The 111,375-nt window shown below is 46.2% G+C and overlaps 1 protein-coding gene across 3 annotated transcripts; it reads right to left on the bottom strand.

Annotated features, from left to right (window-relative positions):
• Nucleotides 1–5,748: 5,748 nt before the first annotated feature.
• MARCHF4 (membrane associated ring-CH-type finger 4) lies at nucleotides 5,749–105,207 on the bottom strand. 3 transcript variants are annotated; one of them, XM_051786959.1, is made up of 5 exons: nucleotides 104,810–105,207; nucleotides 102,931–104,691; nucleotides 34,154–34,315; nucleotides 24,976–25,168; nucleotides 5,749–6,423 (listed from the first exon to the last, which is right to left on the bottom strand). In XM_051786959.1, the coding sequence occupies exons 2-5, from the start codon at nucleotides 103,390–103,392 to the stop codon at nucleotides 6,062–6,064; spliced, it is 1,179 nt and encodes a 392-aa protein (XP_051642919.1). In that variant the 5' UTR covers nucleotides 103,393–104,691; nucleotides 104,810–105,207; the 3' UTR covers nucleotides 5,749–6,061. The 3 variants fall into 3 exon arrangements, with proteins under 3 accessions (XP_051642919.1, XP_051642918.1, XP_051642921.1); XM_051786958.1 differs by having other exon boundaries at nucleotides 102,931–104,136; nucleotides 104,253–105,207; XM_051786961.1 differs by having other exon boundaries at nucleotides 34,160–34,315; nucleotides 102,931–105,207.
• Between the last annotated feature and the right edge of the window lie 6,168 nt (nucleotides 105,208–111,375).

Consider the following 111,375-nt stretch of genomic DNA (forward strand, 5'->3'; position numbering starts at 1 on the left):
TGGCTCAGATAAGTTTGAGGGGTCTTCAGTTTGTTTCCCACTGCTGGAGCTGAGCATCTGTTTTCCACATACTTCTGCCTTAATTAAATGCTATACAATAATGAGCATGAACCAAAGATAGGCCAGAAGTCACATGAAAGCATTTCCCTCTTCTGTCTTCTCTTTGCCTGGAGTCAAATCATACGTCGCATTTTCCACATGGCAACTCCCTAGCTCCTGTCGGACTTATTCAGTGCAGTTAAGTATTCTTTCAGGTTTCTTTAGGAGTTTTTTTCTCTTCTTTATCTTTCCAGGATAACATTTATAAATATATACATGTATGTTTACGTATATTTTATCTTGAAATTCCGATTCTGGAAGAGAAAACATCATTCTTTCATCAAAGGAGAAATTCACCCACTGACCTGGAGGTAATCTGAATAATGAACTAGGATAGTTTTTGATGTTTGTGTAAACAGCACAGGATTGTCAGTTTCTGCTCTCCTTGTATCCAACATGAGAGATAGGAGATCAAAGACTGCCTTCAGTAACTGCAGTATGTCAGACTTGCATTATTGAGGGAAATATTCCTAGAGCCATCGATTCACTGCTGCTGAATGGGGGAAATCAATCAGTGTTTTCACCATCTCCTTCAACATGTAAGAAGAGATGGAGGTCAATGCAATAAGCTCCTACACTTGTTTCCCCTCTCACTTATTCAAATAAATCACTATTCATCAATGAAATGATTTTGCCTGTCTGGAAACATGAAGGATGTCGAAGACTTTAAAACTAGTGTGTGAGGAATTCTGTGTCTGCTCAGGAAATCTTCGGGGCTGGAGTCTAGGGACAGCAGAGGGGATGAGGCATCTGTTGGCTCAGGAATGGGAAGGAGCAGTCACAGGTGAGGTGACAGTGGAGATTAGGATACTCAACCAGTAGTCACTAAGTCACTTAGTCACTAAGTCACTAATTGCACTGCTGACTGTTCCCCTACAAGTGCTTGCCCATCATACAATAGTAAGAGGAAGGAATAGGTCTTTCTGACTGTGCATTCTCACAAGGAGATGTGCAGGAATCTTGGCAGATGAGCCACAGGTTGGAAGTGCTAATGGTGCAGCCTCCTACACTCAAGCGTAGTAGTGCTTTAATTAGTTTGCTTTAGTTTCCTCTTGAGGAAAACAGAGGATGCTTGAATGACTGACCACAGCATGTGGGCAGAGGATGGTCTTCAGGACTGGAAAGTCTTCAAAGTTGTCCTCCAGCTACGGGCATTGGCTATGATGTTTTACTGCTGCCGGATCAAGGCCTTTGAGAAGAGTCAGGGACCTGGCAGCATAAGCAGTAGTTTCCTGTCTCCCTGAGTAAAAACAGGACAGCCAACACTTCTCCCAACTAAAATCTATGCTGCTGACTTGCTCTTTCCTTGGGTCATCCATCATAGTAAGCTAAGACATGCTTCAGCACCTTGCTTGGGAAACCACAAAAGGGAACATACCTGATTTACTTCAAAAGGAGCCCATCATTTCTTACATTTTAAATTAGAAACCAAGTGTTACCTGGGTATATGGGTTTTGCTAGCATTATTGTGGTTTTTTGTGGCAACCAATTAACAGCAGGCACTGAGACTGGCAATGAAAATACATACCAAAGAGGACTGACTGATGCTTATAGAGTTTGACTTATTGATACAAACTCTTAATGGTCCCTGTGTTCTCTGATGACCCTTGGGTTAGTGCACGTGCTTGATCCATTGCAGGCACAGAGGAAGAAAGTTTGAACTTGGCAGTGAGTATTTACCAAGAGACAGGATGGCAAGAATAGAAGAGCTGTGGGAGCTGGAGGCCAGCACTGATGTTTCAGTAGTCAAGAACAGCATTGGCAACTGACACAGAGCAAAACACCTCTGAAGAGCATAACCAGAAAAGAATTACCAGAAAGAACTGTCAAAGCTGACAGAAAATCAGGGGACTGGCAGAAATCACAAGATTGAGCAGGACCATACACACACATTTTCTGATGAAGGCTGAACCCACTGACCACCCCCAAACAATGTCAGAGGACCACAAAGCCCAGGAACTGAAGGGTCTCCACAGTGATAGGATCTGGAATTTTCTCCACTGGGAGAAACAGCTGCCAAATTCTGCAAGCTTTGTTTGTCAGTGGAAGGCGATCTGACAGCTTTGTAACAAAATACAGGGAATGTCTCTTCAGGGACCCATCAGACAAGACTAGAGGAAAGACATGGGGAAGAAGAGATGCCTTCTGTAGCATAGCTCTGCCCCATCTCTTCTGTCAGCTAGAATCCCACAACACAAAACTTATTTTTCATGTCTCAGGAGTGTACTGTCTCTGTTTGCACCTTTGAAAGTCCTGCATAGTAGCACAAAGGGGATGGCACAGGGAGATTGTGGGAGATGAGAGAACTGTGCTATGGAAGGAAGAGATCCTCATCAGTGTTTCTTCCATCAATACTTTGGGGAGGAAAGAAAAAGAGAATTCAAAACCCCAACCCCCACACTAAATTTGCACTTGTTCTCTCAGATTGGCAGCCTAGAAGTTCATAAACTCAGAAGTACCTTGTTCTGGAGTAAACTGTTCTGAAAACAGTTTCCAATGCCTTCCTCAAGTTTGCTTTGCTGGTGGCAGCCCTTCGGCTCCGTGCTGGCACGTGTATGAAGCTCTCTGAACAAGTTTTGACCATCCATTAGCCCCTCTGCCCATCAAGCCAGCTAATGACATGCTTTGTATTGCACAGAACACATACAATTGACAAGTTCATAGTGTTGTTTAAATATTAAACAGTCTAGACAGGCTTTTGAGTCTTATGCCACTGTGACAAGGCTCAGACCACACCCATCTCTGAAATTGGGCTGCGGGATCATTTGCACAGTAAGACAGACAAAAAGACTTGTATACATTGCCATGCAACAGAATAGACCCCAAACCGCCAGCCCTAAGTGGAAAGTTTATTTCTAAGCACAATATATGGAAAAAACCAAACCAACAAACCCCACAGATATAGAAAACGTTGTAGCAAATCCCTGGTCAAGTAGGACTTCATGTCTGTCACTACCCTGCACCTCACAGCCGCTTAAAATGTCATGCAATGGAGGAGAGGGCACTTGGACGACACCCTCTGCTTCGGATCAAGGAGGATCTCCAAGCAGGAGAAGGCCGATGGAACTCCTGCTGAGTGATTCAGACTGTAACCAGCAAAAGGGCAGCGCTGCTCACCCCCACCACACACCTCGTGACTACCGGTGGTAGACTTAGCACTTCAACAGGCTTTACCAACGTGGGTTCTCACAACATCCCTGTGAGGTAGGTACGTATTGTTATTCCCCCTTTGCGTGGAGGGGGGACTGAGCCAAACAGCCCAAGGCTACAGAGTCAGTGGCAGAGCTGGAGTGAGAGTATGCAGAGTCCTGTGTGCTCAGAGTACCAGATCACACCACTCTTTCACAGCAAGTTGTGCTTCTGACCTCATAAACTTTTAGCCATTAGCCAAATTAAAGGAATTTGACTTCTCCACATTAAATGAGTGGAGGGCAGGGAGGGAAACAACATCATGGGTTACAGTTGTCCTTTCATCTGCATATGCTTTCCCCTTCCCAAAACCACCATAATTACTCATCTCTTGGAATGGGGACAGCTTCCAGAACAGGTATAGGGGCGAAAGGCTGCTGTGTTTGCTTGCTTTGGCCAGGTTTCTCTCTACTGTGGATCAGAAGCAGTTCTTCCAGAGGCTGTTAGTTGCAACACTTTCCTTCTGGGGATAGCTACTTTCAGAGATGACTGGAACTGCCCCTTCCCTTTCCCTCTGCCCACCAACACCCCCTTCTCCTCTCCACCAAAAGCACTCTTTGGTAGATAGTAAATCTGGTCAGATAAAGGTACAGTGGCCTCAGAAACCATGTTTCACATGGGTCCTCAGTAAATCAGCTTTTTTGAATGGTGTTTCACCTCCCACACTCTCTGCCACAGAAGTACCTGTTCTGTTGCATCCTGATATTTAAAGGGACACTGTCAAGTAATTGAGGTGAAAAATATGGCCTTGCCTTAAGACGCTAACCTCCATCTTCAACGTTGCAGAATGGCTGGTGCGCTCAAACCCAGGGGCTGAAGTCTGACACCTTCTCTGGTCCAGAAACACCTGACCTATGACAGCCTGGGTGCCAAAGGAGCTGGTAGCCCACGTTTGCCCTGTCTCCAATAGAAGCTGTGAGAGGTGCTGGTATGATATGGAGGGCAGTTGAATGCAGCCATTGTGCAACGTTGCTCGGCACTGCTGCTAAATGGATGCAGTTTGGCTGAAGTGCTTATCTTGATTTTCGGGGGAGCTGGGTTCAGGCTTGATCACCACAGGTTCATTGTTTTAGGACTGCTGAGCTGTTGCTCCTCAATTAGCTAATCTCTGTGTTTTTAAGGTTCTTGCTCTTATGCTTTCTTCATGGTAGATGCAAAATAGCTAAACACCACAGAGCTGGGACATACCCTCCACAGAGCCAGGACATTCAGCAGGAAATCAGCAATATGGATTTCCTCCTGTTGCAGAAGAAAGGTGGGGAGGAGAGGGAGAGGGATGATGAAAGGAATGGAGTGAGTGGAGAGAACCATACGTGCCCAAATGGAAAAGGACAAAATCGGTAGGGAAAGAAATTTTATTTTCAAGCTTGTAAGAGAATATTACAAACAATGGAGAGTAAAAAAAGCCCAAACCCTAAAAACTATTAAAAAGTACTTGACAGTGTCCCTTTAATATCCACAAATGATTCAGCCATTGTGCATTAAAAGAGAATGTTCCTGAAGAGCAACCGGTACCTTCGAGGATATATCCCAGAGAAGGAGACTTATTAGAAGTGTTACACAGTCAATCAGCAACTGTGCTCCCTCTTCAGACTAACTCTCTTTTGGATGATTGAATGGAATAGACTCCGTAATAAACTAACAGACTGGATGTGAAAGGATCAGCCTACAAGACTGAGTGAGACTGTTGCAAATTGAGCAGCAGGGATACAGACACAAAAAAAAAAAAAAGTACATCTCTAATGCATGAGTGTCTGAATTGGCAAGGGAGCAGACACCCACAGAGGATGGGTCATCTTGTGATTGGAGTAAAATGGAAGGAAATTAACCTGGAATGTCTGTATGGAAAATGATGTGTGTGAGTGGCAAGATTTGGATGCTGGATTTGGGGTTATGAAGGCATGAATCACACCAGTACTTGTGCTTGAAACACCTGCGGAACGTTTGTACAAAATTTGCCAAAAATGCCTATACGTCGAATAAAGGTCACAGAGCACCCTCCCCCCTCCCAGTTCTACCCTTACAAACCCCTCGTCAGGAACATTATGAAAAAAAAAAGGATTTTTGGTGAAATTTGCGTATGTCTGTATTTTTTTAAGATTTTGGTGAGATGTTTCAATCTCTCCTTCTGTAAATCAATACTGAAAAATCCCCAGCCATTTAACTTCAGGTACCCCATGGTAAATCAAACAAAGCTCCAGTGACTAATGAAACAAAACAACTCATAGCCCTGGTTAATCACAGTCTGGAAAATAAAAACACTCCAAATATTTCGTTCCCTTCCATGTTTTTATAAATCTCACACTATGTGTGTGTGTTTGTGTGCTCGTGCGTGTGTGTACGGGGGGTGTGTACAGAGCGTTACCTATTCCAGGTAATAGGATTTGTAAGACATGCTAAACCATCTGTTCCTCTGCTTCCCCAGAACTCTGCCTACTCAGTTTGTAGTCTGTATTGCACTTGTTTTGTTGTTTTTTTTGTGATTTGTGTTGTAGGTTTTTTTTCTTTTTTTCTTTTTTTTTTTTTTAAACAGGCTGGAAAACATTAACCTCTTTAGCATGAGTGTGCAGCTCTCCCTCCACCTGCTTTTTTCCTCAGCTGGCCAGGTGCCGCCTCTTATATCTTGTGCAGTTACTGAAAAATGAAAAGGAGAGGAGGAAAAAAAAAGAGAAAAAAGAAAAGGAAAGAGAAAGAAAAAGGCACACCATGCTCCTCTGCTTTATGAGTTCTTTGTCTCCTCCGCTTCATGTTAAGGCCTCCTGAATTCCTCGGCTCAGACCGTCGTGACCCTCATGACGAGCTCTCTGTTACTACTAGACTGACTCCTCTGTTCGTGAGGCCTCAGGTGGCTGAGTATATGCAGGATGGTATAAGCACAGTGGTGGTCAGAGAGGGTGCCTGTGGCATGGCCGGCAGCCCGTGCCCCGCTGTCGGCTGGAGCGGAGTTAGTGGCTGTACCACCAGTGGAGGACGAGTGGGTGGTTTGGGAGGAGGGGCGCTGATTTGTCCTGGTCCCTGTTTTTTGCTCCTCCATGTCCTTTGTTTTGTCATAGTTCAGCACTTTCCACTGCTGATTGACCGCCTGCCACCGTTTAAAAATCCGGTAAACCGAGGGCCCTTCGTGTATTATTAGACCTGGAGGGAAGTGGGAAAGAAATAAACATAAAACAGAAACAAAACTTTAGAAAGAACCACAAACCTACCCCAGCACCTTTCCCCAGCTAGCTGGTTAATCTCAGCTCTCCCTCAGCCAGTGTTTACTCCATATAAATCCTGTATTTTAATTACCGACAGTCAGAGCACTGGTGCTCCTCCTCTCCTGGATCCCTTTTCCCCCTGAATTAAAAGGATTACAGTTTTATCTCAGCCATCTATAAAAGGATCGTAAATGCAGCACAGTGAGTTATGCTCTTACAGCAACAGAGTATCTGTTTACCAATAAATGCCTGAGGTTCCTCAGTTGCTGGACTAATTTTTCATGATGCATAGGCATGATTCACTGAGCTAACGGCGTGTGTTTGGAGGGGGTGTAACTGGATCCGATGTTCCAGTGACGGCTGCTGCTCCAGCACCATGTGTGTGCACAGCCCGTGTCTCTCCCCACACACACAGCAGCAGAGCAGACACACATGTGCAGGCCAGAGGCAGCAATCAAGCCAAAAAAAAGGGTCCGTCTATTCCCGTAAGTGGTTTGTTATCCAAGGCAAAGTTTTGCTCATTTGCAGAGCAGGTACCTCGCTGTACGTCATTGCTTTGTCTCAAGGGGGAACTCAGCACACTTGACAGAAAGGGCAGATGAGCTCACACAGTGTGTGCTCACAGTGTGTGCACTGAGTGTGTCCTGCTGCCCACCTGCATTCACCAGAGCTGATGTCTGGGGGTGGCACTGGGCTGCACGACACCTGACTTCTAATGGTCTCCACATTCAAAAAAGAATGAGCAGCTCAGGCCCTTCCACCCAGCAGTTATCTCATCTCCCAGCTGTCTCCATCATCCTCCCCAACCTTGCCAGATGAATAAGGAATTAAATAATTTTAGTTGTTTAGATGACGACAGTACTCGAGTACTAAGCTCTGTTATTATTAAGTTGCCAGGCTCTGGCTAGACCCTTAGGAAGCACTAGGTCCAGCAGTGGCTGCAACACAGAGGTGTTCTTCTCCACTCGGGCTGGAGGAAGCTGCAACATCTCATGTAGATTAGCTGGCACGCTGTAATTTATCCCACAGGCTTTGCTAGACAATGGGATTTATGTGGAATGAGGGGGGTCTGAGTCTCCTTGTTTTGCAGCCATCTGTCTCTTAGGAAAGTGCCTTTTTATTCCATGCAACTAAAGCCAGACCAGCAGGCAGGACTGGGTGAGTTAGCACATGGACACCTTCATTGTTCTTAATGACTATGGCTTCACCATTCTCAATCAAGATCAAGATTATCGAAAACATTTCTAGGAAGAGTAGCTCTCTTACCTGCCTGTTGCAAGTGTAAAAGTACAAGAACAAAAGACCCACAAGAAATAAGAATCAAAATCATGCCTAAACAAAGGGGCTGACTTGACCAACAATGTGTGGAGAGATGATAGTCACCACAGAATAAAGTGGTTTATGGCTATTCCCAATGAATCAAATGCTACAGCTTTAGCCACCACCTGTCTTTCCTGGATTGTTCTAGTTTTTGATGGCAGATAATACTGGAGTAAACCCGTGCTACAGCAAAACCCCAAATACCTGAAGGTCATCTTACCCTTAGGGCTGATCTCCTCATTACTCACTGATGGGATGCAGCCACCCCATTTCTCAGGGTCTGCATCTGATGTTAGAGAGTTTAAATCACTGCTTCAGTACAGACTGAGTTTCTAGCCTGCCTGGTTTTAAGCATAACTAGGAGCCCTGCTGACTGGATCACAGATTAGCTTCAGGGGGACTCTCACATTCATTGAAATGGGGTGCCAAGCCTGCTCCCTGGCTGTAGAAGTAATTACATTGGATAGTTTAAGTATGCAGATCTGACTGTTTTGGGACAGGGCATGGCATAGGGCAGTACAGTATGAGAGAGCTCTACTCTCTGGTTCCCATAGGCCGTTGAGATTACACAGCTGTAATCCTGCAGTGGTGCTGGCTTTTCATAACCAAACACCATGACATCATAATAGAAAAATGTGGTTTTCCCCCCCTGCTTTGAAACATGGTTGAGAATTCTGACGTGGTCTGATCAAAGCATCAACAATTAAACGCAGGACTTAGGGAAAGCCTGCAGATCCAGCCAAGGAGATGGAGCTTTGAAGCAGGCCTGAAGTGGATCAGCCCATGACAAGGGACATTAGACATATATTTAAATGAGCTGTCTGATCTGTAATGAATGAAATTTCACTCTGATCAATGAGAGAGCCAGTGTTTCTCAGAGGCCACCTTAAGCCTGGGATAAAAGACTTGAAATCAAATGCTTTCTCTTTGGCTGTAGAACATTCTTCATAGAATCAAATCCATTCTACGAAGTATTAAACACTGAGCCAGGATTGTAAATCTATTCTTAATTACCTTATCACAAATATTTAATGCGCAGCCTGATTCAAGAGGGCTGTTTATAAAATTCTTGTTTGTTTGCCTTCTAATTATAAATGTTTATGATCTTATGCAATTAACTGTGTGATGCTGATGGATGGGTTGCTGAGTCAACTGAGCACCTGCTTTCTTAGATAATTCTGGTTTCCAAATATTTATAAAAGTACAAAATAACTTGTTTTCGTCTGTATTTACTGGGCTCTAAATTACTTATCGATTTCCCAGTGTCAAGCTCAGGAAGCTGTGAAATTAAGAAGAAACCAAGTGGAGGGGTGGGCAGGGAGGCGGAAGTAACAGTGATTCATTTGCAAGAGTAAATGCCAAGAGTAAGCAAGAGTCTGTCCCTTTATATCAAGCTGCAGGATGCTTAATGCTCCCATTGAAACAAATTTTGTCTGCCTTAGATAAATTAGGATTGGAATTTCTACATTCAGCTCTGTGAATCCCCTAACAAAAAAACCCCTCCCTCAAAGATCATTCTTGTTGACAGAAGTGAAACTTTCAAGTTTAAGGCCAGAATTCAGTGGGAAATCCTTCAGGAAGAACTGTATTCAACTTGACGTGTCCAGCTAAAGCCAATTATTCCATAAGTCAAATCCTCTGTGAGGGTGTGTAAGATTGCAGGTTGGTGTGAACTTCTCTCTCTGTGCAGTTCTCTCTTTTCAACACATAGAGAGTTTAAGATGGATTCTGGTAGTGTCCTGGTCCTTTTACACTCCTTCCCAGTTTACCTCACCCTCTTCTGTTTCACAAAATCTGTTCTCAATTGATCCTCTGTGAAAATCATCCTCTTCAGAAGGAAAATCTCTGTAAATTTTACATGGAACTTGTTGGTCCAGACTGTTGCCTGTTTTATGAAATCCTTAGTTCGTGGTGCTGGTGAAATAAAACTCTCATGGAATGTGGACACTGATGATGTGCTGTTCTCATTCCCATTTTCTTGTGTAGAGACCCAGCTGGACCAGCATTGGACAAAATTCCTTGAGCTGAAAGTTGTAGAAAGCTGGAATTCCTTGGTTTAGAAGGGATTGGATCAGCATTGGATCAGCAATGTGACAAAACTGATCAAGAGAAATGGCAGATGTAACAGGGACAACTGTGTTTATGTCTCTGGGTAAGGAAGGGGGAATCAGCTGGTGTACCATCAACTGTGAGGTTAACCAGGGAGTTGTGAACCTCCAATCTAAGGCAATTTTGGAGCAGCAGTTTCCCAGAAATGACAAGCAGTGACCTCCTAAACATGGTCAGACTCCGACACCAAGTTATCTTTTCACCAGGACTTTCAGTCTCTAATTAAAACTTTCCTCTTATTCCAACACTTACCATGCACTTTCTTGAAAGAAATAGGTAAATTCTTGGGAAAGGAACTGTTTCACCTCTTTGCCCACAAAAAACCCACCAAAACAGGGCTTCTGCTGACAGTGGGTGGTACATTATCCCTGCACTGACACTCTTATTATCTGCTGGAGGAAAAATCAGAGTCCATTCCAGCCAGTTACCTTCTCAAAAAGGCCCTCTCTTGCCACCTGAGTTGTCACCTCTTGTTTCCACCTTCAGCAGCACTTTGCTCTTTTGTTTTCCTTTCCAAATGCAGTTTCATCTCAGCCAGACAGCTGCCATGCTTTAGCCTGTTTCTGTTGCTTTCATTACTGGGTGTCAGGGGAAGATTATGGCAGCTGTGATCAAAGCTTAATGTTTGCATCCACAGCAGTGGTGACTCAGGCCAAGGTAAACCAAGCTTTCTGGGAGACAACACTTCTCATTGCCAGCTTTTCTCTCTACTGACATACACAAACACTTCCCTCCCTTTCTGCAAATTCTTTAATCTTTTGTGACAATCTCAAGTTTCTCCACTTTTGTTTCCAAAACTCCAGCAGCTCAGCCCTCACTTATCTCTTTGCCTTAATCTCATCCTATTTGCTCCATCCTTAGTCACCTTTTATCTTGACCTAAGAGCAGGAAAGTGGCTCATGATAAACCAGGAAAAGAGAGCCAGAGGGATCTGTTCCAGGAAATACGGGCAGGGAAAGGGATACCTAGTATCTGGCATTCCCCAACATCGTGAGCAGGTGAGTTCCAGCATGACATGTTCTTTAAACAACCTAGCATACAATCCTCCTGTGGATGATAATCAAGGCTATAGAGCTGTGCTCTTCAGGCAACAGGGAAGAGGGTAAACCAAGGAGTGGGGAGAGATAGTTTCATAATTGAAAATAATGTCATGGCACCAATGGGACTCTCACTTGGGCTGATTTGGGAGGAGAGGTGTGAACCTCAGAGCTGGCCAGGTTGGGAATGAGGTAATGTCCTTCTTCTCCTCATTCCTGTTCATGATCTCCAGAACTTCTTCATTTCATGCCCCTTTTTTCTTCATGTGAACTCCCCAGGAGGGTGCAGTCCCTAGATCATGGAGGTGCAGAATCTACACTGTACACACCACCTGCCTTTTGATTCCCTGATGAAATAAATTGATATGTCACAGAATTCCTGTCTTCAGCAATGTGACTGCCTGGTCCAGCTTGTGTTTGCACTTCTCTTTATTCGATTACATCTTGTTGATTCCTCCAATTTGCCAGAATCATTTAAAATTTCAAATGCTGATCTGATCCTCCAAAGTGCTTGCAGCCTTTCCAATCTTGGTGTCATATGTGAATTTTATAACAGCACTTCCTCTTTAATTATCTAAGTCATTAATAAAAATATTGAAGAGAGCAGAGTCCAAAACAGTCTCTACTTGAAATGGGTTCCCAGTTTACAGTACACCACTGACAGCTACTGAGAAAGCAGTTTTTCCACTGGCTGTACACTTGCACTATAATTATGTAATCTAGAGCACATTTCTCTTGTTTATTTAGGAGAATCTAAAGGCAAGGAATCAAGAGCATTGCCCAAATCACAGCATAACAACCTAACTGCTTTCTCTTTAGCCACTAGTACAATGATCCTTCCAAATCACAAATGGTTATACCCTCATGCTCATCAGTTGGTTAGCTAAAAAAATATTCCACTATCTTTCTATGAATCAGTTAAGCTGATTTGCCCTTCATTTCCTTCATCCTCAATTCCTATTTTCTTTAATGATAGAGGTTATATTTAAAGATAGGTACTCTGCTTGCATTTCCCCAGCTGCCTGGCACCTCCTGCATCCTCCCCAAGTTCCTGATGATGAAATGCTCATGGGTCAGAGACTGTTCCTGCAGCTTCCTCTGAAGTTCATTAGGACACGCTGACAATGACAGAGCTAACTCATTTGAGGCTGTTCTCTTCTGATTCTGCCCTGGGCTTCCTTCTCCGCATTAAAATTATTTTAGCTAAGTTTTCAGGACTGAAACAAAGGCAACATTTAACTCTTTGGCCCTCTGTGTATCAAATATTACTTGAGCTCTTAGACTTGCCTTGTTCTTCTTCTTTACATATGCTTATGGACTCATTTCTTTTTGCCTTTTGTATTCCTGGATGGTCATCTTGGGGTTCAACCCTGATAGCTGCCCATGCCTGTGTGATTTCTAGAGACTTTTCATTAGTTGAAGGTTATTCTTTCTGCCTTTTGTGTGATTGCAGCTTCTGATTTTGGGTCCTCAAAGAGTTCCTGATATAGCTTCAGTGCTCTCTTCCCACGCTTCTGAGCTTTCCCCTGCACAGGCACAGTTTGCTGTTGTGCCTTCAGTATCATCCTTTTGGCAGCTGTGAGCTGTTCACAGCTCTTTTATCCTTCAAGTTCTCTTCCCAAGAGATGCTCCCTGCTCTGGTCCCCTGAGGCTGCTGCCACTGCTTTTCTGGAGTCCATTATCCTCACATCTTACTTTTCTTCAGCTCAGGAATGCTTTCATCAAACAGTCACTTTCCATACAAACTACTGCTACATTCAGATTTTCAGGGATTTTTTGCTTTCTGGTGAAATCGAAGAGGAAGTATAGACTCCTTCATAACTGCCATCTCCACTTTCCAAAACATAAATTTTGTCCCCAGAATGCTTCAAGAGCTTAGTGGACAGTCTACCCTGCATATAGGAGTAGTTCATAGCGAATGACTTAGAACCTCTGGTGCTGTCTTTTAGACATTTCTGGCAGTTGCAAGATGCTTGACCAGTGGTCACAAGACATCTAGCAAAGATTTGCTCTGAATAACACTTGAACTGTACTAGGAGGGTGAGCAAACTTAGCAACTGCCAGCACTGAATGAGAGACAGTATAAACTGAAAATGTATTCATAATGATTAGAGCTCAAATGAATGCTTAACATATGGAAAAATAATTAGCTGATTATAATCAGGCATTTTCTTATCAATCATTTTCAATGCACATTTTTTTAGTATCTTAAGAACTGATTATGTATGAATCTGGACTGTATTTTGTCTTGGCAGAACTGGGATGTCTGCATGGCTGGATTCTAACTGTTAGAGTGCTGTTGATCACTGGATGGCATGTGCCATTATGGAATCCATGGGTCTGGGGAAGATAAAACACACCTTCTGCTCTCTGAGTGCATTCACCGTAACAAGATTTCACTGTCACAGGGCTTTTGCAGCATGTGTGTGCCACGCTTGGATCTCCTCAGGCCACAGGGGCCACAACTCCATTGGGTCATTACAGCACAAACAGGCCAGTCCACAACCTTCAATTGATGACTAACCAGAAAACCTTGTGTTTATTACAGCTTATCTCCTCTTGTTCAAGGGCAGCTGTTCCTCAAAGCTTCCTCAACCCCTAGTGGGCCAGGGTCCCCCAGAAATGCAGAAAGAGCCCTTCTCCCTCCCTGCTTCCTCCGCTCCATCTGGCAGAGCCATGGGAGCAGCAGGTCCCATCTGGGCGGGTGATTAGCTGTGTCCCTGCAGCTCTCTGCAGCCATTAACACCCACCCCCAGACTCAGCAGGAGTCCTGCTTGGTGGGAGATGGATCCAGCGCTGGCATCTCAGAGAATCCCCACATTGCTGCTCCACCAGGCGAGTGATCATGGAGCAGAGCGTGGGGGGCTGGGGAGAGGAGGCAGCTCCTTTAGTACTGCTGGCAGTGCTTGGTGTGGCAGCTGGCAGCATCTCTCCCCCAGGCAGCACGGTGATTTTGCAGGATGCTGCTGAGCTATGTGGCAAAGAACAATTGCCAGGTTGTGATGCTGCAGCACGTCATGAGTTCATGTAACACAAGTATGCAGCAGTGATTCCTGTGTGCACAGAATGCTATGGGCTCCTCTTGGAAGCAGGACCAGTTCATCCCACAGACATGGCATTTGTAGCTGTGGGAGGACGAATGCTTTATCCAGCAGGATGAATTGAGTTGACAGGTAGGACTGCCTGTCATGGGGCTTGTGGAGCTTGTGGGAGCTGGGGACAGCATGTTGTAGAAGCATTTCGGGAGCTTTTATGGCTGCAAGGTAGATGCATCTTCTCTGCGAGCTGCTGCCTCCATCCCAGGGCAAACATCCTCAGCCATGTCCCCTGCCGACCCACGTACTCCTCTGCAACACACTGACTGGGCCCTGTAGGGATGAGCTGGTAAGACCCAAAATGAGGAAAGTCTGGCAAAATTAAGGATCTGACAGGAGATGTCCAGTGGACAGGAAATTACTTTTCATTCAGCACTCCCACATGGTTTGTTTGCAATGGGACATTAGCACAGCCTGTCTGCAGGATGCTGTCTGTGACAGAGGAGCTGAGGTGACCCCAGCAGCTGCACACAGCAACACCCTTGCTCTAGAGATGCCACAATACTTGCAGCTGTAAGCATATGAAATATCAACCACTACTAATTTCTCCTGCGCTGCCCAGACTAGTACTTTTACTCCTTGCCTCAAAACTGCGACAAAAACCACTAAAAAACTAAAAGAAGAAATAACAGTGAAAATACATAAAATGAAACCCTAAGAAATCCTTGCTCGGGCAACAGATAAAACGTAAACTGAAGTACTCCCGTAAACCCAGCTGGCTGTGGACAGCTACAGCAAAATGGATGTTGTGCCCTTAAGGGCTCTTGTACTCCCGTGCTATTTAATTCACAGTGCACGATAAAGCAGAGGATTAAAGGGCAGTCTCTAGTTATGCAGGGAGCAATAAATGAGATTCTTCTTGGAAAAAGCAAGCCTTGCTTCTGAATCATGCCTTTCCAGCAGCATTCCCCACTTGTGAGTCTACCTGTAACTGTGCCAGGAAAGGAGGGATAGGGCTTGGAGGCAGTACTAACACATCCTTTTGCTCTCTTAAATTTCCCCCTCCTTATTTTGTAGCTAGGATTGTATAGATCCTCTTGGAGCCTTTTTTCATCAAATTTGAAACGGAGATCACAGCAACACCCCACATCTTGAAAAGGCTTTGTGCACAACAGGTGAAAGACGCTCATTGTGTGCATGACAGATACTCCAAGGTCTTTAAAAGAAGGGAGTAAATAATCATTTCAAGCTAGATTGAACAGAGCACTGGCTAAATGCACACCCTCATCTCTGGGTGATTTTATGAGTCTTTTCTACCTTTAGGTTTCCAGATATTCCCTGACAGAAGTCTATGGAGTTGAATACTCATGGTGAAAAGGAAAAAAGCATGTGGCTTCCATTTCAGAGTGCTTATACGAAGACAGTCATTGCTTCATGTCTGCATTCTGAACCTTGCTATACCATAGCTAATGTTACTTTGACCAAAACACTGCCTGTGCAGTCATGCTGGATCCTCAGCCATTCCCATGACACTCCTTTAAAGGCAAAGCTGGACAACAGCCCTGTTCTGTGTAGGGTTTGGGAATCTGTCTTCACGCTTGCTTGGAGTGAGATCTGAAAAAGTCACAATGTACCCCAGAAGGGAATAATACATATGTATTTTCAGACAGGTGAAAATGTTTCATTTGGACTTGAATATTTTTAAAATGTTGTATTCTAAAATCTGACACTGAATTTAAAATACTCAGCATGAGCAGTCGTCTCTAAATGCTAAATCAAAACGCTTTATTCAATAATGATCAAAACATGACATTTGCTTATTGAAGGTAGAATTAGTGCCTCCATCTCTGCTTTTATTAGCAAATGCAATTCTGTAGGGAAAAATGAGAATAGTTTCACATTTTTTCATTTTCTAAGGGATGCAGGTCCTGTCTGAGCCCAGTTCCTCCTTCATCCTGCTCCAGCCACCTCAGTACTCTTCCCCTAAGAGGATTAGGAACCAGTTAGGAGAGACACAAAGGTGAGCACGGATCACCCTTAACATCCCTCAGGGAAATACAGGGCACACAGGCTAAGTTAATGGACCTGAGAGTGCCTCTGATGTCACAGGTCAGCATGTGCATTGTGATTTTTTCTACTCCCTCATTGGAGCGAGGTGTGGGCATCTTTCCCTCCTGATGTGTAGGAAGGCATCCCATGGATGTCAGGCAGAAGATGCTCATGGTGCTCTTTGGCTAGCCTTTTGTTGGGATAAATGTATTCCTGGGATACACTGTGGTGCAGCCTGTGTTTGGCCGCTTTGTCCTGCACAGCCATGATAAAATCATTCATTGCAAATCCAGGATTTCTGTGAGATTCCCAGAAGCCTTCCATCTTGGGTGCTGCAGCCTCTCCTCTCTGCTCCTTACGCTGTCCTCACAGGTCTCACCAGCCTGCAAGGCCTTCACCTCTCCCACAGAAGGAGGAGAGATTTCAAAATTAATTAGGGTGGTAGAAGCCAAAAGGACAAGGGTCTATCATTTCTGATCTGTTACTAGCTAGGATCTCTAAGAGAGCAAAACTTTTTCCTTCCTACTCTGGGTATACAAGCTTCTTCCACCAGTGCTGAAGGCCTTTATGAGCTGTGATATCCAGCTGAGTGAATGCTGACGGTGGTTAATGGAGCAGGTAAGAGTTTACCTGCACCTGTGGGATCCACTAATGCTGAGCTGACAAGTATGACAGCAGTGAAAGGAACCAAGAGTGGCTAAGCCTGCAGCAAAGGTCTTCAGAAGAGCCTTGTATGATGCAGAGAGGTCCATGATGTGGCTGTGGCTGAGCAGAGTGAATTGTCCCACTTGAGCAGAGTGAAGTGTCTGGACCTTCAGCTCTTCAGGCTTCTCTGCATTCAGCAGGTAGTGATGACTGCTCACTCCACACGGCCTGAATGTCATTGCTGTGAGCTTGTTTGCTGAGAAGGTAAAGTGTTGGCTGGACTATTAGGCATAGGATCCCTGGAGTTATTTAATATTACTGAACAATTTCTACTTAACACTGCACAGTCACAAGGGTATTATGGATCCAGCTCTGCCATGAGACAGAGGGACTCAGGCTATGGCTGCCATTGGTGGATCTTGGTGCAGGAAAAAAAGCTCTGTTTCAGGGAAAAACTTCCAGGAATAATTAAGTTTAGCAACTTTGCCCATGGGCCTGTTTGCAATTCTTCCTTATAGACTATTGTATTCTGGATCTGAAAGATGGCTCTGCCGGTAGGTAGCCGTCATCAGTCAGTCTCTAAGAAGTGATCCCAGAGCTGGATTAATGTGGTTTCATATTAATCTCCCCTTATGTCTGCTGCTGGCTCCCCACAGAGCGGGGGACACACCAAAAGCAGCTCCATCACTGCATGGGGGTGACCTCCTGTGATCTCATCTTTGACCACAGAGTTGAATTCTCTTGGTACAGCCACAACAGAATGCCATGGACCACAGCTTCCTACCTCCAGGAGTAAAGTGTCTGTGGGGATGCAGGCAGTAGTAGGAGGAGCAATGGGACAGAAGGCAGTTGGAAAAACACAGCCTGGCAAAGAGCTGACTTTTTTTCATCCTTTAGTAGATAGCACAATTTGTGCAGCTGGCATGGGAGATCCTACCAGCTGCCTACAAGGGAATTTCCTGCCATAGTGTAGAAGCTATGACAGGCAGGTAAGTGCTTCTGCCTCTGCCTACGTATGGAAACTTAACCCAGGGACACCAGACACTTCATTTCAGCATGGAGTTTAGTGACAGGGAACCATCATTCTGATTATAACGTATCACACTTGAAAGCACAAGGTGCAATTCACAAGGCAAAAGATTTTTTTTCCCTCAGAAAATGTTAATTACATTGCCCTCATTAAATGCTAAACACATTGATCCACTGGAGCAGAGAGCACCATATGGTTACTCAGGACAAAATACATCTCTGGAGCCCTGTTGCAACAGTGGGACCCCGCATGGAGATAGACGTGGTGAAGGAGTGTGGAGCTGAACAGACACGTGTGAAAGGCCAGGTGCTGCTCTGATTCTGCTGGAAGCTGAGTTTGTTCCCTGCTAAAAGGGAGAGGGTTCAGAGGCAGGTCCAAACCCTGTGGCTCTGCTCAGCACCAACATGCTCACTCTGCAGAGAGCTGCCAGAGCTGCACTGGAGTTCAGTGGGCACATTGAGCCTCTGCAGACACGCCCGCTGGCTAGAGCAGCACCCATGCACGCACGCCAGCTGCCCCACTCTCTTATGGAATAATCAATGCAGCATTAGATAAAAACAGGTCCCATCTTTCAGGAACAGAGGGGTGGCCTGTCTGGATTCTGCCGAGCATCCGCTGTTCCTGGATAGCGGCCAAGGATTGGTTGTCAGATCAGCTGTGCAGCGTTGCTCCTCCTGGTGCCGGCCCAGCTACAAGGCCTGCAATAATTGCTCTCAGGAACAGACTTTGCCCAGCTGGATTGAGAGCCCCATAACATGACCTGTGGGGACTGTTCCTGTCTCCAAACCCCTCTTTACACCTGACAGATCAATGATTTGCTCAGTGGTTTTGCAAGCATGCACATTTGGCTGAATGTGTGCAAACCAGGGTTCACAGCGAAAAAACAGTGAACTGGCTGCCTGATTTTATCCTGACTGCTGGCTGTGAAGGTAGGACCTGGATCTGGTCACTTCAATTAGCTCCTGGTAGCTCCAGTTTACAGGCAAACTGGGTAATAAGTGCATGAAGAGCGTGGCAAGCAGTGCATCAAGTTGAAAGGCATGGAAGACTTCTGTATATTCTCATGGGTGTCAAAGCCACACACATTTGCTGCGTGTGCTGGTGTCAAGTCTCTCCTCCAGACATTTGCTGAACTTCTTTGCCTTGTGCTCTGTCTTTAGGGTGTCATCAAGCCAACACATGAGCTTGGTGTTTCCTCAAAACTGATTCCCTACTGCTGCTGTAAAAATTCTTCCTGCTTTGTACCTTGAGGAACTATGCAGACCTGAATGAAAACATCTGCTTTTCTTTTGAGAATTGGATCGATACAGATGAAGACTAAGACCCTGAAGACACCTCATTTCTCAGTTTCTCTTTATTTTGTTGTGACTTTGTCTCCTAAATCCTTTGAATGCTGAAGGCCCAAGTGACCTGGCTAGAAAATACCCTCAGGCTACCTCAGCCTGGCATTTTCTCTAGGAAGCAAAGCTCATTTAAAATGAAACCACATTAGTCTTGGCAGGAAGCTTGAATTGTCACTGTCTCAAGGAAGCTCCATTAATTATTGTTCCCATTGCACTATGAAAGATCAAATGCTGTGGATCAGTTTTAATTGGCTATTGATTTCTTATGTTATTACCTACGGTTGTGCTGAGATGCCGTCAGACATACTGGATGCTTTTGATTATTCTTTCTGGCAGCTGGGATTTGAAAACAGCAGGCAGACACTTCCTGATCTGTAATGGATTGCCATGGTGTGCCAAAAAAATCGTTGGCTGGATGAATGGTCCTGCTTTGCCTCTCTTGTACTCCTGAGCTGCAGTGCAGTTGCTGTTGTGGAGGCAAATACCGTCAGGGACTGGCTGCCAGGGAAAGAGTGGGAAAAGCTTCAAAGAACACAAGGATTTAGTCCCCATGGAAGTGCACTGCTGTCAGCACTGAGGCAGGGTGAGCCAGAGAGCAAGGACTGGTGGGCATGGACAAAGCAACAGTCCCCATCAGACAGTGATCCAAGGAGAGGCAGATTGGATTAGTTTTGCATTGCTGGGGATAAACCCCCCAGCATGCCAAGCTCAGGGACAGCCCTGTGTGAGCCCAAGTAGGATGGCACACACAGACCCTAATGGCAACAGCCCTGCACACACAGCCCACCCCAGGCCCTCCTGGGACGCACTTCTCCCTCGGAACTGATCTGGTGGTGCCTGAGCCTAGGCTGTGACATGTTTTCATTAGCTGGCAGAGTTCCTCCATGTTTAACAAGAGAAGGTTTCCTGTCCTACTGACACCAAATGACACCCTAATCTACCAATGCTGACTTTCCCTAATTGCACCTTGACAGAGAGAGAGGCAAACCCCTCCTTTCTCCTCCAAGGACTGTCATTTAATTAACAGGCAGGCATCTCTCAGGATTTACAGCCCAGCTCTTAGCTGCTACTCTCCCTACTCAGTAACTGAGGCCTACGAAGGCTCATTCCATTTATCTGTGCATTTCAATAACCTCATTTCTGCTAATCTCTATGCCAGCTTTCTGGATTTACCTCTCATGGACCGTGGAGAGAACAGTTAATCAAATGAACAATCCCCATTTCAATTCTCATTCCCTTCCTGGTTCTTGATCTTAAATCTTTGTGTTGTAGGTGGCTTCACAGCAGAGCAATACCTATGCTGGCACCATCACCAGGTTCTAGTTTAATCCAACTCTCATTATTTGTCCTACAGATGTGACCAGATATAGCACAGATGAAAGAGATCAGAATCAAAGATGTTGAGGCTGGCTGGATATCAAGAAGCATTTAATCGGTTCCTCCTTTGTGAACTGGGATCATCTCTCTGCAACCTGTTCTTGACATATTTCCAACAGGTTCTTAAAAAAAAATCCAGTACTGGAGGTTCCCAGAAATCCCAAGCAATCCTTTCCAGTTCCTCCTGCCCTCCTGTTAGATGTCTGAGAGCAAGGGGGAGAACAATGTTGAAAGACCATCTTTGCACATCTTGCCCAGATGGACATAGCTTCTGGTCCTTGGAGCCACACCGTCTGTCCTGCTGGTCATGAGGAGCCGACTGGTTGCATTTTGGTTGTAGTTTTATTTCCATGGTGGGTGAAGAGGTAGGAAATGGTGTCTGTCCCTTCCAATTGTTTTTGTGGAGCATGCTAGGATCTAGCAAAATCCAAAGAAAAGGAGATTCCTACTGAATGTTAGTGGCTGAGGGTCAAAATCAGGACCCCTGGATTTTGTTGCAGAGATCAATAGTGTCTGAGTTAACAGACGTATTTTGAGAGCTCAGCTTTGAGACACTCTGACTATTACAGATCAAGTACAGCTCAAGTGAAGGTAACAACAACAAAATGATCTGTACTTAGGGAGCTATACATACAAAGGAGCACTTGTGACCTCTGACTCCATATTGGAAAGACCAGTTCTTCCATGAGATTACCCATTCAAATTGCCACAGATACCTCTATCTAGGCAAATTGCTACCTAAATCCCTTAATGACTTGGTAGAGAGGAGATCACACAAAACAGCTGTGCAGTTGCTGACGCAGGTGTGTATTCCCTGTTTGATGTTAGTCAGATCTCTGCAGATTTGGTGACTTCTCCAGCTCTGAGGCTCCACAGTGCCAGAGGAAGTGTTCTGCTGAGCACCTCCAGTGACAGGGTGTATAAACTGGCCTCCTGGACAAATGACCCTGGCTACCCAGTGGACATGAGACATTCAAAGACAACTGAAGGAGCTCTGTTTCAGAACATCTGCTCTTTAGTAAGTACCTTGTCTTTCAAACCTCTGCTCCTCTGCCAGTGAAAGCAAAACGTGGGGGTCAAACTGGAGAAAGAAACAATTGGAATTAGTGTAGGACCTACAGTATAACCTTCTGCTAGCTAAGGCTGCCTGGCCTGTCACCAAACAATGTACAGACAACGTGTGCGTTATATTAGCTGGAAAAAACAACTCTGTGATCTGAGTGCACCTAATGTCCTGCCCTTTCCCCATGACTGAACATTTCATAGTTCCTAAATCTTTCCTACACACCCACAGGCTGGATAGCAAAAGGAGAAAAGGGCTGTACTGCAGAGGAGGAGACATTGGATTGCACAGACAGCACTCCAGTGTTTCAAGATCTGTTGTCACTGCAATTATCCATGAGAGGTTTTATCCTGAACTTGCAGAAGTGGAACTAAAACCCAGGGAGGAGTAACAAGAGGCTTCGGGCCATGCTGGCAGTCAGCAGCAGAACTTTCAATCTCCAAAGCTGGCTTTGCTCAGTTGTAATCAAAAGACCCTGCATGAAGCAGCCAGGTTTGGGAGAAGGATAAAGAGAGGGAGAATAGCTGATCCACAGTGAAGAACTCACTGCAAATCTTCTAGGGAGCTGGAATTGCTGCATCCATCACAGTTGCACAAAACTATAATGAATGAGGAATTAAATTCAGTTGTGGTGTTCATAGAATTACAGAATGGGTTGGGTTGGAAGGGACCCTAAAGATCATCTAGTTTCAACCCCTCTGCTGTGGGCAACGATATTTTCCACTACATTGGGTTGCTCAAAACTCCATCCATCCTGGCCTTGAACATTTCCAGGGATGGGGCATCCACAAATTCTCTGGCAACCTGTTCCAGTGCCTCACCACCCCCACAGTAAAGAATTTCTTCCTAATATCTAATCTAAACCTACTCTCTTTCAAATTAAAGCCATTACCTCTGTCCTATCACTACATGCCCTTGTAAAAAGTCCCTCTTCATCTCTCTTGTAGGCCCTTTTATGTAATAGAAAGCTGGTATTCCCGGAGACTTCTCTTCTCCAGGCTGAACAACCCCAACAGTCTCAGACCTTCTTCATAGGAGAGTATTACTTTTGATGAATCACTTCCACTGGCCTGGCCTCTCAATGGGACAGACTAGCCTTTTGGCTCAAGCTAGTGCAGCCCCCCAAAATCTGCAGGGCTAAAGAGAAGTCTCTCAGAGGAGAGACCTGACCACATGAACAGTCAGGGAGTCACAGATCCCCATGAAAATCTCATGTCACTAAGTTCAAACTGGGCAGAGGAAGAGGAGGAGGCAGGGAGGACAGTGAACACCCGACCTCAGCTAGCACTGCTCAGAGCTCCTTTCGTCTCCACTGCTGAGCGAGGAGCAGCAGCAGCTGGGACTGCAAAGAGCATAGATGTACTACACAAGCAAGTTTTACCGTGGAGTGGCAGGGGCAGAGTGCTGGCACAGATGATCTTTTGTACAGAAATGGATACACAGGTTCACGTGGTCCAGAACATCGCTTCTCCCGGTTGAGTATGGGTGGGCTGCCTGGCAGCACAGGCAGACGTGCTGCACATAGCCCAAGTGGAGCCAGCTCTGGGTAGTTTCTGAGTGCTGAGCAAGAGAACCCACATACAGACATGTTAACTCACTGCATCTGTAATGCTTCCCACTGGCTTTTGAGTTTGTGGGAAAGCCAGCATGCCTGGCACCCCAGCTGTGCTGGGAAGAGCATGAGACAAGGGGCTGCCTCAAGTCACGACTCTGAAATTTTCCTGCAAATGGGATGGCTGCTTGTTCTTTGGCTGGAAAAAAGTCAAAGCTCCCAGCTTAGGTCATTAAGTTTAATAGTGACATTGGTGAAGATGCAAATGGGCTTATTTTCCCTCTGAGAAGGTGGAAAAGAGAAATAGAGGCCATATCCTTAGAAAAATGAACAGAAAAATAAAAAAATGAACCTCAAATCTGAATCTGTCTTCCTGATTCCCCTTCAATTCAAGACTGGTATGGTTTATTCTCTGCTGTGTGGGAGGATTTAGCTCCTATTGACAGATGAGCTAATCAGTTCCCCTCAGCTCTTGAAGCTTTATCAAAGCCAGTTAATCATGTTACTAATGTCTGCCCAGGCCAGAGCTCTCCACTTCTGTCCTCCGCCAACAAATGCACACCATACGTGTGTAGGGATAGCTTTTTTCCACTTTCAGTTCCACCAGCAAGAGGACATCACCAGTGGCTATTCAGCCAACATGTGGGTGTTGCCCATCTCTCTTTCAGCCCCTTTGCCACCACTTCTTCCTGGGGAGATGTGGTAGCTCCACCAGCATCTCATGAAGGAGCAGGATGATCTCTACAGGCCAAGCTCACCTCTCATTGCTAGCACAGTGGTGGCAACAGTGGGAGGAATTGTCCTCGGTTTTGGAAGGCCCAAGTCCCATGCGGGAAGGCTGCTGAAGCCAAGAGCCATTTGAAACCAGATACCAGGGTGTGCACTCCAGAATTCTGTCCCTGCCACTGGGTTTGTTTTACTTCTGTACCCAAATTTCACCAACTGCTGCTCTGTCCTGCTTCTCCTGAGGGCTGAACTGGTGGCTGTGATCCTTCCCTCTGGAATGGCTCCATCCACACACACACACACACACACATTTCCACCAAGTCAAGAGGATTGCCTTTTCCCACTGACTTTTGGACGGCTCCTTCCACCTTTATACCAATGATGGAAGTTCCCAGACATGAAGAAGTCTCTGGTCCCATTTTTGCTTCCTGTCAGGGTCACCTGAACTGATGTTACCTAGTGGCCTGTGCAGGTGGACACTGCTCAGGAGCACATTTGGAGGTTGCCGGTGTTCACCAGACTGTTTCAGTAACTGTTTCAGGTACTGGCAGCTGCGTTCCCCCATCCTGTAGAACTGCACTAGGGTTAAAGCCTGAGCTCCCAGGGAGACTTCTGGGACCAGGCTGCCAGCATCTGCTCTCCCTCCGGGCATTTGCACTGTGAGTGACATGGCTTCATCCTCAGAGCTGCTCTGTTCCAATAACCTGACAAGTACCCCAGGCTGGTCCATGACCTGGTTGGAACCTGCAGCTCCAAGGTGGACCAAAGAAGGGGCTGCCACCTCTGCCTAGCAGAGAGAATGGGTTGGAGAGCCAAGGAGCTGCATGTGGAGAGACCCTGCCATGCCCAACCATGGGGCAGTCCCTAAACTAGCTATTCCAGATAGAAAGGAGTTTCTCTAAAGCCTTATACTTTCCAGCTTCCCCCAGACCTCCCCAGCCACTTTTCGATCTGAGGTGAGATTTGTTTCTCTGTGGGTTCGCTGCAGGTCCCTCTGCCATCCCAGCCAAGGAGACACTCTGGGGCCACCCAGAGGAGGAGAGAGGACAGTAAAGAAGGTGCCATAAAAGCAAAGAGGAGGAAAAGCCATGGATGCTCAATCCAAGCCAAGCTGTATGGGCTGGCTCTCCATGCCATCTCCTGCTCCTCTCCACAGGTGAGCAAGTGGGCGCCCTTGGCTGCGCCGTGAGACACGATCACCCACCTATACAGACAATGTCCATGAAGCCGTACATTCCATAGCAGATCTGGAAGAGCAGGTCCTGGCGCTGCCATTTGGCTGAAGGACTGAAGGTCGACCAGATGAGCCACGAGATACTGGCAATGAGGAAGAGGGAACCCAGGATGGCCGCTGCTATCTGAACCTTCTCAATGACTGTCAGAGAGATGGCCTGCCACTGCAACAGGAGGCAACAGGGAGAGGGGACAAGAGGGAGGGAGGAAGGAAAAAAGATAAGACATTAGTTACTTGGGGCACATCACTGTTTTACATCATTGTGGTGGTTTTGGAGATCTCAAAGAGCACCTGTAAGCATAGGTGCTTTTACCTGGTCCACATCTGGGATGGAGCATGGCAGTTGTTCACCAGCACATGACCCCATGTTTCCTGACAGCACCGATTAAGAGGCAATGGAGAGGAATCCTGCATCTCACCAGTAAAGCATAGAGATTTGAGAGAGGTATGACAGACAAGGGTGAGACACCAAAAATAACATCCCCATGACAGTAGTTCTGGGATGGTGATCACAAACCAGGAAGTTCAGTTGCTCCCTCAAATAGAGGCCAGACAGCATCCTCAGCCAGGGCATCCTAGCACATAAGCACCTCAGAGAGCCAAGCTTTCTTTCAGAGGCCTCACATGAGCTGGCTCTGTGCCACTTAGTGAGATCTGGCAGGATCACAGCCCTAGGTAGGATCTTGCAGCGTCAATGCACATCCCACAGAACTAGCTGCAAACAACACAAGTTGCTCTGGTCAGGACACCCTGCCTTTAGGTGATGACAAATTCAGGCTGTATTCCAAGGTAAACGTCATTGCTTCTTCCTCAGAAGAAGAAAAAAATAGAAATAACTTCCCCAAATCCATTCACTATGTCAAATAGCTTTGTACAAGCTAAATTATAAATATCCTAAGCCTGGACTCCTCTCTGTCATCCAGCATAAAACCTCCCCACTCAGATTTACACTGCTGAGAAAACTGCCCTATAAAACCAAGAGTAGAAATTGGTGTCTTTAACAAGACTTGGGGACGTGGTCCATAGCCTCTCCTTCAAATCAAAAATCAAGCACGTAAACAGGCTGGGGAGAGACAGTCTCTCCTGGCATCCAAGTATATAGGCCACCTCTAGCTGTGAGATACATGCCCTTGAAATTGCAGTGGGACTGGCAGAAGGATAAACAAAGATGGACTTCAACCTCCTGCAGGTACAGAATATTCAGAGGAATTGAAAATGTTTAGCCTAGATTCCGCCCAAATCCAGTGTCCCCATGAAATGTCAGCTCTTCTGAGACCTCAGCACCCTGCATGATTGTCAAACATATCCTAGGACAGCAGGGTCATCCGTCAAGCTTGTCCCATCCTTCTGCAGGGTAAAAAGGAGTTCAGTTGCTGAGTTACTCTTTAATGCCCAGGTCAGTCAGGAATTAGGAATGTTTTCTGCAAGGTAGGGAGGACTTTGAACCCTGATCGAAGTGCAAGAAGGATAAGAGGTGGCTTGTCTGGTACAGGCATGCATGGCATTGCTACCAGTCCAAAGACCAGACCCCTGAACTGAATGCTCTCCTCTGAAAAGGGCTGGATTTGGAGAAGAACAGATGAGAGTTTCAGCCTGAGGCTGAGGTCTGCGGGCTGCAACTGGAAGGAGATTGCTCCGCCTCTGCCAGCCTTGCTCCTTGGCTTACATCCTGCAAGGGCAGACAGCCCTCAAATCGTCTATCGTGGATGTGCAGCATCAGTGAGGTGGGTGGTACCAGCCATTTCATAGTTGGCCACAGAGTAAATGGCCATAGAGCTGCTGAGCAGAGAGAGAGCTTGTTCTGTGCTGAAGCAGGACTGGGTTCAGCTAAACCCAATCCCCTCTCTGGGCTCACTAGTCCCAGTCCCCTTCCTATCATCTGCCCCAGCAGCTGGCCCAGCCAAAGGTAAACACCAAATACTGGGGACACTCAGTGATCCCTTCAACAGCCCATTTCCACTCTGCCACAGCCCAAACTGCTCCATGCCTCCACCAAATCCAGCCACACAAGTGGCCTCTTTGTGCCACTAAGATGTTGACGTAGTGAACAGACTCCCCTTAGGGCTGGAAGCTTGGTGGTAGCCATCCCAATGGGTCAAGGCAGGGTGCATGGGTGCTGGAGGTCAAAGAAAGGCCGCAGCTGTGCAACTCCTCTCTTGACATAAAAGAGAGCAAAGGCCACCTAGCACCCATTGCCCCCAAATTTGTTTTTTGAGGGTGGGATCAGCAGCTATGCCTTCCTCCCATCGGCTCTTCAGCTTTGTTCTCAACAGCACTATAAGCCAATGCAGGACAAATCTGCAGTGCCATCAGCTCAGAGCTCCAGGGCGAAACGCATGTGTGCCAGGAAGGGAGCTTAGATATGTGTGTGGGGTTGCACTTTCACCACTGCAGCTTTCCCCAGACCTCATCTCCCTATCCAATAACTGGCTGATGCCGAGGGGAGGGGAGTGGAGGGAGCACAGGCTGGTGCTGCGTGCGAAGGCTTTCCTGCAGGTCCCTCACACTGACCCGCGTGCACCTGTGCCAGCCAAATCATTCTGCATCATTTCTCTCTCTCGAGGAGGTAATGGACTGACTCCTCACCATCTGTCTGGCACACTGCAAGGCCTGTGGTGGCAACAGGTCCTTCTAAGGTAGCAATTAAAGACAGAAAAAGAAGAAGGAACTGCTAGAACAACTAGCAGCTATGTACAACCAACACCACTGTTTTGCAGAGAAAGGGAGGCTTAGGTGCAGTACTAAATACGCAGTCAAAGGGGATGGGACTCAGAGCACAGAGAAGTTACACCTGGGTGCAAACTTCAAACCCTGCTCCTCTGGGTTGGGAACAGAGAAGCTGGAGCAGCAGCAGGGACACTGCCTGACACTGCTCAGCTGGCAGTGGCTGCCAGGAAGTTTGCTGTGGTGATAATGAAGAGGCTGGAGTCTGTCAGCCATGGCAGGGGGCAGGAGGTTCTCCCCCTGCATCTGGCACTAAGTGACAGTGACACACACAGCGGCAGTCCTGACTCTGTTCAGGAGATGGCACTGGGGTGTGATTACCCTCTGGCAAGGAGGTAAATGGGTCAGAGCTGAACACTGGGGAAAATAACCAGCTTGCAGAAGAATTTAATATTTTCCAGGGAAAAAAAAATAAAGTAATAAGTACTGTATTTCTTCTCTGGCAACCCCAAGAACTGTGATTTAGCACCCTACATCTAGCTTGAGCCACCAATAACCAGAGTAATTATTTCTCATCTTTTAATTCCATTTTGCTACACAACTTAGGGTATGAGGTTTTTGAACAGAGAGGAGAAAAGGGGTGAGACAGAAGATAAAGCCTTTTACCCAGTGAGTGCACACACAGAAGGGTCCAAGAGCTGTTCAGAGGTAGAACGTGCAGATGAATTCCAGCTGCAGGAGCTGGGCTTGATGTGTCCCTGCATTTCTGGCCTTGGGAGCCCACCTCAATCACAGCACTGTGCCTTTCAGATTTCATAACAGCCCTTAGAAAATCACCTCTTTTCTTAACCTCTCTCCACTGCCATTATGACCAGCAGATCAGGGATTTGGCAGGTGACCCTGTTAATCCTTGGGTCACCACTAGAGCTGCAAAGGAAGGTCTCAGCAACACTGCAGAGTCCCTTTACTGGTACATCTAAAACCTGCAAAGCTCTTTGTCTGAATGCCTGGCTGCATACACGACCCCCTCCCTCCAAATCTCCAGCTCAAATGTTCAGGCTCTAGCAAGATCACAGTGTCAAGCAATCCAACCTTGTGGGGATAGATCTAAAGATGAGCCCTTCTTCCTTCGGCTGATAATGACTGTTGAGTTTTCAGTAGCTACTGGGCTGCACTGAAGTGCACCATTAACAACCAGCAGCTCACCCAGGCTGTCAGTCAGGGATGTGACCTTTAGGCAGGTAGAAAGCTCTATAGATGCTCTGTCAGGGCAGAATGGGGCAGAACTAAGGACTTGGTGGTACCAGAAAGCTTTAAAGGCTTCTGCAGGATAACAGGAGCAGCTTTGTGAGCTCCAGGCTCTCAATGGCTTTAGAGCATGCCCATGCAGCTCTCTGTGATGGTTTGCCATCCACACTGGAAAAAGGGCTCCAACCCTCTGACCCATTCTGAAGAAGCTGTCTGGAGCTATCTGTCTGTCCTCTGCTATCACCTCCCTTGGCCAAGTGCTTTGGCACACCACCCACATCTGCAGGTGCGATACACCACTCTCTCTCAGATCAATTTCCCCAAGTTTCTCCATTTTGCCCAAATTGCAAAGCTCTGCAGCCCAGATGCCTCAGAAACGGTTTCTTAGGAGTCCAGGTCTGACATTTGTGATGACCATAGCCAGGGGCCCAGCTGGGACCAGTGCCTGCCACTCATGTAACTCATTCTCTTGCACTGTTTCATAACCTACGTGTAGTACTCAGGACAAACCTGGTTCTCTGTTTGCTTCGGTGCTTCTGCTTGAAGGCTCGGAGTGAAAACCTGCAACTGCTAATGTAACACAGATGAATAATTTCATTACTATAATATTTAGGGCTTGATCTGTATTTCTCTTTCTTTGGCACCAGTAGTCTTCAAAGGTTCCCAAGCACCAGCACTGATAGATTCAAGGCAGTTATTGCCTGCATAAGATGTCTATGTTTTGCTGCAGCAGCTTGCAATGAAGCCTTGTTTGCTGGAAAAGCGTTCCCACACTCCCCTGAGAGCTCCCCCATGCCTGCCTCAGGCAGTTCAGTTTATTTTTATTGCTGTATCTGACACGTCCCCTTAATACGTATCATTAACATCCTGAGCTGTGCTAGCCAGCAATTTAATTCTCAGACCCAGGGTCACAAGCAAGAACAGCTTTTTCCTAGAAGGTTGGAAAGGATCATTTCCAGCACTGCTTAGGTCTGGCTCTCCCCTTGCTGCTGTCCCAAGTCCCTGGCTATCCTCCTCAATTATCTTTTGGAGGATGGCTTTTCTTTTTATAAATTCACCAAGCAAAGTTATGCCACCTCTGTGGCATAGCCTCGCTGCTGTACACTTACAGATGCTGTGGCTTATTCAGATACTAGAAAGGCAACAGAGAGGAGGGAGGGTCCAGTAGAGCCATGTAATGGAAATGTGCAGTGATGAAAACCCCTCTCTTCCATGTGCCAGAGCATTTGGTAAGACTAAGCATCGATATCCTAGAAAGTTCCCATTATAATGCACAGGCCAGGAAGTCTCTCTTGCAATGATGGCACCCACTGCTTGCAAGCTACAGCTGAAGCTCAGCAGGGACCAGGCAGAGCTCACACTCAGCACAACCAATTCAGCAGGATGGGACAGCCAGGAGACATCAGTAAACTTGCCTCAGGCTTTTTAGCTCAGGATCTCAGGCTGAGGTTCAAACACCCTGTGACCTCAGCGTGAGTGAAGTTCAAACACCCTGTGAACGCAGATGTGAGTGTCCTGATGAGGAGGCCATATAAGAGCACTCATCAGCTCTTAACAGTGCACCACCACAGACAAAATAGAGCCAGAAGAGACCGGATCCCAACCCCAGCACTGGAAAACTGAGAATCTTTGGAGCTGAAACAGCCCACAACACAGGACGAGTCAGTGATACCAACTGTAAATCAGTTGAACTCTCCAAGACTGCAGACAGTTGAAGGTCTGGGAAGGTTGGTTCAAACAGATTTTCTATTTGCTAAATAGAAGAAAATAGAGCATCAGAGTGGATGTGGCTCAGGAGCAACTACAAAGGATCTGTATAGATTAAATACACTGCAGAGCCACTCCATGGCAGATACCTGTTTCACTATGTATCAGCACCAGGGTGCAGGCAGTACTATCATGTGCTTCTAAAAACCTGTGTCTTCAGGGTCTTTTTAAAATCATGGGCTTTGCACAACTATCATGCAATATCGGAGGAGCATTTAAAGCCTCCACGCCCATGACTCCTGTCTTGGTGACTGGAAGACTGGAGAGCAAGAAAATGGATGGATGGATGGACAAAAGCTCTGAATCTTCTGGTTGCTCACAGCTGGTGGGATATTTTTGCTCATTTTCTGTTTGACTGCTGCTTGGCAGGACACCTGCCATGTTGTCTAACAACTTTAATCCCCCAGTCTCAGCAGGTCAGCAGTGTTGCTGCTTTAAGACCTTTGCTCTTAAATGCCTGCAGTCCAGGGAGAGGGGATGGAGTGGGTTAATTTATAGAGAGTAATTCTGCCAAAATACCAGACTAGAGGTCTCTCTCTGGTATGAAACATCATAATAGCCTGGAGGCTGGAAGGAGTCTGTGTTAATTATGCATGAACCCGGCTGTAACTTCTCTGCCCACACCATGGGTCTCCACACACATTTGGCCCATGCTGTGCTCCTAAGCACTCCAAAAACTGTGCAGATATCAAAATGGGCAGAGAAACATGCAGATCCTGGGGAATATGTGGGTGTTGGATGTGCTGCTCTGCTCAGACCAACTGGACAGGCTTCAGGGAGCCCTGGACCTGCCAGCTGCTTGGGTTTGGCTTTCCAGCAGTCTATCAGATGAGAGGACACAGGAGATAGGTAGGTCATGTTGTTGATTAGAATTCGGGCAGGCTCATATCATCACCCAAACAGTATTCACTTGACAAGGAGGTGAGGTTTGTGGGTCCTTGCCTGTATTATGGTTGGTCTGGAATAAACAGATGACCATGGCTTCTTACAGCATTTCTGCTCCAAAAACTGTGTTTGAGAAATTCAGACATTTCTAGTAAGAATAAAGCTGGGCAGAAGTTCCAGCAGACCCTGAGAAGAAAGGTTAGGGACTTTGAGGCTTTACTTAGAGATATGCTTGTATGTCCAGCTGGCCCATGTTATGCACATGTAGGGTGAAGACTAAGCAGAAAGGATGCTCTTCTCACCTGCACATGCTGTGACATGTTGTTATAGGACACAGTGTCAGGGCATTGCAGCTCCTGTGTCCTCTCTGCCTCCCTTTCCCGGCATCTCACCAAATGGTGGGAGCCACTGAGGAACAAGGCATGTGTAGTGATGGGTTATGGGGGGCCCAAGCCTTTGGTCCTCATGGGAAGCCCAGGCCTGGTGGATCAGCCACTTTTCACAGCATTCTGGAAACTAGTGCTAGTGTAGCATCTGCTTCCCAGCAGTGCCTTTGTGTTGGCACCAGACAGGCATCCAGGCACGCAGCTGTAACTCTACACATGCTGCATTTATTCCGAACCAAGAGACTTTTCACTCCAGTTGCTTCTTCCCACCCTTCAAATCTCCCAGTGCTTCTGCGAGAAGTGCTGTGAAGTCTAAGTCAGCAACATGAAGGTCCAAGCTGGGATCTGTACAGTCCTCTGGAACCTTTGCTCTCCAGAGCTGAGCTCTCTAACTCAGTTGTTCCTGCCACTCAGTTTTTGTGTTCATGGCAAAGGCCAGCAGATCAGGCCACTTTCTGACAGGGGAGCCCAGAAAGAGCAATGCTTTGCACAGGCTCTGAAACATGTATGTGGGATGTGAGTTTGTCTGTGAACAGCTCCAACAAATTTTAGCTGAGTGAGGAATGGGAAGAAAATCACTGACCTACTGCTCTAAACAACCTGAAAGTGCAGAGCATTTGGAGGTCATTAATTAAAGGCAGTGCTGGCAACACACACGCTCCCAAATCTGCACCCACAAACCTTCAGTGCTGCTCAACATCACATCCTCGACTTGAGACATAGGAAGCATTAGGGCAGTCAAGGAGCAGCTTTTCAGAAATAAACAAATGCTGCTTTGTCCACATCCCTCCTCCTGTGTTTCAATCTGTTCTGAGTTACTAGGGCCAAAAAATTGAAACACTCTGGGTCTGAGGCTTGGGATTAAACTACTGATATCTCCAGATCAGGGTTCACAGAAAATTCAATCAGAAGCTGTAGGGACTCTCAGAGACCACGCAGGCTTTTTCCTTTCCAACAGCAAATCTTACCCATGATGCTCTCCTAATTTCCCTATTTCATTTAAGTCTGAAATCCTAAAGGGTTGTCCCTGTTTCTTCACTGTGGTTAGTGACCTCAGGCCTGGAGAAAGACACACAGAGGCCACAGTTTGAAGGAGAGAGCAGGAGTTTGCATTCCCCCTCAACCCTGTACAACCAGGGACCATCACTAGCACAGTCCTTGCCTCCTGGTAGAACATGACCTGCAGAGAGCCAGGAACTGTACAGACCGACATCCCTACTGACATCACCCTGGTCTCTAAACCAATGTAATGTCTCTCCAGTCCAGATGATGCTAATTAAGCAGTAGTGCCTGGATGTGATGTGCTCTGAGGCATTAATGGTGCTCAGCAAAGGCATGCAGCAATTAATCCATCTTCAGGTGTTGCTCCCGCAATAAACCAATAGCTATTAAGGATAACTTATCCCACTTTTAATAGTCACACAGTTTTACCCTTCTGAATCTTGATTTTAAATTACCAGTCCTCAGTGGGGCCTATTAAACCACAATGCCTTTGAACTCAGAAGAGAAAGAAGGTGGGTCCTTGGATGACTTTCACAGCCACTTCCGTCAAGATGTGCTTTATCTGTTGTGTGCACATCTCCAAAAGCCCACCAAGAATAAGGCTTGAAGAGACCAGAGTATCAGAGTCAATACCCCTTGTGCCATGCCACAATCATGGGAGAGCAGTAAAGTGAAAAAGGTGGCAAGAGGAGAATTGTAAGAACCCTCCATCTGCCTCCTCCATCCTTCATGCCAGCAGAGAGGAGTCTCAGCAGGAGGAGATCAAGGTTGATGGAACAACTATAGACAAGTAGAGTCTCATCATACTCTTCTGTCACTGTCACAGACTGTGTCCTCTGTTGCAGTAAATCCCATAATGGCTCTGCCCCCTGGAGACAGGGGTCTCCAGTGGATGAACACATTTGAATGGCTATGGGGGTTACAGCACTATCGTGGTCACACTGGAATTTTCAGCAAAAGGCAAGTGAATGTAAGGATTGCCAAGGACAAAAAAAGCTGATTCCTGAAGGATTCCCCTGGAACCACTGAGCAGAATATGGGGCCTCTTTGAACCAGCCCCCGACGACCCTTTCTAAATGTCTCAGACATATGAATCCATGTGCATAGGGAAGGAAAACCCACACAGGTAAAATCCACTTGCTCACAGAAACAAAAACTGAAACAAGAATAAATAGACTTTGAAATGTCTCTAGTACCTTTACCTGCAGAGGGTTCTTTGTGCTTATGGCAATGACGTGATACTTGTAGTAACACAGCTCACAGCTCCAGCAGCCTCTCTCGCTAATCCATTTGATCAGACATGGCTGGTGTGTGCACTTCACCGATCCATCGCATCGACACGGGCTCAGCAACTCCCCCTGAAAGAGAGAGACAGCATCAGCAAGGCTCCCCTCCTCCCCTCATCTCACAGGCATGGCACAGCACAGCACGACGTGGCACAGCATGGCCCGGCAGAAGTTCCATCATCCACCAATTTGATCTTTGTTCCTTTTTACCTGGTTTGGCTTAGGCAATCATGCTGCCTCCATTCATTTTCCCTCTAATAATGCTTGGCTGATGTGAACAGAGATTGACAGGGATGTAATGGTCTCAAATACTTGGGTCTTACATTTTTTTGTGGGAAAAGACAGCTGGGTAGATTAGAAGTGCCTAATCACCACTAAAGGAAAAGCTAAATGAACACAACTCTTACTAGGCACTAGAGGACCCACACTAGATAGACCACAACCAGCGAACACAGCTCTGCTGGCAACTGGATATCACTGGTACACTGCTCAGGTTCCTGTTTCTCTGCTACCTGTTTTATAAAGTGAGGTTGGTGGTGGGTATAGCTGTGAGACAGCCTCTGCTGCAGACTGGAGTCCTGCTCAGCCCAGGGCGGCTTCCTCAAGGCCAGGCAGGCAGGAGGGCGAGCACAGATATGGCAGCCCTTGGAATTTCTGTGCAGGCTGGCTTGTGCCAGCTGTGGAGGTGCTGTTCCTCCCTGGGAGCTGGCTTGAGCCCAGTGCCATGCAGTAATTCCCAGGACTTGGCAAGCAGTGGGCATTTGCGGTGTTAGACACAAGACTCTCCTTCCCAGTGCTCCCAGACATGGAGGGACAAACCTGACCATGGGTGGCAGGTGTGTGCCTGGGGTCCAGGTTTTTGCATACTCATAGTCCATCAAGGAAAAGGTCCTCAAATTTCACTTCCCTCTCTGTCCACTTCCTCCAGGCAGTCATACCAATGCATAGCCTACAGGGCTGGCTCTTTGCACCCTAGGAACAAGCAAGATGGAGAACGAATTGTGTCCTGGATTGTGACAGAGATATTTATGAGCGGTGGCCAAAACACTGAACCTCCTGGCTTGCTCACTTTTTTCTGGCATAGCTTTAAATAAGGTATCCAGGAAAACCCAGTATTATTCTGATCCATCTGCTATTTTCCTGTTCCCCATGGGACTAAATTCCTCTCTGCACACAAGCTCAGGATCTCATTTTACAGTTTTTTGCCATCACTTTATTTAGGGAAGGACAGAGCCATTACATTTTAGTCCTCAACTCTTAGTGTTTAAAAGCCACAGTAGAGACCCCAATAGTGTATTTAGCTGTGCTTCAAGATTTAAAAGCTTTTAGAGGCAGAATAATACCTGTGGGACAGGGAAGGCTGGCATCATACTTTCAGTGTTGGGGAGATGATATCTGCTCTTACACCCACAGATTAGCCCCATCATTATCACTGATGGAGCACTGGGACAACTGACCCTGGATTTGGACATTGGTGGATATAGTAAAAGACACCCATTCCAACTGCCTCGGATTAGGAAACAGATCCTGCTCTTGCTAACCCTGGTGGGAAACCACCTCAGCTTCCAGGTCACTACATCAGGTCTCAGGACTTGTGGAACGGAGCACCACACCGGGCAAAGCGATACTCCTTTTTATGAAACCTAATGCAAACACGTTAATTGTTTCATTTGTTTCAGCTAGGTGACCTAGAAATGTCATCTTCTATGAAATTTTAGCAAAACCATAAATAACTGCTTATGTTACAAAACCAGCCTCAGCTCTACTTGGTACTTGTTTTCATTACACACTGGAGGGACGCAAAGGAGGGTTGCAGGGCCCATGAACCTTTTTCACCTGGGAGGGGGGAACAGGACAAACCAGAAGAAGGGAAGCAGAGAAGGATTAGATGGGAGAAAGGAGCACGTGGGAAGGACCATGGACATTCAAAATGCCCATGTGAGGTCCAATTTGAGGGCTCAGGTTCAGCTGTGCATGTTTTTGACCTTTGACGAGACTGGGATCTTGTTGGAACAGCACAAGTGTGGTAAGGAGCCAGCATTGGCACATACTGCCACACAGGATGCAAAAGGGAAAGGATCAGAGCTCAGCACAGCTACTCTGATTCCCAGCTTGCCAACCTCTTCCACACCAAGAGCTAGCCTCATACAAGGACCCCTGCTCTGTGTCTCTGGTCTATCCTTCTCATCTCAGACCCTGGTGCCTTATTTTCTCAACAGCTTCATTCCTCAGCATACAAGTGCATCCCCAGCAACAAGGAGGTAGAGCAGAAACCTCCCAGCTCTGCAGCATCCCTGCCTTTCTTTCCACCTCGCTGCACAGCAGGGTCTCCTGCAGGGCTCAAAGTGGTTAAGTGCGGGACCTGGGTTTTGTCTAACGAGTAGCTGGAGGCATCGGTGATGGAGGATCAGGAACAGAGCAGAATGGAGCAGGAACTAAGAGCAACAACCTCCAGGCAAAGGCAGAGGAGAAAAACTGTAGCTGCAGCCTGGACTCAAGTTGAGTCCTTTTTCTTGGGCTCTGTAATAATTGATCTATGAAATCTGAGCTTATCTCTTCAGAGTCAAGAGACATTCATAGACATCCTACACTTCCATGGGCACCCAGTCCCTCTTCCCTAACTGAGATGCTCCAACCTAGACAGTTCTGCCAGCTCCTGTAACCTCAGGACTCAACTGTGGAGATGAATCCCCCAGTTACTTCATTTTTGCAAATCCAGCAAAAACTCTATTTATCACATTTTCTCCAGCCGTGTGAAATATTATATCCTTGCATGTGGTGCACAGCTATTTTTGCATACTGTGAAGCCAAATTCTGTCCACAGCAGGAATTTGTAAAACAGTGCCACATGCACACACACGCACATGCACTCCTGTACCAGCAGAAAAACAAACACCAGGGGCATATTAAAGGAATAAATCCTTTGTACAGCAAAGGAGAAGGAGTCTCATTGCTGGCTGTACAGAGAGCTCAGGAACAGACCATCGGCTGTGATACACAGGAAGGATTCACTGCCCAGAGAGTTCTGCTGCTAAAAGCTACATGAACATAAAAGCAAGCCTAAAGTGAGATGCAGATCACAGCAATCAGAGATGGAAATTAAATCCCCATGCCTGTTTCTACAGGTTTGTAGAAGATGGCTCTGCATAACATATTCTCCAGTGCTCAAACAGCAGCATTCCCACCAATTCCCTTTGGGGACTGCTCTCTGAAGACCCTTTGAAGGGTCTATTCCCTATTTCACAACACTTATTTTTGCAATTTTGCTTTGTAGAGTTACATCTCATCACTGGGATGAGCCTAAGCAGCATTTCTTCTTTGTCAGCAACTAGTGGAGAAATGCTCCCCAGCTGCAAGCTTCCTCCTCAGCTTGCTCAGTACCACCTTGTTCTTCTGAAACAAGCAAGTGCGCTTTGGATTTAGGGCCCCTGACTTTTTTTTCTGCTGTTGTCTAAGTCTAAATTAGAAAAAAAAAACAGAGTTAAGAAAAAGTGAAGGGTGGTCTGGCTTCAGCCATAACCATCTCAACATATGCGGGAAATACTCTTCCCTATGTATTACTCTTCCCTACCTCTGGGGAGAGTAATATATTAAGCAATTATTTATAATATTGTTTCCTATTTCTGGCTTTAATGGGAGCTCATCTCTAGGAGCAGCAAGGGCAAGGCCAGGCTGAACTGGCTTTACCCTGAGGAGGACAGTACTGCTGGAGATGAACCAGGAGGCCAGGTCTGTTCCAGCTTTATCCTCTCCTTCTGAATTCCCAATCTGTACCCATTGCAGTACATCAAAGTGGTTAATGATTATCTGGCCACTGCTATTTTAAGCCTACTGGGAGGAGTACTGAGAAAGGATGGAAAAAAAATTATCGCCAGTGCGTGCTTCTGGTGCTCAGTATATCAGGGGAAAAATAACCACGCCAGGAGCAGCATCACCCCTGTGGAGTGCTGGTGGCAGTGTTTCACCTGGCCATTTTATTTGTCATTTATCAGTGCTGGGAGACCATCCACACATTGCTACCACAGCTGCAGCTGCTCGCCCACCAGCAGGCAGACATGGGATGTGTTTCTTGGGCCTGGTCTTTTAACTGCAATTAAGTATAGCAAATTTGCCCACCCAGTCTGCTTTAAACACAGCAGGGCTGGGGACAATGGTGTAACCAGGCCAGGATGTGGCCTTCTGGGCTGGCCCAGCTCCAGTTGTGCTAACCTATGTCTGCAGCCTGGGTTGCTCCTAAGCACCAGCTCAGCTGGAAACAGCCCAGTTATCAACATCCTGCTACCACAACCATTAAAGCAAACATTTTGAAAGTCAGTGCAAGCTGTACAGAAAACCAAGATAGCTGACGGTGATCTTAAGACCTGTAGTTTTTCTTCACCAGCTTAGGTGTGTAAAGTAGCATGAACATCACCCACAGGACCAGTGCCCTGGACAGGTCAATGAGAAGATGCTGAAGGAGTTGTCCATATGACAAGGGCTACCATCTCTCTCTGAGTGTGCATATGCAGCTGCTCCTGCTCACAGATCTTCACACATGGATCTGACTGCTAGCATTTATCTGAGTTTGTCTTGTTTGGAAAAGGAAGCCAGGAATATTTAATTTCAGGTCTTCAGCTGTGTCTCCTAAATATACTTAAATCTTCACATTGAATTTAAATTCAATGGGAAGTTTTATTATGGCAAATAAATGCCAAATGATTTCTATATTAGGAACATAATTACCGACAAATTAAGTCCGATGGCAAAGAGAAATCCATTTTTGCAGAGCTGGTAAACTTCAATAAACATCTACTAATGATCACTCTGTCTTCACACACAGTTACAAGAGCTGCCCTTCCATCCTTTGAAATTAAACATGTATGTTACTACCACCAGCTCAAATGCTTCCCGTGAGTACCCTCATGAGTGCAAGCACTGTGCCAACCAGCAACAGACAACGAGGGACTTGAAATAGGTATCTATGTGTATGTGTGTGTGTGTATGTATATATACGTGTATATGTATATGTATATGTATATATATATAATGAAATTCTCCAGCACTGGGGGAGATTGATGCAGAGTGTGAACCCAGAGAAGCGCAGACTTAGGTCTCCTGTAGTGTCAGGACAGCACAGGACATGGTTATGTTTGGGGCTCTGTGGCATCTCCCGAGGCCCCTCAGCAGAGCTGGGTGCCGATCCCAATCTCCATTTTGGCAGCAATTGGCTGAGAGACTTTTCTTGACTCACCTGGGGGGATCCCCTGACAGGACAGCACCCTAAAAACTGGAGAACCAACATGAAAATCTATGTGAGTAATTATAAAAAGAAATCATCCAGACTCTGCCACTTCTGTGACCAGGACTGTCTCATCCCACAGCAACCCTGCAAGACTGGGCATCCCTGTGGAATGCAGAGGCAGCGCTGTCCCACTGCAGGCAAGATCTGTGTGCCCTGTGGTGCAATGAGTATCTCCACCCCAGCAGCAAGAGAAAATGAACTCCCTTAAAGGACTGAAGAAAAATCCAGCTCTGGACAATTCTTTGTGTTGCTCAGATGTGGCATTAAGCCTGTGGCTACCTGGTTGCAGTCTCTAGTGTGGGCTCTTGGCCTGGCAGCTCCCTGGGGAAGGACCACATCTCTGCAGGGCTCAGCTCGGTAGAGGTGTGGGTTGCCCTCTGGGGCTCCTCATCCCTATGGCAGTATGAGTGAGCAGCCACAGCTGGACACTTCAGGCTGGGGGCTCTGAGATGGGTGTAGGGGGCACAGCTCTGCTTTTTCATGGTTTTCTGCAATTTTAATGATATTAGCTGTTCTGGCAGCCCTGTGAATGGGGCACTTATCTCTGATAGGGCGATGAGAACTCTAGCAACAAAACGCAGGCATTTCCCTGCCTACAAGCTGGGTGCAAGCAGATAGGCATCTCAGCTTTAATGCACCCAGTAAAACCACCACACACCCCTTCAGGACCATCAAGAGTATTTTGGTGATGTCTGGAAATGTGGGCACTGGTCAGGAGAGGGATATATCTCACACAGTCCTGAGCTGAAACCCAATGTTTGTTCCAGAGCGAGTCCTGTCTGAAAAGCCATCATGTCTGCAGAGCTCCCAGTTCTCCAAAAACAGCACAAATTACCTTTCCGCCCACGGAGGCTGCTGCTGCAGCACCTGTGAGGAGTGCCGAGGCTGCCACACTACTCAGGCTCTTTCTGCACCTCTCTGATGAAAACATGAAAGGTTGCAGCCAGAGCTGCGAGGAGGGCAGGGTGGGACCTGCCTTGCAGCCTCCTGCTGGAAAACTCATCCTACTGCTACGACAAGAGACATGACTTCCCAGCTGAGCAGCTGATCCTCACAGCCTTTGGCTTTACCATGGACAAAAGAAATTTTAAGTTATCTCTGTTACTTCCTGTCTGCAGTGTTTTGTGCCTGCCACCACTGCTAAGACAGACAATGACAGGGGTGGCAGCTCAGAATTTGGGAGTGGGATGGAGAAGTGGGAAGGGAGACTCCTTTTTCCAATCATTACTGTTCCCCTTGGGGACTCTGTCACTGCAAAGCTGAGGGACCATCACCTCATCTGGCTGCTCATCAGGGCAGCAGAGAAGCTTGCTCATGTTTTAAGTCAAACAACGTTTTTTCGGTTCAAGCAGATGACTCAAGAGTCTCAGCTGCGTTGGAGGCAGGCAGAAGGTGAAACTCCTGTGCTCTCATGCCCCACAACAGTGCAGGAATTTGGGGGAGAGGCATATGGCTGATCCCATCCCAGGGTTGTGCCCTGGGAGGCAGAGAACAGGAAAGTCCCAAGAGAGCCCTGAGCTGCACCATGATGTTGGTTGCCCTCTTTATCAAATTGCTCTGCTCCTACTCTGACACCTCTGAGCAGGGTGTTCAAAAGCAAGACTCCTCACAGCTCTGTCCATGTGCCCCCGTGGGATCCCCACTGCTTATGAACAGGATGGGTGCCATGTCAGAAAAGCCTGAGAGCAACCTCCGCATTCCACCTTTCCCACAGTGTAAGCAATGGTGCCAGCTGGGCAGGAGCAAGGATGGACTTCCTCTGCACACAGATCAGCTCTCAGCTCCGCCAGGGAGCAGAAAAAATGGCTTCATTTCCTCCCTTAATTGCTAAAACCTTAAAGAGTTCTGCAGGGTAGGAAGGTGGGTGAGAGAAATGAAGACGAGGAACAAAACTCATGAAGAAAAGAAGAAGGAGGGAGAGGCTTGAGAAGTCCTGGGTGCAGAAAGCCCAGTGCATTAGAGAGTGGCAGCTCTGGCTCCCTCAGACAGGAACCTTTGCCGTGGTGACTCATCCTTGGAGCAGTCTGGAGTGGTGGCTCTGCTGCATGGCTTTGCTCTCACTCCTTCCCTGATTTCCAGGGGAAGGTGATTGAACGCAGCTCCACTGAACTTAATGTGAACTGTCAGGGAGCTGGGGCGCATTTATGCAATGCCTTGGTAACAGAAAACAGGAAAGCTGCAGAGTTTAACGTAAAATATTTGGACATGACCCTATCCCTTCCCACTATAAAAAGGAAAAAAAGGATTTAATCTAGGCTAGGGCTATTTCAATATTTATCTGACAGTAACTTGCCCATGTGTTTGCCCACAGAATGGCACCATCCAACTGCTCTGGGTGCTTCCCTGCCACCACTGGTAAAGACCAAAAGGAGGTTTTTCAGGAAGGACCAGGTGTCTCATAGCTTACCACCAATTTCCTTTAAAGGAAAGTACTTTAAAGAAGCAGAAAGCATGCATTTTTGTGAGAAACAGAGAATCACAGATTATTTTTTGTTCAATGAGCTATGGAGTATTTTAACACCTGGTTTCAGGCCAGTGAAATGTAAGTCCCACTTGGCTGGGAAAGGGAGACAGCATGGAAAGGGGATTAGTTCTCACCTGGGACAGCCACTGCTGGGGAAATGAGAGGGAAGGACACTCCCTAAGGGTCCCTTTAACTGAGAGGAAAGATCAGCTCCATCTCTGTGTGCAGGTCTTGCCAACAGATGGGCCTTTCTCAGAGGAGATTCCTCTAAACAGGAATCCTGATCCATCAGTTTTCCTCAGAGCAAATCAGAGCAAATCACAACAAATCAGTCCTCAGAGCAAATCTGCTTTCCTCAGCAAACGCAGGTCATGCTGCCACCATCGAACCCATGATGAAGAAGCTGGTACTGCCCCTGCCCTGTGCCTGTCAGGCTGGGCTGCTCTACACTGTGCAATGCAGCACAAGGGCTCTATAACTTCAGAGAGGAGAAAGCACCAGCCCTAACTTCCCACAGGTGTTTTTCTCTAGCTGTTCGTGCCAGTGGTATCCCTTGCTTTATTTCTCATCAAAATGGAAGCCCTCAGTTTGCAGAGTCCAGGTAGTTTAGCCAGGTCTCTCTGCTGCACCTGTACCCAATCAGTCCCTCACAAAGGGGGACAAAGCAGCACAAAGTGTTGTGGTCCCCTCTGCATGGATAGGAGGAGCTTGCCCAGCTTCCAGAGATGGAGGTTACATGAGATTGGAGGTGAATTGTCCCCTGCTCTGCCCACTGAACCAAGCTTCAAACTTTGCACCTTTAGAGCTCCGCCAGCTTGTCATTTCAACATCAGCCCTCTTTTGGGTAGCCAAACTCCATGGAAATTGATTTCCTGAAGTCGGAGAACATCCTTGTTAAGGGATTCAATATAAACCTATTCAACAGAAACAGGAACTGGTGGCCCAATGTTGGAAAGGCCCACACCACTGTCTACATGCAACACCATCAAAATCCACCTGCAAACAGACCCATTGTCCCATTTTCCTGCCATGGAAAGACAGACACCAGGCTGTCCCGGTTGCACACAGAGGTGTTCGCAGACCCCAGCTACAGCCCAGTTGTACCTCTGTGTGCCCTTGCTTTGGTACCTATCACACAGGCTCTTGTCCAGTCTTGGCTATGCTACCAAAGCATGAGTAGGAAACGTTTGTGAAAACCTGTCCCACTAAAGCAAAGCCAAACCTTACCTGAAATATGAAATAAGAAAGGATTTTCAGGAATTAAATATCAATAGCCCAAGGAGCAGGGAGCTTACAATATATGGATCATACTGGTATTTATTTGCTTTTCTCTCTACAGAAGGATTTCCACAAGAAGAATAACTTCACTTAGGTGTTCTACAGCCCACTTCATTCTAATGTCATTGAACATGTTTTTGATTAGCTGATTTAAGTAATTCTTACTAAATGTTGCTCGGTTGCAAGGAATCAAAAGGTAAGCATCTCAAATATCACCTGCTGTGCCTCATCAGGTGTGATAATAGCACCGATTAAGTGAAGAGCCTTCAGTGCATAGAAATCACAGCACTGCGCATGTGAAATCAAGATACATGAATATCCCTGGGTGTTGGAGTGAGTTCAGCTCCAGACTTGTCCTGAATACAGAGTGAAGCTGTTTCAGCATCTTAGAGAAGAAATGTCCTAGTCTGTAGCTCTTGGGCTTTCATCAGAAGTACTGAGGCTTTAAACTTCTGGAGACTTACTGTAGATCCCATTCATTTCGTGAGCTAGAACAATCTAGTTACTTCTGAAAGAGAAATCCACTGTTGTTTCACTCTGGCTCTTCTTAATTAAATTTAAAGTATTTCAGACAATACTTAGATTTATCCTGTGTGAGATACAAGAGTGAGCTCAATTTTTCTCCCTAGGATGCTGGAATAAATCTTATGCAACACCATGAAGCCAAACAACTCTTCAGCACAAATCAAGTACCTTTATGTTATGGCTTGTTGCAGTAAATTTTCAACCAATTAAAGAGGTTTTTCATTAATCTTTTTTTTTTTTTGCTACAAATGGCTTTTTTACTAGAAAATTCTCAGCTAAACAGAATTCTTCTAAATATACTTCTTTTTTTTTTTTTTTCCATGGGAAAAAAAAAAGACAGCAATTATTCCTTATTATCTCTAATCCTTGGGGACCTTTACCTTTCCACTTCTTCAGTCCTCATCAGATTCATCAATGTGTATTTTAGAAGTTCAAAGTATAAAGCTTTCAGTGTGCAAGTACCATATAATGCAATTCTTATCCGAGATGTGCTCATAATTCAGCAAATTGAACTTTGCAGCTACTTCCCTGGGAAGCTCTTCATAAAGATACTCAGCTAATGGCCATTTCAGAAAACATTATGCCATCGGCTGCTGAGGAGCAGCCATGGAAAATCCACAGAAAAGGATGCTGGTTTGACTCTCCAGATGATAGATCCCACTTTTAAAGACAGTGAAACAAACAGAGCAATAGGGTTTTTTTCTCTTTTTTTCCTTTTTTTCTCTGAGAAAGCTGAAAAACCCTTCAACATTAGAGCTGAGAAAATCTTTACTCTGTAATATTTGCCTCAGCTTCCTGCTTTCTTCACAAACAAGAAAACGGCCAGGTGCTGTTGGCAGCCTTACAGCAGTGAGATGTTCCTTCCAAAAGTGCAGCACCTGCACTAAATAGCTGCTTCATGCTGGTACCATCAGCTCATCAATGGAGGGGAGTGGAAAATGACAATAGCACAGGATTTGAGGGTTCTCATTTGCCATAGTACCCTCAAGTGAGCCCCAGCCATGACTGAGGGCAGGGGGGTGGGGAACTGGGGGAGCAGGGAACACATTCAATACGTGCAAGCCAATATTAGGGTGCGAACACTAGCGCAGAGCAAATCTCCAGCACTCAATGGCAGCATTTCCCAGCGGGGAGCGGAGATGAGGATGTGACAGGAGGAACTGTCCCAGCCGGTCTGGATGGGAATGGTTATGCAGGAGCTTTTCCTGCTCCATCTGGGCTGGTCAGGACTGGCAGCTCAGAGATGGAAACCCTCCAAATCCATATCTGTCTCCAAAGCTGTGTCCAAAGCTCCAAACCACCTCTCCTGTGGTGCGAGGTAGTTCTTGAATGGGGGCAGCTGTTGGCCTTGGGTGCACCTGGGGTAAAGGCTGCCCCTGGGGCTGGGAACAGCTGGGAAGAGGGCTGAAAGCAGAAGTAAGGTGGGAGACAGCACAACACACACGGGGCTGCTGCAGGGTCAGGGAGCCGCAATACAAAATAATGAGTGTGGTTTGTTTATTTTAGCTTCGCTAGCACTGCAGGACTGAGCTGTTTCATTAAGACATGGCCTGATCTGCTTTTCCTTTCTGCCTCCCAGACTCAAGGAGAAGAATATGCAATTACAAAGTTCACTCATGTAGAGCCCTTCAATTACTGGGTAGCTCTGTTATGGCTTTTCTAAACATTACAAGACTCATGCAATAGGACATGACATCTGAAGTAATTCATTTTTCATCTACCGATTAGCAGAAATTAAAATGGTTCTCAGAACATCCCAATTTATGTGAGATCAAGTTCCTTATTACTACACATTGTCTTAGTAGTGAAGGCATTTCTTTTTAATGTCTCAGGCAACCCTGCAAGCAGAGATACTGAGCAAAAATACATGAAGGAGGCAGCAGAAAGGAGAATAGAGGCCCACAGTGACCATGGGGAGGTGGAGCTTCAGAGCCTTGCCTTCCAATCCTGCCATAAGGTCATTTAAATATTTGGCAAAAAGTCAAAATGCTTGCTGGCAAAACGTGCACTGGAGGCAGAGGCACCTCCATTGGAAATGATGCAGCGACAGAGTGAGGCTGAACTGCCTTTACTGGCAGTGAGCTAAAAACCAGACATAAATATAAAGTGTTTCTTCAGGAGGTGCCTGCCAGCGGCAGCAGAGCAGCTGCCTGCAGGATGCACTCATGCAGAGATGATGGATGCTGCTCCGGACCTCAACATGCCAAACCGCCAGTAACAACTCTCCAATGGGATCTAGGGAAGTACTCATGGGGCTGGGGTGGGGAGTGCCTGCAAGACTGGCAGCTCAAGGTCACCCTGGGGGAAGTCAGGGGGCTGTGAGACAGAAGAGCAAGTGGCAGCATGGAGCAGCCAGAGCAAGTGATGGGATTAAGAGAGAGGATAAAAGCAGGGGGTCTCACACCACTTGGCCGTGACAAGTGGTCACAAGCCCTTTTGCTTGCATTTGATTTTCAAGGCATCCCAGGTGCTGGGAAAGCAGGTGAAGTCCCCTGGGGAAAGGCTGGGATTAGGAGGTGGGTGGGCATGCTCTTGCTGACTCTCAGCACCATCTTCCCTGAGACTGCAGGACCATGGTCCAGAACTCATGAACTCATAGGCTCACTTAGCTGAAGAGCAGCAAAAATGAACCGTGGGAAAAGAGAACAGGCAGCTTAATCCCCAAATCCCTTTGCCTCGCGTGACAACTTTCCAGTCAAGAGCAGCTCAATAGGATAGAGCTGAAGGTACCAGTGGCATTGGCCACACTGCCCCCAGGGGAAGCTGCACAACATTAATTACGTTTTTTCAATGCTGCCCTGGCCAAAGGCCTCCTGTATGCAAAGTTGCATGAATCCATACACCTCCTGGTGAAAAGCCTTGTTGTGTTTTCCTACTGCAGATGGGGAATCCAGCTTTCCCTTTCCCAGACAGACTATGAAACAGAGGAGAGAAGGTAGATATAAATGTAAGAATTGCCGTAACATCAGTCAAGTGGGCTATAGAGGCCATTTTCTTTTTTTTTCAGTCTTCCTTTTGCACAAGGAGAAGATAAGGTTTATTGTGTGCATAAAAGTGAAATACACTCACAGAGATGTGTATATATAAACAGTGCCAAGGCTTTGAGGTTTCAGCACTGTCAGTATAAAGATATTAAGCATTACACAGGATGATTTATTATCTGACTCTACAATAACCTTTTGAAGATATACTGATTGGCAATTTACATATTAACAAATACATCAACACTGAGGCAATGTCAGATGCTATGCACGGCTGTGTTCCACTCCGGAGGTGGCTGAATTTCAAACAGTGGCCAAATAATTTGTATCCCTCAGCATGAAAGATGCCCTATTGAAATATAAATTATTACCTCTCTGTTGTTGGTCTTTATTGTGCTTTGTCAAATTGGTTCTCCTGCTCACTACACATGGGATTTGCTGTATCAGATACAGAACCTGTTTCTGCCATGCAAGGTTCCTCTTACCACACCTGGATTAGTTTAATTCAGTGAACTATGTCCAGTCAGACTGGGCTGTCACAAGTCTTCCAGCATCCTCCTGTAGCTAGAGGGTAGGCTGTCTTCTGGCAACACATATCCTCTGTAGCAACTTACAATTCCCTCAGCAAGTTGTGCTTTCACAGAGGAAGGGTCAAGTACCTGTTGCTGAGCTCCAGCAAAGGAGGTTTTATTGTCTTTCTAACCTGCATTCAGCTTTTAGGATGGGATTGTCCTTTGCATCCACCCAGCTGCTCTACTCCATTTCCTGGTGCACCAAGCTAGGAAAAACATGAAAATGCCCAGACTGTTTCCCTGACAGTGACCTGCTGTATTCTGGCAGGATTAGTTACTCCTTCACTACTGTTCATGCTGCAAGCAGCTCAGATGGAAGAGGGTCACTGAAGAGAGAAGAGGAAAGAGGGCTGCTGTTCTCGTTGCTTTGCCCTGGGTGTCATGGGTAGAAAGGAGACAGGGTTGGAAGTCCCAAGAGTTGAGTTCTTTTAGTGCAGCGCTCCTGGGCTTTGTTATGCCAGAAAGATTTTAAGAGGTTTTTGAAAGCTCCTGTTTTTTTTTTCCTTGCCTTTGCAAAACTGGGGTTGGTAGAGACAAGCACAGACATTATCACTATCCACACACGTGTGTTACCTGGAAGAAGTCCCACTAACTGTGTAATCAGCTACTCATCTGCTCTTTGGTGTCAAACGCTGAGAAGTTGTGTCTGCAGAGCTGAAGTCATTCAAGCAAGACTAAAGAAACTCATTATCCAGCTATCACCCCTCACAGCGATGCTCCAGGAATGGGAAATACCTGCAGCAGCCACAGACACTCCTCCTGGGCTGCAGCGTGATGGGAAGCACAACCATCTGGGATTGGCAGGGGCAGAATGCACCTTGCCCCCAGCTCTCCCCCTTACAGCTCTGCTGATGACACACTTGGATTTGGGGCAATATCCAGCTTGAGATCCTTGCTCTGTGTATCAGGGTAATGACTCTTATCCACCACACATGGACAGCTGTAGACTTCATTAGTCTGCATGTGTCAAGGGCTTAAACTTCTTGAAAAAAATAAGACTGTTGAAGAGAAAATGATTAAATGTGGCTTTCCACCTGTCTGCATGGACATTGACCTTCACTGGTGTGCCTTTGCTGCTCTGACAGTCAGAGCATGTCCCAGCCTTGAACACCGGGGCGGCCCATGTCTTCTCTGGAGGAAGGCCCCATCCCTTGCAGCAGTCCCATTCACTTGCAGGGGTGTTTAAGTGGAAGGTGTCCTTCAGAAGAACCCTGCCAGTGTTCTGTGAGCCTTTGAGGAAAAAAGGAATTATCTTATTACTGCACATTCACCTAGTCGGGGGCTTCTCTTTTTCAGTATGTGTACACACAAACTCTGTCTGACTTCTGTGTTCTGGATAAAAGGAATGTGCAGTGGCTGATGATTTGTCAGAACTTCGTTTCCAAAACAAGTACTACCAACTACCATGAAACCCCTGTGAAGTGCCAGGGCTCAGCAGTCCCTCACTGCAGGGATAGCAGAGCAGGGTCGAGGTACCCTGGCAGAGATACACAGCTCTTGCCCAAGCTGCATCTGCCTTCATCTCTTGTATCCACACATTTCCGCAGGCAGTAAATAGCTTTGAGATTTTTTTTTTTGAGAGGCAGCAAGTATGAAATGAAACCAGTGGTGTCTGCCGGCAAGGGTACTTCAGTCACCCTGAGAAACTGGAGGACTTCTGACAGCCCCAGGGCCTTTGGGGTGGAAACACTCCTTCTGTGTCCTCCAGATCCTCTCCTTGTGCTTGGCCACATCCCTGGGCTCTGGTAGCAGCCAGGGAAGCTGAGCGAGATCTCTTGGTGGGACCTGCATCCTGGGCTTCACTGTTCAGTATCTCCAGCAATTTTGTCCTCCTGCTGCTGGGAGGAGAGCAATATTTTTTTTTTTAATTTTTAATGTAATTTCTTTAATTTCTTTGGAGATACCAGAGATGAAAGTCTGCCTAGTAACAGCACTGATGAGCACAAGCACACAGGGGGGCAGGTCTTGAAATATGCTCTGCTGCACTGCCACGTGTTTCAGGGCTGGCTGTATTACAAACCAAAAGCAGGGTGACGAGGTCTCTCCTGAGCAGCTTTTCTGGTTAAATTCATTGCTTAATAGGAAAAAAATAATAATCCAAGCCCGCAAGTATTAGATCTGCCTATCGTTACAGAGGGGAGCCTCCCTCCTTATCTGATTAGATCTCAAGGAAACAGGGGCACAAGTTGAACGAGCGATTCCCCAAGGTGAGCTGGAAACACGGGCATCTTTGTCACCACGGGAAGGGTTTTATTTGCACAGCCTGCAGGTAACCTGGGCAGGTGAAGGCAAGGCTCAGTGCTTGGGCTGGAGCACAGGAAAGGCAAGGCAGAGGGGAAGCAGTCACCTCGGCGTAATGTGATGAAAGGAAGCGAGGTGTGAAACTGCAAAGGAAACAGAGATGCGGGAGCTGCACTGCAAAGAGTAAACACGGGCTGGCAGCAGCACAGAGCCCTGCCCGCGCTGCCAGCACACTGCCTGCGGTCGATACTGGCCGGCTGTGCAGAAAGAGCCAGGCAGCAGCCTGGGGAGATTTGTTATTTGGTTTTCCCTATGAGGCAGGGATAAACTGCTGCTAGGACCGAATGTGTTAAAGTCATGCCATTTCGAGACCGCCGGCAGATCCAGTCCTGCCTTAACCTGGGTGATGCTTTGGTTATCTGCCTCGGGCCTTAGGATTTTGGGCAGACAGACCTCAGGGGCTGATTACTTGCTCATCGTCCCAAGGCATAAGCCCTTCAGAGCACGGCTGTCTCAGGCTTTCGCTGTTCCCAGCTTTGTACAGACCCTTACACATTGTTTTCCAGAAGCAAACCCAGCACTTCCCCTGCCTTAACTATGAAGCAAGCTCAGATACACACAGGCAGTCACTCAAACGTGCCTGCCTCTGCCAGAACCTTCCCTTTCCTCCCTCTCTGCTCTTTACAACGCCTCTCTACATGCATGAATTTCTCCTCTTTCATTCCAGACTGTCAGGAGGAGATGGTAACAGAGAGCTGCTTACCCTATGTGATGTCCACCTGCACGGTTGCCTCAGGAGGAAGATCATGTAGTACAGCTGTGAAAGGTGATGGGGTAATACCTTGGGACAGACACAGAGATTGAGGGCTTGCAAGGGAAACAGCATTATCCATCATCAGTGTGGCTGTACTCAGGCTTTTTACACACTGATATTTGGTTATGGAGATTTGTCACACATAGAAAAGCTTCTCTGTCCCCACCAGGCAGCACAGGAAGGATCCTAAAGTGCCCTAGAACACAGAACAGTCCTATTACAGTTTTTAAGTATTAATATTGAATTAAAACTAAAAGCATCCTGGCTAAAGTAGAAAATATTTCCAGGAACCAAAAATACAGTTTGGACTTCACCAGCTCAGACCTCTTCCACAAGGACCCCACACCATCTTCACAGCCTACTTGCAGATGCTGCAGCACTCCACCTCTCCAAAGGGTGTCCCAGGAGGACTTCTGCCCAAACCTTCTCTTTACCTTTGTTATTAAAGACACCTGTGGAAAGCCATTGGGTTCATTTCCACACTCTTTGAGAGTGGAAAGTGAGGCTGGTTTGGACGAGACAGCAGGGTCTCAGGCTACCTGACCAGGATCCCCCAATCTTAGGATCCCCAGGAGTGAAGTCTCCACAGCTTGAATTGTCTCTCAGAGCAGCTGTGAGGAGGTACTTTCTAAGCCTCTGTTAAAGCAGAGAGCTGGCTGGACTTGGGCTGCTTTTGCTGGCTCTCTGGTGCTGCTGCTGGTATTTGGGTGGCTGTGTTTATGATCAGCTCTGTTGAAAAGCAACACGGGAATTCCTGAAGTCTTTGGTGGGGCCAGAGAAGATGAAGATTTATAGAAGGGAACCTTTCCTTGAAAGCCATGTGGAAGGAGGCTGAGCTCCCTTTTAGGCAGCAGTGTTATGGCTTGGTTTGGGTTGTGGTATGTTACTCTGAGCCATGCAAGATTGGTTTACCTGGTACAGTGACAATGTTAGGCTGACCTCCCTCCTATGGAGAGTTAGGTCACCAGTTTGTTGGTTCATGGAGGGCAGGTATCACAGATTTTTCTCAGCCCCCCCTTTCCTGTCTCCTCTGCTTGTCTCTTAGTGGGCACGCAGTGCCTGCATGTACTCTGAGCTCGTTCTCAGCCACGTATTGTAAGTATTTAATAATGAAATGCAAACTAATTTTATTCCTAGAACACAGCTATTGTCACGGGGAAGAAAAAAAGTACTCTGGAAGCCTGCGATGACCAGAAAACACCTAAAATCACTTCTCATCAAGGAATCTGCCCCTGCCCCAGGCTGAGCAGCCCCACAAGACACCTTGAAGACCTAGGGGACAGATTTGTTGGTCCTGGTCCACAATGAATCCAGGTGCAAATGGAACTATGAGCTCTGAACTGAGCTGACTGGGATTCCTCCTACATCCACCTTTACTCTGGATGCTTCTCAGGTAGAGAATTTCCCAAGAGCAGATTAATGGCTGAATGTGAGCAGGTAGCTGGCATGAGCTTTCTAACTTGATGCTAAACACACTTCATCTTTAACCATCTGTGATTCAAAAGCGCCTCACAGTACTCCGGTCCACAAAGGAGACTTTCAGCTCTGCACAGAGCAGGACTAGAAAATGAGACTGCTATAGATGTAAAAGTTATAGATTGTGTGTAGCATACTCACCCTTGCTGGATTTTAGGCTCCAGACTTGTCTCCTCTATCATGAACCTGAATAGAGACCCTCAGTCAATGGGGAGGAAACATTTTTCACCAAAGATCTGATCTAGTTCTGATATTTTTTTCTCTTCTCTGATCCTTGAGAGTTTGATATGATCTTGAGACTAAAAATCAGTTTTCTGTCCATGAACTCGCTGTTTCTCTCATGTTTAAGGACCACAATGATGGCTTTGCTCACCTCTGGTTACAGTTGGTGCTCAGCATTCTTCCCTCTCTCAATTTGGGGCTTGCATCATTTCCCTCCTCTCTTACACTACACTACCTCCCAGGGCTGCCCATCCTCACCTTTTTCTGTATAACCAGATTAAGCCAGAGCCTCTGTATCTGGCCTGTGCTTGCCATAGTCTTTTTCTGTGGTTCAGGATAGTTTTTCACCCATATCAACTCAGCTGATGAAAGCCATTACCTCTCACTGCAAACCTTGCTGTGGACTATGGGACTGCACTTACCCTGCCCTATCTCCAGGCTCACAGAAACAAGCCACTGCAACCCAGCAGCCTTTCAGGTAGGCATTTACTTATTTCTCTAATTTTGCTGTAATTGTGTTGTTTTGCTGTAATTGTGTTGTTTGTAATTGTGTTGTTGTGAAGTGGGTGTTGGCAGCACTGACACTGCTACCTGCATTACTGTGAACCTGCAATAAGGCATCACTCACCTCTGAATTGTCGTCTCAGGCTCTCTGCAAATGCAGGCAACAGTCTCTGGGCCACCATAATCCATCTTTAACAATCATTTTTGCAAGTGTGACAGGATAAGGCATTGTGAAACTGAAGACTGAGACTCTTGGGAACAATTATGAAACACGTAACTCAAAGACCCTCATTTTCTTCTTGCAATTTTGTGTTTTCATTTACACTACAAGAAAACTACTGTACCCTGTGTTATCTGAGAGACAAGCACTGGCAGCAGCAGGCTGGAGATGCTGTTGAGTTCTTTGGGATGCTTTTCCTCAGGGCAAAGACTATTTTTTTTCTCTACTCTACTGAATGGCTCATTAGACCCTATTTAGGTGGAAACAGTACTTATTTCACTTGGGAGATACTCAGAGCTATATGCCAGACAAGCACTATCTACCTGGAAGTATTCTGAAGGATGCTCTTCTGCAATACTACAGTAATTGTAAAAATATCACCCAGGTGTATTAGCAAACTGGGAGCTTAGAGTGATAATGTTAAATGAGCAGTAAGTTGTTTGCTAATTTGAGGTTTATTTGCTTCCTCACATGTGTGTGTGTGAGTTTGGAGCTGGTTGCTTTCAGTGATCATGGCTGGTTTGAAGATTGCTTGTCCTGATTCAGATTTGCAAAACCCAGTGGGGGTTTAGCACAGGGGAATATCCATGCTAGAATCAGCAAAAACATTGGAGAGGCACATGGTTTTATGAAAGCCAGGTCAGGGAATGAGAGTGATTATTTAGTAAAGAGAAGCAATCGGAGAAAGTGACCAAAAATCCCCCATGTGGCAAGGGTCCACTTTAGCCTGGATGATGCTCTTCTGTTCTGGGGAGGGTTTTCCCCTCACATTGATTCTGGCTGTCAGGCATTGTGACTTGCAATGCTTCTGCTGTTTCTGTGTGTACCTTTTCTGGGTTGCTTCTGTATTAGGAATAACACACCATTCATCCTTGTAGTCAGAGGAGAAAAAAAAAGCTTAAATGCATTCAAGGAAGGCTCTCCTAGAAAGAGAGCATGGTTGGGTTTGATTTTAAAGGAAGGAGCTTTTGGTGCCAAAATTTTGTTGCCTTGCACAGTGGCTTGACAATATCTTCTTAGAGAGAGTAGATCATTGCAGGCAGATCTGGGCTGTGGGGAGAGGCCCTTGTCCTGGTGTCCAGCCATGTCTTCCCTTCTAACTGAAGTAAATTCCTTTACATTAGGAAACTGAAGCTTGCTTTGAGCAGAAGGATAAGATTGAAGAGATCACTTCAGCAGTCAGCTCCAGCCTCCTGTTATTGCATGTCATAAATTTGCTCTCAAATGTGCTCTGCTTCATTATAAAATCAGTTCAGTTTAATGACCCAGCTCCTCCAATAGCTCCCTACTTGGTCAGTTAGAAACTTGCTGGCGATTTTCACTGTAAATTCATTCAAATTCTATTTATATTAAATATTCCTGCTGCAGAATAATTGGAAGGGGGGGGCTTGAAGAACTCTTTTTCCTACTCAGAGTTATTTCTCTCTTGGGTGTTTACAGGGACAAATCAGGTCCCCTGTCAGCAGCTTCTTTTTCCCTGGTATTAATATTGCAGAGAACAGTGGGGGAGACTGTTTTTCACCATGTTGCAGGATCACATTTGTCTTTTTCAACTGAGAAGCACTTTGGTCATTCAAAATTTCTGTATGTTCAGCAACAACACCAAGACTTGGTGTTACAGACACACAGGTTCCCAGACTTCCTCAAGGAGCTCAGTTACCTTCTCTCTGTTCCAGGGGTAGAAATGTCAGACACAAGGAACCATACATCTTTCTGCTTTTGATGCATACAGGACTTTACAGCAGCAAATGCAGGAATATTATTTGTACCAGAAGGCATACACCAGAGCCTTGTGAGACCAGCCTGTTTGAGGTGGAAGCCTCACAAGTTAATAAATTTTTTATTATTTGTGCATTAGAGACTGAGATATTTTATAACAAGATGCCACACCTTTGGGATTGCTCGACACTACATCAGATCCAGACTTGCCCAAGTCTCATCTGGAACTAAACCCCACCTTCTTCTCTCATATCCTACCTGCTCTAGCACTAGGGTAAGGATCTGAGCTACTCCTAAAGCCAAATGGTCTTTAAATGATGGGAACCCCTAGCTACAAAAAGCCAAAAACTGTGAAGGAAAAGCATGAAGGGGCACAGCAGGAAAAGCCCAGATGAGCTGAAGATTTTCTTCAGCAAAGCAGAAGCCTTTAGTGTCCCTCTTGTCTGTGTTTCCCTCCAAGACACAAGGCACAGTGAGCACTTCCATGCACTGAGGCTCTAAGCCATGGAGCTGGGAGGGGGGATGGCCCTGCTGCTGGGAGGACTCTCACTTCTCTTTAATGGTGGAATTTCTGTGTTTCCTGCTCATTTGTTCAAGTGTTACATTGTCCAAACAATTCATTACAAAAGGGAATTGAACAAACATCTCCTTTCATTTTCCACAATAATAGTTTTATTCCCGAGAAACCTTGTTTGGTGCATAATTATTTAATAGGTATAAGACAAATATACTGATTAACTAACTGTTTCTAAATTTACTCACCTGGGGCAACAAAAGGGAGCTTAACCTTGCAATGATGGGATTTGAATGACTGGTACCTTTGAGAGGCAGGTCAGGATATAAGGCCAAATAAGGACCTGTCCTGGGGAAGCCTGCTGCTCTGTTCCTCTGTGCCTCTCCAGCTGTTCCTGCATTTTGGGCAGAGCACTGAATGGGAAGTAGAGGTTCAGACTTCTATTTAAAATACCCTTGGTGCCATTCAGTAGAAGACAGTCCTTCTCCCAGGTGAGCTCAGGCTGGCTGTGGCAATAGTAGTGTCATACCACGATCTCGGGTTCACAAGATGCATAAGAGGAAAGTCTTGTGTGTGTTATTTTCTGCTTGCTATGTTTTGAAGTCTGTGGCTATTTTCAGACCTCATCCTGTGAAGCCCGTTGCAGGCAAAGATCTTGAAGTGCTTTCTGGATCCCTTTGGTGCATCACCCCCCAGAGCACAACAGCAATAGTGCTCAACTAATAGTGCTAGAAAAGCAACAGGGTGGTGAATGCATTTCCTAGCACTTTCCTTCTGCTGCTTTTGCAGAGGAAGGGCACAATCTCCAAGCTGATGTTTCAAGTCCACCATAGTTTGGGCGAATTTGTCCTTTGGGTTTCAGTGCAGCCTGTGAATGTGGCTGGTGTCTTGATGGCTGGTTACTGGAGATGGGCTAACTGTCCTTATTCTGCAGTGAGACATCTTCCATGTCACAGCAAGGGAAAACCCTGAGTCACAGTGATGCCCAATTTAGCTGTGATATCTGGATTGGATTAATAACCTGGTCAGCTTCACATAATTGTAAAGAAGGGAGGGCAAAATCCAAGGAGCTGCCACTAAAACTAGTTCATTCAGGCCTGCAGCCAGCATCCCAGATGTTCTGAATCTTCTGGGACATGTGGCAGAAAGAAAAAAAACCAACAACAACAACAAAACCCCTAGCTCTTTACATTTAATAAACATAATTTTTTATGCTTTTTCTTATCCATGCTGTCATGGCTTGTGAGAGTATGAAGGCACTCTAAGGATACAGGCAAAGATTTAAGGCATAATCCCTTCAATTTCAGATATTTAAAAATATGAATGCACTACCAGAGTAACTGCCCCTCCCTGGTCTAAGAGATGTTAGTAGTCTGCGAAAGGAAGGTCAGAAAGGACAAAAGACTCAATCTTCCTCTCCAGCAAATACGACAGCAAGCCTCTTTTTGACTGCTGAAATTGGGACCTTGAAGAAAGTGTCTCCTGCTGTAACACACTGAGGATATTTTAAAACCAGATTAATAAATAATTGGACCATCTGCATCAGAGTCTGTAAGTGGAGTGACACACGGAGGGTGTCTCTAAATGGAACAGCTTCAAATATGCAGAGTAAAATACACAGAGGAATGGATTATTTTTTTTTCCAGAATAGACATAATTATTGCCAATTTAGGTCTCTTTTGCAAGCACTGCCTTAGAAGATGGGTTGATTTCTCCTAAGAACTGAACAGACAGATAGTGAAATATTGCGCCTGCCCTGCAGAGGTGACCATCATATTAGTAAGACAGACCAGGGTCAGGAGCAATAGAAAGGAAATGGTTTTCCTGAGGCTATGCAGCAGATCAGCTTCCCATTTCCTATAGTCCAGCTGGGCCCCTTTGATTTCTGACAGGAGATGGTATTGCCTCTAAGGCTACCAATACCTGTTGAATCTCCTCCCATCACTACTGGGCACTGTTTGTCCTGCGCTGGACAGCTCTTTTAATTAGTGTTCCTCTTGGGGCTGCAACAGTGGTTGGGGTTAACGTTTCAGAGCCACAATCTTCATAAGAACAGGGTCAAATCACAGCTCATTGAAAGGGGCTGCTTCTGGACCACTGAGTTTAATAACTCCTGATCCCTCTTTCAGGTGTTTTTATTCTTTTTTTCCTCCTGCAACATCCCAAGGAAGTGAGCTGCCCAGCTGATAAAATGTGCTTCCTTCTGCTGCCTTTTGATCTAGTAGCTGGGCACCCTTTGGCACTTGTATTGGAAGAATCAATGAGTAATTAACTGTTCCACATTCTTGATTCTGTTCTTGATTTTATAGCTTTCTCCCCTAAAGTCCCCAATACCACTCCTTTGCTGAGCCAAGGTGAGCTCGTTATTTACCTTCTTGCTTTCTAGAAACACAGCAAAGAAAGGTGGTGTATTCTGGGGGTGAAAATGTCTCATTTGCATAATCTATAGATAGTAGCCACATCAGCCTTTTTTAAAACTTGAAATGGAGAAGAACATTGAGAAAGGCACTGACAGCAAGAGATACAGTTTGACTAAGAGACAGAGTGTGTGATTTATCACATCTAGTGTGCAGTACTCCCATGCAGACATCTCCATCTGAGGTTGTCTCCCTGGGCTGCTGGTTTAGGAGCGAGTCAAGACAGGTAAGAGAGGACAGGGCTGATTTGGTATATTTTGGGTGAGATGATGCCTGTCCTACAGCCCTCAGTCTAATGAAGGCTGAGGCAGATGTGGGCACCTGCTTTTTAATGTGAGAACACTGATGTAAATTAAGAGTCTTGAGCTGGGAGCTGTAGTGTAACCATTAACTATCCGTGGCAAATGAGTTGGTCTTGACACTTCCTTGCTGTGCCACATCTGTTATTGATCCAGGTGGATAGTGCTTGCTTGCTAGATGTTTCTGAAGGTATGTGGGGTGCAGTGTGCTCACTTTCCTCTGTGCACCTGGAAATTTCTGATCTCCATGGCAGAAATTAAGTCTCAAGAAATCTGAGAAGTGATATTTTTAGGCTTTTTGCTGCACAATAAGGCTGACTAGAATTTAAATTTTTTATAAATGCAAAAATATTTTTGATGAGTTGATGTCTCGTTTACACTAATAGTCTTTGAATATAATTAGTTATTATAAGGATAATTTCCCTATTTTTAAATTGTAGTTGAAATTGCATTATATGTATGTAGAGGGGGGGACAGGCTTTTCTGTTTCAGTTGATTTAAATATATTTTTACCGTGAATAATGCCCTTCATATTTTTTACAGAACAAAGAAGAAAATCTATATCTCACTTCACTTCTTTTAGTGTCCTCATGAGCAAAAGAAAACAGCAGCATTAGCATGAAGCAGATGCTAAACTTATTAAATACATGCCAAAGACCTTTAGGTCCTTACTTATGGTAGCAATGGAATCTATCTCTAAAAAAATTACAGAGGAGTAGAGATAATTATATAGACATGTAGATAAAACTGTACAGGAATAGAGCATCCCCTTGAAAAAAAGGGAAGGTCCCACCTGGATGGTAGAACAGATAAGGCTTCCAGTAACAATCAGGCCCTAACTTTAGACAGCTGCCAGTGTGTGACCCAAAGAATGGGACAATACCAGGACTGTACCCATGAGTGCACAACTGCAGGGGTACCAGGAGACACAAACCCTGCAGCACCTCTCTGCAGGCACTGCCCTGCAACCAAGCAAGGCCAAGACTGAGGACCTCACCCAAGCAAGCAGTTAGAGATCATGGGAACTAAAAATGGGGGAGAGAATGGAGAAGTGAAAATAGCAGATGTTGCCATGTGGATCCCATCCCTTCACTTGCCTCTGTTTTCCCTAATGTGAGTGTCCAAGAAAAATGCATGGACAGAGACAAATCAAAAGAGTAATTTTTGCCAGGATGGACATGACACACATCCATACTACACTATCAGGATAACCCATGTTCCCTGCTTTCATCTGAGGCAGTTTAAGGCCAGTCCCTGCCGGCATCAGTGGATGCTTGAGCACAGTTCTACCCTCAGTCCCACCAGCCTCACCATGTAAGATTCTCCAGTGGAGTCACCAGTCACAAGCTGTACTCAGACCCTTCACCTGATGGGATGGTAAGGCAACATTTGTGAAACCTTGGGAGCCTTTTATGCTCCTTGGTCTTATAGTCTTAACCCTCAAGGGTAGGCAGTTGGTTTTCATGAGCAACCTTCACCCCAAACCACCTGACCATTCCCTGTTGAAATTCACAGCTGTAGGTTGGGGAAAGGTGGCCATCACAGTTTCTGTGGGAGACTGGGGACAAGAAGCATAGAGGCAGCTCCAGCTTGCCACTGCTGGCAGGTTTGATAATGGTTTAGTCCTCATACAATGTCTCCTCTCTGCATCCAGCTATTCAATGAATGTAAAGCAAAAATAAAAGAATTGCCTCATTAAAATCTGGTCACAGAGCTGGAGATAATACCCCTCTCTTTGTCAGATATGAAGTCACGCGAGTCCCAGCAAGGAAGGGAAATGATAGATGGAGTAAACTGTACCTCCTGTCCCTCAGACACCCCGTGCTCCATTGCAATCACATCAGAGGCTGCGGTCAGCACGTAACATCTCTGGCAATAATGAGTGACTGGCAGTGCTGCACAAATCCCTGCTGGAGAGGTGTCAGTCAGGGGCTCCCTGGAGGAAAGACTGAAGAAATGGGATGAACCTGATTGAAGAAATAACCCCTCATGCAGATCTCCAGTGACTAACTGCCCACCCTCATCAGAGGATCCAGGTGCAACTCTAAGGGCTGATGTCTGAGTGCCACTGCAGCTCCTTCTCTTCACATTCAGCCCTGACTTTAGGGTTTATCACTCCAAACTCCTGGCTGAAGGTTAGTTCCCTTGCTCCTGGCCTCTTCTTGAGCATGACCCACGCTGGGGAGCCACCTACCACTTGTTCCCCTTTCACAAAAACTCCCAACTCCCCCAAAACTCCCTGACTTCAACCCAGCCCCACTAACACCTAGCTGTGAGCACACCTTGATGTCTTGCTCTAGCAAAACCACCTGGTTCAGGTTCAGCTCTTTTCCCTACAGGACCACCCTACATGGGCATTCGCTGACCAGGATTTAGACCAGTGAGATAGAAAGGAAAAAGCACTAGTTTTTCCTGATTCCAGCCCCCTGAGTGCATGGAAGCTGTGAATGTTCTGAGTTTTCAGAAAGGAAGCAACACCTGACAACAATGGGGATAGACTCCTGGAGAAATCAGGCAGCACTGAAGTTTCTGATCTGAAGAAAGGGAAGGGACACAACATAAATCTAGATCTTAGAAAAACCTTTTCAAAGAGCCTCTGAAAAGGCCTTCTCCCCCAAGGTTTAGCATTTCTAAATGCACTGAACTCTAGAGATATGCCCAGCAGTGTTGTTAGAATAACTGGAAGATGGGAGCTGATCTGAAGTGACCCAAAAGCTGATGAATTCAGGTCTGATGAATTCAGGAATGTCCCATATGGGGATCACACCCACAACCTTGCTGTTATTAGCACCATGCTCTAGCCAGCTGAGCTAATCTCATGGATTCAGTCTGTGATAACAGGACCAGGATGCAGACCATGCAAATGAGATCATTAGTACTGATATGAATCTGGAGCTGAAATGTTGCAGCTCTCTAGACAGGGGTTGGCTTTGCATCTTGGCAGGTTTTCATTGGCCCCAGTGTCACCTGGACTTAATAAGTCACTCACAGCAGCATCCCCCCATCCCAAAACAGCTCACAAAAGTGCCCAGACACAAAAGTCTTAGACTGCAGCATCTCTTTGGTCGATTGCTGAAAATAGAACACGCACTTGGTGGAAAATATAATGTACTGTGACTGTAAATACTATGTGAATTATTAATTTGCTGTTTACTAACTTCAATATTTTTCTATTCAATTATTCTCTATAGATAGAGCAAAGGACTCCACTGATTTTTAAATAATACGCAAATTATTTTTTGTACATATTTACAGGAAGAATTTTTGCACATCTTTTTCCTTGAATAGATTTGAATTATTTGTTGCATGTTTTATTAAAGCAGCTCTTCAATAATTAAGGAGGGTATATAATTATATGTAAGACTACTGTGTGCTCCGTATTGCAGTATTTATTAGCACCATGTTGAAAATACAACCCCTCTCATATGAGTTGTTTTTCAGGATTACTTCAGAGGGAAGGAGAACAACTGTCTGCAATTTACTGCTGGGGAAACTGAGGCATGGGAACGGCAGATGCTTCAGGGGTCTGAATGTGATTTAAGAGTTAAACCCAGGACTCAAGACTCAGTACAGAAGTCCAGCCACCAAACACTGCAGCCTCCTGGCATGTTTTGCATTCCCCTGTAAGACTCTCAACAGCACTCAACTTCTGTGAGCAAAGCAATAATCTTCCTGCAAAAAGAGTGTGCATAACTAAAATCCTTATTGCTGTACGGGCGTTCTGTAGGCAGTGATTGACCTCAGCATTCAGAAGAGACAGGTCCCAGATCTTCTATGAAGATGACATTTAAACACTAATGGCCTTAAAAGCTACCCAGGAAAACTTGCTGACTCAGGAAAAGGAGTGCTCATGTTTAGGCTGAAACCAATTGCACGTGCTCTGATGTAATTTATTGTTCACAATACACAACTTATTTAAGGCCTTGCAAGCTGTGAAATATTCAAATCAGCAAGAGGGTGACTTTGAATGCTGTTGCCGAAACATGGTGGAAATACCTTCAGCCTAAGGGTCAGGGAGTTTGGAGCTGTTCTGTTCCTTGCCGGTCATCACAAAATGAGTCCAAAAGGCAGTGGGTTTCTGCTTAAATGCAGGGATCTCAGCCCAGGTTTTCACTTATTTATTAACTATATGCAGCAGTAACCCCCAGACACATAGTGGGGCTGGACAGGGGTATAAATCTAGCTGAAAAAAACACTGTACAAAAAAAACTGTAACAACTGATCTTGTCCAAGGCAACATTTGCTCCTAACTTTTCCTTTTCGTTAGACGCAGTCCCAGCTCCTCAGAGTTATGAATCAGGCTTCCATGAATGCCTTGTAAAAATGACACAAGAGGTCCAGGTTGGAATGGTGCGGGAGCAACAACTGCACACAGTGAAGAGGAGTCTCGGCTGTGGGCAGAGATTTTACAGAGCAGCCTGGCAGGAAGGTGTGCACATCAGGAGCTGGAGGAGGTTTGCTTTCCAGCTTTCCTTGACAATAGGGAATTAGCCCCCCATGCTGAGCTGCTCACCTCTTTTGGGTTTTTGTGGCTCTTTTTTTTTTTCCTGTGAGACCTTTGTATTGCATGAACTTTGTTTTGTCCTTGCTATGAGTTTCAGAGTCAACAAAGACAAAATTATCTCCTAAATTGGATTTGAGTAAATCTAGCCCACTCTATGCCCTTGACACCCCACAAATATTGCAGCACCTTTGTGCAGATCTTTACATAAAGATCCTGGTAACTGATGATTGGTGTCAGGTGAAGAACACGTTTTTCCTCCTGTCTGTAGTGTGTATCTTCCACAGAAATTAAAGGAAACTGATTTTATTCCACCTCCCCTGCCAACAGGATCTGTTACCCCTCAGTGACAGTCTCAGCTTTCTTTGTGCTGGCAGTTTCTAGCCCTGTTGCACCCAGACTTTCGCATGGATGATCCACCTCTTAGAGCACCACTGGGTTCGTTTCATAGTCCCATTTATAGGAATGGATTTCCAAGGGTTATGTGACCCCACTGGCTAAGAGAACCTCCAATTTGGCAACTAAACTGATGCAGAGGTCAAAGCTGTGGTGTACTGCACAGTGTAGAGACTGGCTTGACACTATTGATCTGGTGATGCCAAGGCTGCTCTTTATGGGGAATAAAATCCTGGCTTCTTTCCTGGAAAAGTGAGACCATTTTAGACTACTCCTATGTGATGGAACAACTTATGGAAAGCTCTACTGCTTTCTGGCAGACAAATAAAAGTGGCAGATCTGGTGTGAACGTGCTTGCTTCCACGGCACTGACACTGGAACTGGTCTAAATCACCATGATGCTGTGGAGCGCAGGGGCTTGGTTCAGTCAGCCCATTTGAATCCAAAACTGCCACCCCATGACACCACCACAAAACCAGTGCCTGGACTGCAAACTAACAGGTAAAATTCAGCCTCTGCTGCTAATGGTGTGAGATGAAGCTTATAGAAACTGTGGTCAGATCACCTCTCTCAAGCTTCTTAGTTTATTTATCCAGCTGGTGCTTCCCACACCAGCCAAGCTGCGGACAACGCACCATTGCTCAGGATGTGCCGTTTACCTGGGGAATGATGCAGAACCTGAGTCTCCTACAGCCTGCTGGGAAACAACTGAGCCCATGGCCATGATAGTACAGGAGAACCAGTTCTGGGTGCCAGCTACTTGCAGGAACCCAAGAAGAGTTCATGTTGCAGCCAACCTCAGAGAGGCCTCCAACACTAAAACCCTCCAAAAATCCAGCCCTCCTGGGCACCAATCTCCCTGTGCCATGAAGCCCCAAATTTACCTGCTGCAGATGAAATGAAGTGGCAGAGTTCGATTACTGACACCTCTTGGCTCATGATTATGATGTTACTAATTAACCACCTTGAGCACACCACAAAGACCTTCCCCTTGATAAATGGTCCATTCTGTTACCATGCCTGGTGGACAGGGCAGTGACAGAGGTGGGCAAATGTCTGGGGCACTGGCCCTAGCCCTGTACAGGGAGCCTTTTTGATTCATCACACTGTTGCCCCCACGATGTAGAGCTTCTCGCATGTCATTCAATCTTACTCTACCAGATGCACTAACTGCCAGAGCATACAGAGTTTCTCACCTCCCCTCTGATCTCCTTCTCCTCTCTCCTCAGCAAGAAGATCAGAAAAGCCACAGTTATCACTGTTGGAGGGTAATACTGGGGTGGTTTACCAGCATGTAACTTGGAGGTCTCATAGTGGAGGTAACTTGGACCCTCATAGTGATAATGATGTCCGTTTTGGATATGGTGTCCAACCCCCACCCGGGACTACTCAGGTTTCCTCTACAAGCCTATATAACAACTCCTCCCCCCAAATAATGCCATTCCCAAGCTCTGCTGCTCATTTCTTCCCAAAAAGACGCTGTGGGGTGGGCTGGATAAGGCACTCAGACTCTCAAAGCTGCGCCTTCTTTGTCATTTGGGAGAACTTATAATTACAATTCCCATTACTGTAAGTTGTGTACACAATCTTGTAAAACATGACACTTTAAGCCTATTAATTGCCATGTTTTGAATTCTTGCCAGCAATTTACTCTCCCCCACCCCCAAAGACCCAACACCCCAAAAAGAAATTATTCAATCATATCTGTAGCAGAACATTACAGCCACAAGAGAAACCAGATTCCTGCAGCTGGGTTTGGGGCTCCCAAAGAGCTGTCCTGATGCATGATCCACATGGGCTTGTAGGGTCTTTCTCCCAGCTGTTGGCAAGGTCTGCTCTTCCCACGGGATTAGTACCTTCAAGACTCTGACAAAACCCAGGCTCATGCACGCCAGATGCTTCTCCCCCTCCCCAATCCTGCTCAGCCTCACCCTTCCCCAGAGGGTGTCTGAGCTTAATTAGGACAACCCCTGAGCTTAGACTCCTTTCTGGTCCCCAGTGCTCAGCTCTGAATCATGGTAGTCTCTCAATCCAGATCCTTCAGGCTGCCAAGAAAGAGCGAGCTAGCTTGCCAGGAAAGTGGGGGTTCAGCATACCCCAAATGAGCCAAAATGACCTAAAACCTCTCTGTATCCACTTTACAGGCACAGGTGCGTTAGTCCTTATCTTTGCTCAAACTTCAGCTTTCTTCCTAGGAAGAAGTCCCTGTTCTTCAGCTCATTTTTATTTCCAGAGCACTTTGAGTGTCTGGCCCCAGTTAATCTGTTGTGCCTTTGATGGCAGTGACCTTCTTCCCTCCGTCCACAAGTTCCAGCAGCAGCAGGATCCCAAGCCTTGTCCTTGCAAATCGCTTTGGAGCCCTTTAAGCAGAAAGTAATGTTGCAGATGCAAAAGATCTGTATGCAGCAAAGACTGAGTGGATTTAAAATACTAATAATTTTTCTGTCTGGAGCACATGTGAGGACACCAAAGGGTTTTGCAAACAGTGGTGAGGTTCTGATCATGTTGTGATGTGGGAAGACAAAGAAACCATGTGTAATCAGAAATCGAAGCAAATGGAGATGGTCAAGAGCCAAAATGGCGACAGGGGTCCTGCTTGCCTTTGGCTTCTCCTACACATGGGACATCTCACTGGCTTCAGAAGGGAGGAAAGAGAACTCCCTTTGAGAGAGTTGTTCTTCAACCAAACAAGAAGGAGCAGAGTGGAGGACACAAAAGCACGACATGGAGATCTTCCTCAGAGACAGGCTCTAGCACAAGAGCCCCAAGAGCTGCATCCAGCTCTTTTCTAATCCCTCACCAAGTGAACTTTCATCATACTCATAATTAGGGATAATAATTTAAAGAGATAGTTGAATAACCAAATCTGCTAATCCTTTAGTGGAGCCTCTTTCCTTTAATCTCTCTCTGGTTCACTAATGCATGAAAATATAGCCAGGCACCCACTGCCCTCATTAGAGGGAAACTTCACCCTCCTCCTCTCGGCCTCAGAGGCATGCCAGTGATGAACAGAGAGCACAAAGGCAGCCCTCTGACTGCTCGAAACATGCGAGAACTTTGAAAACATCAACCTGGGCTTGTTTCAAGACCGATGTCACAACAGAGGCCAGTTGTCATGGAAACAGGTTATCAGCTATCAAAAACCATCCATGAAAAAAGTGTCACAAGGAGAGATGGCAACTGGGGCTGTGAAGAGGCGAAGGCCCTGCACATAGGAAACTCTGACTTCTTCAAGCCTCTTCCTTCATCTGACCACATGAACATCCTCCCCTTTACCATAATTTCTGTGGTCACAATGAGCCACCCTGCTCTTCCTGTGGCAAAGCTTGGTTTGCCACCAACAGGGTGCTTTTGCACATCCCCTCCAGCCCTCTTGTTAGTGCTCTGGCCACTGTGCTCCCACGGTGGGCCATTGGGAGCCCACTGTGGGGACCAGGAATACCAGTGCCAGCATCTGCCTAGTAAGAGCTGATGCACTTGCTGAGCTATGAGCAGTCGCAAGTGGGAAGCCATTGTTAATTAATCAGATACGCCATGTAATAGCATTAATCACAATCAATATATTAGATAGGGATGATGAAGATGCTGTGCAATCTCTGCCAGATAGCAAACACACCCACACAGCACAGCCACACACAGTCCTTGGAATGTCCACGTTCTTTGCCTGATCCTCCTGGCTTGATTACAGCATCAAGCTCTCTTTTCGCCTCTGCTTCTGGGATCTTGTCATTCTCCTCTCCCCTGCCTGCCTCTGGGTTCACCCTTTCAATCTGTCTCCCTCTTCCCTCCATCCTGCCTGCATTCCTTGTTTTTCTCCCATGACGTAACTTGGAGAGCTGCTCTGAGAGGCACCTGTCTCATCCACACATGCCTCCATCTCCAGAGCTGGCAAAAGCTTTGGGAAAGGATGGAATTGAGACCTTGATGTGCTGTTGTGTAGGTGGGCAGTGAGGGCTGTGCTGTTCCTCTCAGAGGCCCTCTGCTCCACCAGAAAAGCATGTTAGCCTTTGCCAGAGCTGAGTGACAGTAGAGACTGCCTAAAAATGCAACATGATCCCACCATTCATCTCAACTGCTCTTCCCATGTTTTCCCGAGGAACAAACTCCATGTTCTCTTCTCCTGGTGTCCCTTATCCCAGGAGCAGGAATTCTGTGATGGAAAGGCATCTGCACTTGGATAAAGGGTCCTTCCAGAAAAAACACTCCTCCCTTCCCACACACACAGCCACAACCTCTCTGCAGAAGCTGGAAGGGTAATGCATTTTCTCTGGCAGCTGCCACCACAGACATAAGAGGCATGTTTGAGATAACAAGACTTCATTTCAAACAGGAATGGTTTTCATGGCAGGCACAGTGAATAAATGTAAGTCGTCTATTCTTGCTTCAAGTCCTGCTCTCCCTAACAGTGTGGAAAAGAAACCCCAGACATACCAAAAACTTTGACAGAGTTAACGACCAGTCCAGGCTTTAAAACAGAAAATAATGCCTTAATCTTGGGTTAAAAAGGAAAACTAAATGCATTCCATTAAAAGCAGATGAGAGGATATGAAAAATGCTTTTGGAAGCTAAATAATAGTAAAAACATTTTAAACATCCTTACAAATTGGCAGAAAAGCCTAGTGAGTCATTTAATGCTCTCCATGCAGGCGGCATTACTGGCTGGGTAATTTGTGCTTCTTCACAGCATGGTCTCAGGGCAGGTCGCTCCAGGATGGTGTGTTCAAACCCACCATTTTTTCAGCTATGAAGAACAAGAGGCCTCTTCCTGTGCTCACTCAGTCTTGAGGGAGGTTTTCTACCTGCACTGGGGCCATGACAAAGCAGGTTGGGAACTGGTCTTTGATGGTGAACCAAGCAGCTTCAGCAGGAGGTCTGCTGTTCCCTAGGATGGCAGTGCCAGCAGGGCAGGAGCAGGATAGAGACCCCCAGCAGGAGCTGGGACTCTCATGTGCGGAGTGTAAACAGGACCAGGAGAAAGGCTGTTACATGAGAACAGAGAATGAGGGGCATTTGAAGAGTCCTACCACACGTGAAGGCTGAAGGAATAATTGCATACAAGTTTTGCTTGGGTTTGATGAAGGCCAGCATTCTCCTCTGAGTGAAGAAGAAACGCAAAGCAGTCACTCTGGGATGGAACAGCCAAGCATGGCCAAACTCCTCCTTGCTCAGTTGCCTTCTTGCCACCCTTCTCGGACCCTGATTTGTTGGGCTGTAGAGATACTTCTAGGTGGAGAGGTCTGACAAATTGTGGGGGGCGACAGGAGACTGCTTCCCCCAGTGACCACCCACCCCAATGACTGTCTCAACTTGTACTTTCCATGTTTTCATGAGGTCTCAGAAAAGTTGAAGCTATCAATTTAAAGCAGACCTTGCAATTTCTCAGTGCAAAAATACAGTCTCTCACAGTGCTCTGAACACAAGCTGAAAAGCCTGCTGCCCCTTGGTCAGGCCCAGGAGGGAGCCTGATTCCCCGCTGCACTTCTTGGGAGTTTCTGAGCCTTTTCCTAGCAGAGAGCATTAGGTATGTTGATAAATTCAGGTGCTGCAGAGGCTGCACTGCCTGGCACAGATGGCTGAGATACAATGGGACCGTCATTACCAGCCTGCATTAGCTACAGGTAATGAGCTATGGCCAATGCCAACCCCAGTTGCCTTCCATTCAGCTGGGTTTGTCCTCAGATAGCATACTGGACATCCATCAGTCCAACAGAAGCTTAAATACTGACCTGAATGATCTACCTCTTATCTCCTCACTTTAAGACCATGTGAGCTGAGACAAAGCCAAGACAAGGTCTTGGTGTCTGTGCCTGTCGTGTTCTCGCTTATGAGAGCAGGAGCTGGACGGAGCAAATCTCCTCTCTATACTTCCTGACAGCTGATCTCGATACTTAGGTGGGATGAAAAGTGTGAGTGGAGATCTAGACCTTTCCCAAATTCAATATTCTGAGTTCAGAGGAAGCTTTACTCTGATTAACACCCATTTCTTTACTAGATGTAGATTACAAAGATGAACTGTCTGATTTATAGTTCTAGTTTTCGAGCAGGGAGAAGAAACTAGAGATGATGAAATAGTCATAAGTTCAAAGTTATTTTTAGTTTCCTAGAGACTGAGTCTCAAATGAGTGAAACAAACAAATCCAGCTGGGATTAACAAATTGCACATATAGAATTGTATACCTACTTTTGCAATCTCACATCCCTCTTCTCCCAGATAAGGCTTTGTGCCACCTTCTTACCTGTAACCACCTAAATTTATAATTTTGGCAAATGAGTGTTGGGTGTGTGAAGAACAGTAGGATTAAAGACTTGGGGACATAAAATGGTGGGTGATTTACATGAGACTTTTCTGAACTGACTGTTATTATGGGGGTGACTCTGAACTTGGATAAAGTTGCATGATTCCACGGCAAGCCTCAATCCCAAGTTAAGGACTCGGTCTTTTACAAGTAGTTTTTCCTTTCATGTCATTCCTATTGAGAAGCTGTTTCTGAATTTCTGTTCCTTTGAGAACCATGCTGACCACTAGTGTACATTGCTCTTTCATGCTGTGGTCTCCCATCTCCAGCAGAGCTGGAACAGTCCAGCATTTCTCCTTCAGACTTTGCTTTCTTAGGCTAAACACATGGCTGGTGTCTTTGTCTCATCCAATGGGTCTTCATTCCTGTGGCCATCCCAGAAACCCTCCTCTGCTCAGGCCTCCCCAGGAGAGCTTGCCAATGCCATGGTCATGATTTCCCCGTCTCTGCATGAAACACCTGGTCTGCTAGGTCCAGCACTGTCCTTTCCAGCTGCAACACTGGAAGTCCAGGTTGTTATTCCCTGTACCCCTAAATACATTTTACATCATTTCTATTACTCAGAGCAATCCAAAGCTGAGGTTCCCACTCTCCTCTCCACGGAAAATGCCTCTGAACCTCATGCCATCAGCAGATTTCATTAGCGCATTCCAGTGATAGCCCACCAAACCACTCTGTCCTTCAATCAGGCTTTTCCTGTCCCTCAGGAAATCTGATAAGCAAAACCCACCATGCCAGCAGCCATGGCTAAGGCTCTGCTAGCAGTGTGGGGACTGCAGTTCTGGTGCTTATTCTGGAAGTGCTCAGAAATGGAGAAAGCTGAAGAGACTCCAGCTCTTTCTCCGTTACACATAATTTTGTTTTCTTTTCCTTTTTTCTTATCTTTTAGTTTTACATCTCATGTTTTCCCAACCTTCTCATGTTCTTTGGTTTTTAAGGTGCAAAAAGAAATGTGAATCCATACATGTATACCATGCCCAGAGAAGTTGTGGACGCCCCATCCCCAACAGTGTTCAAGGCCACGCTGGATGGGGCATTGAGCAACCTGGTCTAGTGGGAGGTCCCTCTGGTCATGGCAGTGGTGTTGGAAACTAAATGATCTTTAAGGTCCCTTCCAACCGAAACCATCTATGATTCTATACTGTGAACACCCATGATTGCTGCATGGAAAAGGATCTTTGCATGGGAGATCTTCTCAGTGTTGAACAGTCTCTTTTGTAGTCTTAGTGGGACTAGCATTCCTGAGGCTTGAAGTTATCACCCATGACCTTAAGTACAAGTGCTTGAACACCCTATCCTGTGTGTTTTGTTGAAGTTCAGGGGGACAATGAGGGGACATTTTAACCACCACAGGGACACTGACTTCAAGAGGTCAGTAGTCTGATCCACTCGCCCTGCCCAGCCAGCTAATAATCTCCTTGCTTGCTGAGAAATTTAGTCAGTGTTAAATTACATGTTTGATTGCCTGTGGTAAATGCATTTAGCTGGGATTTATAACCAAAATGACAGGCAGATCCTTAAACTCTTCCTCACCATTTATAAGGATTAATTATTTTTAGTCTGAACATTGTAAAAATGTATCTACTACCTAAGACCTTTCACAGGACAGAAAGAGAACTGGGTCCCCACAATTTGCACAACTTCACAATTAACATGTACATTTATTCACTAAGCTTCACTCATTAGGCAAGAAATTCAGAAACCACTTCCCCATTGCAAGGTGTGACACACTGGAGGCATTTTCTGGTCTGCCCAACCATCACCGTATCACCTTCCTGGGAAAGCAGATTCTTCCTCTGGAGAAGTCTTATTGCTCTTGGAAGTCTGATGCCACCTAAAGGCATCAAATGTACTGCTCAATGTCCAACTCACCTACTTAACACATGGAGAGCAAGTGTATGTATAGGTAACTAGAAACATGGGAGATTAGGCTGGGAGGCAGTAGATTGAGACTAAAAGTAGTAATTTATCCTCAATGCCACTAGTGTTGGCAGGCCTACCACAATTTCATAATTCTGAGGAGAGATCTAGGCAGACAGCAGGAGCAGTGGTTTTCCCAGCCTAGCGAGTGGCCCAGACACTTGTTTGGATGCCCTTTCACCAAGACACTGTTGTTTGGATGCCCTTTCCAAAAGCATCATGAGTACTTTCATGCCCATCAGTGAGAACAGGCACTGCCATTCTGATTGAAAGCAAGCTTTTTGAGATAAACACGAGCTTTAACATCACACTGGGGACCAGAAGAAGGTGGAAGATATCTCCTTAACTCAGTAACACTGCTCCAAGCAGTCTATTGGGTCTGGAATGGAAAGGTCCCCAACCCACATTGTGGTGACACTGGGATCAATTCCAACAATTACTCTTCTTTCTACCCCCTGTGAAGCTTGGAGCTGTACTCATTATTAATGAGTACATTAAACCAAATCAGCTAGTAAGGAATTCATGTTTCACAGACAACATGACAAAACAGCATGCAAAGACAGCAGATTGGACATCTTGCAGTCTCCAGCTCAGAGGCCTATCCCACCCACTGCTTCTGGGTGACAGCAATGACAGAATGTCCTCACACTGCCAGGATGAAAAATGTGCATTTACACCGAGGCAGGAACATGCAGTTGAGGAGTGTGGCTTGGCCTGAAATCCAGAGACAGAGATCCTCTTCAAGACTTGGCATGTCTGGTCAGGCAGGACATGTCCTGGCTTTAGAGCAGTTGTTATTTGGAACCTTGATCCCAGTGTTAGCAAGGTAGGAGATCATGACAGTAGCAATGGGAACAGTTATATGAAGCTGCTTAAACTTACAAACTTCTAAGAAGTTTCAGGCTGAGCTTTGGATCAATTCTTATTCCTTCCAGATTGCTTCACTCATCCCTCCTGGGTACTCTTGATCAAATCACAAAAATGCTGAGCAGATTCTTACACCGTACTTTCTAATAAACCGTTTAGGAAAGCAGAGTTGACAGCATCTTACAGTTTTTTCTTCTTTCTTCTTTTTTAAACTAGCTCCCCAGTCTCTGCCAAATTCAAAGATGCCAAGTATGATCAGGCTGTGGATGGCACCATTCATTTGTGTCAATCCTCTTCATACTAGATGAGCAGACAGGACATATGGGCCTATCCTTAACAGAGTGCACACAAGAAATAAATGGGAGATTTCTGCAAACCAGTAAACTTCCAAGTGCAAGATTAACCCAAGGACTGCCAGATGCAGAGGGGAGCTGCTCTAAGTAGAGGAAGTTGAGAATTGTTCTTTCATCTCTGATTCCTGTGAATACACCCTGGAAGAGGATACAGTGGAGAGGAGAGGTCTCCAAGACTGTACTGCACTGTGCTTCATCTCCATGGACCAGAGTTTGGCAAATCAGCATCTCAGACAGTGTGTTCAGCCTCTCAAACACAGTCTACACCTTATCCTCATGTCTTGAGGTTAGTCTGGTCATCTGGACCATCTGGAGAGTACCCCGACACCCCACAACCCTCCTTTCAGAGGTGAAAATCAGAACTGTGAGTCTGTGTTTGGGAAAACTGGTCTCTCTAGTGAGTAGAGAGAGAAGCTTAATCTGCTTAGCTTAATTAAGAGAAGGTGAAGACGTGATGCGACTGTAATCTGTTAAGTACTACCACTGAGAGAAGGCTTTTAACAGTGAAGGGCTTTTTAATCCAGTAGACAGACAGAATGAGATCCAGTAGATGGAAGATGAAGGTGAGCAGATACAGTCTATAAATAAAGTGCATTTTTTTTGAAACAGTGAAAGCAATTAGCTACTAAAGAACCTATAGAGAGATGCGCTAGGTCCCCCAACTCCTGAAGTCTTAATCAAGACCTAGTTATGTTTGAAATTACAGGTGCCACTGGGTCTGAAATGGGGGAAACCTGACAGAATTTCACACCTCATAGAAACTGGGATAGCTGCTTTATAAAAGACCTGCTTAAAAAAAAATCCACAAATTTACCTTTGCTTCCTAAAGGCTTCTGCATGTCTGTTTAATAGCTGTCACCTTCCAGCCACGAGTTGTGCATTGTGCAGTTACACTCATTCTCCACAGGAGAACGTTAATCAGGCTCTTAATCACTCACACCTCTCCTGGTTCAATTTTCAAGGGCCCTGAAGTAACCATGACCTCTGCTCCACTCCTGTACATGACCAGAATAATCTGCCTCCTCTTGCAGCCCACCTCCCTGCTCTCTTCTTGCATGCTCCCTGAATTTCTTGGGCATAAGCATTCCCCATCTCTCCCCTGGATGCTCTCAGAGGCTTCAAATGCATCTCAACCCAGCCAGAACATCTGGCTCCCAGTTTGGAATGTGTTTCTCCCTGTTTTCGTGCTTGCTGGGGCATGTGGAGAATCTCTGTGCTGCTCAGGCTCACACCGACTTACAGATGCCTCTCCATCCCCCACCTGAAAACAGTTTTTCTGGCCAAGCTGCTACACTCTGAACAACAGAAAAAGTTCCACAAGCAAAAAGACATCCATCTGGCGACCAAAGGGCCACATGGGCACTGTCGAGAAAATCAAGGACTTTCTTTCCTACTTACTGCAGTCATGGCAATGACATGTCCCATGGGCTTTTTCCATTTTCATTGGCAGGCTGAGCACTTGCCAGAGACCTTCTTGCCCAACCCTCTGAGATGCTCTGGCAGCCCAGCCCTGAAGCCCTTCCTTGGGGACACAACATGCTTGTGCACTAATTCAGGCAGAAATGTATACACCAGTTCCTCCCTGCCCCAGTTTTCCCAGTGTCCCCCAACAGTCTGTCCAGTTCTCTAGCCCAGACTGTGAAATCCACAAGAACTTAACATGGAGGTATTCAAAACAATGCTCAGCCACACCTGAAGTATCAGCCTTTGGCCAGAACTGCAGTTTTTTGGATCATCCCAGCACATGTCAAATACATCCAATTATATCAGCAGCACTGCTGAATGTAATTCTTTCTTCTCTTCTGCAGTCAGAGCTACCCCACCCCTGTCATCACTGCCATCTCTACAATGTTGCATCTTCCCCTACTATGACTTGTCTCATCTCACCAGATATCACAGAGTCTCATCAGGTTTTGCTCCTCCCCGTTTTATCATGGTTTGTAATGGGAATGAGACTTACAAGACTGCAGAGTTGGTAATACTTGGGCCCGTGTATACTCCCCAATAACTCATTTTTTAGTCACTGGCCACTTTCAGCCAAACTTGGCAAGGATAGGAGGGTTCTAAAATAAAATTGCTTATGTGTCTTGAAAATAGGGGAATGTACAGAAGAGAGAAACCTTATTAAAAAATGTCAGAGTAGGAAAATCAATAGACGGAGCTAAATTCCTTATTAGGCTCTGGAGTACCCACACAAGGTGGAGTGGACACAAAGACAGGTTCAGAAATGCCCTGCTGTCCTGAAAATTGCTTTAGTTCACATGGTTAGAATACCAGAGAATTTGAAAGGCACAGAGGAAAGCAGTCTTGATCTGCCTTGATCTACCTTTTCTTCAAGACCTTCCTGAAGACCCAGGGTCTTTTTCTCCTGGAAACCACAGAGCCAGGACCAGGTGCCAGCACTGGAGACAATGTTTTCCGAGGCTGTTCAGTGAAGGATCCCTCCATCTTGAACCTAACAAGCAGGAAGAACACATTTTCCAAGCTTCTCTGGAGTTCCCTCTCTGCCTGCAGAGCAGCCATGTAACTCTGTGTGACTGGGTGATGTGCTGAGGAGCAGAGAAGGCAGAGACTTCACCAGAAGATAGACTGGGAGTTTTCCCTCCACAAGGAACCTGTAGGTGTTTGGGGGTTTTACTACAGGTGGAAAGCCTGTCTGAGAAGACCAGAGGGAAATCCAGGCACTGAGATTCCCATCTTGTGCAAAATCACCCCAGCAGAACAGCACTCTCAAGGCAGAGCTGGAGAGTGAGCAAGGGGTCCAGCAAGACCTAATACAGCCACTGGGACTTAGAAGTCATCCCAATGGGGTCAATGCTCTGGCACTAGATCAGATGTGACTGTCCTACGCCCCCAGCCTGACTGGGATGTAGAGAGCACAGAGTGCTCTGAGACACACAGCTCCTGCTGTGTGCAAACATGCTCTGCACAGCTTGGACAGCCACTGGGGTCCTGCTCCTTCATAATGAGCTGGTGTTACGTGTGGCTGTGACATGGCTTCTGGCCACACACTGTCCCTGCTTGAGGCCAATCCTTGGACTCTCCCTTGGATTTATCCAAATGCCCAGTAATTCATTTGGCTGCTCCTAGAAGGCATGCTTTGTGCTGTCATGCTTTCCCAGTGCTACCCCAGGAGTTGTCAGCCCCACTTGGATTTAATCTGTGCAAACCTCGGGCATGCCACACAGAAAGGCAGGGCCAACGACTCAGCAGGTGATATCCTTAGAGGAGAGGAAACTAAAGAGGTGTAAGGGCAAGAAAATGCAAGTGCTGCATAAACCCCATTTCTCCTACCTCCTCCCCTCAGTGTGACAGCCTGTCTGTGGGCTACCTCGCCAATATTCCCATTCTGTGCTTGAGCAGCCCCAGCCTGGATACTGTGATGTCCTCATGTCCCTATCCTTCAGATGAGTTCTTCGTGGGGACCTTCAAATCTGCTTGTGCTGGTGCTGACACCTATTCACAGCATGACTGGGGCACTGCTGGGATATAAATACAGCAATGGGGACCATCAGCAGCCAGCGCTGCTGTGTGGGAGGGGTCGGTGTGTGAGGCTGCATCGATGTGCATTTTGCTGGCACAGGCAAACTCCCTCTGCCTGTGCAGAGAGCAGCTGAGCTCTGGACCTGCTGTGTGAACCAGAAATCACCTAGATGCCTTTAGCTCTGCTGAAAACCTATATTTCCCTCCTGTTTAAGACTGACACTGACTCCAGATACGGCCAGAGCCTTTGTTTCAACCTGCAGAGACTGTAGCTGTACCTGGGAGAGGCACTGGTGTACAGCACTGTACATGGAACCACCAGGAAGAAACTCAGTCACTGTGGCAACAAGAAGTGTCACTGCTTCATCCCCAGGGCCTTTGAACTCCGTTGTCAATCTCCACTTTGCGCCCTCCCGCTTGGAGAAAGAGCATCAAATGGTGTAGAGGGCTACATAGGCAGAAGAGGAGGAAGGGTTGGGAAGCAGAGAGTGCTGAGGCTCCCAGCACAGCAGGAGAAGTGGAGAGGGGGATGCTGGGGACATAAACAGCAATGACTTTCAAAGCAAAACTGGCAGGGTACTGTGTATGATTTTCCAGTTCTTCCTACCTATCCAGGCTCCCTGTTCACTCAGTGACACTTAGAGCAGTCTCCTGGAAAGACATTTTTGCACCGAGTGCTCCTGCCTTTCATGTTTTCCAGGGCTGTGGCAGCTGCAGTGGGAACAGGAAGGGAGAAGAGCCACAGCCAGGTCAGTGCTGGGGCCTGCTCAGCACCCTAGGCACGAGGAACGGGGAGAGGAGAGAGGGAGCTTTCTGTTGGCTCTCCTGATGAAACTCCAGCTGGCTTTATTTCTGGTTACATCGTTTCTCTGAAATCCCAGGCTGCACACACAAATTTACTACTGTAAATTTTACTCCTTCAGAAGAGGTTGCTACATAAATGCATTTATTTTAATGAGAAGACAAGTGCTATGGAAGGATTTGTTCTGAAACCCAGGGAGATTGTCAAAGAGGCATCACATGAACGAGTGCTAGCCATCCACAGTTGCTGCTGGGTTTGAGACTCAAGTGCTGGGCTATGACTGCTTTTTCAGACCAGGAGCTGAGTCTTCAGAGTGGGGTGTTCAACTTCATCCCCAGCTATGGTTCTATGAGATACCTTGGCATAACCAGCTGCAAAAGAACCAGGTGCCATCAAAAAACAGGCATGAATGCACTTGTTCGCATCTGTGCTTATTTGAAGATAGTAGTTTGAATAAAACTCCAGGACACAATGAAAAGTCACTTAATGCCAAGGAGATTATGATCTATTGGACAATGAGGCTCATTAATGGGAAGGGCTGGCAAGCTGAGTGAAAAACTGCATTTCCTGAAGCTGAGCTTCCTAAAAAGACCCATATCTGAAGACAGCACATTTTCCTCTGACAGCCCTTATAGGCTGGGATGTAAAGTAGAGGATGGTGGTGAGTCATTATGACCTTTTTTTCCCCTTAGTGGATAAGGAAACTGAGGCACAGGCAGCCAATTAAATGGAGATAATCAGTGCATATCTGAGAGCTAGCGTGGAGACACGCAAACTTCTCTTCCAGGCCATAAACATCTGTAGTTAATGACAAAATGTTAATTACTGGCAATCAGCTAATGAGGGTAAAAGCTGAACTAATTTTCTGCTGCCTGAAATGCTACTCTAGATCGTGTTTTGCCCATCAGCTGAACTGCTATTTAAAAAGAGGATGAAAAGGAAAAGAAAAAAGCATTTTGGCACCTCGCTCTGCCTCTTCTGCCAGACCAGATTAGTGCAGGGGGGAAGTTCTCTGGTAGGAGACAAGCTCTAGTTCATTTTCCTGTGTCAGGCAGGGAATTGGCTAAGAGCTCAGAGGCCCTGCTACCCAGCCTTACCTCCCACTGAGATCAGCTGAAATGACTTTAATGCAAGGGTGGAAATTCGGGTTCTTCCTTATGCTCAGAAGAAACTCTGCACAACCCTGTTCCCCATAGAAGGACAGAGACAGTTTGCTGCCCCTTTTTTTGCCCATCTAGCGACTCAGCCCTACTCAGCTATGGCATGGAGCAGGTCTATATCACTCCCTTCTCGCATTTTGAAGAGGCAGCTGGAGATGACCCTCCTGGAGCAGTAAGCCAGCACGTATTGCTGCTGTGCATGAGTAACCAGCAGCCATTCTGGAGGAGGCTGTGCACGACCGCTGGGCAGAATGATTCATCTCTATGTCACCGACACGGTAGCAATAGCCCTGTAACAAAAGGCAGAGCCATGGGGTAATTTGTCATTATGGTGGCTATCAGCCTTGGACTGATCAGCCTGGGTGCTCACATCTCCAAAGCCTGCAATAAAACCTCTCTACGACACCGAGGAGGGAAAGACACCAAGTTGGAGTCACTGAGGATCTGGCCCTAGTAGGGACTCTGAATCAGTATATTGTACAAAGTTTTTGTTTTGGGGTTATGGAGATGAGCTAGGGGGGTTGAGATTAGCCTCAGTGCTGCCTATGATACAGTAAAACCAACTTTGACTGGCACTGTGCTTTACTCTGCCCTTGCACAGTGGTTTCATGGCAGCTCCACGCTCAGGGAGCAGAAATGCCAGGCTGAATCTCAGGCAGGATAAGCAGCTAAATGTCCCTTATTCTCCAACTCAGTTGCCAGGGACAGCTACTTCTGAAAATTGCTAGCTCCAAAATTCACTTTTAAATCTAGTGTTTCAGATCAGTCCCAAGCCCTCACTTACAGCCCATGTTCCAGGGATTTGTCTGTGGCTTCTTTCCTGTGGTCACATCAAACCAGGTTTCTCATGCAGCACATCCCAACTGCTGTCCTGCAAGCCCTTCTCCTCAGGCTCGGGGAGCCTGGCACTCAAGTGTCTGCCATGGTCCCCCACTACACTCCTCCAACCCAGTGGATACCTTCAGGCACTAATGCCAACAGATGTGTTTTCTGCCCAGATACCAGCTGAAGAAAACTCTTCCTGATTAAGCTGATTCCCAGCCCTTTGCAGAGTCACCTCCACACTGCCACGATGCTGACTGTCAATCAGCTTCTACTTGCTGGTGCAATTAATTCCATCTCTCTTTGCAGCCCCAGTTCACTGCGTGCAGGGACAGCTATCACATTTCATGCTCTAAAGGGCTTAACACGCCACTACACACACATGCATCTACACACCAGCAGGGTGGCCAGCAGGGTGACTGGAAACAGACTGAAGGAACAGGAGGCCTCACAGACAAGGCCACCCTAAATCAGATTTAGGGGGTGAGAGGACAAAGCAAATGTGAGCTGTTCCTGTGCAGAGTGGCACGTCTTCACCGTAACACACATACGCCTCTTACCCGGGTCAGGGCTGCATCCATCTCACAGCCCTGTGGGTGAGGGTCACCTGAGCTCTGCATTTTACCACCTGGGATACAGCAACTGCAACATCCTGGTAGTTCTTTTCCCAGTTAAAAGCTACTTGCCTTGAAAAGGGGCCAGGTGGAGGGGTAACTGGGGGACAACTAATATGTTTAGTGTTTAGCTCCACAAAGAGCATCCCCTGTCATGGCACTAAGACTGGGTGTTGGCTATTCACACTGAGCCCAGCCAGCGTGGATACATCCCACCAGGCAGCATTTCCATAGATGGTTGTGCCAGCTCTGAACCCAGGGAGATAAAGTGAGCCCAGGGATGGCTTAAAGAGGGAAAACATTTTGCTACAGAGCCTGGGACTGGGAGACAGCACTGCCGTGAATCCAAATACCAATTCCTCTATGTCTTCTGCAGAACTCTTCCAGTGAGTTCCAAAGCTCCCCAAATTCAGCACATTTCCCAGCAATGCCACCACCCTCTCGGCTAATGCCATGGAAAAATACTTCTCAACTACTGCTGCCAACAGCTCTCCAGTTGACTGTAGTGGGAAAATCCTACAGGTCACTTTAGCGTATGATATTCAGGCTACATTTTACAGATGTGCTCTCTCTGGCTCAGCTCGGAAAGAGCAAACGAGCTGTGTGACGCGTGCAGGGGTTGCTGCACCTCTCGCTTCTCCTGCATTAGCACAACATGGCTGGTGCACCTGGTGCTGCAAGATCGAGTCAGTAGCTACTACTGTTATTATCTTTATTAATCAATAATAATATCCTTATTTCCTCTTGTGGGGCTTCCCAGCACATCCTTTCTTATTTATCCTCTGTTTTATTTACATCCCAAGCTTGCAATTAGATCTGTGTGAGCAGCAGTCAGCACTGACCCAGCTGCCAAAACCCAGCCACACTCTTGCAGGCAAGTCCCTTTCAGAGCAGGGACAATTCGACTGAGTTCAGTCAGCCTGCCTGTGAGGAGGGAGCCCTGTGGAGCCACGGCCAAAGCCATCAGCTCCTGTAGGCAGCTCTGTTTGAGCTGAAAGGGCTGTAAATACCTAACATCCCCCCAGGGAGACACTGAGACATCTGCAGCAGCTGCAAAAATACATAAAATGAGGCAAGGGTAAGAGTGGCTATCCTGGGCATTTGTGCCTCTGCCTCCTTCTCTCAGTAGTTTGAGGGCTGTGTAATTGTCAATGCCTTTACCTGATATTTCCCTGGGGAAAACGGACAGCACAGTGCCCCCAGTGCCCAGGCAGGAGCTGGTGTGCAGGCAGAGACTCACTGGAGAACACATAGGAGGTCTTTGCAGAGATCTATGCCACAGGCTTCCAAATGCCAGGTGAGAGGTTTCACATTGGCACCATCCTTCTTTCCAGCCTATATGTCCCTCCATGGCTTTGCATTCAGCCCCCTTCTAATGAAACCAGTTGGTCCTGCCCTGCCTGGCAACACCCCCTCAAAAACCACGGCAAATTCCTGAGCTAACCCACATTTTAGCAATGAGAAGCGACCTCTCCACAAGAGAGTTCTTGCTCTTAGAGAGAACAAAACTCGTTCTGCCTAATTGCTCCTGGCAGCGCACTCTGCCGTAATGAAGGCGGGAGCACAGTGGCAGGGGAAGGCAGTGCTACTCCTTGCCAGTGAGCCTCAAAATCCATCCTTTTGTGCTAAAAGCACAACACGAGGCCGGGCTTGCTCCTTCAAGTCACTTGTGCTGTGGAAAGCAGAGCCTGCTTTGAGCCCAAATCTGCCTTGCACACACCCCTGGCTCTGAGTGCTGGGAGGAGGCTCGTCTCGCTTTATTTTTAATCCCATGAAAGACCTAAAATATGTCACAAGTGAGGATTTGCATTGTGGAAAGGCTTTTTCGTAGACACTTTGGACTCTCTTTCATGCACCCAGAGGGCTTTGCAACAGTTAATTTTGCCTCCCAGCTCCTGGGAGGGAAGAAGGAAGGGATGGAGGGAGGTGTTACTATTTGCGGTTTGCCAAGAGGACTGTGAGGTAGATGGCTGAGAAATAAAGTCTGTGGCCTGATGGTGCTTCTCAAAAGCATTAACACACTTTCTTCCTTCTCACCCACAGGCACAGTGACGTTTCACACTTCTGCTTGGGTCTGGCTCTCTGGAGGCCTGGTAGCCGTTCCCTAATGCCTCTCCTTTCACAGCAGCTTAAATAAGAGTCAGAGCCAGTGCCACAATTGGGAAAATGGGTCCTCTGCAAAACAGTAGTGTGGTACCAAACACCGCACAGAGACTAGGAAAGCTGACCCTGTCCAGGGACAGAGAGGCTGGTTATGGCACTTAATGCAAACTCAGTGTAGGACAACAGGAGGGAAATTTTAAAAGAGGAAATTAGTAGCTATTTAAAGGAGTATCAATCAATCATTTCACCATTTTGGAGGCTGAAGGTCTGATTTTGGTTAAATAAAGGACTTTGCAGGCACAAAACCAAATAGGTCTCAAGTAGCCTGTATTTGAGGACAGGCTAGAAATTGGTCAAGATTTCCCAGCCGTCCCCCGTGCAGGCATGCTCCGGGTCTGTCCTGAGAAAAAGCAGGTAGGGAAGAAAGTCCCAGCTGGTGCTTAGGAGACACAGAGGTTTCCTGTGGCAACCAGACCTGTCCAGGTGAGCCCATGCTGCCTGTCCAGAGCCACCCTCTTCAGCTGGCTCCTCTACTAGGGCAGGCTGCATTTTAGGATCGCTTTTTCCCTTGGCAGAACAGGACCAGACTTAAAACCTTTCACCTGCTCCCATGAGGGAGAAAATAAGCAGCATTTACACGCATGCTTCAGGTGACCACCTCATGCCTTTTGATAGCTGAATCCTGCAGACACAAACAGCCATCAAGGAGCAAACAGGGAAGCTATTTTCACTTGAAAAAAGGTACTGTAGTGAGGCAGGGACATAGCTCTTTTTTTCTTTCTTTCAGCATCACAAATGAAATCCATTAAGCAGTGATGAGCAGACGGCACTGAAAACAAACACCAAATTAAGCACACCCACTCCAAGGGAGAGGTTTTGCCTGCCTTCTCCATCCAAACTCCTGCTGGGGAGGAAGGTGAAGATTAAGGGAGCAAGACCACTTCTGGAGGCTGGGCTGGGAAAGGGGAGATGTGCAGATGATGGGGATGTGCCAAAGGAGAAAGAGTCCTGTGTGAGGATGATCACAAATGTAGTGACTGTAGTACTGAGCTTGGAAGGGGACTGGGAAGTGGAGGTGTAAGAGAGGTGCTTTCTCATTCCTGGCTGCTTTCCCCTATTTGTTCTCTGATGAAGAAATGGCAGCAGCAGTACTGGGACAGGCACAGACACACAGTTTGTCCAGGCACTCCAGGATCTCATAAGTGATACAGGCTTGGAGGACACTATTTCCATCTCTGCTGGGAGGGAGGGGATGAGGAAGTGGAGGCACCAAACCTGGTCTCATGCTCACCAGAGGGAGCTAAGGGGTCATTGGAGTGTGGCTTTGTCCCCAGTCCCACTCTGCTGCTAGAAACTGGTCAAGGAATTGCTGTTCCCAAGAAGGACAGAAGGGACCTTCTGCCCAGGTCAGAGCACCAGATCTGAAGGAGAGAGGAGGAAATGTTAATTTGATCTCAAAAGTGCAGCAGGTGAAGGACAGCAATACCAACCTCCCTGACAGGAACCTCCTGGGCATCAGTCATGTGCCAACTGCTGCCACCAGTTCGAGAGGCCATGGCTTTGCTGCGCTCATTAGGGCAGGCTCTCATCCTGGGCCAGCTCAGTCATTTAAAGGTCAATAAGACAGAAGTTGGGACACCACTGAGATGGCTGCAGGTACATCCACGTTTGAAGGCAGGCAAGTGGGTGGGCTCACATCTCTGCATGTGTAAGAACCTTCTCCCCTCCACATCCTTCTCCAGAATAAGAAGGGTAAAACCTATGAGCAGCAACACTGCAACCACTCCTCAATCCCCTCATCCTGTGGTTTTTGTAGGGTCACAGTATTTAGGTTGGGAGGTCTCTGGATTTCTTTAGTCCAACCTCCTGCTCAAAACAAGGCTGTTTCAAGGTTGCTCAGAGCTTTGTTTTGCCAAACCTTGAAGATGTCAGAGGACTGAAATCCTACCATATGTCTGGGCCTTTGTCTCAGAGCTGCTCCTCTCTCACTGTGAGTTTGTTTCTGTCTATACAATGAGCATCTCCCTTGCTGCAACTTGTGCCACTGCCTCTTGTCCTTTCCTGTGCCCCTCTGGCTCCATGGTCTTTATAATCTGACTTTAAGTAGCAGAAGACAGCAGATTTCCCCTTTCATCTTCTTGTTGCCAGACTGAACAAGTCCAAATCCCTCCACCTCTCCTCACACATAATGTACTTCTATCCCTTTACCATTTTAGCATCCCCCACTGGACTAGCTCACATTGTTAATCTCTTTTATGCTGGGGGGGCCTTTGGGCACTGGGAAAAATATCTCTGAAATTGCAGCCTGCGACCAACTCATACAGCCCTAGTATAGCCCTTCTTCCCAGGCTGTCCAGAAGACATTGCATGCCTGATCTAGGAACAACTTCACTGTCACTTGGTAAAACCTGCAAAATGTATAAGAACAAAAATGGCATGCTCCATGCCTAAATGTGCCACTGACTTTCTCTGTCCCTTGACAGAGGTAAAAGGGACTCCCTCCTGGGATAGATATTCAGATGTCAGGCCAGGCAAGGAACTTGTTTTCTTGAAAAGCTGAGCCCAAAATTTGCTTTATCTCACTGGGCTGAATATAGAATAATCCCCTTGAAATTGCTGCAGTATATCTTCAAATGCCTTATACTTCATTGTTGCTAGAAGGGAATTGGTATCTGGATGCAATTCTATGCACAGTTTATGCTAAGTCTGTGCTGCCATCTTCCCCATGCCCTGCCAGGTGTGCTGCCCTGCCCCTTCACCAGTGCTGGGTTGGTGACCAGGTGGTCAGATGGGGGAACTGATTCAACAGAAAGTCAATCAAAAATTTTAAAAAGTTGATTCTTATTGGATCAAGTCCCTGGCTGCATAGAGACTGGTGCTAGAGCTTGGAAACAGTGGAAATGCAGAGCTGAGATTGCTGCTCACTATAGCTGCAAGGACTTAGACTGGCTCAGCTTGCTCATGACCACACATCACCAAGAGACTGGACAGTCACTCTTACCCTGAAGAAAGGTCTGTAGATAAGACTTCACCTTCTTTCAGTGACACCAACCTCTTCTTCAACTTCAGTGACACCTTTTTCTTTCCCATGGGAATGTCCCTGCTGCTCCTGGCTGAATTGCTGTGCAGGGAGACACCACGGTGGGAGGATACAGTTTCTGAACTGACCTTAGCCTGACTATGCTCACAGTGGATATTTTACCTTCCAGCATTGCATGTCTTGTTTCATGGAGCCTTTACCCAGAGCAACTCATTTGTGCCAGCCATCCCCCCCCCTCCATCCAGTCCCAAGCAAGGTGTCAGTCTTCATTAGCAGAGGAGTGTGGGGTTTAGCTGATATAATTTCCCCAAGTAGTCTGGCTGAATACACAGTCCCAGTGAAGCAAAGGCACTCCAGGCCTTGGCTCAGTGTTGTGAACTGGGGCCCTCGTGCTGGCAGGGCCCTCCTGCGGGTATCCCTGATCTCAGGCGGGGTAGGGGTTCCCTGAGGTCTGAGCTCCTGGGAGTTTTCTCTCAGGACAGATGCACAGAAATACTTATCTCCATACTATGACCAGCCCAGCTCCCTCTTTAGAGGGGATCTCTGACTTAGAAGTTTCAAGGAGATCTAACTCCTCTTTATTACAAATATCCAGACATGTCAGTGTCAGAGGGAGATGCATCCCTCTTAATCCTTCCCAACAGCATTAACTAAACATATCATGAAGAAATTAATTAAGCAAAAGAAAAAACATATTGGATATCCAGGAAAATGTCTTGACATTGAGTTGCCTTATGATAATCTCTTAAGGACTTGGGGGTGGCGGTGGTACTCCTGGCACATGGAAACAGGTGTAGAAAAGCAATAGAGAAAGCAGTGAGAGCAATGTGTAGGTACTGCAAAGTACAAATGAGGAAGGAAACAACAAGCCTTTGATATCTGTGGCACTGCTGGAAGACGGATAGATTCAGCCAGCTTGGATTTTAAAAAATCCCAATAATGTAAATTCCTTAAGTACAAGCCAAGCCTATGAATAAGATAAATCTCTTATCACTTTGCCAGTGATATCCTTCTAATCTCATCCTTCCTCTACGATGCTGCTCAGAGAGTGAAACACTTAGCATAAATGGGTTTGCTGCTCAGAGCAATCACTCATGCCTCCCACTCTGACCCCAGGATTAGAGAAGTCCCCTGGATTAAGGATGTTACTATTTAGAGTCCAGGGTGAACCAGCTAAGCACGGGCTCAAGGGAACTTTCAAGTGAATGCAAGAGAGAGAGAAAAAGAGAAGGAGAGGCGAACAGGAGGCCACCACCATCTTAGGGAATTGCATGTCGCATGCTGGTGTTGAACTGTACTTAAAGTGCTTTACAAAGACAAATGACCCAATAACAAGAATTATCAATATACGCATGGGAAAATAACAAACAGTAACTCAAAGGCCAACCAAGCCAACTTTTTCTTTAAAAAATAAAAATTACATTGAACTGCTGGTGCTGTTTCCAGAGATGCTGAGTGCCTTGGTCCCCAGCAGACATCTCTGTCTGCTGAGTAGGCCCAGCAGTCTGAAATTCAGAGCCAAGGGCTGCTGAACTGTCCCTCCCAAAACAGAGATTGGAAATGACCTGCTGATTAAAATGTGAGCTGAGGATCAGAGATGGATCCTCCATGCTCCTGAGCCCAAGAAGCATGGTGGAGCCATTTACACCCAAATGAGGAGAGCCTCAGCACCAGCTCAGATTTCAGAGAGACTTCAAGCTACTTCATGGAGGTGGAAAGATCATTTTGAATGCCAAAAATAGGAAAACCATGTCAGTTGATCCAAATTACATCTAGGACCGTGATCAACCATTTGCCTTTTGCTTACCGTTCCCTTGTATCACAGACTCATGCGAGAACTGCTCTCAGTACTACTTAGGTAGCATATACGGTAGTAAAGTATGTAATCCCTTAAAATACAAGAGCTTTCCTTACAATCTGTGCCTATGTAAACCCAGACAAATATTTAATACATTCTTATCACACCAACGGGAAATAGTTTTATCATCTCTGACAGACACATGAATTTCCAGGAGCGCCTGTCACACGTTTACTACATCAGTCCCCAAGAATGGCTCCCTTTGATTATTTCTCTATGGAGACCCCCTCTGCTGATGCTCTCCCCTCCCCATGGGAGAGTTTCCAGCAGCAATTCCAGTTGGATATTGGAAAAGGGAAAATAGGAACTTCTCAGAAGCCTGACTTTCGGTGTTTTGCCAGGAGAAAAGTATCCTCATGCAACTTCTGCCTAGGTTTGCAGAACAGCATTTCTAGGCTTTGATTAATTAAAATACAGCATGTCTTGCACAACTTTTGAACTCTATTTCTGTAAAAGATACGTGAGGCTGCAGGCTGTCTGTCACATTATGCATGTCCCCTGTTCCAAGACTGTAGTCTTCTATTTGACTGTAAGTCATCCATTAGATGTAAGACAATTATTATTGTTTTTTAGTGAGTCATTTTTCTCTCAGTAATTAGTAGTTGTCAGTTCAACTCAGCCCAGTGCTGATGTAACTCAGTGACTTCAAAGCTGTGTTTAAAGTCTCTTTTCTCCCACACAGCAGCTCACCACAAACAGTGTCACTTTTCCTGCCTCATCCTCTGGAGCTGTGTTGCCCCATGGAGCTGTGTTGCACCCAGCCAGGCCAGCAACAAGAAGGGTTTGCTGTCTGAGCACAGAAGGGACTGCCCAACAGGAGAAGAACTTGGCCAAGAAAAGGCAGCTCACCTCCTTGACCCCATTTTATTGCTATATGCTTCAAATCCTGGCTGCGTCTGTCTTGCTATAAAAATGTCAGACTGTCTCTAACACTTATTTTTGCTCGCCGCTTCAGCGTGGCCTTACTTGGCAACTTCTCCCATCTGTTTACTACTCTTCAATGTTGTGCATGCATTTCTGAATGCTGTTTACTTATAATAATGTGAACAGTCAGCATTTGCAGAGCACCTAGCTTTGAAGTGGTTTTAGTGTTTTATAGTTGAACAAGGATCCCTTACAGCATTCTTAGAAGAAAGTGAAGATCTCCAGTCCTGCTTCATGGTGGCATGAAAGGGTCCTATGTATCACTACAGGTGAATCCAGGTCCAGAGAGACTATATCTAGATGTAGCAGCTATATGAGCACTGGATGTCCTTGTCCCCGTATAATCGATGGAGGTCTAGTCAATGTTGACAGCAGAGCCCCGGGAGTGAGTCAGCTGAGCAAATGTAGGTGTCTAGCTCTCCAGCTCCACTGACTGTATTGACTAGGGGCACAATTATCTACCTCAAGATGTTTTCCACTAAGAAATCATTGCGTGGGCATGAGTCAAGCTCTTGATTTTTCACTGCCTAGACATTCAGTCCACATGCAGACACCTACGTTGTGACACTCACATTGAGGTGTCTGCAATTCAGAGCTGTGTCCCACCTCAGTGATGTGCCCAGAATCACAGCTTATATACAAAGCTCAGAGGAGAAGCTGAGATCCTTGGTTGCTGTTCATTCTCTTTCATCCGCTTGAACTGGAAGAGAGACCTCCTCTAGTCAAGCCAACACCATAGGAGAACTACTTCAAAAGTGTCCTCTTAGAGCCAGAGAGCAACCCTCTACCTTGACTGGGACCTGTTACCACGTGATCAAGCTGCCACCTTGATTCCAAAATGTGGGGGTTTTTAACACTGATCTCTGGGTTAGCTCTCATCTGAGAGGACTGTGTTTGCTGCTCAGTTCCCCACACCGTTCTGTCTATTTCTTTTTCTCTAGCAGGAAGGCAAACTCTGGCTCTGCAGAAAGCAGAGATGCCCCCCTCTGAGCACTCATGGAGGCAGGCCATGTGGTTTCCCTCCATATCACACTGTGCTATTTGCTTAGAGATCTTCTAACATGGGGTGAATACCACCCTGCCCGGGAACTTTTCTTTACCACTTGTACCATCCAGCAAGGGCTCACAACCATTTCATGGTCACAGCTCTGACATCCTAGTGTCAGAAAGTGCTCAAGCCTAAATCAAGTTCTGAAACATCCTTGTGTCTTGGATCTTTCCAGGTCAGCCTGCTTTCATGACCTGGTGAACTTCCTGGATGGTCAGTCAGATGGAAAGATCTTTTTCAGTGGGTGAACATCAAGCACTGATAAGAGGACTGAAACAACAGAAGACATGCAGGCCTGATCTGTGAGCCATTGTGATTCAGCACAATTCTCACACACTGCTAATCACCACACTGCACTGGACATGCCATGCACATACTACTGGGAGGAACAGCCAATGTGCAGATCTGTAACTAGAAATGTACCAGTAGCAGCAAAGAGTAGTCACATTCCAAAGGAACACTTTCCTCACAGGGACATCCCTGGATGGGGGAGCTCTTAGCTGCTGTGTTGTGTTTCCAACCCTGTAGTGAGCTCAGCAGAGTCCTCTGGGAAAGTGCCTCGCAGCAGCTGAAACTCTGTTGCATCTGCTCCACAGCCCAGATGTGCACCAGCCATCAATCTGCCCTCTGCAGGAAAACGTGACCCTCAAATGACCATTTAATCTCCTTCTCAATCCAATTTGGCTCAGCCACATGTCATCTGCTTTCTCCCACGCTGCCACAAACACACGTACAGCCAGTCCCTGCTCCATAGTGAGTGCTGGGATCAGCACACGCTGCGGCAGTGCCTGAAGGCTGACTGCTGCCAGGAGATCATGAAGAACCTCCAAAGACAGAAGGGTCATGGAGTGTGCTGGTGAGAACCCAGGTCCCTGACCCCCATGAAGCTCTGACCATCTCATAAAAGCCCCGAAGCCCAGAAGCAGAGCAATGCACTGCAGATACCTACCTCCAATGCTGCTGTGCGTATTTCAGGAGTGAAGGAAAACAGCTCAAGGCAATGTAGACACAGTGATTTAAAAGGAAACAGATTAAAGACGGTCACATGAGTGCAGATGTGTCCCAGCAGTTGTGCCATAAGCATTGACAGGTAGATAGGTATCTTGCAAAAATCCCTCTCTCTCCCTTGACAAGATATAAATCACAGGAAGGGCTATTATTCATGCTGCAATCCACCCATTACATGTGAAGCTGTGTCGGAGAGTACCAAACAGTGTTGACCAGAAGGACTTGTGGGTTTTACCTCACCCTGGGAACAAATACCACAGGGCAGTCTGAGAAAGGGGACTCAGTGGGTGGATATTTGTTCCAAAAACACGGTTAAGGCAGGCCAAATGGGAAGGATCTGGATGGTTTTCCCAATCTCTGTGCATTTGTGCAGCCTCCTTTTGACTCATCAGTATATCCAGCATACAAATAGCTAAGGACCTTAGGAGCATTTACCTAGGGGTAAAGACCTTAGCCTGTACTGGTGGTTGGTGAGTGTATGAAAATGCAAAACAGCTGTCAGTGGAAGTGAGTTTTGAACTCCAAGTTGTTTCATTTCCAGCTGAGCACATTTTCTTTTATTTTAGAGGATACAGAGAGAACATACTCTCTTGTGCCTAAGCACCACTCCTTGTCTCTGCAATACAACAGAACAAATAGCCTAATCAGGCCAAAATGCAGAGCATGCTGAAAAACTGGGAACATTCAGGATGTAGTTAAGAGAAAGTGGAAATCTCCCCTGTAGCCCAGGAGGGCTGGTATTGCTGCTCCAATCACATTGCTTAGGGGTAGAGGATTATCTGGCGAGAAAAGACAGAGAGTTACATTCCCCAGTTGGAGACACATCACCTGGAGAGGGATAAATTACAGATCCCTGACCCCCATTTGAAGGAGACACAAACGTGGAGAAAAGCTGAACTGGGATACAAAGAAAGAAGGAGCTGATGAATGCCACTGGGCCTTTTTGGTGGCAGTGGGATAGTCCGTGGGAATGAATGAGTGAGGCTCCATGAGGTACAACATGGCCTTGTGCTGATCAGAGAAGCAGAGCATGTGTTTTCCAGCCTTGTCTGCCCCAAGATCATCCCCCTGCATCTTCTGTTTCATCACAGAAACCCAATCTCAGTAGCCTTCTCACATCCATTACAAGGAAAAATAGCTGGATCCAACCCAAACAGAAAACAGAGCCACGCTATGGTAGCAAACCTCCTGCCAGCTTCAGAGATTGCGACATTTGCCCCATATGTTTCTGATCCTCCCAAACACACGCAGAGCAGCTCAGTTACACACACACTCATTTGTATGCCTTTGCAAATAATCTCTGATGTGGGGCCTCTCAGACTGCTCCTTAGAAATCCATAAGCCTGTAGCAGTCCCTGCATCCCCTTTGGCTTACTACACCACTAAGAACTTCTGAAGAGTCCCAGCAGCTTAGCTCGCTTTCCTACTGACAGATGCACTTTGGATGCCTCTGATCAAAATTCCTCCTCTTGTTAAGTTGCACAGAATTATTTCTGATATTCTCTCTGCCATTCATTATCACTTAACTGGTCTACAATTGTTCCCCTGGTCACCTGGCTCTCCAATCCAGCTGAGTTTGCTACAGTGATGGAGTGACATGTAGGATTCTGCAGACTTGGGGAAGAGGTGCTGCCTTCAACTACCAATTACCAAAGATGCTGGTCCAGGCTTTCAAGCCATCCCAGCTAGTGCTGCATCAACCTCCTCTATGCCTGTGCTGCCTGAAGGGCAAGTACCATTCAGCTGTGTGTGACTGCCCCGTTGGGAAGTGCCCTTGAAAGAGGCCGACTGAAATAACAGATCTTGGACTGGGGTCAGTGGAGAAGCCTCTAAAACTTTCACTATGCACTTCCTTTGTTTTCCTAAGTGTACCGTTTTCTGAAATACGCCGGTACTGCACTCAAACTTGCTAGCTCAGCTTCTGCTGGCAGATGGATCTTTTTCTTGTCTTTCTGTAAACAAAATTAAGAACAAAGACAACAGCAAAACCAGAAGTTCTCAGAGCAATGGACCCAAATAACGGGTAGGTTCCCCCTGAATTGAACGTGGGAGTAAAGTGGCTTCTTTGATATCTAGTAGTTGTGGACCTGTTATGACAATTCCCTTCCATGGCACCACAAACCCAGTATGGGGGGTATGCCCCCTTGGCCACACATTTTCATGCAACTCATAAGAGCTCAGGAGTTCTGCAGCCTTTATTTATCAAAGGTGGCTGAATTTGGCAGAGAAGTTTAAATGTCACAGAGTGTATCTTGTGGACACAGAACTGACATGGAGAACTATCGATGCTTAGGGAAGCAAGTAAGAAAGAGAGAAAAGAATATTTTCATTTTTATTAAAACACATCTTGGGACAGGTTTTGAACAGCTTTCCAGGCAAATTACTTGAAGGCAGAGAGCAAAAATGGCCTGTAGAAAGGAGAATGGCTGTAAGCTTCCAGAAAGCAGCAATTGAAACATAATGCTTCTGTTTGTTACAAAGAAGCTAATGGAGGTTTTCGCAGTAATTAAACATTGTATAATAAATTTCAGTTATATTGCACATTTTTGAGGATTCCTAATTTTTCAAAATCTGCTTTTGTAAAGTTGAAAACCTTAGTTACAGATCTCTTTCTGCTTATCCTTCTGTTCAATTTAAGCAGAAACAGTTCTTGCTCAATCAAGTTTTTCTACCACCAGCATTTCTGTAAGACTCAGATTTGACATAGTATCACCTCTTGGAGGTTTAGTGATTATTGGATCAAAAAGTGTCCTGGCTATGACAAAGAGAAATATCTGAGCCTTTGCTATTATTAGCAATGTTTGTTCTCATTCTTCAAGCTATAGAGGGGCAGCTATTTTCCCTTGCTATTTATCTGACTACCATTACAAAAATCTCAGCCCCTGTGAAAATCCATCCTGGGGAATTAGAGCAGACATTTAATCCTATCTTTTGCACAGCTCTTCCTAAAATCACTGTAAAAGCTAAGGGGAGATCTTACTGCTATCTTCAGCCACCTCATAGAAAGGTACAGCAAGAAAGCCTACTCTTCTCCAAGCTGCATGGTTACAAGACAAGAGGAAACAGATACAATTTGAAACATAAGAAATATGATTATAAATAAAAAATAGAACCCTCATATCTTCACCATAAGGGAGGTCAAACATTAAACCAGGGCCAGAGAGGTGTGTGGAATAACTGTCTTTGGAGCTATCCAGCTCTGAATATCTGGTCAGATCTGCTTAAGTAGGCATTGAACAAAATGACCTCCTGAGGTTTCTGCATCCAAAATTATTCTGAGGTTGTGCGATTTTGTTTGATCTGAGCTACAACACTCAGAATTGTCACCATCACCTGACATTCGCATCACCTGTCTGAGCACACCTTCAGAGATGAGGCTCTTGTCTGGTATTACCAAGAAAAAGGTGAAAAAAGAAATCTTATGAATAGTTGCAGGTTGGGAAGGCCAGGGACTCTCCTGCAGATTTCACACGTCTGCAAGAAGGGCAAGAAATTAATCATAAGGAGTGGGAAAGAGAATAAAGATGGCAGCTGGGCCAGGTCATGACAGTTTAGCAAGCTGAACTTTATGTAGGATTCCTCACTGCAGGCTATGGGGGCTGTAGAAATGTTTTTCTTAGAAATTATGTAGCCATCCCATGTATGAAGAAAATTTTCCAAATGTGGGTTAAATGTAGGTGACAGCACTTCTGCTCTCATATGTCAGAGGAGGCTATGAACTGTGTTTTTCCTAACTAGCTGAATCCCATGAGTGTTTTTCCAGGCTGAAAGTTTCTTCCTTTTAATCTGATGTGGAATAAAACTGTCTTCAAACACAGAACTTCTTCCATGAGGGAAATCTTCTCTGCCAGTTAGCCCAAGGGTTTTTGAAGCTGGTTTCTAAGGATGCACACAGTACACAGTACTTTCTGTGACAGAAAAGACAAAAGTTGATATGCAAAGACAGTTTCAGTTCTCTTGTTTCCCCAGATTTTCTCCTTGGGCACTGCAACAATTTCCCATTGTTGGGAGATCTGAAAATCAAGATGGGATATTTCTTCTCCAGTCCTTGCACAGCTATTAACCTTCAAGCAGGAATTTCATTCAGGGAACTTATTTCACTGCTAATATAGAGAGGTTCAGACTAGACTGGCCCAATAACTCCCTCTGGCCCTAAATCTTTTACGATTGCATGTCTCTTCAATGTTAAGGAAATGTTGGGTTTTTTGTCCTAAATGTGAACTCTTTAGGGCAAGAAAAGCCTTTGCTTCACTTCTTGGTGCAATGCTTGACATACTGACAGCCTGTAAAGGTTACCATAGTATTAAAATAAAGAATGGTCTAGAGGCCAGAAGCACCCATAACTCTCCTGCCTCTTGTGCAAACCCTCTCTTTAATTACTTAACTGCTATTTCTCTCCGATACAGTATTTTATTATTACCTACTTTTCTTGAATGCTCATCTGATCCGTCTTAATGTTCTTTTAATATCACTTGGAATGGGATAATAATATTCTTGTACTTTTCCAGCACTTTAAATCCTGACAGGTCCTAGTGTGCTTAACAAGGAGAAGAGGGAAGTGCTTAATTCATCAGACAGTGCAAGGTCATGCAACATATGAGACAAGCTGAGAAGAACACCTGACACAACTAAAAGCAGTGGGGTGTTTGGAGGGGCAGCTTTAGCCCATCACCCCCCAACTTGCAGAAAGTGCAAACCATCCATTGAACTTTAGTTCACCACCTGCATGAAATTGCCAGGGTAGGTGCTGATGTGATGTGGGTGAAGTGTCAGCGGGATTCCTGTGTGCTGATGCTGTGTGTTATGTCTTCAACAGATTCTTCCACATGGCTTTCTTAGCTCTCCCAAAGAATGAGAATTGGAGTGAAAAACAATACAGGACCTGTCTTGGTAAGGACGGGGAACACTGATGGGCAGGGACATGCACATGGAAGTTCTTGGAAAACCACTTCTTCCATCAAGATAGCAGTCAAAGAAGTGATCTGCTTGGTTTTGACTCAAGGGAAGCAGGGCAATGCCTGTGCTAGGAAGTTGGAGAAAAAGGTATCACAGAAATTAAAGCAAGAAATGAGGATATGAGCAAGTATCTGTTATACCCTGAAGTAGTAAGCAAATGAAGACCTAGGCACAACATGAATACACAACAGGGAAATGAGAGAAAAGAATCTCAAGGTGAGGGTAGGGTTAACGCCCAAGTGACAGTGCTAGTACAAGAAGGTGGAGGAAACGTGAGCTACCCCATCCATAAAGTGATTGGAGAAGCAGGAGAGAAGTAGGTGATGGGGGTAACATTTCAAGCAGGACTGGCTAGAGCCCTAAATCTGTCAGGAAAGTCATATTCAGCCTTGCTGAGAGTGGCTTTAACCGGGGCAGAGAGCAGACACCTGAACTGAAGTAATGAGGATCCATTTCCTCCTCTTCCACATGGCTATAAACGGGCAATGACAGGACCAGCCTCAGCCATAAGTCTTTTCTATGGCAGTCAAGGGATCCTTTAAGAAAAGCACAGCTGCTCCTCCAGCCTTTTCCTCCCAACTCTCCTCAGGAGGCAAGGCAGAAGAGCTCAAATCATTAATGACCTCAAAGATTCAACAGACTTAATGCTTAGTGCATCTGCAGGCCCTCCTGGAAGGGGCTGCTACTGAGGAAAAAGGGATGCAATTCAGTAAGGCCAAATACAGCTCCTCCAATGAGAGAGTAATGCAAAGTGCACAGAGTCAGGATGGAGAACTGCTCAAGAAGCAGCTCTGAAGGACAAGGAGACCATACTGGATCATGAGTTGAGTAACAATCAATAATCTTCTGCTGTTCCATAAATAAATAAATAAATAAATAGAGCAAACATTACCCTGGAATGGATGACTTCTGTTACTTGTTAAACAGGATTCAAGACCTTTCTGCACTGCTCAGCACTGACAAGGATTCAGCTGGAGAATTGTTTCCAGTGCATTTAAAGCAAAGTATGGACCACTTGGGGAGAGTCCAGAGGACAACACCAAGGATGATAAGCAGTCTACAAAACAGGTCATAAGAGCAAAGGCAGAATTGGAATTGTTCAGTCTAGAGAAGAACAGGGAATGTTATGGCTTCAGTTGTCACCTGAACTTGTGAAGTCCTGAAAGGATGAATTTTCACTGTGTAGCTACTGGAAAATACCTTCAGTTACTTACTTCTTGGAAAACAAGTAAAGGTAAAAATAATCTGTTGTCCTCCTAATGGGAGGGCAAGAAGAAATGAGCTGCAGCAGGAAAGACAGATTCTCCAGCCATGCTCATCCTTAAGAACTGGTTAGATCAGCCTCAGGATTTTGGATGGATGGACTCAGTCTCTTGAGACCTGGGCATTGGCTCATGCTTGGGCATGATCAGTGCATGGATTAAGAAACAGAAGCTAAACCCACATAGTACCCGGGGTTACAATGGCAGTCACAAGGAACAACTTGACAGAGGATGCAGCCACAGGACTCTCTTCAGGTCATGAGGGCAAACACCTACAAATGCTTAATGCACTATAAAACTTAAAGGTGCCTCTAACACTCATCTCTTAGCTAATGGCACAGACTTTTGCATGGGAAAGGTGACCCCATGGCCTTATCTTAAATGTAAACACACTGTCAATCAAGCAATCCTCGGTAAACTTCTGCTAAAAGTGACATGCAAAGACACTACAAAGACAATAACAGTCTTTGGCCTCCAAACTGGTGGAATATCAAGTTTATTTTCTCTCCTGTTCTGCAAAATTGTTTTGTATGTGGACCTGCTGGTCTAAATGTCTGTGATTCCATAGTAAAAAGTAAGTCTGACAGTCCAATTCTCCAACCATAATGGAAGCTTGCCAGGAAGTTCTTTTACAGAGGAAACAAAACTTTTTCAGGGTTCCTTTCAAGATTGAACTATCCCATCCTCCACGGAGTTTACACAGTTTTCCCCAAGAACAGCCTGGTTTCTCCAATGAACACAAGGCACTAGATGTAGGAAAGACTAAAATAATACGTAAACCATATTTTTGCTTATCATTCTCCCATTCTGTACCATCCCATCCCTCACTCCCCACACAGGGAAGCAGGTTAAACTTGTGTGACTGTTTTGAGTCATGTCATCAGTGTTCAAGCTGCACACAGAGAAGGCTTGGATATGATGGTAAATAGGCCATAGGAGAACTTGTGCAGAGTAGAACAAGATAGGATGGGTGGGGCCAAGATCTGATGCGTGAATTGACTTTAGCCAAGAAGAAGAGAAAGAAGAGGAGGTGAGAGAAAACCACCAAAGACCGTAAAGGAGAAATGACATGAGAGAAGAAAATACGTGTGAGGATTTCAGGGTATGGGCCCTGCCACTGCAATCAGTCTGCCCACCATGATTTTGCCTTATCACTTCTCACAGTGGGGCATGGGGGGCAGCCCATTTATTATCTAAATACATTTTCAGGTCTTGCTGTTATTTTCTTCATCAGAAGAAAGTCATCACTCATCATTCTCCGCTGCCAAGAATGTAATCTGTTCTACTGCAACCAGGGATAAATCAGAAAAGGATAAAAGGTAGGTTGTGAAAAGATGGGGGAAGATAAGAAAGTCTTCGGCATCAAGCAATTCATTTTAGGTAAGCAATCCTGATTAACAAAGGAAAAGGAGAAAGATAAAAAGTTAACAAGCTATTCTGTAAGTCTGGTTTCCCATGGAAACCATATGATGATGGGGTTGTTCTTTTTTTGTCTGATGGGATACACATTCCTGTTAAAGCAGTTGTTCCATCTGAAGCTTTGTCCTCCATGTCCTGCAGTGTCTACCACAGACAATAACTATAATCTCTCCCACAACAGGACATTTCTAGCTTTCCTCTTCTTTATCCAGCTAGTTTTCATGAAACTTACAGGAATTTAATGCTTTTCAGATCTCAATTCTCTGCCAAATCTGGCTGAAATTAGCCAATTGGTTGAGGAGGGCTGATGAGCATAAACTGTAACAGCTAACACCACCACATGGCTTTATTCCTTTAGCAATCAGCTAATAAAAGGATGGGATGGCCACAGATATGGACCAGTAACAATTGTAGTTACTTCTTATTATCTTACTCCAGCCTAGGAGTGGTGGAGACACGTGCAGCAGATGCATAGGACACGCAGAATCACAGATTTTTGGCACAACCACATTTCTGACTTCTGGACTGGGTCAGCCTTGAATGGAAAAACACAAATGTGAGCAAAAGGCTGCCACAGAGGAGGCCCTTGCCGGGAATGAATTTTTGCTTGAAAGACAACCTGAATGCAATTCATTTTTGTATGAACAGAGCCCTTCCAGGAGCAAGCGTTGCCTTTGTGGAAATAACGGTGACTCTACAGATGCAAACAATGGAGCTACATGCTTTTGCATTGCTTGTTCTGTCACTAACTGACATCAGCCACTGGTAATCATGGCCTGAAATGTATATTTAAGAAACAGTGACATGAACACAGACAAGTTCCTTCATGAAGCCTTTTATATGGGGAAAAGTGAAAGAAAAGAAAAACTGCTGCTCAGGCTAGCTAGTGGCACCGAAATAAATGGGTCAGGCATCAGAGTTTCAGCAGGCACAGAAGGTGAAAACCCTGTCTTCTGGAGCAATTAAAAGTCAATGGGATTAGTGGCTTTCACTATTATTTATAGAAACCCTGCTGTGTGCACAACATTATTGAAATACAAGGGTCAGGTCCCTGCTACTGGATGCCTACACTTTTGCTGTTGAAGTTAATGGGAGCTTTGCCAATCAACTCTGTGGCAACAGCATCTAAATCTAAAATAGACGGCATCCTGGGCTCCATTCAGTTGATGGCTCAAGCAAAGCTTTTGCCAAAGCCAAGAATGGTCTGCCTACACAGCATAGATTTGATCCTGGGACAGATGAAACAGGAGAATTAGCTATAGAGGCATTAAGATTCAAAGATGGGAAGGCAGAGAGGTGGACTGAATGTCATAGGAAGCATCTTCTCTTCCTTTCTGTCATAAATTACAATATACAGATTGAAATCTAAACAGCTGCATCCCAAAATCTCTTAGTCTTCAGTTTTAGCAGGACTGGCTGTTTTCCAATTAATGATTCTCCTTCTAACACCAAGTTAATGAACCCTGTGGGAACACACCTATGAAAGGACATGGATGGGAACCCTGCACTGTCATTCTGTGATTCAGTGTTTGAAAAGAGCATCCTGATGGTCTAGCCAGTTTGGACAGACTCCTTGAAATACCAGCATCTCCATTCCCAAGTTTTCCTGGCTTTGGACATGGTTGTGATGATGGTTGCACAGTTGTTTCTTCTTCCACTCATTCACTATCACACCTGTGCCCTGCATTACACCACAGCCTGCCTCTTTTTGTCTCACTCCAGAAAACAGGTACCTGATTCTCCTTGATCTTACAATGTTGTAAATCAGAAATCAGGCATCCCAGAGGTCTCATGCACTCCTCTGTGCTGCTGAGAGACCAGTCTGTAGAGTGGCAATATTTTCTGGCTTAGCTCATGCCTTTTCTGCAAATCCTACTAGGCAGGGGGCTAAAGATGCTTTTTGCCTGTGCCTGGAACAGGAATGTGGCTGAGATTCTCAGTAGTTATTTCAAGCAACACATGCTAATGACCAGCCATTCAACAGTACTGACCATTCACTGATCCTACATAGGACCTCCAAGAATGTGTGTTAATCCAGACTGAGTAATTTAGGCTCATCTTAGCTCTAGAGAAGTCCTGAACATGGCAGGTGCCTTGATGATGAAGACATTACATTACATGTGCATGAAATCCAGACATGCACCTGCAGAGGAAGATCCCACTGGTTACACACAAGAGGCTGGTGAGCTGTGGGGTTAGAGACCAGCCCCAAGGCTTTGCTCCTCTTCAGTCTTACCCTGATCTCTAGATTGGCTTCAGATGTGAAGTGTGAATATTACTTGCAGAAGTGTTATCATTAATTGTTCTGACACTAAGTAGTCTTAATAACCACATGGCTTTACAATCACTCATTAAACTTTAGTTCCTTGTCTTGCTGATGTCCTGCAGCAAGGAGCTCCACAGCCTAATCACATATCACATGGAAATGTATGCCCTAATATCCATTGTAAATTGTCTTCCCTTCCAATTTCCTTGAAGGTCTTCATGTTCTCTTATTAAGGAGTTGGTGTCCCAAAAGTCTAGAGGGAACTTTGGTGGGAAAGATAGTCTATTTTCAAGCATTTCTATCGAATTCTGAGCTAAGTCCAAGCCTGCAAGCAAAATAGTCCACAAACTGTTCTCTCTGATCCTCCTTATCCAACCAAATCTATCTGCACTGACTTTTCAAATCTCCATCCTTACAGCATCTTTCCTCAGAACAGAGAAACAGAGAAATGCAGACTGAAACTGATAGGTAAGAAAAGATGTACACGCACTCTAACTGACAATCTAACAAGCAATCCTTGAAACATATGGATTTCCAAATTATCTCAGTTTTATTTAAGAACGCTTTTCTATTTATTTTCAGCACAGCTAGCATAACTTCCAAGATCCCAAACTCCACAGTACTGCTAACTCCTTGTGACATGGGCAAACAGTTTATCTGCTGATGTGAAGGGACTTTTCACCCATGTTTTTTCCTGCTCATCTCCACAACTTGCTCTCAGCTTGGAATCATACCAAATACTGTGAAACATTTGTGAGAGTAGAGCTCATCTTCATTTCTTTCTCTTGCAGAATATTGTCAGAGATCCAGGAAAGCCGATAAAATTCTGCAAACACTTAGCACTACCCAAAACAGAAGAAAATACTCCAGCATTTTCATTTCTTGCTTTCTCTCCAGAGCTCTGACGTTCAATCCAGAGCCTCAGAATTTCCTGACACAACGGTGCCGGATGTTCAGTCATTGAAACCTTTGAAAATGCCAAGCAAGTCCCCAAAAGGCAATGCCATTACCAAGTGCAGAGTTCAGTCTCTCAGCTTTCATGATGTTAAGCTCTCATTTTCAGTGAAAGCAATTGCCTTTTTCAGCTGCCAGACCTGAGAAGAGCTTGCTGGTCATGCCCTCAAATGGGAGCCCAGATGCTGTGATCCCCCGATCACCAGATCCACTCTTTCTTGTCTGCAACCCACATTTCTCTTGAGTAACATGCAAGGATCAGAATAGTTTCACAATAATGAGCTTTCCTCCTTCCTACAGTCCTCAGCACATTTTTAAATGAAAGAATCAGCTTACCCATAAGAGCCACAAACACACACGAGGAGCTTAAGATATAAGCAATTCAGTAACCTGAAGTATCATGTATATTGGGCAATCATAAATTTAAAGTGAAAATCCCTACTGATTTTGTTTTGCATTATATATTAAGTAAAACCTATTGCAAAGCCAGATTACTAAGAAACCTTTTTGGCTGTTGTTTTGGTTAGGTTTTTTTATATCGAAGCAGGATTAAAACTTCTTTTGGAGACTCACTGTCATTTTATCTGGGTAAATAAGCTTAGAGCACCTAACAGTCAATTTATAATGATGGCTTTTGTTCTTGGTACTGTGATGCAGCCCCGCAAATTTGCCCACAGCTGCAGCAGTTTTAGATGGTTTTGACAGGTAAATAAAACAGTGTTTATATCTGTCATTGTCATTAATCTACAGAGTAAAGAACTAGCAATTATATTTTGTTTCCAAGCAGATAAATTTTCGTGATGATCTTGGGAGAGGTGGTAGAGAGTAATGTGCATCTATGACTTTTATAGTTGTGAAAGTCCAAAACATGAAGAGTCTTTGCTCAGCTGTTGAGTTGGAAAACAAATGGGAAACAAAGACTAAACCAGTAATAACCACCATAATAACAAAGAAAAGGAATTTGGGATTTAGCCCCATTGGATTTTTATTGACATAAGGGCCAAGTAAACCAAAGTACAGGTCTTGACATCATCTGCACCAATTCAGCACTCAGTTATTCTGAAACATACTTCCAGGAATCTGTGTCAGGATCTGGGGATCTGGCTGTGCTTTAAAACCTCATGATTTGGGCCTCCATAATGTGCTTCCCAGCTGCTGCAGGGCAAAGGGTTTCAGATACTCCTCAAGCTATGCTGGTGAAGAAAAAATTATTTACAGAATAAGGTAAAGCTCAAGGACGAGTGGCAGAATCCAGCCATAAGTGTCTTATTATATTGGTCAGAAACTGTGAGAAGCAAAAAAAAGAGAAATCCCAGTGAAACTCTATTGATGCCAGTCACGTCTGCCCAGCTTCTCACTCAGGTAGGCTGGCAGATGGTCAGCAAATAGTCTCACTTTTACAATGCAACCTACACTGGTTTTCAGTGTGAAAATTAGCATCCAATTATTTTCAAGCATTAATGTTCTCCAAGGAAGAGAGCTACCTTTATTTTAATTCTGCTTAGGTTCTATTTGCTCTGACACGTAAGCCAATCTTGCAGGTGCTACGTCTCATGTACACAGGCAGAATGGCAAGCCAGGGAAGAGTACTAGAAATGTGGAATAATGTAAATTCCCAGGGAGTGAATTGCATGGCTTCCAACTTTGAGAAGAGACATGAAGAAGACAAATAAGTGAGAAAGGCATACGATATCTCCAAAAAAGAATTATTTTCCCCATCCCCATCTAAAATCCTATGATCAAAACTGTCTCACAGCATAAACCATTAGAGATGGCTACTGAGAACTGAGCTGTGACCTATGGGACCCTTGGTATGACACATCCAGCAGGGCTGTGGATATTGGGATGGGTTGGTGGCAGGCCCTGCTTCTCCCAAAGAAGAATGGAAGCCTATTCCGCACCTCCCAGCCCCCATCACCACCATCCTTGAACCAGCATAAGGGAAGGCACGATCACTGCATTACAGATGTAGGTAGCTCTGGGAAAGGCAGGATGTGTGCCAGAGCGTGGCCACTCTCAGATGAGAACTAGCTTTCCTTAGCACAGCACACAGGTCTGTGAAGGGGAAAGAAGATATGGGGCAAACCCCATTCAAGGTTTCAATGTATTACCTTACATGCCAGAATCTGTGCCCAAAATGGAAATAATATCAGTATAGTCAAATCTCTTAACCCTTTCCCATGCAAAGATCCCCTATTAAGACAGTTAATGGGACTATCCCAAGTAGGAAAGGTTATCAGCATATATGGGCTTGATCCCACAGAGGTCTGCAGCCTTCCTTGTCACCTGCAAGCCATGTCATATTAGGTACAAATGTTGCTGAGTACATCACTATAAGGAAGTTGCCAGCCTGAAAATGCACGAGCTGCTTTTAATTGTCATTAAATATGGAGAATAATGCCCTAAGGTGGCATCTTATGTTCTAGCACAGTTGCATTTGTTTCATTCTCCTGTGTGGTGTAGGGAAACTTCACTGGCCTAACCTCAGTCTGTTCCAACAAGCACCTCAAGGCTCAAGCTTCAACAGCTACAGTTGTAACCACACGGTTTTCTCCTCCAGCTAGTGCAACTGGGAGCATGGGAGCAGTGGAGCACCTGCAGAGCTCCTACTAGCCGTCCCCTGGGAACCACTGAAGTGGAGCTGTCTCCTGCCACATGTCTTTGTAGAGACTGAAGCTGTATTTTTAAAAGCAAACAGCACATTAAACTCGTCCTTTGCATCACTTCTGGTATCATTGCAACTGGGCACCCACAAAGCAAGGAAAAGCCTCCCTTGCTGAGCTCCACTCTGCTTCAAGAAGGCGTCAGCGCGTCCCTCCCATGCCACAGCTGTACAGCTCTGAGGCTGGGCATGGGCTCCCGGGGCAGGACTGCCCCGGGAGAGGGCAGATGGAGCAGACCTCCACCCCACGCTTCCCGGGGAAACACTACCGAGGTGCAAAATCCTAAAGCCCAGGGCCTGGGCAGAAGGCAGAGGCTCCATGGCTTTCGGGTCCTGCTCCGGGCACCAATGACATCCCTGCAAGCATCAGGCCCCACGTCCCGCAGGCTGGGGCATCGCTGCCATCGGTCCCCCCGCCCCGGCGCCCACCGCCCGCGGCCGCTCACCTGCTCGGGCCCCTGGAAGCAGATCCTGCAGAGCGGGGTGCGGATGCCGCTGTCGACGCTGCTGCCCAGCGAGTATCGGTCCTCGGCCTTGCCCTTGCCGAAGTCATCCGAGGAGGTGCTGCTGGGCAGGGAGGCGGGGGGCTCCCCGGCGGGGCTGCCCCACTCCTCGGCGGCCGGGCTGCCCGCGCCGCCGCCGCCGCCCGCCGCCGCCCGCCAGCCGGGCCCGCGCCCCCCGGGCGGAGCGGCCCCCGCCGCCGCCTCTGCGCCGCCGGGCATGGGGAGCGGCGGCGGCGGGGAGGGCGGCGGCGGCGCGGGGGGTCTCCGCAGCAGGAAGACCTTCAGGTCATTGAAGAGCATGCGGCAGCGGCACTTGAGGAGGCCTTGGTTTCGCAACATCTGTCTCGGACGGAGGAGCCCGCAGCAGCAGTAGCAGAAAATGCCCGCGCCGGGTGGTATTAACATGTGCCTTTCCTTGGCAGGCGGGCACGGGGGGGAAAAGAAAAAGGGCAGGAGCCGGGCGCCCCGCGGCCGGGGGGCTCCGCGGCGGCCGCAGTGCCCGGGGGGGCTGCGCTGGTCGCCGGGGAAGGGACAAAAGCAGAGCCGGAGGGCGAGGGGGCGGAATCCCCGGCAGCCCGCTGCAACCCGGCGGGGATAGCCACTGAAAGAAAAATCCACACCAGAAAAAAACCCGACTCTGTGCTGCTCGGGGACCCTTTGCTCCCCTCCACAAGTTTGCTTAGAAATCAGCGGGAGGAGGAGGGAATAAATCTCCCACGCCCGAGGGTCCAGGGGCGCAGGCAGCGGGCTCGGGAGAAAAGCCCCCGATCAGCTCTCGCAACTCCTAAGCCTTTAAAAAAGAAGGGTCCACGTCTCCAGTGGGTGTGGGGAGGAGGGAGAAAATGGTTCTCTCGACAGTATTTGGCATCTCAAGTAATTTTCCTTTTTCTTCTATTTTGTAATTTTTTTTCAATTAAAAAATAAAACCTGATCACACGAATCCTGGTGTGAACCCAGACAAAATAGCAGCTGGTCTGGCTATCAAAATGCAAAATTGGTAGCTGTTGTTATTATCAAAATTGCTTCTTTGACAAAAAAGACCTTCACATTGTTTGTGGGAAAACACCCTACGTTTCCAACACTGTACTCCCAGGTGGCTTCAGATTTTACCGTTGCCTTTAAAAGATTTCATTGTAAATATTAAAAGTCCTGAAAGAAATAATTAGCATTCAATGAGCTTAATCCCAGAGGTACTGAGACAAATATATTTTTATATATATAATATATATATCATATATATTTTATATATATTTATATATTCTGACCTTCTCTATTCCAGCAGCTGTCTGGACCACACACAAAAAAAAAAAATCAGAGCGAAATTGGTGAGGGAAGGCAGCTGTATTATTCCCTAAGCTGTTACCATCCTGGACCAAAAAACCCCGTCGAAATCGAATCTATTCTTCGCATGTAATTGACCGGGGAAACGTGGATCTTACATGGTCACGTTTCCTTTCCTCCTTTCACAAAACAGGAACGTCATCAAACGCATTGGCAGCTTGTACAGACCATTGTGGATGGCGAGGCGGCCAGGACTCTATCAGCAATTGCAGGAACCTCCTTTTGATGCATTGGACGAGGCTCCTTCTTTCTCTCCACCACCGTCCCCACCTTCATTTTCCTCCCCTTCTGTCCTCCTCCTCTGACTGTTGCTCTCTCTCACAGGCATTGACATTCAACCATCGCAAGTCTGTCGCACTCTCGCTGTCAGGAAAAAAAAAATCGGAGCAGATAATTCTCTTCTTCCTCCTAAAAGGCTAGGATAAAGCACAATGCGCCAGACACATGGGGCAGCATGGCTTATTTTTCGTGCGGCTCCTACCGCTTTGGCAACATCGAGCTGGTGTATGCGTGTGTGCCTTCCTCTCTCAGCAGCAGCCTCCTCTCCGCTCTCCCATCCGGCTTGCCGTGATGATGTTGCTGTTGCTACCTCCCTTGGATGCAATGGGGAAGGCAGATTGTTTGCAGTGCGAGCGGGGATTTGCAGGAAGGGAGGGGTGGAACGTGGCCGCGCTCTCCTCCCTCCCCGGCTCAAAAAAAAAAAAAAAAAAAAAAAAAAAAGGAAAGAAGAAGCAAAAAGGCGGGGTGAGGAGGGGGAGAATCAAGGAATCAAGGGAGGAATGGGGCCCTTCCCAACCTTTGATGCCCCGGGCTGTCGGCTGCCTGCGAGAGCCCACGCCGGGGAGGAAGGGGAGGAGGGGCGGGGGAAGGGGCTGGGCGGGCGCTGCGGCTTCAGCACCACGGGGCGCGGACAGCTCCGCCGGGCGGGGCGCGGCGTCTCCGCGCTGCGCTGCGCCTCCGGCCCGCTCCCCGCCCGCCCCCCGCCCGCGGCGGCCCCGGAGTCCCGCACCGGCCCCGCCGAGCGCGGCACTGCGGGACGCGGCCCCGCCGCCTCGGGGGAGCCGGAAGGCAGCGAAGCCTCTGCGCCCCGGCGTGTTCCAGGCTGGTTTCCACCTCCCTCCGACCGCTGCGTGGACCTGTGAAACACGGGAACTTCCAGGGGCAGGTGGCACCGGCCGCGCGTTCAGTGATGTATCGGGCAGCGGTGCCGGCTTTACAGGTTCCCAGCAGGAAGCCGAAATACCACCAACAAACTTTTCCCTGGCAGATTAATTAGTTACAGAGGATTTCATGGTCTAATAGCTATGATATTATTTTTTCATTTTACTCCAGCAGCGCTAACTCACTGATAATTTGGGTTTTTTTTTTCAGTAGCATATATTGCAGTAGAAATATGGGTTCCTTGTAGCCCAATGAAGGGTAAATATGACTGAACACTATTGCTTAATTAGAAGAGTTTTGCTGCAAGTAACAAATTGATGCCAAGGCCGATAATTTTTACTCTCTCAGCCTGCTTGAAAATTTTAAGTAGCAGCTGCTGAAGGCCATTAGCTTTTCCCTGCAATCATCAGCAGAAGAGGCTTTCTCCACATTGTCCTCCTACATGTGTCCATGCAGACCCATCCAGCCTCTGAATACAACGGGAAACTTAGGTCTTCACTGGGACTTCATATTTGCCATCCCAGGCAGAACAGTTAACAAAGGTGCTGGGTTTGATGTGGACCAAAAGTACTCAATGATAAAGAAGATCTGAAGGCTTCTAGACCATGCAGTATGGCTAATGTCAGTGCAATGTCTCAGCTCAGGGACCAGTGAACACTCTCCAGATGGGATGCACCTCTTGGTGCCTGGGTTTGCCATCATGTCAACACCTTGAAACTTCAGGCTCCTTAATTTGGTTTCTCCATAGGATTTCCTTAAACTTCTGCTTCAGGAGGCCATAGCAGGTACCAATGCCCAGTCTGAGTTCTCTAGCTGGTCTTGTGCATGAGGTCTTCAATGGCAGTGACCTAAGCATTACCACTGACACATAATCTCATGTCTTAAAAGTTGTACTGGGTCCTAGACAATGATTTGAAATTGTTTCCCATAGAAAAAGACGTGATATGCATAGACCACTGTGTCATGATTAGCAGAGGAATCTATGTTGTTACCTAATTAAAAAGGGAGCAAAGCTGATTATTCACTACAGGAAAATGAAAACAGCACATGCAATTAATTTCCAGGAAATAAATTACACATTGGGATGCTCTAAAACATTCATCAATGCAGCCTGCCATTCCTCAGAAAAACTGGGCAGATTTGCCAGTGTGTCTCTCTACAACATATTTAAAGCTTCTCAGAATTTCACACGTGTCTAATGGGGTCATTAGAGAAATAATACTGGAAAGAGCTTTTTAGAGACTTCCTGAGCATGCGACAGGCTGGCTAGAGGCCAAGTCTCTGTGTCCATGCTCCCACTAACCACCTCATCCCTGCTTTTTATTGCTCCCATCTTCTTGTCTCGATGTCACTAACATTTTCAAAATGGTTCCATCAATAACAGAATTGGAGAAAAATATATTGTTGTCATCCTTTTCCTGTGTAAAGTATCTTCCATCCTTCCTTCCTGCTCATGCTTGGTTTTACAAAAAGGATATGCTCAGAGTAGAAGAGATCTTTGTGTTACACTCTGGGTTTTAATGTATGGGTTGTGTGCCCAAACAGCTGAATGGCTGATAAGTGTGACAAAATAAATAAAACAAATAATAAAACAGGGGTGCTCCATATGCTTCCCAGAGGTGAGTGGGTACTATTATTCCTGCTTCAGTAAATGGGCCAGCTGCCAATGTTTTCACACTTGGATGCAGCATTCAGGTCCCTTGGTATGGATCAAGGCACCTTGCTTAAAATGCTCTCACTGGAAGGAGCTGGCCCTAGACACTTTGGCAACATCCCAGTGAGAGTCAGGGGCTGTCAGGAGGCCAATGCAGCCTTCCTAAATTTGCTCCACAAGAAGCAATGTGCAGCAAATAATGGGCAACACCTTCTCCTTTTGCAGAAGGGCCTGTTTCTGGGAGTTTTGATGCTGTGTCTCTTGACCACACTAACAGGCAAGAGGTTAACATAGGAAAGAAACATACAGGAGACATCATCTCTGACACTACCTCTGTCCTCCTCAGGTACAGAAAGAGGAACAAAAAGACATAGATTGATCAGCTAAGAGTGGAGAACTGGTTCCTCTTGGTTGGTTACATTCAAGCTACTGACTGAGAAATCAGAAGGGGAGATGCCCAGGCATCTCAGCACAGACCTGCAGGCCTGTTTGTTTTGGAAGGATTCAGGTGTCAGGCTGCAGGTTGGTCTCACAGCAGACATTCTAATGCTGCTTTCTAGAGCAGAGTGTGGGCCCACTGGCCCTCAGCTACCGCCTCAACAAGGAGGAAAAAACCTCTCTGTACAAGTCATCCCTCAGAGCAGAGGGAGTGGAGGAAGGAAGAAAGAGGGTGGCTAGAGCTGCAGCAACACTTGATCCGCCTATGTGGCAGCCTGATATAAAATCATATCAGCGATTTTTTTTTATTTTAATGTTGTTAGGTCACGGATTTAAAAAAAGGCAGAGATAGTGAGAGGGCAAATGCAAGCAGGAAAGTACTGTGTGGACTGCAGCAGAACAGCTTGAACACAGCATACTGTTCATTGTGCACAAGTATGTGATAGACAGACAATATAAATGCTGATTTGGACAGTGAGGACCGGGGAGTCAGAAAGCTGCCAGAGAAACATTCCTTTCTGTTTTCCATCTCTCAGAAAGTAAACAGTTACCTAAACCCATTTTCTTGCCCACCTACTCGGTCAATAGCTGCACTGCGCCTCCTGCTCCACTTACAGCTCCTTAATGGTGCAGAGGAGCTTTGATTGCCGTGGCGTGGGCCCTATCCCTCTGGCAAACCATTACTTAAATCCAACACATCGAAGGTTCCTACTGCTCTCTCACTGATGGGGAGCTGCTCATCAGCTGAGTACCCTCTGATTGCTTGTCACAGCCAGACTTCCTAGTTCTTTTTCCCGGATGGAGATATCAAATAAATCTCAAGTGATGTAATTACCATAACTCAGTTGAGGAAGCTTGTGGGCAGATGGAGCAAGGTGCTGGAGGGAGCCCTGTCACATTTTCTTTGGTCTTTCTTTCTGGGCAGTTGCAAATGTGCTGGTGCAAAGGATATTGCTGCTGGGAAGCCAGGATGATCAGGTGGGGGTTATGCAATCCTCCCAGCATTCAGAAATAATCCTTGTATTGATTGGAATGATCTTCTCAAAGGACATCAGAAATAATTTCTGGAGTGTTGTGCCTTGGTATATCTGCTGCCTTGGACTCTTGCCTTGGAGCAAAAATCATGGCACTCTGCACATAGGGAGTTCCTGTGCTACTGCTTTTTCCCCAAGCAAAGACTTGAACATCCACTCACTCTCTTCCTGCAAGAATCATGATCTGTCTCTGAGTTGACAGAGAGCAAATTTTTCTACTTCCATGGCAGCTTGCTCTCTACAAAGGGAAGAAAAGGATTGGTTCTTCTTTGAAAAATCAGGCATGTCCAGCAACAGGAGCCAAAGCAAAGCAGTACAATTGCACATCTCTTTACTTGTGTTCAGGAAGAAATTCAGGTCTTTGTTTTATTGAGCCTTCTCTACAAGCAGGCTTGAGGCTAGTCAATGTGCAGGAGAATGTGAGTAAGAGGATACTATTGCTTATGAGGACAGCCCCCACCTTTCCTCCTTTAGTCACTGGATTTAAAATTCAAACTTGCAATGCCACAGCAATTCTCTTCAGGACTAGACAACCCTAAACATGGAGCTTTCCTGGTAACAAGTCCTACACTACCTCCTACAAAAGGAATTCCTTCTCCCCTTGGATGACTAGTCAGAACTGTGACTGGAATAGAGCAGCTGCAATAGATGGTGTGTTTCAGGATATCTTCAGAAGGCATTTAGCCAAATGTTGAGTGGTTTTAACTATCCAGGAATGTAGTAGTTGTCATGAAATCCCAAACCTAAAAGGACCTGGAAATTAGGCATTTAAAAAAAAAAAAAAGAGAGAGAGAAAGTATATACTCATAGATCCCTTGGATATTTCCACTATTCTCCTAAGTCAAGTCAAATTTGTTTCAAGTCTCTAATTGCATTCGCAGATGTATGTTATTTTAGCGACATGCAACAGCCCTAGAACTAGCTCTCACTTGTCTGACAGGGGATTTAGAGAAAAAACAATGTTGTTAAACAAGCCCGGTAGGGGCTGATCCTGAGGGATATACCGTGCTTTCCAGATCCAGGTGAATGGAAAGGATGTGTGTCATCAGGCATTTGCTTAGTTACAAGGATTCATGATCAGATACAGTAACACTGAGGATTTCCCTTAGGACCATCATGTGACACAACACTGCCATACTCAACTTCAGAAAAAAGGAGCAATTTTGTATGGGAAGATTGAACGTCTGTCCTCAGAAGGACCCATTCCTGGTATAAAGGGGGTCATGTGTGGTGACATAATGCCAGGATGTCCAGGATATGAATCCTGTGAATCCTGTGATAAGCTGAGATCCCTCTTGAGCTAAAATTCTGCTTCAGTATAATAAATATCTTGGACATTTGAGACTGCTTACCCAAATTCTTACCACTACATATCTTAGGATTTAACATGTTAGGCTGCCCAGATAATTTCCTTAACTACAGCAGCTTGTTTTAGGATCAGCAGGCAGATATACACATGTTGCGTAAATACAATTCAGGCAGTAAAGTCAGCAGCCAGATAATCTTCTTAGTTTCATCAGTAGCAGATGAGTTTCCATGTTGGCAGAGGCCAAGATCCACACATGAGAAGAAGTACATTGTAGGAGGACATCCTAGTGTCTCCCTGTGCTGAAGAAGCACCCACCACATGCACCAGCTTTACATAATTTTCACAGCAGGAGCAGTCCGTAGACTTCCAGATCTGCTGGGAAATGTCAGGTACAAAACACTGGGCTGACCCAGAGCCTGTTAAGATACCATGTTGTCCCTCTCTCTCTTGCCTGGAATATCCTCCACTGCACACCAGAAGTACAGGAAAGCTCAAAACTGTCTCTAAAAAGTGCACAAAGATTTCACTGGCAGATATCACTCTCCTTGGTGACTTCACCCTGCACCTTTGCACAAAGGACAAGTGCAGTGTTTGTTGATGAACGGACTGAAGGCTCCATCAGGAAGAGAGTGTGGATTTAAAGGCAGGGCTGTTGGAGATGGAGTGCTGCCAGGAATTAAAGCAGAGAGAAATGAAAGAGCTGTGAGTGGGAAAAGTTAGTGGATTTACACCCATGGGAACAGGAGTTGATTTTTGGCCATTGCATTGCTAAGGAAGGTCTCCCAATAGTACATCACTATGGAAACCTTGTTTTGAAAGGGAAGTCTTGGCCTTGCATGTGGCCCAGACACAGCATTTGAAAGGGAACTTAAGCATTACACTCTCCCAAGGCCTCAGGACCACATAAAGCGAGAGACTGTTACATCCAAGTGATGGCCTAGATCTACTGCTTCCTAACACACTTTATGTTAATTAAAGGAAGATTTCAAAACCATACACATTTTCTTGCCAAGATACTTAATTGATTTAGAAGCTTATGTAGTTAAAGAGTTTTGTAATTACATTTTATTGTGGGGGAGTATTTTAGGGATGGATGTTGCCATGTGCTGAACACCTTCATGAAGTGCTGAGTGCTTGGGTTTCCCAGTGGGCTGAACCCTCAGTGCTGATGCGCTGGAAATTTCCTCTGGTCCTTGGGGTCACACAACTCCTAATGACATGATCCCACTAGACTGAAGTATTCAGTCTCACAGACCCCAAAAGGAAACCCTCAAAATAACTGGCTTCGGAGTCAGTGTCTGCATGTAGGCAGCAATTCCCTGCTGTTAAAGGGGCTCTCCCTCCTAACATGCTTTGGCTCTCTCTGGTGATTTTTTGAACCCTCAGGTCAGATGCATCTGTGTGGATGGGCTGACTCTAACACCAGTCCTTTCCATCTTAAGTCTAATGTG

Source organism: Manacus candei, unplaced genomic scaffold, assembly GCF_025592945.1.
Source record: "Manacus candei isolate 608988 ecotype Guabito, Panama unplaced genomic scaffold, ASM2559294v1 h1tg000023l, whole genome shotgun sequence".
NCBI classification, from domain to species: Eukaryota; Metazoa; Chordata; class Aves; order Passeriformes; family Pipridae; genus Manacus; species Manacus candei.

Coding starts and splice junctions, on each gene's coding strand:
- MARCHF4 (XM_051786959.1), bottom strand. CDS start 103,392: ATGTTAATACCACCCGGCGCGGGCATTTTCTGCTACTGCTGCTGCGGG. Junction 25,169..34,153: donor AGAACCCTCTGCAGGTAAAG/GTACTAGAGACA, acceptor CTCCTGTTGCAG/TGGCAGGCCATCTCTCTGAC. Junction 6,424..24,975: donor CATGGACATTGTCTGTATAG/GTGGGTGATCGT, acceptor ACTTCCCTCCAG/GTCTAATAATACACGAAGGG.